The following is a 144,179-nucleotide window of genomic DNA, read 5'->3' as shown; positions in this document are numbered from 1 at the left end:
AATAGTTCACATTGACTGTATGCTTATGTAGTATTTATGAGTGATAGAAGTATTTTAAATGTATCTTATTTAATTTTCACAATAGTGCTATGAAGTAGGTATTAATTTTATACTGTTTCTGAGACTTACATAAATTAAAAAGCCCAAGATCACCCAGCTATTAAATAGCAGAGCTGGAATTTAAAAGGATGTCAGCCTGGTTCAGTATGATGTTAGTTAACCTCCCAAAACATATCATTTCCATATAAGCAAGGAATTCCCATATAATGTAGGAAGTGATACTACCTAGCAAGCTGCATAGATGCTGTGGGTGCCAGAGGACAGGCACTGTGCCCAAGCATCCAGGTATGATGTCAGGAGACACTGCTAAGGAGACATGTGATGAACAAAATATCCCTATACTTCCTTTAAAAGATCAAAACCTGGTGAGGTAGTTCTGACTTACAGATTTACAGCAATAATTTCAAAAAATACCAAGAATTCTCACAGAGAAGATCCTAAAGAAGGAGACTTCATGCCTGTTCAACACAGACTCAGGAATCTCAACAGTGTATCTTCAAGTGCCATGGCAGCAGTATGGAAAGTACAATGTCTTCATCTTGAGCCTAGCTGGACTTGCACCTGATTTTTTCTCCCTCCTCAAAACTGAAGAACTTTATTGAAAACAATGACTGATAGAAACTCCAGATTTTTGCTTTAAAGTCAACTGACAACATCTTTCAGATTTTCCTAGTACTGCACATTCTTGTCACTATTTAAAAAACTCTGAGTTCCGGGCAGCCCGGGTGACTCAGCGGTTTAGCGCCGCCTTCAGCCCAGGGCGTGATCCTGGAGACCCGGGATCGAGTCCCACGTCGGGCTCCCTGCATGGAGCCTGCTTCTCCCTTTGCCTGTGTCTCTGCCTCTGTGTGTGTGTGTGTGCGTTTGTGTATCTCATGAATAAATAAAAATAAAATAAAAACTCTGAGTTCCAAAATCAAATTAACAAAAACTTTGCTGGCAAAGATTCTGCTCAAATATCTAGCCCTCACGCTACTTATTTTTCTAGATTGCACATATGTACCTTTGTTTGTTACTATATTTCCTATGCTGTACATTATATCATTGTGTGTTATTTATTTTGTAACTGGAAAACTGTACCTTACCGCTTAATCCCCTTCACCTATTTCATCTATCCCTCCACCTCCTCCACTCCGGCATCCATTAGATTGTTTTCTGTAGCTATCTATGTTCCCTGTACTATGAACAAAGCTCATAAATAGTTGGTAAATTTGTTAGATTGTTAGTTTGTCTTGTATTTTAGATTCTTCATATAAGTGAAGTCATACAGTATTTGTCTTTCTCTGTCTGGTTTATTTCACTCAGCATAATACCCTCTAGGTCCATCCATGTTGTCACAAATAGGAAGATTTCATTCCTTTTTATGACTAATATTCCATTGTATGTATATATGATCTTTCTCATCCACCCATTTATCAGTGGACACTTAGGTGGCTCTCATATTTTAGCTATTGTAAATAATGTTGTAACGAACATAGGGGTACATATGTCTTTTCAAATTAATGTTTTCATTTTCTTCGGGTAAATACCTAGAAGTGGAATTGCTGGATCATAATGTAGTTCTACTTTAAATCTTTTGAGGAACCATCATACTGTTTTCCATAGTGACTGCACCAATTTACATTCCCACCAACACTATATGAAGGTTCTCTTTTCTCTGCATCCTCCTAAACACTCGTTATTTCTTGTCTTTTTTATAATAGCCATGTTGACAGGTGTGAGGTAAAATATCAAACTGTTGTTTTGATTTGCATTTCCCTGATAGTGATGTTGAGTATCTCTTCATGTGCCTGTTGACCATCTGTATATTTTCTTCGGAAAAATATCTATTCAGGTCCTCTGTCCATTTTTTAACCAGTTTATTTTTGATACCGAGTTTTATGAGTTCTTTATAAATTTTGGATGTTAACCCCTTATCAGCTATATCATTTGCAAATATCCTTTCCCATTCAGTATGTTGCTTTGTTTTATTGCTGATTTTCTACACTGTGCAAAAGCTTTTTAGTTTGATATAGTTCCATTTGCTTATTTTTGCTCTTGTTGACCTTGCCCAGTGGTAAAAACGCAAGATGGTTTCTAGCCATTGAGAGATCATTGAAGCTGGGAAGTTGGCAGAGATGGTGCAGCACACACCATAGATGATATTGGTTCACAGTGAAGGTACAGTTCCACAGGGTTTGGAAGCTTCTGAAGAAGGTTTTCCAGAAAGTTCAGATATCATGGTTGAACATACCCCATCAGGTACACTACAGCACTACATCTTGTCAAAATTGGTCCATTTCTCAGTGCTAGTGGAGCCAGTGCTCCAGATGCAGGTGACACTGGATACCAAGCCCTCTGTATACATTTTTATGTATTTAACATGTTATAATATTTAAATTACTGATCATAAGAACTTATATAATTTAGTCATCTTTCTAAATTTATAAAGTCATTTTATAATGCCCTTAACATATGTTAAGTTCGCTTTAACAATTTTATTATGTATTATTCAGATATAAGGTGCTCTTACATAGCATACCATGATTTATCATGCATACTATATTTATATTCGTGTTTCCAAATTAGTATCTGAGGTAATTTAGCAATACATAGGTCTATATAAATGACAACAGTGAAATATTAAAAGAGTAGAATAGAATCCAAGAAATTTGAAACCCAAAACTATATTGGGCACAGACTGTAGAAAAATTAATAAGCAGAGGGGGAATGAGCTGTCAGTATGGAATCCAGAAAGTGGTGCATTAAGAAGAAAATTTGAACATTTAATGCCTTTTTGTAGGAGTGATGAATATGTTAAGGTCATTCACACAACCATGAAAATCATAACTCATAAGAGCTATGACTTACTGTGCACCAAGGAATCTTATCATTAGGATTTTATCCAGTGTAGATAGGAAAAGAACATGCAGACACAAAGATACAAATCATTGGTCTACTTGCAAACTAAAATTCTTATTAAAAATCACCTGTTGGAAAAAAAAAATCACCTGTTGGTTTATGGTTCTGGTACAAGATAAATTCTTCCCACCAAGTACAACTAAAAACTTTACACATGATACATAAAAATGGATTTAAAAAGACCCTGGAAGGTGGAGAGAATGTCTTACGACTCTCCCCTCCAACTCAACAAAATAAAGCAACCCAGGTCTGACAATTTCCAAAGCCCAAACTATCAGTAGCAGACAACCCAGATAGGTTCATTTCTCCCTTGAATTGAAGTATTATCACCAATATCAATGAGCCAGGTGGCAATGGCCAGGAAGATCTATCAGGAGACCTGCAGATAAGCAGCCAGGGGAAGTGCTTTTCTTCCCTGCTAGGCTACCTTCCCTTGTCAGAGACAAGGGGCAAAAGTAGCTCCACCCAGGAAGCTTCTTCATCCCCAGGGTCTGAGACATCATCCATACTAAAAGTTTTAAAGCAACCATTATAAAAATACTTCAACAAACAATTTAGAATTCTCTTAAATGAAGAAAAATAGAAATCTTCAGTAAAAAATAATACAACTGAAATAAGAAAACTTTGCTTAAGTAGGCTCAATAGTAGAATGGAGAAGACAAAGCATAGAGTCAATGAACTGAGGATATATCCATAGCATTTATTCAATGTGGACATAGAAACAGTAGAAGCAAACAAAACAGAGCCTGAAGAACCTGTGACAAAATAACAACAACAACAAAATCTAACTGCATTCGGCTGTTTACAAGAAACTTCAAATTCAATGACATAGATTATAGTGAAAACTGGAAAAAAATATACAATGCAAGTACTAACAAAAGGAAATTTTTTGAGGAAAAGATCGATAACATTGATAAACCTTTTGCTAGAAGAGCAAAAATAGAATGAGAGAATACACAAATCATGATACCAAGAATGAAATTGGGGATCTCATTATAGATCCTACATAATTAAAAACATAACAGGGAATATTACAAACAACTTTATACTCATAAATTTGACAATTTTTTCTTTTTTTTTTAATTTGACTATTTAAAAGAAAAAGAAATATTCCTCAAAAATTACAACTTACCAAAACTCAACCAAGATAATATACATAATCTGATCATCTGATTAGTCCTATAACCATGAAAGATTTTGAATTGGTAATAAAAAAGTTCCAGAAAGAGGAATCTCTATGCCAAGATGGTTTCACTGGACAAGTCTATCAAACACTTAAAGAAAAATTAACACTAATTTACACAATCTCTTCTAGAAGATAAAAGGGAGGGGAACACTTCTTATAATCATTTTATGATTTAACTATTAATCCAATTCCAAAATAAGATAAAAGCAGTACAAAAAAAGAAAACTACAGAGCATTATTTCTCATGAGCATAAATGAAATAAAACAGTAAACTATCAAACTATTAAAACTAAAATCCAAAAATGCAAAAAAGAATTATTTTGACTTATTAATGTACATATGCCTATTCCCACTCTGCACAATGACTGGAACATACCCAATAATACTACAAATAATATTTACCGAAAAGGTAAATGCACCAATTAAAGACAAGCTACCACCATCCAACCACCTAAGCCCCAAATCAAAGGCTGTACAAAATGGTAAATGGCATACATTTTGGACTCAAATAAAATTGCATTCAAATTAAGGTTTGATATTTACCAAATGTGTGAACAGAAACAATTTTTTTAACTCCTCTGAGCTTCCAAAGAACTTTTTCTCACCATTTACTCTCTGACTGCTAAGTCAATGCCATATATTTTAGGGTTTCATGGGTTTTGTTTCTGTAACATTCCACTTCCAGTACCAGTAGCTATTTCAGTCAGGCTAAGCAAGATTAAGTTGTTGTAATAAAATACACCAAACTCTCAGTGATTTGACACTTATTTTTTGCTCACTGTACATGTTTTTCATGGATCAGCTGGGGTATTTTCTCTATATTATCCTTTCTTGGGAACATAAGGTAATGGAGGCTACAACCTCTGAATCTTCACCAGTTACAGCAGCAAGAAGAAGAAAGCATGGAGAAACATTCATCAATTCTTAACTGCTCCCAAAATAAGTGACACTTTTTACTTCCTTTTTTAAAAATATTTTATTTATTTATTTATTCATGAGAGACAGAGAGAGAGGCAGAGACATAGGCAGAGGGAGAAGCAGGCTCCTCACAGGGAGCCTGATGCGGGACTCAATTCTGGAACCCCGGGATCATGCCCTGAGCCAAAGACCAGTGTTCAACCACTGAGCCACTCAGGTGTCCCTTTTACTTCCTTTTATATTTCATTTATCAGAGAAAGGAACATAGCTATGCCTAACTTCAAGAGAGCAAGGAAATGTGACACTTATCATTGCACAGCATTTCCCAGATTTAAAATTGGTAAGGAATAGTAATATTTACTGCATATTTAATTAAAATAAATATTAATAAGTATTTGCCTCACATGGCATATATGACCCATCGGCAAACCCTGTCAACTCTACCGTCAAAAATGTATCCTGAATATGTCCATTTCTCATCTCCTGCAATATAAACCTCTATCACAGATTGAGATTTTCAGAAAACAGATGCTGACGTGAAGTTGAGTGCAAAAATTATATTGCAGATTATAGTATATTTGTAAGTGTTCAAGCAACAGAACCAGAGATTGCTTAAAAGGAATTGGCTTACAGACACTGGCTGCCTAACTTGCTTATACCAAGCCCCATACTCCTGTGCTCTGTCCCAACTGCCCTTTTTGGCCACACTTACCTCAGTCCAGTGAGGCAGGCCCCTCCCCTCGAAGACGAGCACAAGGACTTGTCCACACCACATCCCTAAAGCCTAGAGTTTTAAACGTTAACAGGCTTGGCTGGGATAGAGCCTAGAGGGCACTGTGTTGCTCCTGGAGAAAAGGCAGGCAAACAACCTGAAGGCAGACAGTGTACAAGCAGTGATCTGAGAAACAATTGAGACACACAGGGGGAGAATATTCCATCTTCTAAGATTGCTTCCCTGAGAGGCAGCATTCATAGAGATGCCTCTCTGGAGACAAAAAGAGCTGTCTGGCATCATTTTCCTCTCCTGCCCTTTAGTATAAACACAGAGCCACCTGCAGTAAACAGCACAGCTCCAACACTGGCTGCCTAACTTGTTTACACCAAGTTCCACAACCTTGTGCTCTGACAGGACTGTCCTTTTCAGCCAAGCTTGCCTCAGTCTTAGAGAGGTGGGCCCCTGCCACAGAAGACCAGTATAAACTCCTGCACATACCATGTCTCTTCACCAGAGAATTCTGCAGGGCTTCAATTCTAGTGGAGGTAGTACCAGATTTCATTTAATAAGCATACCAGAGCACACCTAGTTAACAATCACCATCCTCTGGCCAAGGACCAAACATTGCCCACAGCAGGCAAGTAGAGGCTCTGCAGATGATGGCCCTGAAGGACAGAGCAGCCAAAACACAACAGCAGAGAGCATGCAGCATGCACTAGAGACACTCCCTGAGCAGCAGGTCCTGAACACACATGGCTTCTTCTTTATAAAGCCATTTCTTTCAAGAGCAGGATACACAAATGGCTTTTTTAAACATATTCAGAAAGGCGGGGACTTAGACAAAATACTAAAATGGAAGAATTCATCCCAAATGAAAGACCAAGATAAGACTAGGCCAAAGATCTAAGAGAAACAGACAAAAGTAAAATACCTGATGGAGAATTTAAAGGGAAAATCACTCAGCATAATACCCTCCAGTTCCATCCACGTCGAAGCAAATGGTGGGTATTTGTCATTTCTAATAGCTGAGTAATATAAAAAAATAAAAAATAAAGGGAAAATCATAAGGATACTCACTGGGCTTGAAAAAGAATGGAAGACATCAATGAGAACCTTACCACAGAGATAAATGAGTTAAAAAATTAGTCAGAAATGAAGAACATTATAACTGAGGTTGAAAACAGGCTTGATGTAATGAACAGCAGGCTGGAAGAAGCAGAGGAACAAGTAAGTGATATAGAAGACAAGACAATAAACCTGGACAAAAGAGAGAAAGAGGAATTATGGAACATAAGAATAGACATAATGAACTCAGTGACTCCATCAAACTTAATAACATTTGTATTAAGAAGTCCCAGAAGGAGAAGAGAGAAAAAGAGGGCAGAAAACTTATTTAAGGAAATAATAGCTGAAACTTCCTTAATCTTGAATGAAACTGATATCCAGACAAGGAGGCACAGAGAACCCCCATCAAAATCAATAAAAGCAGGCCAACATCAAGACACATTGTAATTAAATTTGCAAAAATAGTGATAAAGAAAAAAAATCTTAAAACCAGCAACATAAAAAGAAGTCCTTAACTTATAAGGGAAGACCCATAAGGTTAGCTTCAGATCTCTCCACAGAAACTTGGCAAGACAGAAAAGAGTGGCATAATATATTTGAAGTGCTGAATGGAAAAAATCTTCAGACAAGAACACTCTATCCAGCAGGGCTATCATTAAGAACAGAAGGAGAGATAGAGTTTCCAGACAAACAAAAACTAAAGGAGTTCATGACCACTAAAGCAGCCCTGCAAGAAATATTAAAGGGGACTCTCTGGGTGGGAAGAACAGACCAGAAGTGACAAAGACAAGAAAGGATCAGAGAAATCACTAGAAACTTTAACAGAACCAGTAATAAAATGTCACTAAATACATATCTATTAATAATTACTTTGAAAGAAAATGGACTAAATGCTCTAATAAAAAGATATAGGATATCAGGATGGATAAAAAAAAAAGACAAAACCTATCTATATGCTGCCTACAAGAGACTCATTTTAGATCTAAAGATTTGCAGATTGAAAGTAAGGGGATTGGGAAACACTTATCAAACAAATGGATGTCAAAAGAAAGCCAGAGTAGCAAAACTTTTTTCAGAAAAAGTAGACTTTAAAACAAAGCCTAACAGGAGATAAAGAAGGATATATATAATCATAAAGGGGACAATGCAACAAGAAGATAAAATAATTGTAAATATTTATGCATCCAACATGCAAATATATAAAACAATTAAATGCAAACATAAAGAAACTAATTGATAATAATACAATAATAGTAAGGGACTTTACACCCCACTTACATCAATAGACAGATTATCGTAACACAACATCAACAAGGAAACAATGGCTTTGAATGACACACTGGACCAGATTGACTTAGTTATATTCAGAACATTCCATCCTAAAGCAGCAGAACACACATTCTTTTTGAGTGCACATGAGATATTCTCCAGAATAGATCACATACTAGGTCATAGAATAAGTGTCAACAGATACAAAGAGATTGACATCACACCATTCACCATTTTGGACCATAACATTAAGAAACTAGAAATCAACCCAAAGAAAGATTTTGGAAAGACCACAAATACATGGAAGTTAAAAAACATGCCACCAAACAATGAATAGACCAATGAGGAACTAAAGAAGAAATAAAAAATACATGGAAACAAATGAAATTAAAACACAATGGTCCAAAACCTTTGGGAGGCAGCAAAAGTGGTCCTAACAGGGAAGTATATAGAAATAGAGGCCTACCTGAAGAAGCAAGTAAAATCTCAACTAAACAACTTAAGCTTACATCTGAAGGAGCTAAAAAAAGAACAACAAAGCCTAAATCCAGCAGAAGGAAGGAAGTATTAAAGATCAAAGCAGAAATAAATGATATAGAAACTAAAAACCAATATAGCAGATCAATGAAACTAGGAGCTGAGTCTTTGAAAAAACTTAATAATATTGATAAACCTCTAGCTAGACTTATCAAAAAGAAAAGAGAAAGGACCCAAATAAATAAAATCACAAATGAGAGAGGAGAGATCACAATCAATATCACAGACATACAAAGAATTTTAACAGAATATTATGAAAAACTATATGCCAACAAATTGGGCCACCTGGAAGAAAGGAACAAATTCCTAGACACATGTAAACTACCAAATCTGAAGCAGGAAGAAAAGAAAACTTGAACAGACTGATAACCAGCAAATAAATTGAATAAGTTATGAAAATTTTCCAACCAACAAAAGTCCAGGGCCAGATGGCTTCACAGGCAAATTCTACCAAAAACTTAAGGAAGAGTTAATATCTCTTCTTATGAAACTATTCCAAAAAATAGAAGAGGAAGGAAAACTTCCAAATACATTCTATGAGACCAGCATTACCCTGATACCAAAATCATATAAAAGCTCCACTAAAAAAAAAGAGAACCCTAGGCAAACATCTCTGATGAATATGGATGCAAAAATTCTCAATAAAATACTAGCAAATTGAATGCAACAACACATGACAAGAATCACACACCACAATCAAGTGGCATTTATTCCTGGGTTGCAAGGGTGTTTCAATATTTGCAAATCAATCAATGTGATATACCACAATAATAAAAGAAAAGATAAGAACTCTGATCCTCTGGGACACCTGGGTGGCTCAGTGGTTGAGCATCTGCCTTCAGCTCAGGGCGTGATCCCAGGATTGGGAATCAAGTCCCACATAGGACTCCCTGCGAGGAGCCTGCGTCTCCCTCTGCCTGTGTCTCTGCCTCTCTTTCTGTATATCTCATGAATAAATAAATAAAACCTTAAAAAAAAGAACTATATGATCCTCTCAATAGATGCAGAAAAATCATTTCACAAAGTGCAACATCTATTCATGATAAAAAAAAAACCCTCAACAAAGTGTAGTTAGAGGGAACACACCTCAACATAATAAAGAATGTATCTAAAAAACCCACAGCAAATATCATATATGGAGAAAAACTGAGAACTTTTCCTCTATGGTCAGGAATATGACAGGGATGCCACTCTCACTACTATTATTTAACATAGTACTGGAAGTCCTAGCCAGAAAAGTAGACAAGAAAAAGAAATAAAAGCCATCCAAATTGGCAAGGAAGAAGTAAAATTGTCATGATTTGTAGATAATATGATATTCTATATGGAAAACCCTAAAGACCACCAAAAAAAAAACTGCTAGAACTGGTACATGAATTCAGTAAAGTTGCAGGGTACAAGATCAAGGTACAAAAATGTGTTGCATTTCTATACACCAATAATGAAGCAGTAGAAAGAGAAATCAAGGAGTCAACCTCATTTATAATTATACCCAAAACCATAAGATACCTATGAATAAACCTAACCTAAGAAGTGAAAGACCTGTATTCTGAGAACTATAAAACATAGATGAGAGACATTGAAGAGGACACAAAGAAATGGGAAGACATTCCATGCTCATGGATTGGAAAAACAAATATTGTTAAAATGTCTGTATTGCCTAAGGCAATCTACACATTCAATGAATTCCCTATCAAAATACCAGCAGTATTTTTCACAGAGCTAGAACAAAAATCCTAAAATTTGTACGGAACCACAGAAGACTCCAAATAGCCAAAGCAACTTTGAAGAAGAGAAGCAAAGCTGAAGTCATCAAAACAGTATGTGTTGGCACAAAAATAGACACATTGATCAATAGGACAGAATAGAAAACCTAGAAATAAACCCACAACTATATGGTCAATTAATCTTCAACAAAGCAGGAAACATTGTTCAAAGGGAAAAGGGACGATCATGAAATGTCCCTTTCCACATGAAAGGGAAAAGGACGATCTCTTGAACAAATGATGTTTGGAAAACTGGACAGCACCATGCAAAAGAGTGAAAATGGACCACCTTCTTACACCATGCACAGAAATAAATTCAAAATGGACTGAGACCTAAATATGAGACCTGAAACCATGAAAATTTTAGAAAAGAACATAGGCAGTGACCTTTTGGCATTGGCTATAGCTACTTCTTTCTAGATATATCTCCTGAGGCACGGGAAACAAAAGCAAAAATAAACTATTGGGACTTTGTAAAAATAAAAAGCTTCTGCACAGTGAGAGAAATAACCAAGAAAACTCAAAGGTAACTTACAGAATTGGTGAAGATACTTGCAATCCAATAAAGGATTTGTATCCAAAATATATAAGGAAATTATAAAACACAACACCCAAAAACCAAATAATCCAATTAAAAAATGGGCAGAAAACATGAAGAGACATTTTTCCAAAGAAGACATATAGATGACCAACAGACACATGAAGAAATACTCATCACTGACCATCAGGGAAATACAAATAAAAACTATAATAAGATATCATCTCTGGGGATCCCTGGGTGGCTCAGCAGTTTGGCTCCTGCCTTTGGCCCAGGGCATGATCCTGGAGTCCCGGGATCAAGTCCCACGTCGGGCTCCCTGCACGGAGCCTGCTTCTCCCTCTGCCTGTGTCTCTCCCTCTCTCTGTGTGTGTGTTTCTCTCATGAATAAATAAATAAAATTAAAAAAGAGGTATCATTTCACACCTGTCAGAATGGCTAAAATCAACAACACAATAAACAACAGGTGTTGGTGAGGATGTGGAGAAAGGGGAACTCTCTTGCACTATTGGTGAGAATGCAAACTGGTGCCCCCACTGTGGAAAACAGTATGGAGATTTCTCAGAAAGTTAAAAATAGAAGTATCCCAAGATTCAGCAATTGCACTGCTGGGTAGTTAACCAATGAAAACAAAAATACTAATTCAAATGAATATATGCACTTCTATGTTCATAGCAGTATTACTTTTAATAGTCCAATTATGGAAACAGCCCAAGTGTCCACTGGAAGGTGAATGGATACAGAACATGTGGTACATACCCACTATATTAGCCATAATAATGAATGAAATCTTACTATATGCAATGACATGAGTGGAGATAGAGTATTATGTTAAGTGAAATAAGTCAGAGAAAGACAAATACCATATGATCTCACTCATGTGCAGGATTTAAGAAACAAAAGAAATGAGCAAAAGCAAAAGAGAGAGAGAAAGAGAGAGAGAGAGAGAAGCAAACCAAGAGACAGACTCTTAACTATAGTGAACAAACTGATGGTTACCAGAGGGGAGGTGGGTCAGGGGTGGGTTAAAAAGATGATGGGGATTAAGGAGTGCACTTGTGATGAGCACAGGGTGTTGTATGGAACTGTTGAATTACTATATTGGACACCCAAAACAATTACACTGTGTGTTAATTAACCAGAATTTTAATAAAAACTTAAAAAATAACTATCTTCTCTGGTATCCAGTGTGAAGTACCTTCAAAGAAGTTTCCCACTGTTTTCATTTTCCTCAAAGTCATAAAATCACAAATCCAACTGTGGCATTTCCCACAGGTATTCCTGAGCTTGAACATTACACTGAGTGCCCTTGGGTAAGTCACTTTCAACCTTGGCACCAGTTAACTACACCCTCAAAGTGTGAACATAAAGCATGATTCTATGGCACAGAGCAGAATCCACTTCTGACTCCGGGAATCCAGTGCTCACCAGCCCCTCGGCAGACTGGCATGTCAGGTGATGCCTTTCAATGAGAGATGAAATGATTACTCAGAGTCCAATATCTTGGAACAAAGAGAGGCCTGAAGGGGCTACACCATCAGGCACCATCAAGAAGTGCAGGTGCCGAGATGAAGCCCGGAGTTTAGGTTGGCTCTCAGTGTTATTATTGTAGAATGTAAAGTATGTGGAAACAAGGAAGGGAAAAAAACTCATGAAACCAATCATGTGAGGGGCAGCAGGAAACTGCGGAGGTGACTGAACTGTACAGGTCTCAGAGGAGCATTAACTAGGGGGCTGTGGGGGATGGGAGAACTGACCTCAGCAGAACTGGTTATCTATCCACCATCATTGCTGTTTTCAGCATGTACTGTTTTCAGTACAGACTGATGGCAGGAATAATTGGCTTTTGCTATATGCATAAAGCTGTTGCCATTTATGCATATATTTTTTTCTTATTGTTTCTTTTACCCACTGCGGTCTTGCTCTCCCACACCAGCAGATGCCTCACACCTTGCCAAGCTGCTCTTCAAACCATACTGCACTGCAATACTCCACCCATCTATGGCCTTCCACCCATGCAGCCCCCATGCCATTGTGGTTTGGTTTTCACAGGCATGAACTGTTGGCACTATACACGTGTTCCTGCACTGTCTCAGCCTCCACATGGTTGGTTGGTGGTGGAGATTCCAGAGCCCACACTCCCAGTCCATGGAGACTCATGGTCCTGGAAATTTTGAGTACAGCATAACAATCATGGGTATTGATGTCAGGCCTAGGTTCTAGTCCAAGTTTTAACTGAACCAGACAAGTCATATAACCTCTTTGAGACTCTGTTTCCTCATCTGTAATACTGTGATAAGGATACCACCCATTGCACAAGGTAGTTGTGATACTTAAGTGAGATCATTTTGTTGATTAAGATACTTTATCACAATGCCTGGCACCCAGTAAATGTAGTTTCCATTGTCATTTTTGTGTCATCCCAAGCAGTCTAAGGGAAACAGAAATGAGTAAGCCATGGTTCTTGTTTCCAAGGAGCTTGTCAAAAAATAAGGATAAAGTATACATAGCTACTGTAAGAACTATAATAAAATAAATGTCATAAGGGTAGGGTTACCAAAATGCTGTGAGGTCCAACGAAAGATGAATGGATAAAGAAGATGTGGTTTATGTATACAATGTAATATTACTCAGCTATTAGAAATGACAAATACCCACCATTTGCTTCAACGTGGATGGAACTGGAGGGTATTATGCTGAGGGAAGTAAGTCAGTCGGAGAAGGACAAACATTATATGTTCTCATTCATTTGGGGAATATAAATAATAGTGAAAGGGAATATAAGGGAAGGGAGAAGAAATGTGTGGGAAATATCAGAAAGGGAGACAGAACGTAAAGACTGCTAACTCTGGGAAACGAACTAGGGGTGGTAGAAGAGGAGGAGGGCGGGGGGTGGGAGTGAATGGGTGACGGGCACTGGGGGTTATTCTGTATGTTAGTAAATTGAACACCAATAAAAAATAAATAAAAAAAAAAGATTTGAAATGTGGTGTCTGATGTCATAATTTTCTATCTAGAGGAGGGGCAAGATGTCTGAAGAGTAGGGTCCCCAAATCACCTGTCCCCACCAAATTACCTAGATAACCTTCAAATCATCCTGAAAATCTACGAATTCGGCCTGAGATTTAAAGAGAGACCAGCTGGAATGCTACAGTGAGAAGAGTTCGCGCTTCTATCAAGGTAGGAAGACGGGGGGAAAAGAAATAAAGAAACAAAAGGCATCCAAGGGGGAGGGGCCACGCAAGGAGCTGGGCTAACCCAGGGCAAGTATACCCAGGACAGGAAAGCCCCGTCCCAGAGAAGCAGGAGCTTCACCAATCTTCCCAGGCGGAAAGGCGCTTGCAGGGAGTTAGAGCAGGACCCCAGGAGGGCAGGGATGCCCTCGGCCTCCCTGGGACACTAACAGACACCTCCGCGCCCAGGTGAGTGCGCCATACCCCTCGGGCGAGCTCCCTAAAAGACTGCAATGTGCCCGGCTGGACCCGGAGCAGCTGAGAGGGGCTCGGGCAGTGGCTCCACGGAGAGGGGGCTGCGCCAACGGGAGCACGAATCCAACAGCGCAGGCCCCGGAGCACAGGGCGCCGGGACACAGCCCAGGATCCGGCCTCCCCCCGGGACAGGCAGAAGCCAGGAGGGCCCAGGACAGCAAGGACGCTCCTGTCCCCAGCTGAGCAGATCAGCGGCCCCAACCCGGAGCCTCCAGGCCCTGCAGACAGAGAGCTCTGTAGTTCCTGCGGGAGCTGAATCCAGGGCTCCAGAGATGGCCGCAGCCACTGGGGTTGTTCCTCCAGGGGCCTCACGGGGTAAACAAGCCCCACTGAGCCCTGCACCATGCAGGGGGCAGAGCAGTTCCCCCAAGTGCTAACAACTGAAAATCAGCACAACAGGCCCCTCCCCCAGAAGACCAGCTAGACAGACAAGTTCCAGGGGAAGTCAAGGGACTTAGAGTATACAGAATCAGAAGATACTCCCCCGTGGTTTTATTTTTCTTTTTGATATCTGTTTGCTTTCCCCCACCCTTTTTTTTTGCCTTTCTTTCTTTTTCTTCTTTCTTTCTTCTTTTCTTCCTTTTTTTCTTTTTTGTTTTTCTCTTCTCTTTCCTTTATTCTCTCCTCTATTTTTCTCCTTTTCCCAATACAACTTGTTTTTGGCCACTCTGCACTGAGCAAAATGACGAGAAGGAAAACCTCACCTCAAAAGGAAGAATCAGAAACAGTCCTCTCTCCCACAGAGTTACAATATCTCGATTACAATTCAATGTCAGAAAGCCAATTCAGAAGCACTATCATACAGCTACTGGTGGCTCTAGAAAAAATCATAAAGGACTCAAGAGACTTCATGACTGCAGAATTTAGATCCAATCAGGCAGAAATTAAAAATCAATTGAATGAGATGCAATCCAAACTAGAAGTCCTAACAACGAGGGTTAACGAGGTGGAAGAACGAGTGAGTGACATAGAAGACAAGTTGATACCAAAGAGGGAAACTGAGGAAAAAAGAGACAAACAATTAAAAGACCATGAAAATAGATTAAGGGAAATAAACAACAGCCTGAGGAAGAAAAACCTACGTTTAATTGGGGTTCCCGAGGGCGCCGAAAGGGACAGAGGTCCAGAATATGTATTTGAACAAATCATAGCTGAAAACTTTCCTAAACTGGGAAGGGAAACAGGCATTCAGATCCACCTGCACCCCGATGTTTCTAGCAGCAATGTCCACAATAGCCAAACTGTGGAAGAAACAACAAATACCCGCCATTTGCTTCAACGTGGATGGAACTGGAGGGTATTATGCTGAGTGAAGTAAGTCAGTCGGAGAAGGACAAACATTATATGTTCTCATTCATGTGGGGAATATAAATAATAGTGAAAGGGAATATAAGGGAAGGGTGAAGAAATGTGTGGGAAATATCAGAAAGGGAGACATAACGTAAAGACTGCTAACTCTGGGAAACGAACTAGGGGTGGTGGAAGGGGAGGAGGGCGGGGGGTGGGAGTGATTGGGTGACGGGCATTGGGGGTTATTCTGTATGTTGGTAAATTGAACACCAATAAAAAAAAAAAAAGGAAAAAGGAATTTACAAGGGTTTTAGGAGCTCTGCTCCAGACACTGGAGGCTGAGACTAATATATGTTTGTTCTATTATGTTACAACTGTGGGATGCCTGGGTGGCTCAGTGGTTAAGCATCTGCCTTCTGCTCAGGTGTGATCCTGGAGTCCTGGGATCAAGTCCCATCTAGGGCTCCCTGCATGGAGCCTGCTTCTCCCTCTGCCTATGTCTCTGCCTCTCTCTGTGAATAAATAAATAAAATCTAAAAAAAACACAAATAAATTAATTTTTATTAATTTAAATACCATTGTAAGTAAAAGTTGAGAACTGAGATACTTCATTTCTTACAGAAAATTACTATAAATTAATTCTAGCTATAATGTTGAATTTTTGTGTAATTAGATAATTTAATACACTTGCATCTTGTTTTGTCTAGTCTCAATCCCATAGCTCTCAATCTTGGCAGCATAAATTACCTGGGGAGCTTTTATTATTTATTCGTTTGTTTATAAATTTAAATTCAACTAATTAACATATAGTGTATTATAAGTTTAGTGATTCATCAGTTGCAAGTAACACCAGTGCTCATCACCTCAAGTGCCCTGACCCGGGGAGCTCTTATATATATGAAAGACTAGGTATACCTGACTGGCTCAGTCAGTAGACTGTGCCACTCTTGATCTCAGGGTTATATATTCAAGCCCCTCGTTGGGTATAGAGATTACTTAGAAATATAAACCTTGAAAAAAGTTTAAGAAATATTGAAGACTATATCACGCTTCCAGAGATTCTAATTTGATTTGTCTGAGAGGCCCTGAGGTAATTGGATTTTTTCAGAAGTATGCAGGTGTTTCTCACTTGTAGACAAAGCAACTTTGGCATAGACCGAGATAGGAATGATTGCTTAGTAGGGCAAATTACCTATTGAATACAGAGGAAATGGATGATATGATTTGCTCAATGGATACTCAATTTTTCTTACTTCTCTAGTCCCAATCTAATCTCTTTTAGGGTGGTTTTTCAACTTCTTCTCATATAAGTTGTCTACATTCACGTGCTCAATGATCACCAAACGTTCCTTCATTCATTCGTTTATTCATTCAATACTTTGTATGCTGCATTCAAATCTTGGGATTCAAAGAAAATAAGGCATAATTCCTTGGCTTTTACATGCCACAATCTAGTTAAGGGAGTGAACATGTTAACAAATCTTCCTTGTTATAATCCACTGTGTTCTAAGTGATTGTTCTTCATCATGCAGTCAGTTCTTGTTTTCCACACAATTTCTACCATCATCATGGGGCAACTTCAAGATTTCTTTAGATTGTCCATCAAATTTAGCTTCAAATCTCCTGCCCACAATTCAACAACCATTAATTCTATCCACTTCAAGCTCAAACTATGACTTTTACTATGAATCATACATTACAACTTAATATAATTTATCTCTCAACATTTACCAGTAATAATTTTCTTCAAAATTGATACCTTTCTATCTCTTTTACCCCTACTATTAGGTACTGTTAGCTTATGCCCCTTTCTTCTTGATGTCCTCCCAGGAATATCATACTTTAGGTGCCATACTCTATTTCAAGGACAAATTCAATTAATCAGTATTGATGCCTGAAGCAGTATATCAAAAATTTTAAGGCCATATCTCAGATCGAGTAGTAGTGTCTGCCAATAGATATAGGAAACGGGGTGTCAGCATACTTGCCCTCCTACCTTTAACATTGTATTCCCAGACATCAGCATTAACAAAATCACACATGTAACTATTAGATACAAAATTCTTTTTTTAAATAATAAATTTATTTTTTATTGGTGTTCAATTTGCCAACATACAGAATAACACCCAGTGCTCATCCCATCAAGTGCCCCCCTCAGTGCCTGTCGCCCATTCACGCCCACCCCCCGTCCTCCTCCCCTTCCACCACCCCTAGTTCGTTTCCCAGAGTTAGCAGTCTTTATGGTCTGTCTCCCTTTCTGATATTTCCCACACATTTCTTCTCCCTTCCCTTATATTCCCTTTCACTATTATTTATATTCCCCAAATGAATGAGAACATATAATGTTTCTCCTTCTCCGATTGACTCACTTCACTCAGCATAATACCCTCCAGTTCCATCCACGTTGAAGCAAATGGCGGGTATTTGTTGTTTCTAATGGCTGAGTAATATTCCATTGTATACATAAACCACATCTTCTTTATCCATTCACCTTTCGATGGACACCGAGGCTCCTTCCACAGTTCGGCTATTGTGGACATTGCTGCTAGAAATATCGGGGTGCAGGTGTCCCGGCGTTTCATTGCATCTGAATCTTTGGGGTAAATCCCCAACAGTGCAATTGCTGGGTCGTAGGGCATATCTATTTTTAACTCTTTGAGGAACCTCCACACAGTTTTCCAGAGTGGCTGCACCAGTTCACATTCCCACCAACAGGGTAAGAGGGTTCCCTTTTCTCCGCATCCTCTCCAACATTTGTGGTTTCCTGCCTTGTTAATTTTCCCCATTCTCACTGGCTTGAGGTGGTATCACATCGTGGTTTTGATTTGTATTTCCCTGATGGCAAGTGATGCAGAGCATTTTCCCATGTGCATGTTGGCCATGTCTATGTCTTCCTCTGTGAGATTTCTCTTCATGTCTTTTGCCCATTTCATGATTGGATTGTTTGTTTCTTTGCTGTTGAGTTCAAGAAGTACTTTATAGATCTTGGAAACTAGTCCTTTATCTGATACGTCATTTGCAAATATCTTCTCCCATTCTGTAGGTTGTCTTTTAGTTCTGTTGACTGTATCCTTTGCTGTGCAAAAGCTTCTCATCTTGATGAAGTCCCAATAGTTCATTTTTGCTTTTGTTTCTTTTGCCTTCCTGGATGTATCTTGCAAGAAGTTACTCTGGCCGAGTTCAAAAAGGGTGTTGCCTGTGTTCTTCTCTAGGATTTTGATGGACTCTTGTCTCACACTAAGATCTTTCTTCCATTTTGAGTTTATCTTTGTGTATGGTGAAAGAGAGTGGTCTGGTTTCATTCTTCTGCATGTGGATGTCCAATTTTCCCAGCACCATTTATTGAAGAGACTGTCTTTCTTCCAGTGGATAGTCTTTCCTCCTTTATCGAATATTAGTTGGCCATAAAGTTGAGGGTCCACTTCTGGGTTCTCTATTCTGTTCCATTGATCTAGGTGTCTGCTTTTGTGCCAGTACCACACCGTCTTGATGACCACAGCTTTGTAGTACAACCTGAAATCTGGCATTGTGATGCCCCCAGATATGGTTTTCTTTTTTAAAATTCCCCTGGCTATTCGGGGTCTTTTCTGATTCCACACAAATCTTAAAATAATTTGTTCTAACTCTCTGAAGAAAGTCCATGGTATTTTGATAGGGATTGCACTAAACGTGTATATTGCCCTGGGTAACGTTGACATTTTCACAATATTAATTCTGCCAATCCATGGGCATGGAATATTTTTCCATCTCTTTGTGTCTTCCTCAATTTCTTTCAGAAGTGTTCTATAGTTTTGAGGGTATAGATCCTTTACCTCTTTGGTTAGGTTTATTCCTAGGTATCTTATGCTTTTGGGTGCAATTGTAAATGGGATTGACTTCTTAATTTCTCTTTCTTCAGTCTCATTGTTAGTGTATAGAAATGCCACTGACTTCTGGGCATTGATTTTGTATCCTGCCCCGCTGCCAAATTGCTGTATGAGTTCTAGCAATCTTGGGGTGGAGACTTTTGGGTTTTCTATGTAGAGTATCATGTCATCGGCGAAGAGGGAGAGTTTGACTTCTTTGACAATTTGAATGCCTTTAATGTCTTTTTGTTGTCTGATTGCTGAGGCTAGGACTTCCAATACTATGTTGAATAGCAGTGGTGAGAGTGGACATCCCTGTCTTGTTCCTGATCTTAGGGGAAAGGCTCCCAGTGATTCCCCATTGAGAATGATATTTGCTGTGGGCTTTAAGTAGATGGCTTTTAAGATGTCGAAGAATGTTCCCTCTATCCCTACGCTCTGAAGAGTTTTGATCAGAAATGGATGCTGTATTTTGTCAAATGCTTTCTCTGCATCTAATGAGAGGATCATATGGTTCTTGGTTTTTCTCTTGCTGATATGATGAATCACATTGATTGTTTTACGGGTGTTGAACCAGCCTTGTGTCCCGGGGATAAATCCTACTTGGTCATGGTGAATAATTTTCTTAATGTACTGTTGGATCCTATTGGTCAGTGTCTTGTTGAGAATTTTTGCATCCATGTTCATCAGGGATATTGGTCTGTAATTCTCCATTTGGGTGGGGTCTTTGTCTGGTTTTGGAATTAAGGTGATGCTGGCCTCATAGAACGAATTTGGAAGTACTCCATCTCTTTCTATCTTTCCTAACAACTTTACGAGAATAGGTATGGTTTTTTCTTTAAACGTTTGATAGAATTCCCCTGGGAAGCCATCTGGCCCTGGACTCTTGTGTTTTGGGAGGTTTTTGATGACTGCTTCAATTTCCTCCCTGGTTATTGGCCTGTTCAGGTTTTCTATTTCTTCCTGTTCCAGTTTTGGTAGTTTGTGGCTTTCCAGGAATGCGTCCATTTCTTCTAGATTGCCTAATTTATTGGCGTATAGCTGTTCATAATATGTTTTTAAAATCGTTTGTATTTCCTTGGTGTTGGTAGTGATCTCTCCTTTCTCATTCATGATTTTATTGATTTGAGTCTTCTCTCTCTTCTTTTTAATAAGGCTGGCTAATGGTTTATCTATCTTATTAATTCTTTCAAAGAACCAACTCCTGGTTCTGTTGATCTGTTCCACAGTTCTTCTGGTCTCGATTTCGTTGAGTTCTGCTCGAATCTTTATTAACTCTCTTCTTCTCCTGGGTGTAGGATCTATTTGCTGTTTTTTCTCTAGCTCCTTTATGTGTAAGGTTAGCTTTTGTATTTGAGTTCTTTCCAGTTTTTGAATGGATGCTTGTATTGCGATGTATTTCCCCCTTAGCACTGCTTTTGCTGCATCCCAAAGATTTTGAACGGTTGTATCTTCATTCTCATTAGTTTCCATGAATCTTTTAAATTCTTCCTTAATTTCCTGGTTGACCCTTTCATCTTTTAGCAGGATGGTCCTTAACCTCCACGTGTTTGAGGTCCTTCCAAACTTCTTGTTGTGATTTAGTTCTAATTTCAAGGCATTATGGTCTGAGAATATGCAGGGGACGATCCCAATCTTTTGGTATCGGTTCAGACCCGATTTGTTGACCCAGTATGTGGTCTATTCTGGAGAAAGTTCCATGTGCCCTTGAGAAGAATGTGTATTCAGTTGAGTTTGGATGTAAAGTTCTGTAGATATCTGTGAAATCCATCTGGTCCAGTGTATCATTTAAAGCTCTCATTTCTTTGGAGATGTTGTGCTTAGAAGACCTATCAAGGGTAGAAAGAGCTAGATTGAAGTCACCAAGTATAAGTGTATTATTATCTAAGTATTTCTTCACTTTGGTTAATAATTGATTGATATATTTGGCAGCTCCCACCTTCGGGGCATATATATTGAGGATTGTTAAGTCCTCTTGTTGGATAGACCCTTTAAGTATGAGATAGTGTCCCTCTTCATCTCTTACTACAGTCTTCGGGGTAAATTTTAGTTTATCTGATATAAGGATGGCTACCCCTGCTTTCTTTTGAGGACCATTCGAATGGTAAATGGTTCTCCAACCTTTTATTTTCAGGCTGTAGGTGTCCTTCTATCTAAAATGAGTCTCTTGTAGACAGCAAATAGATGGGTCCTGCTTTTTTATCCAGTCTGAAACCCTGCGCCTTTTGATGGGGTCATTAAGCCCGTTCACGTTCAGAGTTACTATTGAGAGATATGAGTTTAGTGTCATTATGATATGTATTCAGTCCTTGTTTTTGTGGATTGTTCCACTGAACTTCTTCTTAAAGGGGAATTTTATGAGTCACCCTTAAAATTTTTTGCAGAGCTGGTTTGGAGGTCACATATTCTTTCAGTTGCTGCCTGTCTTGGAAGCTCTTTATCTCTCCTTCCATTTTGAATGAGAGCCTTGCTGGATAAAGTATTCTTGGTTGCATGTTCTTCTCATTTAGGACCCTGAATATATCCTGCCAGCCCTTTCTGGCCTGCCTGGTCTCTGTGGAGAGGTCTGCTGTTACCCTAATACTCCTCCCCATAAAAGTCAGGGATTTCTTGTCTCTTGCTGCTTTAAGGATCTTCTCTTTATCTTTGGAATTTGCAAGCTTCACTATTAAATGTCGAGGTGTTGAAAGGTTTTTATTGATTTTAGGGGGGGAGCTCTCTATTTCCTGGATCTGAATGCCTGTTTCCCTTCCCAGATCAGGAAAGTTTTCAGCTAGAATTTGTTCAAATACATATTCTGTCCCTCTGTCCCTTTCGGCGCCCTCGGGAACCCCAATTAAACGTAAGTTTTTCTTCCTCAGGCTGTTGTTTATTTCCCTTAATCTATCTTCATGATCTTTTAATTGTTTGTCTCTTTTTTCCTCAGTTTCCCTCTTTGCTATCAACTTGTCTTCTATGTCACTCACTCGTTCTTCCACCTCGTTAACCCTCGTTGTTAGGACTTCTAGTTTGGATTGCATCTCATTCAATTGATTTTTAATTTCTGCCTGATTGGATCTAAATTCTGCAGTCATGAAGTCTCTTGAGTCCTTTATGCTTTTTTCTAGAGCCACCAGTAGCTGTATAATAGTGCTTCTGAATTGGCTTTCTGACATTGAATTGTAATCCAGATTTTGTAACTGTGTGGGAGAGAGGACTGTTTCTGATTCTTTCTTTTGAGGTGAGGTTTTCCTTCTAGTCATTTTGCTCAGTGCAGAGTGGCCAAAAGCAAGTTGTATTGGGAAAAGGAAAAAAGAGAGGAGAGAAAGAAGGAAAGAAAAGAGAAAGGGAAAAAAAAGGAAGAAAAAAACGAAAAAAAAGAAGAAAAAGAGAAAGAAAAAGAAAGAAAGGAAAAAAGGGGGGTGCGGGAAGGAAACAAATCAAAAAGCAAAACAAAACAAAACAAAACAACAACAAAAAAAATAAGAAAAAAAGAACCACGGGGGAGTATCTTCTGATTCTGTGTAGTCCCTTGGCTTCCCCTGGAAATTGTCCGTCTAGCTGGTCTTCTGGGGTAGGGGCCTGTTGTGCTTGGGTAACACCTGTTGTTTCAGGTGTTAGCAGTTGGGGGAGCTGCTGTGCCCCTGCCTGGTGCAGGGCTCAGTGGGGGTTTTTTTACCCCGTGAGGCCCCAGGAGCAACAGCCCCAGTTGCAGGGCCAGGTCTGGAGCCCTGGAGTCAGCTCCGGCAGTAGCTCCGGAGCTCTCCGTCTGCAAGGCCTGGAGGCTCCGGGGCGGGGCCGCTGATCTGCTCAGCTCGGGGCAGGAGCGTCCTTGCTGTTCTGGGCCCTCCAGGCCTCTGTCTGTCCCGGGGGAGGCCGGATCCTGGGCTGTGTCCGGGCGCCCTGTGCTCCAGGGCCTGCGCTGTTGGATTCGGGCTCCCGCCCGCAGCCCCCTCCGCGGAGCCCCCGCCTGAGCCCCTCCGAGCTGCTCCGGATCCCGCCGTGCGCGCTGCAGCCCTTAGGGAGCTCGGCGCACTCTCCTGGGCGCGCAGGTGTCTGTTACTGTCCTAGGGAGCCCGAGGGCATCCCCGCCCTCCTGGGGTCCTGCTCCAACTCCCTGCGAGCCCCTTTCCACCCGGGAAGGTTGGTGCAGCTCCTGCTTCTCCGGGACGGGGCTCCTGTCCTGGGGACACTCGCCCCGGCCTCAGCCCGGCTCCTCGCGGGGCCCCTCCCCCTTGGAGGCCTTTTGTTTCTTTATTTCTTTTTTCCCCGTCTTCCTACCTTGATAGAAGCGCGAACTCTTCTCACTGTAGCATTCCAGGTGTTCTCTCTTTAATTCTCAGGCCGAATTCGTAGATTTTCAGGATAATTTGAAGGTTTTCTAGGTGATTTGGTGGGGACAGGTGATTTGGAGACCCTACTCTTCCGGCATCTTGCCCCTCCTCCCCTTGTAAATTCCTAAGTGATAAAAAGCACCAGGAGCATCTTCTGTTACAATATTTGCTCTTTGACCTAGATTCCAGACCCAGGGCTCCTGAAACTTATGCAAATTCCCAAGTGATAAAAGGACTAGTGATGTGGGAAACAAAGGCAAAAATGTAGATTAAATTAAAATATCCTGGGATACCTGGGTGCCTCAGTGGTTGAGCATCAGCCTTCAGCTCAGGGCATGACCCCAGGATCCGGGATCAAGTCCCACATTGGGCACCTTGCAGGAGGCCTGCTTCTCCCTCTGCCTGTGTCTCTGCCTCTCTCTCTATCTCTCATGAATAAATAAATAAAATCTTTTTAAAAAAATCTCCTTACAGCTTGCAGACTTCTGAGAAACACCTGAAACATGCAGAGTGTGAGGTTCCTCAAGGAACTCTTGGCTGCCTTTGTGACTTACTGTTTAAAAGGGACTTTATCCTGGCAACAGCTGGCCTCTCAAGGTCCTGATAGCCTTGCTTCCAGATTTCTGAGAGACTTGCACTATCCCCAATCCCCACTAATTAAAATGTATACACTCCTCACAATCCCAGTGTAGCTCTTTCTGTCCACAGGTCCTGTCTTATGTATAGGGAAGGAGTTAAGGTATAGGTAGGAGAGATAGGAGGCCCCTGACTCCCCTGACTAGGCTCTGAAACTATTCCTGGCAGATGTAGATGCTGTGACAGAGCTGAACAAGAGATAAGGGAACAAACTAAGATGGCACAAGAATCTCAAGGCCATGAGCTTCCTAGTCGGATATCAATAAAAGATTGCCACTAAAATCCCTCAGTGGGAACCCTTTGAGGACCCCTCTGATTTTGGAGAGCTTTTTTCTTTCCTTTCTGCCCTCATCTTCACTTAATAAACTTTCACTTCACTTCACCCTTTTGTATCCACAAGATTCATTCCTCAACTCTGTGAGACAAGAACCCTGCAATCCTGCAACACTAGAAGCATTTTTTGTTCCAGTGAGGTGACTCTAGGTGGGATCTTGGATGGTGATTGGTCACTAGAAAGTCCAAGCCAAGATTAGATGCTTGAAGTTTTCAGCCTTATCAACCCTATCCCCATCCTCCAGAAATGGGACAAGGGCTGGAAATGGAGTTAATAATTGACCATACCTATGTGAGGAAGTCTCCATAAAATCCCAATAGTGTGGAATTCAAAGAGCTTCTAGGTTGGTGAAAACATCCACATACCAAGAGAGTGATGTACCCCAAAAGCATGGAGCTAGAAGTTCTGGTGCTCAAAACTATCCTAGACCTCATCCTATGTATCTCTTCAACTGACTATTCCTTTGTATCTTTAATCATATCCTTTAATAAACTGGTAAAAATAAGTGTTTCCCTGAGCCCTGTGAGTCACTGTAACAAATTAATCAAATATAAAGAGGGAGTTATGGGAGGCTCGGATTGTAATCCATCAGTCAAAAGCACAGGTCTTGTGGGCCTGAGTTCTTAACCTGTGGACCTGATGCTATCATCAGGCAGATAGTGCCAGAACTGAATTGAACTGAGTTAAATCATAGGACACCCAGCTGGTGCAGCAGATTATTACTTGGTGGGGGAAAAACCCACACACATCTGGTGTCAGAAGTGTTGTGAGTGTGGCAATACTGTGAAAATAAAGGAGAAACACATGAGGAGGACTGGGTTTTACCCTAACACAGCAGTTCTATAAGGTTTTCCTCCGTGTATTTTGATGCTCTTTTATTAGGTACATAAACATAATTGTTATGTTCTCTTACCTAATTGACTAATTTATCTTTATTAAATATCCTTATTTTAATGTGGTAATAGTCTTTGCCCTAAAATCTACTTTGTCTTTTCCTTACACTAGAGTTAACATGATATTTTTTTTATCAAACATTTTATTTTTATTCTTTTTGTCTTTAAAAGAAAAATGATCTTCTTATAGGCAGCAGATAGTTATTTCATTTTTATCCAACCTGCCAATCTAAGACATTAAACTGGAATGTTCAGACCAGTTACGTTTCATCATTATTGATACAGTTTGGTTTTGAGTAAATACTTTTCTATCTTTTATTTGTCCTATTTGTTCCTTTTTCTCTCATTTTCTGCCTTCTTTTCCATTAGTCAAGTATTTTTCTGAATCCATTTTATCCCTGTTGTAAGCTTATTACCTATAATTTTTAATTTTTTTTAATTTTCATGGTCTGTCTTGGATTTATGGCATATATTTTTAACTTACTGTAGTCTACCTTCATGTCATATTATACCAGTTTGGGGATCCCTGGATGGCTCAGTGGTTTAGTGCCTCCCTTCGGCCCAGGGTATGATCCTGGAGTCCCGGAATCGAGTTCCATGTAGGGCTCCCTGCATGGAGCCTGCTTCCCTCTGCCTGTGTCTCTGCCTCTCTCTCTCTCTCTCTCTCTCTCTCTCTCTGTGTCTCTCATGAATAAATAAAATCTTTAAAAATATATTATACCAGCTTGTGTACAATCTATGATCCTTAAAATAGCTTACTCATTTTTGCCTCTTGACCTTTATTCCATTGTTATATACATTTTACTTTTACATATGTTATAAAACTTACAATATATATTATTATTTAGTTTTCTTTTAAAAAGTTTTAAATAATAAAAACATTTTATTATCCACTTTATTACCATTTCTAGATGAAAAATACACTTTTGTGTGTCTTCTCCACTCTCAGTACTTTACTATAAATACTATTTCACTTCTAACACCAGATGTGTGTGGATATGTGTGTGTGTTGGGGGATATAACCCCATACCAAACAATTATGCACTAGTTGAGTTTCCTACAATTTAATTCCACAGGTTAAAGTGTCAGTCCCACAAAATTGCTCCCCACAACTTCAGACACCAATAGCAAGTCGAAGTTGTTTCCTGTGATTCTGACCTACTTGATAGGGGAACAGGATTAGGTGAGGACAAAGCACAAGCCTGAGGCAGCACATTGACAAATCCTTGAAACAGGCAGAGGGACATTCCTCTACAGATTCAACTGCCTTGATGTTAATAATCTTGCTAAGAGCAAATGGCAATCTTAGCCCGACCCCCAGGATCCTGTAAGTCTACTTTAACATATAAAAATTTCTTTAGGGGCAGCCCGGGTGGCTCAGTGGTTTAGTACTGCCTTCAGCCCAGGGCGTGATCCTAGAGACCTGGGATCCAGTCCCACCTCAGCCTCCCTGCATGTAGCCTGCTTCTCCCTCTGCCTATGTCTCTGCCTCTCTCTCTCTCTCTCTCTCTGTCTCTCTCATAAATAAGTAAGTAAGTAAGTAAATAAATAAATAAATAAATAAATAAATAAATAAATAATTTTAAAAAAAAATTCCTTTAGAAATTTCCCTTTATCTCTAAACCACCAAGATACGTGTTGGCAATCATCCTCCAAGCACATGGCCCACTGATATACATCTGAAGGGCCTCATGACTCAGGTTATATTAGATGGTAATAAATGACCTTTTCCCAACAATGGCTAGCCCCGTCAAGGTTCTGGAAACCTTGCTTCCAAAATTCCTTAGAGAGTACGCCATCCTCAAACCCCTCCCAACTCCCAGGTATATAATCAGCCACCCCTCATAGGCCCAGGGCAGCAGCTCTTCCTGCCCATGGGTCCTGTCCCTGTACTTAATAAAACCACCATTAGCACCAAAGACGTCTCAAGAATTCTTTCTTGGTCATCAGCTCTGGACCTGACCCCACCAAACTTCATCTATATTCCAAAACTTCATCATACTATGAATCAGAGTTTCATATTATCCCTCTTCAAGTTTGATTAATTTGCTAAAGCAGCTCTTATAAGGTAGAAAAATATTTACTTACTAGATTACTGATTTATTATAAAAGAATATAACTCAGGAACAGGCAGATGGAGGAGATACATTGGGCAGAGTTTCCATGCTCTCTTCGGGCACACAATTCTCCTTACATCTCCAAATATTCACTAACCTGGAAGTTCTCTGAACCCATTCATTTGAGTTTTTCATCGAGGCTTTATTACATAGGCATGATGGATTAAATCTTTGGCTATTAGTGATTGAACTCAATCTCCAGCCCCTCTCCCTTTCCTTCAGTTTGGGGCAGGGCAGGAGCAGGGGTGTGGGTGTAGATAGAACTAAAAATTCCAACCCCGTTATCAAGGTTGGTTCCCCTGGCAACCAGCCCGCATCCATAGAGGCTTTCCAAAAGTCGCTCATTAGCATAACCTCAGGTACGGTTGAAAGGGGTTTGTTATGAATAAAAAGAGACATCCACTTCACCTTTATGCTCTGAAGCTATTTCAGGAACTGAGGACAAAAGACCAAATACTATAACAAAAGATGTCCCTACAGCTCTTGAGAAATTACAAGGATTTTATGGGACGCCTGGGTGGCTCAGCAGTTAAGAGTCTGCCTTCAGCTCAGTGCGTGATCCTGGAGTCCCTGAATTGAGTCCCTGGATAGAGTCCCTGGATAAAGTCCCTGGATCAAGTCCCTGGATGGAGTCCCCGGATCGAGTCCCACATCAGGCTCCCTGAATGGAGCCTGCTTCTCCCTCTGCCTGTGTCTCTGCCTCTCTTTGTGTGTGTCTCTCATGAATAAATAAATAAAATATTTTTAAAAAAGGAAATTACAAGAATTTTATAAAACATGTGCCAGGAATAGTGAACAAAGACCAAATATGTATTTATTATAAGCAGCAATATCACACCATTTCTGGCCATCTTCATTCCTTTCTATAGGTGCATATTTTTATCTATCATTTTCCTTCTGCATAAAACACTTTCTTTAACATTTCTTATAGTAAAGGTCTGCTAGTGGTAAATTATTTCAGCTTTTTGTGGAGGCCGAGAAAAATTAAGGCCATCCCACCTAAAGTTTAGCATTAGCACAAGTACAGCCATCTTAGGCCCCTGTGAATAAGAGCTGAACCTTATGGGAAAAACTGCAGAATGTCCTCAATGTCCTCGGCAGGGAATCCCATATCAGAAAGACAACAGAGCTCAGAATTGCCCTCGGCAGAGAATCCCATATCAGAAAGACAACAGAGCCCACGCCCATGGTAGAAAGTCCCATATTAGAATGAGAACAGAGCTCAATGCCCTTGAAAGCCCCACATCAGAATGTAAACAGAACTTGGAGAAATTCTTCCACCCCTTCTGAAAATCCCCTAGACCAGCCTATAAAAAACCCAGCTGTAACCCACTTCGGGGTCCAAGTCCCTGCTTCGCTGTGTCCAGCACACTTGGATCCAAGCTCTAGCTTGCAAATAAACCCTCATGCGCTTGCATAGGTGTGGGCTCCTTGGTGGTTTCTCGTATTCACAATCTTGGGGACAACATTTTGTAAGTCTGAAAAAAGTCTTTATTTTACCTTCACTTTCGAAAGATATTCTTGTCAGATATGGAATTTTACCTTGACTTTTTTTTCTCTCAGTATGTTAAAAATGTTTCCTCACTGTATTGCATGCATTGTTTCCAAGAAGAAATAAGATGTCATCGTTATTTTTGTTACTCCAGACATAACATGCCTTTTATCTCTGGATGTTTTAAAGATTTTCTTTTTCACTGGTTTTAATAAATTTGGTCATGATATACACAGGATGTAGATTTCTTCATTTTTCTTGTGCTTGGAATTTATCTTCCTGGTTCTGTATGGTTCTGTATGTTTATAGTTTTCATCAATTTAGAAATTTTCAGCTATTATTTCTTCAAATTTTCTCTATCTCCTTCCCCTCTCCTCTTTCAGACCCTCCAATTACCCGTCCATTTGTCACTTGGTAAATTGTCCCACAACTTACTGATCTCACTGATACTCTGTTCAGTTTGTAAGGATTCATTTTTTTCCTCTGTGTTTTATTTTGGACAGCTTATACTATCAACTACATTAATCTTTTTTTTTCTGCAGCCTAATCTGCCATTAATTCTATCCATCATATTTACATTGAACAAAGTTTAGTTTTCATCTCCATTATGTCTATTTGGGTCTTTTTATAAATATTCCATCTCTACTTAATTTTCTGAATAGATGGAATATAGCTATAATGTCTATTTAAATGTCTATGACTCCTAATTCTTTTTTAAAAAAGATTTTATTTATTTGAGAGGGAGACAGAGAAAGTGAGAGAGAGCACAAGAGCAAGGGGAGGGAGAAGCAGACTCTCCACTGAGCAGGAAAGCAAGGTAGGGCTCAGTCCCCGGATGCTAGGTTTAAGATCTGGGCAAAAGGCAGACACTTGACTGAGCCGCCCACTGCCCTTATGCTCCTAATTCTAACATCTTTATCAGCCTTGGATCAGTTTCAATTGTTTTAATTTTCTCTTCGATGTAATTTATATTTTTATGCATTCTTTTCATTCTTTGTGATGTTTAGTTGTATATTAGCCAGACATTGTAGATTTTACCTTGTTCAATGCTGAATACGTCTATATTCCTTTAAATATTCTTGACATAGTTCTGTGACATGTTAAGGTACCAGGACATACTTGGATCCTTTTGAGTCATGCTTTTTAAGTTTTGTTACAGGATTGGAACAGTGTTCAACCTAGGCCTAATTATTTCCCTACCAAAGCCACCCTTCCGCATACTTGATCCAGTGCCCAATGATTTTTGAGGTTTTTTAGTATGGCTGGTGGGAACAGGCATTGTTTCTGGTCCTGAATTCACCCCACAGTTAGCTCTAATTCTTTTGGATGATTCTCTACCTGGCCTGGAGGGTACTTTCCTCAAATGCGTGTTCTGATCAGTCCTTAGCTACATGCTGAAGGGGAATCTTTGTAGATATCTGGAGTTTTACCTCTATGCAGTTTCTTTTCTTTAGTACTCTTTCTTGAAAATTCTAGCCATCTAGATCTCTCTGGACACTTAGCTCTATCTTCTCAATGTAGGGAGTCCATCAATCTTTTTTCAATTCTCCCTCCTTGAACCATAGCCCAGAAAAATCTCTCACAGCAATAGACAGGGAAAATCTTTGAGCTCACCTCATTTGTCTCCAAACTTGAATCTCTGGATCTCCAGTATCTTGAAAACTGATGTATCGTATGATTTGAAACATTTACTTGTTGTCTCAGCTATGAGAGTATTTCTGATCTTTTTTACTCTATATTGCTCATAAGCAAAAGCGTCTATTCTTTTTTCTTAATATCTTCTAGATGTAGGTATTTTACAGACAGTAATATGCACTACTCATATATGTACAGCTCAATTATTTATATATCTGTGCAATCACCACGAAGATCAAGATATTAAACTTTTCAAGCACTTCTAGAAGGCTCCCTCATCCCCCACCATTGCTCTGTTTTATTGAAAACTACCTTGTTCAGGGACGCCTGGTGGCTCAGTGGTTGAGCGTCTGCCTTCAGCTCAGGGCGTGATCCTGGAGTCCTAGGATCAAGTCCCACATCAGGCTCCCTGCATGGAGCCTGCTTCTCCCTCTGCCTATGTTTCTGCTTCTCTCTCTGTCTCTCATGAACAAATGAATAAAATCTTAAAAAAAAAAAAAGAAAGAAAACTACCCTGCTCTTCATTTTGACCTTGAAGAAACTTACGCTACTGTCAGAATAAAGCCATATAATTTTATTGCTGCCACACTTCAACTATAAATCCCTGTCTTCTATAAGTAGTCTCATTTTATATATTCTGTATTTTTTTTGCAGTTGGCAATTTCAAAATACAGTAAACTTTTTGCTTTTTTTGTTGAGGTATAATTGACATATAACATTATATTAATTTCAGCTGTATAACATAGTGATTCAGTACACATATATATTGTGAAATGATCACCACAAGTCTAGTTAATATCTATCATTATACATAGTTATACAAAAGAATTTTTTTCTTGTGATGAGAACTTTTAAGGTTTACTCTCTTAGCAACTTTCAATGCAATGCAGTATAGTTAATATAACTATAGTCAACACGCTTATATTACACCCCAAAATATATTTATTTTATAATTGGAGGTTTATGTCTTTTGACCCCCTTCACCCATTTTGCTGACCCCCTACCCTCTGCCTTTGGCAACCAGGTGTTGTCTGTGTCTGAGCTTGGTTTTTGTTTTGTTTTAAATTCCACTGTAAGCAGGATCATATGGTACTTGTCTTACTCTGACTTATTTCACTTAGCATAATGCCCTCAAGGCCCATCCATGATGTTGCAAATAGCAAGATTTCCTTCTTTTTTGGATGAATAGTATTCCACTGTGGAGTGTGTGTGTGTATAACACATCTTTTTTATCCATTTTTCCACTGATAGACACTAAATTGCTTACATATATTGGCTATTGTAAATAGTGCTGCAATGAACATGGGGGTCCATAGATTCTTTTCAAATTAGTGATCTTATTTTCTTTGGATAAATATCCAGAAGTGGAATTCCTGGATCATATGGTAGTTCTATTTTTAATATTCAAATAAGCTTCATACTATTTTCCATAGTTGTGACACCAATTTACACTACCATTAGCAGTGCAAGAGTGTTTTCTTTTCTCCACATTCTTGCCAACAATTTTCCCCAAAATACTGGGCCTAAATGTACAGTAATGGTCATAATATACACAGGACAGTTTGACACTAAAACCAGTTTGACACTAAAACCCACCCCAATCTCACTGTTATCTGTTGTTTATCATTCACATAGTAGAATATTGGTAGATGGTAGCAAAAATGAGTGATGCTAATGGAATTATGATCATGATTTTAATCGGGAAAAATAATGACTTACTCTTTTTCATTTTTTGTCTATGCAATAAGTCAAAGTTTTTGTTTTTAAATGATATTCTTTTCTGAGTTTACGATTTTTTTTTTTACCGTATCATTATTTTTAATGTCCAATGTTTATAATATGAAGGCCGGGGCTTTCTCCTCAACTCAAGTTTATAAATTTTCAATTGGCTTGTGAGGCCAATAGGGATACTTCTTCTTGTCTAATTTGGTTTCTGGGAAGACTTCATTCAGGTCCTCAATGGTCATCTGATCAAATGGAATTATGTTCTTCATCTTCTCCAGCTCTTTTTCATATTCTTCAATCCTGGCCTTTGAGAGGGACAAAAATTCAGCACAGCTTTTCACATCTTCTTTTTCCTCAGCATCCACCTGAACAGTGTATTTATCCTCTGGCACAGGAACCTTCAGGGCATTAAACTTCTTCTCAAAGTCATCTACCAAGCCAGCCTTTGCCACATTGGCCTTGTAGTAAGCCCAGTCAATAGCAGGTGGTTTCTCAGGAAGAGTAGCCAACCTGGAGGTAAGCATCTCATTCCAGGATTTCAGGGAGTTGGCAATGGCCTTCTGGTTTCGGGGTATGATCTCCCCAAAAGCTACCCAGTCAATGGTTTTTAGAGCAAGTTTTCGCCCAGCCATCTTGAGATCCTTCACCAACCCCGGCAGCCCACGGTCCACAGCCGAGTTTACCGATTTTTTTGTCTGCCAATTACCAATATTTCATGTTTCCCATACCTCAGCAACCAATAAATAAAATAATACTTTAAAAGGAACATTTCTTTTTAAAAAAAAACAGTACAATGATATAGAGAAGTTTATTAATTCATACAAGTAATTTCTCAGATCGATACAGTGAAAGGCTAGACTGATCTGGGGGGGGAAATCCTTACATGATAGCAAAATATCTTCTAGTCTCCATAAACCATCTGTAATCACTTGCTAAGAAAAAAATTCCATAACCACATAGGTCATGCAGACTTGTTTTTATGCCATGTGTATTTGTTTTCTTTCAAAGTGAGCAAAACAATGTAACCTTTTACTTTTTATACATTTCAAAATCTTACTTTTATTAATGGAGCTCCCCACCCCAATTCATCTTATTAATTTTTTTTTAAGATTTTATTTATTTGTTCATGGGAGACAAAGAGACAGAGAGAGGCAGAGACACAGGCAGAGGGAGAAGCAGGCCCCATGCAGGGGGCCTCACGTGGGACTCCATCTTGGGTCTCCAGGATCATACCCTGGGCTGAAGGCAGTGCTAAACCGCTGAGCCACCAGGGCTGCCCAATCCATCTTATTACTAAATAAGAATGAGATAAGGGGTGAGAAAAAGATCCTTGATTGTTTTTTCATTTTCTTCCTTTTCCCTCAGAGTAAACCAAGAATTCATCAAATATTTTCTAAAGTCAGAAGGATAACAAAAGACTCGATTTTTTCTTCACAGAAAAAAAAATAGACTAAATAAGTAAATAGCATTCAAATTTCAGTAACGAAATAGGCCCCCAATACAGCTTTAAGATAGTTCCATTTAACAGGGAAGTGTTAGAATGGAAAAGAAGGTTCCTGAGAGGCACTCATTTAACAAATAAATTATAGCTTAAATTATTACTGTATAGAATATACCTGGCAAAGGCAGAAAGAATGAACTTTTTTCCTCCTTTCGTGAACTTTGTGAGCTATAATGGGCTGTAAATCATCCACCATATTTAAGTCATGTTTATTTAAAGTTCTCCTAATATTAGACATTTTTGTGGGAATAAAAAACTTAGTAAACAACTATTTCTTTCCCCCTCCTTTTCTAGCCACATAAGCCAGCTGTAGTGGATGACACAGATTTGTAAAATATTCCAAAGGCTGCCACCGTGGAGGCTGAGAAAAATTAAGGCCATCCCACCTAAAGTTTAGCATTAGCACAAGTACAGCCATCTTAGGCCCCTGTGAATAAGAGCTGAACCTTATGGGAAAAACTGCAGAATGTCCCCAATGTCCTCGGCAGGGAATCCCATATCAGAAAGACAACAGAGCCCACGTCCATGGTGGAAAGTCCCATATTAGAATGGGAACAGAGCTCAATGGCCTTGAAGGTCCCATATCAGAATGTAAACAGAATTTGAGAAATTTTTCCACCCCTTCTGAAAATCCCCTAGACCAGCCTATAAAAAACCCAGCTGTAACCCACTTCGGGGTCCAAGTCCTTGCTCTGCTGTGTCGGGTATACTTGGACCCAAGCTCTAGCTTGCAAATAAACCCTCGTGCGCTTGCATCGGTGTGGGCTCCTTGGTGGTTTCTCGGATTCGCAATCTTGGGCACAACAGCCACAGTCCCAAGAACTAGAAAAAACGCCACCCACTAAAAAGCATCAAGGTAAATGTAAATACAGTGTGGTTCTAATTTTTTTCATACAATCTCAGACAACCCCAAGTAACTTTATAAATATCTTATGAAAAAAAGCAATTTTAAAACCCATCAAAACTATTTAAAATATTTAAGGGCAGAGATCTCAAATTTCCTTCAATCAGGCCAGAAATCATCACCAAAAATTATGATCACAGTTACAAATAGAATGGGTAGAATGTTTAAGTTTAGGATAACCAAAAAAGCCCATGTAACTTTTTAAATATAATTATTTACTCAAATATACTGTAAAAAGGAATGGTGACAACTCAGGAAGCAAAAATAAGCTTGCAAGTGAAATTTCTAGAAGCTCATGGAAACAATACCATCCCATATTGCAGATGCCAAAGGAAAAACAGTCAAATGGGATTAAGAGTACTCTGGTCATCTTCGTTTATTTGGTCGTGCAAGGTGTTAACTATTTTCACTGCCTGTATCACAGTTAGTCCACAGGAGGGGCTGTTGGATCTTGTCCATTATGAGGACTGGTTGGCTTGCCAGTTAGGTTGGATCCTCTTAAATTAGGAGGTCTCAGTAGAAACAAGATCACTGCAATAACCATCCAGGTCATCAAGATCATGGTAATACTGATGCCATTATCACCAGAGGGCCCTGGTAATTCCTGAAGACATGCTGTCTGTGCAGTAGGACTGAGACTGCCTCAAGAAATTGATCAGCCTTCTCATTGCATGCTCATGAGAGCAAACACATTCACGAGGATCGAATCCACCTTCTGCCATGATTGCCCAGCTTGATTTAACTTGACTGTTTAAATCTGCCCAGACAACAACCGATGGGTCGGGGAAGATGGGGGCTGGGACCAAGGCTCCGCAGAAAGACCGCCTGAAGCTTCCGGAACTGGCTGCTCGGGCGCCCGAAGCCGCTGCTGCTCCTGGCCGCTGGCTTCCTCCCCTCCTCTGTTTTCGGAATATTTCTTTAATTCTGTTCTCACTTAGTCTTCAGAAACTTCAGTTCTTGCCAAATTCTACCTAAATGGCTTTGAATAAACCTAGGGAGGTTTAATATGCCTCCAGGTTTCCTCACCTTGATCATTATCAAAATTATCTCAGATTCCATCCTCAGGGAATTGTTATGGTTCCTTTTATTTTTGCATCCTGCTTTTATTACCATAATCTTTCTCAAAAACTCAATCTTGGGCAGCCCGGGTGGCTCAGCATTTTAGCGCCGCCTTCAGCACCTGGGATCAAGTCCCACGTTGGGCTCCCTGCACGGAGCCTGCTTCTCTCTCTGCCTGTGTCTCTGCCTCTGTGTGTGCGTGTGTGTCTCTCATGAATAAATATAATATTTTTTTAAAAACCCTCAATCTTTGGGTCCCTGAGACAGGGCTGGTTGACAGTCTGAATAACTGACAAGGTTATATTTATAATTCCTCTCTTCGTGGCTTTGATATACATTTTCCTGATGGCTAATGATGTTGAGCATCTTTTCATGTACTCACTCGCCATTTGAGGAATGTCCATTTCTATCTATCACCCGTATTTTAAGTTGAGTTATTTGTCTTTGTTTTTGAGTTGTACAAATTCTTTATATATAATATATACAAGTCCTTTATCAGATATATGATTGACAAACATTTTCTCCCATTTTGAGGGTTTTCGCTTTCTTGATGGTATCCACTGAAGCATGAAAGATTTTAATTTTGTAAGTCCAAGTTCACCTATTAGTTTTTTATTTTGTTATTTGGACATTTGTATCCTATCTAAAAGGACTTTGTCTAACTAGTAGTCAGAAAGATTTACTTCTATATTTTCTTCTTAGATTTGCATAGCTTCAGCACTTATATTTAGTCCTATGATCCACGTTTTGCTAATTTGTGTATATAGTATGAGGTAGGGTTGAGGAAGCTTCATTCTATTCCTAGTTTGATGTTTTGTTTATTTATTTATTTATTTATTTAATTTATTTATTTTCATGAAAAGGTGTTGGATTTTGTAAAATGCTTTTTCTGTTTGTCCAAATGATTATTTGGGTTTTGTCCTTTATTTTATTGATATGATATCATCTTACTTTAATAGATTTTCAGATGTTATACCAACTTTGCATTTCTAGAATATATTCCACTTGATCATGAAGTATAATTCTTTAATTCTATAATTCTTGTCAGTGAGTTTGGTTTGACAGTATTTAAAAAAATTTTTTTTTATTCATGAAAGACACACAGAGAGGCAGAGACATAGGCAGAGGGAGAAGCAGACTTCCTGCAGGGAGCCCAATGTAGGACTCAAGGCAGACACTCAACCACTGAGCCACCCAGGCGTCCTGATTTGTTAGCATTTTATTGAGGATTTTGGCATAAATGCCTGTGGTTTTCTTTTCTGCTCATGCTTTTGTCTACTTTTATTTGTAGGAAAATACCAGCCTTACAGAATTTGGAAAATGTTTCTCTTCTATTTTCTGTAACAATTTGTAAAGAATTTGTATTGATTATAATTAGTTATTTAAAAGAATTTGGATATGGGCTTTTTCTTGTGAGAAGTTTTTTAAATTACAAATTCAATCTCTATAGTTGTTATAGGTCTACTCTGATTTTCTACTTCTTGAATTTGTTTCAGTAGTTTGTTTCTTTCTAGGAATATGTCCATTTCACCTAGGTTATCTAATTTATTGGCAAACAGTTATTCATAGTATTCTCTTACATTCTTTCTCTTTCTTTAATGTCAGTAGTAACAACTGCTGTCTCATTACTTCTTTTAGTAATTTGAGTCTTCTCTTTTTTTTCTTGTTCTGTTTAGCTAAAGATTTATGAATTTGTTAGTCTTTTCAGAGAAACATTTTTTGTTTATTTTGTTGATTTTCAATTTATTGAAGCTTATTTTATGGCCTAACATATTGTTTATCCTGGGTAAGGTTCCATGTGTACTTGAGAAGAATATGTATTCTACCTTGTTAAAGGGGAGTTTATTATTAAGTCTCGTTTCTTTATATTGTTGTTCAAGTCTTCTGTTTCCTTGTTGATCTTCTGCTTTGTTGTCCTATACATTCCTGAAAGTGGAGCGTTAAAGTTTCCAACTATTGTTGAATTCTCCTTAACATTCTTCAATTCTATGACTTTGTTTCTCTTCTTTGGGGCTCCAGTTTTAGGTGCATATGCATCTGTGTTTGTATTTTTAATATCTTACAGATGGATATACTCTGTTATCATTATAAAATGTTTTTATTTACTTGTAATAAATTTTTCTGTTTTCAAGTCTATTTTTTTCTAATATTATAGCCATTCCTGCTTTACTTAATGCTGAAAAATAGAATGTTTTCCCTTTAATTTCTGGAACAAAGCAAAAAGATTCTTCTCATCACTCCTAGTCAACATCGTAGTGGAAGTCCAAAATGGTACAACTACTCATGAAGAAACAACATAATACTAATTGGAAAGGGGAAAACATTTTGCAGTTTCTTAAAAAGTTAAGTTAAAACAACTTAAAAAGTTAAGAAACAACATAATACTAATTGGAAAGGGAAAAACATTTTGCAGTTTCTTAAAAAGTTAAACTTCCACGTACCATAACCATTCATGACCAATCCTACTCCTAGGTATTTCTTTCGAGATATTAAAACTATATTCATACAAAAAACTGCATATGAATATTATAGTCTTTTAATTCATCATCTCCAGAAGTGAAAACTACCCAAATGTTTCAATTGGTGAATGGATAAAAAATTTGTGATAATCTATACAATGAAGTACTATTCAAAAATAAAAAAACTAATGAACAAATGATACATATAACAACTTGGATGAATCTCAAAGGTGTTATCCTAAGCAAAAAAAGCCTGTCTCAATAGGTTACTTGTTCTATGCTTCCATGTATGACATTTTAGAAAAGCAGAAACTAGATTGAAAGAAAACAGGAGGGCAGCCCTGGTGGCCCAGCGGTTTAGCACCGCCTTCAGCCCGGGGTGTGATCCTGGAGACCCGGGATTGAGTCCCACATCGGGCTCCCTGCATGGCGTCTGCTTCTCCCTCTGCCTGTGTCTCTGCCTCTCTCTCTCTCTCTCTCTCTCTCTCTCTCTCTGTGTCTGTCATGAATAAATAAATAAATAAAGTCTTTAAAAAAATTTTTTTTAAAAAGAAAGAGAACAGGAGTCTTTGTTAGGATTTGTGGGTAAGGAAGACTGTGTGACTAAAACAGGATATCATAGAGACTTTGGGGGGTTATGGGATTGTTATGTATCCTGATTGTGGTGTGGTAACATGAATCTATGCATGTGTTAATGTTCATGGTACTGTTCATACCAAAAAAGTAATCTATTATGTGTAATTTTAAGAAAAGACAGATCTCTTTATATGTAACAAGGTGAAACACATGCCTGCATATATAGTTAAGTAAAAAAAAATATTGATGCAAAATAGTTTGTATTATATGCTATTGTTTGGCAAAAATGTTAAAAAATATGTGTGTGTTTACTTTATGTATAAAATATCTTTGAAAGAATAACTAAGAAACTCACCAGATGACTAGGGGCCAGGTATAAGGTAGAAAGTTTTTACTGCATATGATTTTGTGTCAGTTTTGGGTACCTGTTTAAAATTATTCTTTTTAAAAAAGATTATTTATTTATTTACATGAGAGAGAGAGAGCAGAGTAAGCGGAAGAGAACATGAGTAGGGGGAGAGTAGAGGAAGAGGGAGAAGTAGGCTCCCTGCTGAGCAGGGGCTTGATCCCTGGACCCTGGATCATGAACTGAGCTGAAAGCCAGATGCTTATCTGACTGAGCCACCCAGGCACCTCTAAAATTATTCTTTATATCTTTATTATAATATATGATATATAGAAAATAATGCATGTGGTTATAATGGGCACCCAGAGGCAAGAACTACAGCTTTATAAATTCGTATTTATTATGTTATTTGCTTATTGCTTGTCTTCCTCACTAAAATGTAAGTTTCAAATGTGTGAGGATTTTTTTCCACTCCTTTAATTAAACATGTATCTGTATTGCCTTGAACAGTGACAAGCACACAGTAGTTGACTAACAAATGTTTGTCGAGTGAATAAAATAAAGTGATAAGAACAAGGTACATGGTGGAAGCAGAAAAGAGGAACAGTTGTCTGGTTTTGATTAAGGAGTGGAAGGAAGAGTCAGCAAGGCTTAATGATAGAGATAAAATATGATCTGATCTATGAAAGGTGATACTAGATAGCAGGGTGTGAAAGCATGTAGATTTGAGGTCTCAGTGCGCTTTCCAAATTGTAAGCACTTGTATGAGACTTTGACTTAGGGTGGGAAAAGGAAAAGCTGAGTAGTTAGAGAGGAGCCTGGAGAGAGAGAGAGACAAAGTTAGACTACCAAGGTTTTTGTATACCATGCTAAGGAGTTGGGATTTGGGGAGAAACATGGAGGGTTTGAACTAAGTGATCCTGATGACTGAGAGAAATGGATGAAATCTGTAACTATTCATATATCACCCTTTCAGTGAGTTTTTCCATAATAGCATTCGTCTCCTCTTCCCCTGTGTACATTGCTATCCTACTTACTTGCTTTGTTTCTTCATAATACTTGTCACCTGCTGGTATGTTTTTTCTTAAATATTTTATTATCCGACACAAAAATGTAGTTCCTGTGAGGGCAGAAATTTTTATCCATTTTGGTCATGGCTCTATCCTCAGAGCCCGGTGCATATTAACTGTTCGATAAATATTTGTTGCATGGATTTGTCAAAATTTTGAATGTGGAGGAAGTCGAGGAAAAATTATCAGATTTCGATGCCTCTGGATTTCTGATAATCCACTGGCTAACTTTTCCACCTCAATTCCCAAATACAATTAATTATTAATAGCATAAGCCCCTAATTTTCTGTATTTATTCTTTGATTACACCAATATCCTCTGAATCAACCTCTCTGCCTCCAGATTGCACCAGTACAACCCATTTTCTGTATTCTGGTTTTAAATATTACTAAATACTTTCTTGCTTAAAATTTTTCTTTGGCTTTCTGTTTTCCTCATAATTAAGCTCAAACTCCATGATCCTTCCTTCTCTGGCCTCTTCTAACATTCAGATTCATGACCCATTACTACTCCTTTCACAGTATACTTCAAGTCCACTGCCATTCTTCCCTTTCATTCGTCCATTCAATAATCTATTCAACATTAAACAAATCTTTATTGAGCACTCTCTAGTAGATAAGGTGTATTTTAGGTTTTTAGTATTCACCAATCAATGGGATAGTCATAGTTCCTACAAGGTCTCCTTTACCTATTATTTTGTCGCATTATAGCGTTGCTACTTGTTTATGTATTCATTTCCCCCACTGTTTGGAGGGTCTTGAAATCCAGGACTGAGTCTTATTCTTCTTTATATGGGCAATATCAGGAACGGAACCTTACGCTGAGTGGTTGTTCAGAATCTGCTGTTTGAATGACAAAATATGAGTTAAAATGTTGAAATGAACTATAAAAATACCATCAAAAGTAAGAACCTGGTGCTGGCCCCTGTCATTTCCCTGATCACATTTTGGTTATTTATTCATCTGACAAACATCAATAATCACCTATTTTATGCCAGGCTCTTATGTGTTTAAAATGTCACGTTTAGCTCCTAAGCTGTGGGTTCCTATTGCAATGCCCATGAGTGTAGCGCAGTATTTGGGACATGGTAGATGCTCACTGTATAGTAGTAGATTGACTGAAAATAACCACAAAAAAGGAAAACAGGTACAGATTTTGGACCCAGTGTTTTCTGGAGGTAGTGGCAATAGGTGATTCAATATTGAACTTTTAACCAGAGTAAGGATTATTCTTATTATTGAAAATTTTGGGAATCCCTGGGTGGCTCAGCGGTTTAGCACCTGCCTTCAGCCCAGGGCATGACCCTGGGGACCCCGGATCGAGTCCCACATCGAGCTTCCTGCATGGAGCTTGCTTCTCCCTCTGCCTGTGTCTCTCATAATAAATAAATAAATAAATAAAATCTTAAAAAAAGAAAATTTTGTCAGTTGTCATTTTCTTGGGGGGGGTATATACATATACAAGAATGCTTTCTAGATGAATTTACCTTTATTTGTTAATTTGAGTATAGCATGTAACTCTTTGGATACTATTCCGAGACAAAAATGATTCAGATCTAAGATTTTTTTAAAATCTCGAAATCGAAGTATGCCACTTATAAAAATGAACTTTTTACTCAACATGGTATGTTAGAAAATGGTAAACCAGTATGGCAAATACATAACTGTTGACATCCGAGAGTCAAGGCACTAAGGGTTAGGAAGGTATTTTAAGGGCTAAATCAATAAGGCGAGGTGACAAATTTGGATATGTGGGGTTTGGCTGAAATAATGCAGTTCTTCGGATGACTAGAGTTAAAATTTCTTTTTTTTAAAGATTTTAGGGCAGCCCCGGTGGCTCGGCGGTTTAGCGCCGCCTTCAGCCCGGGGTGTGATCCTGGAGTCCCGGGATTGAGTCCCACATGGGGCTCCCTGCGTGGAGCCTGCTTCTCCCTCTGCCTGTGTCTCTGCCTGCCTCTCTCTGTGTGTCTCTCATGAATAAATAAATAAAATCTTTAAAAAAATAAAGATTTTATTTATCCATAAGAGACACAGAAAGAGAGAGGCAGAGGGAGAGGGAGCCCGATATGGGACTCAATCCCGGGACTCCAGGATCACGCCCCGGGCCAAAGGCAGGCTCTAAACCGCTGAACTACCCAGGCGACCCTAGAGCTTTAATTAATAAAAAGTTACTGTCTCTGAGCCGGTTCACATCACTAACCAGCTTCTGATACGCTGAAAGCCAGAGCAATAAAGTATTGTAAAAGCTTGCTAGAGAGGCACAGGAAGTTGCCTGTAAAGGGGGCGTGGCGTCGGAAAATAAGTTTCCGCCAAACGAAGGAAAATAGCGCTTCCGGTTACGCCATCGTTGTGTCGGGGCTTTCTTCACTGAGGTGAGTGGAAAGAAAGAGGCTCATAATTTTCACAAGTGAGTCTCCAAACCCTCCCGGGAAGCTTTCCTCCTTGCTTCAACATGGGGTGGAAAGATTTCATCCCCAGAGCACATTGTGTGAAGGATGTTTCTGACGCTTATGGTTCCGGTCGCCTGTCTACCTATTCTGAAGATGGCAGGCTGTCCTCCCTCTCTATTTTTGTCCTTTTATCCCTGGTCATTCTTCACCTCTCCTCGTTACCCCAGATCCTCTACCTGATATTTCTGAGCCTGGGCCATTTCCTCTACCACAGATTTTTTTCCTACCTCTTAACTTCCACCTTCTTCCCCGGCCCCTTTTAGCCTCAAAACTTTTGCAACCCCCTTCTCCCGTTAGGAATCTACGCCCTTCCTTTTTCTTCAGCTCCAGTACTTTACTTTCCACCCCCCCGCCCCTCCTGCCCGCCTCTTTCAGAGTCCTTTGAATTAAAAACTTGCCAAAACCAGGTGTGACTTCAGTTTCAAGGTCAACTCTGTTTTATTTCCTTAAAATAAGCAGTGGCAGAAATTTTAGTCCTAAGACACAGGAGCTTGTTCAGATTATTATATTATTGCTGAGTTTATTTTTACTCTTAACCAAAATGATACATCAGAAACTGCACTGATTTTAACCCTCCTGACATAAAAAAAAAAAAAAATTGGCACAGAACTCAATCCCCACTTTTTAGAGGAGCAGTCATAGGGGTTTTGCCTGTAAAACTTGTGTCAATTCTTGATGGTCGAAGCTTTCCCATCTCCTTTAGAACTTGTCATAGGACAGAAATGGTTGACAGATATGACATCCAATCACAAATTTATTTTTTCATATGAGTTATGCCTATTCAAATCTTTTTCTGGTCTTTGGTGGCAACATTGAACAGCAAGCTGACAGATTTTCAAAGTTTTCCTGGGAACTTCGCAAGTATTCTCTATTTCGTGCAAGGTGAAATATATTTTTCTGTTCCATTCATCATGTTTACTTTGTCTCGTGAGAACGTTAGTTAATCACAATTTATTATTCAATTTTTTACCCAAGAGAGGGGATATGATCATTAAACTTAAAATGAGCGTCAGGATTATTCAGGCTCTAAAGAGGAATTTATTCACCAAGAATTCCCTTTAACAAGCAATTTATTCCTTTCCTCCTGTAACTAGTGTGTTATACTTGCCAAAATAAGACGTAAATCTTTTTCTGGGCTAGGTGTAATTTTCAGTTCGTTTAGAAAAAAGTCAGGCTCGACTTCATGATACTAAAACACTTAAAAACTTTTTCGAAGGGTATTGCTGATGTCTCTGTATTCTCTAGTCAAGTTATAGTAACACAGCATTTAAATATCCCACGGCTTCAACCCAGTGTGCAACCATCATTTATTCATCTAAGAATTTTTTTATTGAATAACTTTATGTGTCAGTGTTAAGCACTGAGGATACAACAGTGGAAAATAAAAAGCTTATTAAACTTTAATTGAGAGACAGTAAATGAATATATAGTAAATATGAGTAAGTTGTAATGGAGAGGAGATGTAGTATTTTAAATAGGGATGGTGAGGAAGGCTTCCCTGGTAAGGCAACATTTGAGCAGAAACCTAAAGGAAGTGAGGGCACGAACTATGTACAGCTATTAATGGGAAAAACAGGATATATCTTATGTTGGTGTCTCTGTATTTGTTCACTCTGCTTCCACACCCCCCTTGCCCATTGTCACTTTTTTGCATGGCTTTAATGTAGCACTCTACATACTGAAATAACCTAATCCAGGCACATACATTTCCCATATTCTTTTGTTTTTTAATCTTGGCGAGCTTCTTGCTATCAATTAGGTATGTTGTTAGTTACCAGCCCTCTAGGAAGACATGTCTTTACATACATTTAGGTATGTTGTTAGTTACATACCTAATACGTCTAGAAGACGTATCTTTACATCCATCCTCACGTCTTCTTCCATCTTTTATCCGCAGTGCATTGTGTGCTATCCTACAGCATATTTGCTTACCTCTCTCACTGCTCTTATCACTGTGTGCTCATGATATGTTGCCCATAAATGTTTGGTATGTTAAATTGGAGGAATTGAGTACTTGTCTGTCTGTACAGGCAACCTTTTAAATATAGTTGGCCCTGGGATGCCTGGGTGACTAGGTAGTTGAGCATCTGCCTTTGGCTCAGGTCGTGATCCTTGGGTTTTGGGATTGAGTCCCGCATCAGGCTTCCTACAGGGAGCCTGCTTAACCTATGTGGTGGTATTGTTTGATCTTTCATTTGTATTCACAATTTATTTGTAATTGATTTCTTTGTATGTTTTCAGTATGAGTTATTGGTATGCGTAAAGGCCCCCCTTTTTTACATTTTTTGAAATGGACATTCAAGGGTGCCTGAGTGGCTCAGTCGGTTAAATGTCTGCCTTTGGCTCATTTCATGATCCCAGGGTCCTGGGATCAAGCCCTGTATTCGACTCTTTATTCAGCGGAGAGTCTACTTCTGCCTCTCCCTCTGTGCCCCCACTTCACCTCATGCTCCCACTCTTTAAAAAAGCAGATATTTAATCAACCTAATATCACTATTGAAAAGATAGCTATTTCCCTCCTATAGAGTCATGTTTTTCATAAATCAAATGACTAAGTTATTTATGTGGGTTTATTTCTTCTGAATTTTGTTCTGTTTGGTTAATTTTTCTATCCTTATATAAGTACCACTGTTATAATGGATGTCCTTTTATAATATATATCATATGTATATAGTCATTTAGTCTTACAGTTTTGTTCTTTTTTTTTCAATAATGCCTAGTGATTCTTGGTCTTTTGAATTTTCATATGCATTTTTAAAAAATATTTTATTTATTTACTCATGAGAGACAGAGAGAAGGAGAGGCAGAGACAGAGGCAGAGGGAGAAGCAGGCCCCGTGCAGGAAGCCGGATGTGGGACTTGATCCTGGGTCTCCTGGATCATGCCCTGAGCCAAATCAGACGCTCAACTGCTGAGCCACCCAGGCGTCCCTCATATGCATTTTAGACTCAGCTCATCAATTTCCACAAAAATTCTTCTTGACATTTTGATTGAAATACCACTTAATACATCCATTTGAGAAACATACATCATGGCACTTTACCCTTAAATATCTCAGTGTTTATCTCCTAATATTAGGGACATTTTATAGATAATTTAATTACCATTATGTCACCAATAAAAATTAAGAATAATTTCCTAATATCATCTAATACCTAATACATTTTCTTTTTTTAATTAAGTTTTTTTTAAAGATTTTATTTATGACAGAGAGACAGAGCATGAGTGGGGATAGAGGGAGAGGGAGAAGCAGACTCCTTGCTGAGCAGGGAGCCCAATGTGGGGTTCCATCCTAGGACCTGGGATCATGACCTGAGCCGAAGGCAGACGCTGAACCGACTGAACCACCCAGGTGCCCCACTTAATCCGTTTTCAAATTTCTTTCTTTTTCCCAATGTGCCTTTCATGGCTGATATTTCTGTTTTAAAAAAGACAAGTGGTGCTTACTAAGGTTCTATTTATCATCAGGCAATGTATAACATTTTATTTAATTAAAACAAAAAAAGAATTATGATGTACAAATTCTTCCATTTAATAGGAAAGGAAAGGAATCAAATTGGTTAAGAAACTTGTTCAATTACAAAGCTTCAAAAGCTGGGACGCCTGGGTGGCTTAGTGGTTGAGTGTCTATTTTCGGCTCAGGGCATGTCCCGCATCGGGCTCCCTGCGAGGAACCTGCTTCTCCCTCTGCCTATGTCTCTGCCTCTCTCTGTGTGTCTCTCATGAATAAATAAATAAAATATTTTTTAAAAAGCCTCAAAAGCTCTTCACATTCAAATGCATAGTTCTATAATATCCCATGCTCTTATCACTGTATATCATATACAAAAGAATAAAGGTAAAAATCAAATAATAAAGAGGTAGGGAGAGGAAGAAATCCTGCTGAGGGACCTGTTATTTATAAAATGCAAAATATAAGTCTTAAAGCTGGTATTTAAAACCATCACCCATAAGGTATATTTATATTTTTTGAGATGTTTTTGTTGTCCTTTTCTCTATTTGTTCAACTTGTGCATATTTATATATTTAGTACTTTTCAATCCATTGCAGTCATCATTTCTTCTGTTGATCAAACTATCCAGTTTGGAAGAAGCTAGTTGGAACCCTTGACGTTGGCTCCTTTTTTCATTTATTACTAAAATTTTCAAATACATTTAAAGTTAGTAAAATAGACAAACATGTATCCATTTCACAGCTTCAACAATTAATACCATTTGTACAAATTCCTTTGATCTTTTCTCCTCACCCACTTTTTTCCCTGGGGTATTTTAAAGCAATCCCAAACATTATGTCATTACACAGGTAAATAACTCACTATACATCTCTAACTCTTAAATGCATTATACTAAGTAACCACAGGGCCATTATACTTAATAGGATTAACAGTAATTCCTTATATTATCTAATACCCAGGCTATATTCAAATTTCCATGATTGTCTCAAAGATGTCTTTTTAGGGGCACCTGGGTGGCTCAGTTGGTTAAGCATCCGACTTTTGATTTTGGCTCAGGTCATAATCTCAGGGTCATGATATCAAGCCCTGCATTGGGCTCAGGATTCTTTTTCCCTTGCCCTCTGCCCTTCCCCCCGCTTGTGCATGCACACACTCTCAAATAAATAAATCTTTTAAAAATCTATTATTTTTTTTAAAGATTTTATTCGTGAGAGACACAGAGAGAGGGGCAGGCTCCATGCAGGGAGCCTGATGTGGGACTCGATCCCGAGACCCCAGGATCTTGCCCTGGGCTGAAGGCAGGTGTTCAACTGCTGAGCCACCCAGGTGTCCCATTAAAAAGATATTAATAAAAATGTCATTTTATATTTGCTTTGTTTTGTTTTTTAAAGATTATTTATTTATTCAGGAGAGACAGAGAGGTGGAGACATAGGCAGAGGGAGAAGCAGGCTCCATGTAGGGAGCTTGATGTGGGACTTGATCCCAGGATCATGGGATCATGACTTGAGCCAAAGGCAGATTATGCTTTGTTAAATCTGTATCTAAACAAGGGCCACTGTTTATTACCACTGGATATTTTTCTTTTAAGTCTTTTCCTAACCATCTGTAGTCACCCCCCCATTTTAAAGACCACTGGTTTATTAGAGAAACTAAGTCACTTATCCTATCAACAAATGGATTTAGATGATTGCTTCCTTGAGGTGGTATTCAGTTTTTCCACTGCATGTTTCTGTTCACTGGCATTTAGAACTAGAGGATTTATTAGATTCAGTTTCAATGATTTTTTAAGGGAAGAAATCATTTCAGGTAGTGATATGCACTTTCTATGGCATTTCATCATATCTGGTTTAACTTTTTAACTGGTTCTGGGGTTGATTTTTGTTTTCAGGTTTTGTCAGCCTGATCTCTCCATTGTAGCACCTCCTCTCAACCTTTCTCCTATTGATTTTAGCCATTGAAGATAATTGTCTAAATACACTATTTCAGTAGTAGTTGAAAAAGAGTGGTCTAATTTTATCAATCCTTCTGCATTTATTAGCTGAAATTATTTTGTAAAAAATACCTTTTCTTTATTAGCTTTTTTTTGTCCCAAAATATTTTAGTAAAAGTCAGGATAAATGTTTTTTTTCATCTATCAGAGTAATGGGTTGGTTTCCTAGAGACTTTCGTTGTTTTCTTCAGTATCCTTGGGAATTCATGGATTTTTATGTATTTTATTGTATATATCTACTGTGATTTATTTTTGATGCCCAGACTGTGTCATCTTAGAATTTAGGAGACTTTTCTGTTTGGCTCCTGTATCCTTTACATGATTTCATTAGATCTTGGCCTCCTTGGTTTCTTTTTTTTTTAATTTAAATTTTAGTTAGTTAATCTGCAGTGCAGTATTGGTTTCTAGAGTAGAATTCAGTGGTTCATCACTTATATGCAGTGCTCATCACAAGTGCTCTCTTTAATACCCATCGCCCAGGGGCACCTGGGTGGCTCAGTCGGTTAAGTATCTGCCTTTCGGCTCCGGTTGTGATCTTGGGGTGCTGGGATCGAGCCCTACATCGGGCTCCCCACTCAGCAAGGAGTCTGTTTCTCCTTCTCTCTCTCCCTGTCCTCACCATTTGTGCTCTTTCTCATGCTCTCTCTCTGTTAAATAAATAAGTAAAATCTTTAAAAAAAACCCCACCCATCTAGCCGTTTCTTGCTTTCTGACACAAGATATTTTAGGCTCATTAATAATGAGTACATTTTCTGCACCAGTCCTGGAATCAGCCATTTTGCAAGGAGGCATATATTCCTTCAGTAGTGATTGGTACTAAGAAAGCAAGATGTGAGTGCTCAGGGGATTATTCCTATTTTCAGTCACACTATGTGACCTTCTGTTTTGCCCTTTTCCTCACCTTTTTGAATACAAGTGAATGACTCCAGCAGCATTCCATTGAAAATTAGCTAAGTGTGGCTTTCATTTGTTTATGTAGTCATTCATTCAGTGAAAATTTATAGACCACACTACCTTGTATCTGGTCTCATGCTGGATACAGGGGATGTAAAGGTAAACCTGACTGGTTTCCTGTTCTTGATGAAGATTCATTATAGTGGGGGTATGAGTAAATGAACAGACAGTGTCTAAAGAGTATGATGAGTACTATGGTGGGTATCGGCAAGTGAGGGCAAATGATAGGCCGTGAGGAGGCCCAGAAGGAGCATTTGCAAATGATTTGGAAGGGAAGATAATGTTTGATATTGGATAAATAGAGGAAATATGAAGGTAGAAGAGCTATGAGGTGTGTTCTAGTCAGATGAACCTAGAAGAAGTGGGGGTGGGAATCTAGATATATTTAAAGAAAGGCACTTGTGTTGTTGGTTTTAACTGGAACATAAGTTTTATGTAGAGGAAGAGAAATGAAACTGAGATATAGATAAGGGCCAGGATATTGAGAGCCCCTAAAGTCAGGTCAGAAAAGTAGGATTTCACTCTGAAACCTATGAGGAAGAAATAATGGAATTGTCCTAAGTGGATGAGATATACAGTTCTCTTTGGGATGTACTGATGATGTGCGGGGTGGGCAGATGGGAGTGGGACAGTAGGAGACTCATGAGGAGGATAGAGGTGTAGCGGTCCAGGAGAGAGACAATGTCATGTTACACTGCACCTTATATTTGTGTGTGGTATATGGGAGAGTTGTGTGTGTGTAGTAGTACATCTGTTATAATCTAGTGTAATACATAATATATACATACACAAACATAGAGTACAGTGTAGCATGACATTTTATATATAATATATGTGATAAATATTACAGGTATATAAGATCTGTGCATACACATGGACATAGTGTTGCATGTCTATAATTCTATATGTGCATATATATCCTGGGGCCATCTCATTGCAACAGGTCTAAAATAGAGAATATTTCAGTGAAGAAACATTGCCCAAGGACAGGACAGCTGAAGAGTGGAAAAGGGCTAACAAATACTCCCTCCTTGACCAAATGGGAGTCGTGCTCCTTGGAGCCCTCATTTCAACTAGATCTCATCTTTGGGCATGGTCTTTGACCTGCCTAGTCCAGTTTTAGAAAGAATCCTGCTGAATCAATTTAATGCGACTTTCCCCTACCCCTGATATATGTGATCATCCTGGTCTGCCTCCAACAAGAATTCTAAGTCTGTTTAGCAAGATTTCCCTGTTCTTAATGTTTCCTCTTAATTTTCTACCCATTGAGCCCCCCTCCCTGCATTCCCATCCAGATCTACTGCTTAGCTATAGATTCCCAGGTGTCTTTACCCTATTCAGATTGCAGTCCATTTTCTCTTCCCTATTGCAATAGTCTTGACACTATCACAATAGTCCTTTTAATCTTATCATTTTAACAAGTGTCAGGATAATTTTTTCTTTAACAGGCCCCACCAGAACTTTTGCTGATTGTGTTTCCTCCTTCAAAGCTCCACCAATTGGCACTGAGGCCCAGTTGTGTATCCTTAAGTAATCTGAGAATTCCTCTTCCTCTTCTTCATGGGATTCAAGAGTATGAGGAGGAATGAGATGATTGCTCAGCATTCCCCAGAGGTTGGACTGTAGCCTTAACAGTTATCTCTGGGAGAGTGGAATGATAATCAAAGATACTGAATCTCCTTTTATGAGTTTCTGTGTGTCAGGCACGGTTGTATACTAATGAACATGTATTGTGTTTGTCTTTTAAGACTACTATCTTAAACTTTTTAAAATATAAAATGTGAAATTTCTGTACATAATTATATAGGATGTAGACTGAGAGGGTTCTATTTAATCTAATAGATTTAGGGGAAACCAGGGCAGCGAGTATGTATGGATCAGTGTTAGTGAAGGCTCATGTGCTGAGGACTAATATAATTGGTGAAAGTGTTGATGAAATGAGTGTAGACTTTGATGTCAAAGATCTTATCTGAAAAGTAGAATAGATAATAGGTGGTACATGTATATTTTTAAGATGAGAGATTTGAAAATGTTTAGGTGTTCTGCAGGGGAGGAACTGATAAAAACAGTTTAAATAATAGGAGCGAAAGGGGATAACTAGTGAAACAAAATGTAGAAAAGATTTGTAGAGACATATGAAGTACAGGCCATGAACAAGAGAAGGGGCATTACTTTTGACATTGGAGTTAAGGAGAGTCAGAAAGGGATGTTTTTAAGGTTTTGGAGAAGCAAGAAATAGGGGGAGTTTCTTGGTGCCCCTTTATTCTCTGTGAATAAGGTAGTAAGGGCATTTTGGAGTGTGAGAGGGGATGGCCAGGGGCCAGAGCAAAGAGGAGGAAGCTTGCAACTTTCTTTAGAGAATGAAAGAAGATTTATAGGCAGTATTGAACACCTATCTAGGTTGGAAATAAAATGTTTTTAGTTTTGTCTTTTTATCCAGGTATGTTAAGCTGCCTAGAAGTAGGAGCAAAGAAGGCAAACATTGGGTTTGATTTTAGACTGAATGGGGTGGTGATGATTGTGGGTGGTAGAAGGTTTGAGGGGCGAATAAGTTGTTGAGGTTACTGATGAGATTTGTTCAGGTTATAGGCCATGGGATCTAGTCTCGTCAGGGAAGAGTATATTCTCAGAAAGATTATTCTGTGGATCCAGAGAAAGAGAAGCTGTGTGAATATGTGCATGGGCGTGGGAGAAGTTACATAGAAATTTCAAAGCTCAAAGAGTAGAAGTAATAAGGTCATATGGCAGACAAGAAATTGTGGTCAGAGTAGGTTATTGGAACTTAGGATTTCAGAGGAAAAGTAGTTCTGGATGATGAGTAAGTTGAAGTAGAGGAGGTCAAGGAGCTGTGAAGCTGGGGTGATGGACAAGTTAGCTATGGGATCATCAAAGATATTGCAGAAGATAAAAGGTGATAAAAAGAGTAGAGAGGAAGACAAGGAAGATGCTATATTTTGTGGAGGGAGTGAGTATAGCTCTGAGATAGATGGCATGAAAATCAAAGGAGCAGAGATTTTCTTTTTTTTTTTTTTTTTGAGGCAGCCAGTTTATTCACATCTTCATTTAAGTTCTTCAAGTCTCTCAAATGTAAAAGGCAAAGTCCCTGCACTCTCACCTAAGATACAAATTAAGGTGATATTCAAAATATTTATCGGCTAGTACAAAGTGGACACCAGGTCCTCGTGCTCTTACCCCGGCCTCCCCTTCAGCCTGTGCTTGGTTGCTTTCACGTAACCACTTTGTGCTTCAACAACGTAGATTCCATCTTACTTTGGCCCCTGAAAGATTCAGAGCTTCAGAGCTCATCTTATGTCCCAACTTTAGTAACAATATGGCCTACCAAAGCATGCATTTCAAAGCACAAACGTTCTTTGTAATCATGCTACTTCTGCCCATTTGTCCTTAGCCAAAATAGTAGTCCTAAATTATACGTATGCATACATTTGTATTTTGTATATCTACATATTTTATGATATATGCATGATATAAATATGCTTAGGATATAAACGTAGAGAGTGGTGCATGTGTATGATGTTAAGTGTCCCAGAGAGGAGCAGAGATTTTCATAGCAGAAAGAAGAAGTAGGGAATGGAAGCAGCAGTGGCTAGCATGAGTTGTTGCCCTTAACCAGCTTAGCAGTATATTCCTTGGCCTTGGCTTTGTTTGTTTCAGTTCTGTCTTTGTCTCTGTCTTTGCCTTTTGGCGGTGCATAACCAGGATTAGGGCCAAGAAAGAACTGGTGGTAAAATCTTGAATGTAAGAGCTAAGATAGCATTCTATATTGATCTCTATTCTTGGAGAGACTTGAACAACTGCCTTTAGCAACTTTAAGGTAAATGGTATGGCTGGTAGGACCCTGGCTTGCCCAGGTGTGTGTTTCCAAAAATCCTATTGCAAATGGATATGATAGCCAGTCCCTGCAGCTTTTATAGAAGTAGATGCTTTTTTTTATAATAATATTAATCACCTCAGAAAGGTTGAGAACACATGCTTTAAGGAACTTCCATAGGAAGGCCCTGGATTATTCCTTTTTTTTTAAAAAAAATTTTAAATGTGCAATGTAACAAAAATACAGAAAGTTGCATAAAATGTAAATGTACACTAAAGTGAATAATTATAAAGTAAGGACCCATAAAAGAACCTTCCAGAACCAAAAAACAGAACATTGGAAGTTATTCAGAAGCCTCCATTTGTAATCCTCTCTCTCTCTCCCAGAGGTAACCATATTTCCTGACTTGACTTTGTCTATGTGTATAGACACATGTGTACATATACACCTATTTATACATTTTACTGTTTGTAGACACTTGGTTTGCCTCCCATTTTTGCTGGTAAGAACATTCTTGTACACATCTGTTGCATCTGTGCATGAGTTTCTCTAGGATACATTTATGGCAAAGGGATTATGTGGTAATAGTATGTGCATCCTTTCAACTTTATTAGACAATGGAAAAATTGATCTTCACAAGAATTGTACCAGTTTTGACTATGAAATGTATGTGGATTTATACCTTGTTTTTTTTCCTCCCCCACAGTTTTGAGGCCAGAAAACTATGGCTTGGAGATGATCAGGGTCAGCCAGGACCTGTAATTGGCTGTGGATATGGGGGACTTGGTTACTATTTCACATTTCTCCTGGAACAGTTACATTTAGCTGCTTCAGGGGTATTCTACAGGAGAACCTTGGTTTGGTTTTATCTTTTCCAGAATCTTAAGGCCCAAGAATTGGGCACCACAATTGAATGTGGTTGCCCAGCCTCTGAGGCCATTTGAGAATGAGGGAGGCTGCTTTATTATTCTGTGATACACATAGTTGATTTTAGCAATTATTTTTTTATTTTATTTTATTTTATTTTTTAAATTTTTTTAAATTTATTTTTTATTGGTGTTCGATTTACCAACATACAGAATAACCCCCAGTGCCCGTCACCCATTCACTCCCACCCCCCACCCTTCTCCCCTTCTACCACCCCTAGTTCGTTTCCCAGAGTTAGGAGTCTTTATGTTCTGTCTCCCTTTCTGATATTTCCCACACATTTCTTCTCCCTTCCCTTATATTCCCTTTCACTATTATTTATATTCCCCAAATGAATGAGAACATACAATGTTTGTCCTTCTCCAATTGATTAGCCAAGGGTTCTGTAGGGGGGCTTTGAGCCCGTTGTCTCTTCTTCAGACTCAAGGGTCAAGAATCAGAACCAGGAAGTTAATAACCAGCATCTGTGGATGGCAGAGTATAAAGACTAGTGTAGTGGCTTAGATGACCCTGTGTCTTTGGAGGGTCCTTGAACAACTGTCTTTAGCCCACTCTCTCCTTATTCTTTTCTTTCCCAGAATCTGTCCTTTAGGGAGCCCTTGCATAGGGCCAGGAGGGCCCTGGCTTTTTTCTTTCCTTGCCAGAGTTCAAGGTTTTATAGAAGTAAATTGTAGTGATTAAAAATTAGGAGTTTATTAACTTTCAGAAAGTTGACAAAATGTTCTATATGAAGATGTGAAATATCATACATATATATTATTGATTTTTAATTTAATTTAATTTTTTGAAAGATTTTATTAATTCATGAGAGACACGCACAGAGAGAGAGGCAGAGACACAGGCAGGCGGAGAAGCAGGCACCACACAGGGAGCCCGACGCCGGACTCCAGGATCACTCCCAGGGCCAAAGGCAGCGCCAAATCACTGAGCCACCGGGGCTGCCCTTGATTTTTAATTTTAAAACAGATAATGGAATAATAATTCCAAATTTTAATTACAATTAGTATTTAATGTACCTTTTGGACCTGACTATATTTTTTAGATATTTCACAAATATGAATGCATTAGCATATTTACACTTAGGAGATGCTTATTTCATGTTTTAGTTCATTATTTCTTTACTTTTTACTACTGTTACTACTTTTGCTTTCTCTATACATGTTGAGAATTTGAATTTTCAAGATAAATCATTGAAAACAGTGGCATGTTGTAGCTCTTCACTTGATTTCCTTTCATCCTTTGGCTGCTACTTGTGTAAAGTTGTTTTAATGCCTTGACTACAACCTCTCACATATTTGCAAGGCAAAGATATTCTAGAAAACATGTCATCTTTCTTTATTATCAGTTGGACACTAAACTAACCCTGTTATCTTTTACATGTTGTGCTTTGCTTTATATTACATGCAAACCCAGCTGAGGATGCCCATCTCACAGACACTGCTTGAATAGTGTGTTATTCATAGGTTTGGCATACCAGGGTACTGGGGTTTACTAGTTGGGAATGTTGGAACCGAGTGGGGGTGGGGAGAATCAGCATGCTTATGAGAAAACTATCTCATCTATGGCAAGGTGAAGGGTCGTTCTAAAAATACTGAAGGGTTTAGGTAAGCTTATTTTTTAAGGAGGGGGGATTCTAGAGGCCACTAAGGAAGGATTTCAAATGGGAAGGAGCACAGTGAACTGATAGTTTGAAGGGGAAATGGGCATAGCTTACTACTTTTCACTCCCTCTATTTATCTTCTTGGTTTTCAGGAAAATGTTTTCCCCAGGGCCCTGAAAGACAAGAAGTATGAGTGAACAAAAGGGGAAGTCATAGAAGGTGAGAAGGGAAATATACATAGTCTAAGAATATCGGAAGTGCTGGGATACTACTGGGAAAGATAGAGTGGAAGCCTTAGAAAAGTTAGATATACCATTAACTATCAATCAATTAAGTAAGCAAATATATAGTGATCTAGACTCTGCTGGATAATGAGGACATAGCTAAATTAGATGTATTTTCTACTGAGTCTGGTGGATGAGATAGACACAGACAATTGCAACAGGGAGTGCTATGATGGAAGGGAGACTGTACTGTCAGTAGAAACATGGAAGAGGGTCCTCCAACCCATTCTAGAACTCAGTGAAGGCCTCCTGGAAGGCATCAGGTTGAGAACTTAATTTTGCATAGAAGTAGCCATTAATCTGGCAGATAAGAATCCCTGAGTGTGGGGCCTAGCGAGCTACTGGTCATTAGACCATGTAGCTACCTGAGTATGCCATATAGCTTTTGAGTTTGGAAAGTACCTGAAGAAATGGGAAGTTCAGAAGCCATTCTGGTTTAGTAGAGCTAGGGAACAGGAGTCAAGTAGAAGTGAATAGTTTCAAAATGGTTACAATGATTGATTGATTGATTGTATATATTTTTATTGGAGTTCAATTTGCCAACATATAGCATAACACCCAGTGCTCATCTCGTCAATTGTCCCCCTTAGTGCCCATCACCCGTCACCCCAACCCCACGCCCACCTCCCTTTCGATTACCCCTTGTTCGTTTCCCAGAGGTAGGTATCTCCTGTGTTCTGTCACCCTCATTGATATTTCCCACTCATTTTTTCTCCTTTCCCCTTTACTCCCTTTCACTATTTTTTATATTCCCCAAATGAATGAGACCATAAATGTTTGTCCTTCTCCAATTGACTTACTTCATTCAGCATAATACCCTCCAGTTCCATCCACTTTGAAGCAAATGGGGGGTATTTGTTGTTTCTAATGGCTGAGTAATACTCCATTCTATATATAGACCACATCTTTATCCATTCATCATTCAGTGGACATCAAGGCTCCTTCCACAGTTAGGCTATTGTGGACATGGCTGCTATGAACATCGGGGTGCAGGTGTCCCAGCGTTTCACTGGATCTGTATCTTTGGGGTAAATCCCCAGCAGTGCAATTGCTGGGTCATAGAGCAGATCTATTTTTAACACTTTGAGGAACCTCCACGCAGTTTTCCAGAGTGGCTGCAGCGGTTCACATTCCCACCAACAGTGCAGGAGGGTTTCCCTTTCTCCACATCCTCTCCAACATTTGTTGTTTCCTGCCTTGTTAATTTCCCCCATCCTCACTAGTGTGAGGTGGTATCTCATTGTGGTTTTGATTTGTATCTCCCTGATGGCCAGTGATGTGTAGCATTTTCTCATGTGTTTGTTGGCCATGTCTATGTCTTCCTCTGTGAAATATCTGTTCATGTCTTCTGCCCATTTCATGATTGGATTGTTTGTTTCTTTGCTGTTGAGTTTAATAAGTTCTTTATAGATCTTGGAAACTAGCCCTTTATGTGATAGGTCATTTGCAAATATCTTATCCCATTCTGTAGGTTGTCTTTTAGTTCTGTTGACAGTTTCTTTTGCTGTGCGGAAGCTTTTTATCTCGAAGAAGTTCCAATATTTCATTTTTGCTTTTGTTTCCCTTGCCTTCATGGATGTATTTTGCAAGAAGTTGCTGTGGCCAAGTTCAAAAAGGGTGTTGCCTTTGTTTTCCTCTATAATTTTGATGGATTCTTGTCTCACATTTAGATCTTTCATCCATTTTGAGTTACCTTTGTGTATGGTGTAAGACAGTGGTCTAGTTTCATTCTTCTGCACGTGGCTGTCGAATTTTCCCAGCACCATTTATTGAAAAGACTGTCCTTAATCCAGTGGATATTTTTTCCTGCTTTGTTGAATATTAGTTGACCATAGATTTCAGGGCCCATTTGTGGGTTCTCTATTCCATTCAGATGATCTGTGTGTCTGTTTTTGTGCCAGTGCTACACTGTCTTGATGATCGGAGCTTTGTAGTCCAACTTAAAATCTGGCATTGTGGTGGCCCCGGCTCTGGTTTTCTTTTTTAATATATCCCTGGCTATTCGGGGTCTTTTCTGATTGCACACAAATCTTAAGATGATTTGTTCCAACTCTCTAGAAGAAAGTCCATGGTATTTTGATAGGGATTGCTTTGAATGTGTAAATTGCCCTGGGAGCATTGACATTTTCACAGTATTAATTCTTCCAATCCATGAGTATGGAATATTTTTCCATCTCTTTGTATCTTCCTCAATTTTTTCAGAAGTGTTCTGTAGTTTTTAGGGTATAGATCCTTTCCCTCTTTGGTTAGGTTTATTCCTAGGTATCTTATGCTTTTGGGTGCAATTGTAAATGGGATTGATTCCTTAATTTCTCTTTCTTCAGTCTCATTGCTAGTGTACAGAAATGCCACTGATTTCTGGGCATTGATTTTGTATCCTGCTGCACTGCCGAATTGCTGTATGAGTTCTAGCAATCTTGGGGTGGAGTCTTTTGGGTTTTCTATGTAGAGTATCATGTCATCTGCGAAGAGGGAGAGTTTGACTTCTTCTTTGCCAATTTGAATGCCTTTTATTTCTTTTTGTTGCCTGATTAGTGAGGCAGGACTTGCAGTACTATGTTGAATAGCAGTAGTGAGAGGGAACATCCCTGTCTTGTTCCTGATCTTAGGGGAAAGGCTCCCAGTGTTTCCACATTGAGAATGATATTTGCTCTGGGTTTTCATAGATAGCTTTTAAGATGCTAAGGAATGTTGCCTCTATCCCTACACTCTGAAGAGTTTTGATCAGGAATGGATGCTGTATTTTGCCAAATGCTTTCTCTGCATCCATTGAGAGGATCTTATGGTTCTTGTTTTTTCTCTTGCTGATATGATCTATCACATTGATTGGCTTTAGGAATGTTGAACCAGCCTTGCATCCGGGGATAATTCCCACTTGGTCAGGGTGAATAATTTTCTTAATGTTGGCTATTGGCTAGGATCTTTTTGAGAATGTTAGCATCTGTTCATCAGGGATATTGGTCTATAATTCTTTTTTGGTGGGGTCTTTGTCTGGTTTTGGAATTAAGGTGATGCTGGCCTCATCGATCGAGTTTGAAGGTATTCCATCACTTTCTATCTTTCCAAACAGCTTTAGTAGAATAGGTATTGTTTCTTCTTTAAATGTTTGATAGAATTCCCCTGGGAAGCCATCTGGCCCTGGAGTTTTGTGTCTTGGGAGTTTTTTGATGACTGCTTTAATTTCCTCCCTGGTTATTAGCCTGTTTAGGTTTTCTATTTCTTTCTGTTCCAGTTTTGGTAGTTTGTAGTTTTCCAGAAATGTGTCCATTTCTTCTAGGTTGCCTAATTTATTGGCGTATAGCTGCTCATAATAAGTTTTTAAAATCATTTGTATTTCCTTGGTATTGGTGGTGATCTCTCCTTTTTCATTTGTGATTTTATTAATTTGAGTCTTTTCTCTTGTGTTTTTAATAAGGCTGGCTAATGGTTTATCTATCTTATGAATTCTTTCAAAGAACCAACTCTGATTTTGTTGATCTGTTCTACAGTTCTTCTGGTCTCTGTTTAATTGATTTCTGCTTGAATCTTTATTATCTCTCTTCTGCTTGGTATAGGTTTTATTTGCTGTTCTTTTTCCAGTTCCTTTAGGTGTAAGGTTAGCTTGTGTATTTGAGTTTTTTTCCAGTTTTTTGAGGGAGGCTTGTATTGCAATGTTCCCTCTGTTATTTCTGATGTTCCCTAGTTCCGTCTCAGGACTGCTTTTGCTGTATCCCAAAGATTTTGATTGGTTGTATCTTCATTCTCATTAGTTTCCAATCTAATCTCATTAGTTTCCAAAGAATCTTTTTAATTCTTCCTTAATTTCCTGGTTGACCCTTTCATCTTTTAGCAGGATGCTCTTTAACCTCCACGTGTTTGGGTTTCTTCCAAATTTCTTCTTGTGATTTAGTTCAAGTTTCAAAGCATTATGGTCTGAAAATATGCAGGGGACAATTCCAGTCTTTTGGTATGAGTTGAGAACCTGATTTGTGACCCAGTATGTGGTCTATTCTGGAGAAAGTTCCATGTGCACCTGAGAAGAATATGTATTCAGTTGCGTTTGGATGTAAAGTTCTGTAAATATCTGTGAAATCCATCTGGTCCAGTGTATCATTTAAAGCTCTTGTTTTTTTGGAGATGTTGTCCTTAGAAGATCTGTCGATTGTAAAAAGCGGTGTGTTCAAGTCTCCCAGTATCAGTGTATTATTATCTAAGTATGTCTTTACTTTGTTTATTAATTGATTGATATACTGCAGCTCCCACATTCGGGGCATAAATGTTCATGATTGTTAGGTCCTCTTGTTGCAAAGATTCTTTAAGTATGATATAGTGTCCCTCTTCATCTCTTGACTACAGTCTTTGGATAAACTTTAATTTATCTGATATATGAATGGCTACCCCTGCTTTCTTTTGAGGACCATTTGAATGGTAAATGGTTCTCCCACCTTTCATTTTCAGGCTGTAGGTGTCCTTAGGTCTAAAATGAGTCTCTTGTAGACAGCAAATAGATTAGTTTTTCTTTTTTATCCAGTCTGAAACCCTCCGCCTTTTGATGGGATCATTAAGCCCATTGATGTTCAGAGTCACTATGGAAAGATATGAATTTAGTGTGATCATAATACCTATTCAGTCCCTGTTTTTTGTGGATTGTTTCCTTGGACTTCCTCTTTCTTTTTTTTTTTTTTCCTCTTTCTTTTACAGAGTCCCCCTTAATATTTCTTGCAGAGCTCCTTGGTGGTCACAGATTCTTTCAGTTTCTGCCTATCTTGGAAGCTCTTTATCTCTCCTTCTAATCTGAATGAGAGCCTTGCTGGATAAAGTATTCTTGGCTGCAGGTTCTTCTCCTTTAGGACTCTGAATATATCCTGCCAGCCTTATCTGGCCTGCCAGATCTCTGTGGAGAGGTCTGCTATTAACTAATACTTCTCCCCATAAAGGTTAGGGATCTCTTGTCTCTTGCTGCTTTAAGGATCTTCTCTTTATCTTTGGGATTTGCAAGTTTCACTATTAAATGTTGAGGTGTGAGTGGTTTTCATTGATTTTTTTTGGGGGGCGTGGGAATCTCTCTACCTCCTGGATCTGAATGCCGGTTTCACTTCCCAAGTTAGGGAAGTTCTCAGCTATGATTTGTTCAAATACAGTTTCTGGTCCTCTGTCCCTTTCGGCGCCCTCAAGAACCCCAATTAAAGGAAGATTTTTCCTTCTGAGGCTGTCGTATCCTCCAGTTCCATCCACTTCGAAGCTAATGGTGGGTATTTGTTGTTTCTAATGGCTGAGTAATATTCCATTGTATACATAAACCACATCTTCTTTTTCCATTCATCTTTCGATGGATGCTGAGGCTCCTCCCACACTTTGGCTATTGTGGACATTGCCGCTATAAACATCGGGGTGCAGGTGTCCTGGCGTTTCACTGCATCTGTATCTTTGGGGTAAATCCCCAACAGTGCAATTGCTGGGTGGTAGGGCAGTTCTATTTTTAACTCTGAAGAACCTCCACACAGTTTTCCAGAGTGGCTGCACCAGTTCACATTCCCACCAACAGTGCAGGAGGGTTTCCCTTTCTCCACATCCTCTCCAACATTTGTGGTTTCCTGCCTTGTTAATTTCCCCCATCCTCACTAGTGTGAGGTGGTATCTCATTGTGGTTTGGATTTGTATTTCCCTGATGGCAAGTGATGCGGAGCATTTTCTCATGTGCGTGTTGGCCATGTCTATGTCTTCCTCTGTGAGATTTCTGTTCATGTCTTTTGCCCATTTCAGGTTGGATTGTTTGTATCTTTGCTGTTGAGTTTAATAAGTTCTTTATAGATAATGGGTACTAGGCCTTTATCTGATACGTCATTTGCAAATATCTTCTCCCATTCTGTAGGTTGTCTTTGAGTTTTGTTCACTGTTTTTTTTTGCTGTGCAAAAGCTTCTTATCTTGATGAAATCCCAATAGTTTATTTTTACTTTTGTTTCTCTGGCCTTTATGGATGTATCTTGCAAGAAGTTACTGTGGCCAAGTTCTAAAAGGGTGTTGCTTGTGTTCTTCTCTAGGATTTTGATGGAATCTTGTCTCACATTTAGAACTTTCATCCATTTTGAGTTGATCTTTGTTTATGGTGTAAGAGAATGGTCTAGTTTCATTGTTGTGCATGTGGGTGTGCAATTTTCCCAACACCATTTATTGAAGAGACTGGTTTTTTTCCAGTGGATAGTCTTTCCTGCTTTGTCGAATATGAGTTGACCATAAAGTTGAGGGTCCACTTCTGGATTCTCTCTTCTGTTCCATTAATCTATGTGTCTATTTTTGTGCCAGTACCACACTGTCTTGATGACCACATCTTTGTAGTACAACCTGAAAATGAAATAAAAGGCATTCAAATTGGAAAAGAAGAAGTCAAACTCTCCCTCTTTGCAGATGACATGATAATGTACATAGAAAACCCAAAAGACTCCACCCCAAGATTGCTAGAACTCATACAGCAATTCAGCAGTGTGGCAAGATACAAAATCAATGCCCAGAAATCAGTACACTAGCAATGAGACTGAAGAAAGCGAAATTAAGGAGTCAGTCCCATTGACAATAGCACCCACATGCCTAAGATACCTAGGAATAATCCTAACCAAAGAGTGAAAGGATCTATACCCTAAAAACTACGGAACACTTCTGCAAGAAATTGAGGAAGACACAAAGAGATGGAAAAATATTCCACGATCCTGGATTGGAAGAATTAATATTGTGCAAATGTCAATGCTACCCAGGGCAATTTACACATTTAATACTATCCCTATCAAAATACCATGGACTTTCTTCAGAAAGTTGGAACAAATTATCTTAAGATTTGTTTGGAATCTGAAAAGCCCCTGAATAGCCAGGGTAATATTAAAAAAGAAAACCACAGCTGGGGGCATTACAATGCCAGATTTCAGGTTGTACTACAAAGCTGTGGTCATCAAGACAGTGTGGTACTGGCACAAAAACAGACACATAGATCAATGGAACAGAATAGAGAATCCAGAATTGGACCCTCAACTTTATGGTCAGCTCATATTCGACAAAGCAGGACAGACTATCCACTGGAAAAAAGACCATCTCTTCAATAAATGGTGCTGGGAAAATTGGACATCCACATGCAGAAGAATGAAACTAGACCATTCTCTTACACCATACACAAAGATCAACTCAAAATGGATGAAAGATCTAAATGTGAGACAATATTCCTTTTATCTCGTTAAGCCTCGTCGTTATGACCTCCAGTTTGGATTGCATCTCATTTAATTGATTTTTATTTTCGGCCTGATTAGTTCTAAATTCTGCAGTCATGAAGTCTCTTGAATCCTTTATGCTTTTTTCTAGAGCCACTAGTAGCTTTATAATTGTGCTTCTGAATTGGCTTTCAGACATTGAATTGTAATCCAAATTTTGTAACTCTGTGGTAGAGAGTACTGTTTCTGATTCTTTCTTTTGTGGTGAGTTTTTCCTTTGCTCAGTGCAGAATGGCTAAAAATAAGTTGTACTGGAAAAAGGAGAAAAAGAGAGAAAAATAGGAGTGTAGGGGAACAAAGAGAAAACAAAAAACGAGGGTATCCTCTGATTCTATATACTGTAAATCCCTCGACTTCCCCTGGAACTTTCTAGTGCTGCTTGGTCAATAACTTGCTTTTCCCCTTCTTCCAGGTGGTCTTCTGGGGGAGGGGCCTGCTTTGCTGATTTGAGGTTGTGCACCTGGGGGAGCTGCCCAGCCCCCTGCCAGGTGTATGGCTCAGTGGGAGCTGTTTATCCTGTGAGGCCCCTGCTCCCTGGTGGCCCTGCTCAGTCCCAGGCACTAGGTGACACCAGGAGGAACAACAGTGGCGGTGGCCAGCTTTCCAGTTCTGGAGTCAGCTTCCACAGGAACTACCGCAGCTCCCAGTCTATGGGTTCCCGGATGCTCCAGGGTGAGGGTGCTGATCTGCACAGCTCGGGGCCACCCAGAGGCAGGAGCTTCCTTGCTGCCCTACATCCTCCCGGCCTCCGCTGAGTGCCGGATATTGGGCTGTGTCCCCCAGCGCCCTCGGCTCTGGGGCCTGCACTGCTGGAATCCCGTTCCCGGGGCCACATGGAGCCGCTGCCTGAGTTGCTCCCAGGCTCGCCAGGCGTGAATTCCAGCCCTTTCGGGAGCTTGCCCCGTGGTGTGTGGTGCACTCTCCTCCGGGGAACAGTTCCTCTGTTAGTGCTCCTGGTAGCATGATGGTATCCCTGCCCCTCCTGGGATCCTGCCCGAGTTCCCTGGGAGCGCCTTTCCATCTGGGAAGATTTGTACAGTTTCAGCTTCTCCCGGACTGGCCTTTCCTGTCCTGGGGGCATTCGCCATCCCGCCCTAGCTCGGCTCCTGACGAGGGATCCTCCCCCCTAGGATGCTTTTTTATTTCATTTTTTCCTCATCTTCCTACCTTGATAGAAGCACGAACTCTTCTCACTGTAGAATTCCAGCTGTTCTCTCTGTAAATCTCAGGCCGAATTCATAGGTTTTCAGGATGATTTGAAAGTTATCTAGGTAAGTTGGTGGGGACAGGTGACTTGGGGACCCTATTCTTCTGCCATCTTGCCCTGCCTCCCTCTCTGTATAAGTTTTATAGTTTTCTTTTCACAATTAGTTTCTAGTTGGAATTTATTTTTGTGTATCGTATGATGTAGAGAATTTATTATTTTTTTCTGAATGATATATCATTGGTTCCGGGACTATTTACTGCATAGTCTCTTCTTTCTCCACAGATTTATAATGCTGTGCCTATCATATACCAAGTTGTAATAGATGTATATGTCTGCCCTTAGACTTTCTTTCTGTTCTATTGGTCTATTTTACTGTATCTATACTAATACTATATTGTTAATTACAATAGCTTTGTAATGCATGTTAATATTTCGTAGGGAAAGGCCTCTTATTCCTCTTCCTCAAAAGTACATTTTTTACCCTTCACTTTTCCATACAGATTTTAAGGTAAGCTTAATATGATCTATATGAAACATTGAGATTTTGACTTGAACTTCTTCGTATTTATTGGTTTATAGATTCTGTTACATCTTTTCAACAATGCAAGTGGTTCATCCCTCCTTTTGTCTAGATATCTTTAACACCTTTGAAAAAATGTTTTATAGTTTTCTCCATAAGGGTGTCATGCATATTCTTTTAGAGGTATTTCTATGACCTGTAAGTTTTTGTTGCTCTCATGAGTATTTTTAAATTACATTTTTTAACTGATTGTGACTGGTGTATGGGAGTGTTTGATTCTGGTGCACTGTTTTTAGATCCATTCACTTTGCTTACCTGCTTCTCTAGGTCCAATTGTTGTTTATAGGTTTTGTTGAATTTTTATATAAACTTTATATAAAACATACTTAGAAGTATGTAAATCTTAACTATACAGCTCACTGAATTATCACAAAGTGTTTTGGGCTTGTTAGTGTAATTTGTGAATAATTGTAATTTTTCCGCTTTCAGCCCTATGCCTCCAAATATTGATATCATTTTGTATAAAATAAAATAGAATTTCTTTTCTAAAGCAATTTCACTGAAGTGTTTCCGAGGCTTTGTGCTCTAAATAGTGGTGTTTGATATGTAAATACTTTTGAAGTTATCAAAGAAAGGAAATTATCTTTATTTGGAAATTCCAACAGTATTTAATAAAAGAGCCTTGATCACTTATGCAAAGTCCCATTTGCTGTGTAAAGTGACATATTCACAGGATCAGGACATCTTGGGAAGGTTATTATTCTGTCTAGTATACCAGGTTAATGAGTTAATAAACAAGATATCTAGTTAGAATTACACATTTCTTTTGTAGGTTATTTTCATAGTTTGTCAATTTCTAAAGTTGTGGGAGTCCTTACAAAATGTCTTTCTTTAAATAGTACTTCTAAGGAAAGATTTGTATTAACAAAGAATAGAACTAGTTGGTAAGTTATTATTGATAAGTCTCCGTATTGTAAAAGAGAACTAGATTGACATTCTTGTTAAAATGTTTCAATTTAACATCTTTTAAATTTAGATTATTTGAAATAAGTGTGAAGTACTATGGTTTCTATCCCTCCACAGCTGGAGGGAAGAGAGTACAGAACCTTTATGTCTCTGTAAGTTTCCTTTTTGTTGATTGTGAAGATTTGTATTTGTAAAGTTAGGCTCTGGATTCCATAAGTTAATTTTAAATAAAAGGGAATCTGGAGCCTAATTTTGCTTGTAGAAATGGAGAAAGGGCTGAAAAGAATTTTATTATCAATGAAACACTATATTTTGTGCCTTGTATAAGATTCAGTGTGATCACTTCACAAGGCCCTGACGCCTGTTAAGTGAAAGAGAGAAGTTTGAGCAGTTCAGAGTTTTAAAGAATCCTCTCTCTGTACTTTCCACCTTTTTGTCTCTTTGTACTGTACTCTAATAATTTTTTTTACAAATTATTAATCTCTTGATTAATGCAATCTCTTGGGTTTTTCATGTGAGATGCTATATTTTTCTTCCAAAAGTTTGATTAGATTTGTGATATATTATGTATTATGGTTTCCTGATGCTTGGAAATATCTTCAAGTTTGTTTACTTCTTTATCTGTAGTAAAGTTGTTGTCTTACAGTTTGTTATTTGCTAACCCCAGTGTTACGTCTTTTCTTTTATCAGCTGATCCTGCTGTTTTGCCTCTTTATCTAATTCGTCTCAAGGATCCCCAGGGCTAGTCATGTAATTTAGCCTGAACTGCAAAATGACCTGCTTGCATTCATTCAACCCCCTGAGAGGGTAGCCTTTTGGCATCCCTACTTATTGTAGGGAGAGTCTCCTATTAGTTTTCCTACTCTGTGTAGATCTGACTTTAATCTGTCTCTTTTGCCTACAAAACAACCAAAATGAAAGTTAAAATTTTATTGGGAATGGATAGATATCCTCAGGGCAGAAATTGCCTCCCTGCATACCTGTTTCTCTACTCTAGATTCCCCTTTTCTCCTGCTGTGCCCTGTTGTTTCCATATTTTAATTGCCCTCTATTTTTACTGTTTTTAAGTAGATGTTGTTTCTCTTTTGTCAAAAATTTGTTTTGTTTTCAGCATGAGGGTTTGTCCAAAAAGCCTTGTGGGCAATTACCAGAAATATGAAAATTTCCTGTAACTCTTTCCTACATTTTCTTTGAGATTAAGTTTAGGCTCAGAACTTTTCGTTACCTTGTAGGTTTTCTTTACTTTATGGATGAAACATCCAGGGCTCAGAAAAATAAAGATACTTGCCCAAGATCATATAGCAAGTAAGTAGTAATACCGGTTTTGAGCCCAGCTCTGTCCAGCCCTGAAGCCTGTGTGCATAACCAGTTCAGTGCACTGCATCCTTTAGATTCCATTGTTTTTTGTGCCTGGAATATGGGACATGTAGGAGAGTAAATGTCATATTGTTTTCTCCTATCAGGTTTTTCTCCCTCAAAGTCAGCACTCTCTCTTGTTCCTGGGGCACCATGCATTTCTATGCCTCTTTCAGAAGATCCATGCCTGTTTCCGAGACATCCTATTAAATAACAGACCCTCTTCTACCACCTACACTGTACCTTTCAGAACTGAATTTAGGGGCAGTTTCCCAGCTTTAACTACAAAGTTTTATGTTCTTTTTAACTGCAGGATTTTCCACCTCGAAAGACCAAAATGCATTCCCAGCTCAATTTGGAAAGATCTAAGGACAAAGGGATCGAGGAAGAAATTCTCTTAGGTGAGCAAAGAAGGGAGAATGAAACAGGTAGGAGCTTGAGAACTTGTTTTGTTAGTGTTAGGATGGTTTTGGATTTTGGTTGGTGAATGCCCATGGCACCTTGACTTGGTGGAAAACACAGGAGCTTTGGAGCTGGACATACTTGAATTGACACTCGGTTCCCTTACTTACTCACTCTAAAATATTCGGTAAGCCAGTTCTCTTTTCTGACATCAGTTTCTTCAGCTAGACGATTTGAATAATATCTATTTCTCAAGGTTTCCATCTGAAATATAATTAATATATTTTGGTGAAGTGTTTGGTACATGCTTACTAAGTATTTGTAGTATTATTATCATTATTGTTACAACTATAGGGGCAGAAAAATGTTCCTTTTTTTTCTAGGTGTATTTAATTTTCTGTTTGCATTTCTTTTTTGTGAATGGTTTACTCATGTTCTTTGCCCATTTCTGTATGTGGGTCTATCATTTAGTTGATAAAATTTTGACTAAGAATAGTGTCTACTTCAAAGAGGGAAATTTCAGAAAAAAATCAAAATTCTAAAGAATGTTATGGATCTAGAATCCAAGGCTGCTTCATCATAATCTCTACTGTAGAGAAGACTTGGCATGTGATGACAAAGGCTGAAGGAAAGCTTGGCAGAGAAGTATCTAATATACTCCTTTTTCTGTGGAAATCTGCTGTGGGCACAATACCGCCACTTAGAAAAAATAATCCTACCGAAGAAGACTGTAAGTACCTTGACTGAGGAAAGACTGAGCTAGATGTTTTTATATGAGGAAAACCTGTAGGAGAAAAAGCAGAGAGGTATGGTTTATTTATTTATTTTAAAATTTTTATTTAAATTCAATTAATCAACTAATCAACATAGAGTATATTATTAGTTTCAGAGGTAGAGTTCAATGATTCATCGGTCTTGTATACCCAGTGCTCAATACATCACATGCCCTCCTTAATGTCCATCACCCAGAGATGGGGTAACTGGGTAGGTAACAGAGGTATAGTTTATAGGACTAAAACTCTGCAAAGGTTTTAGAATTTGTGAGATGCTGGAAAATTTCCAATGGGTAGAAGCGCTACATGTATGATTAATGTCTAAAAGCCTTTCGTCGATGTTGAAGGCTGATGCCTCAGAGTACTCATAGTAGAGAGAAACCCTATGAAGGTAATAAATATAGAAATTTCTTGTCATGATGCCCAGCTTATATGACATCTGAGAATCCCCACCTGAGAATTTATTAATTCATATGGCTATGAAAACAAGGGAAGGCCTTCAGGCAGAATTTAATTCTCTTTTCAACACCAGAGATTTTATAGGGTAGGAAAACTTTCCCAGTGTGAGAGAAATTACAGTGAGTAATCAAGCTTTTCCAACATACGAAAATGCACAGTGGAGAAACTCTATGAATGTGTTGACTATGGGAAAGACTTCAGGACAAACTCATACTTTTTTTTTAATGTAAGAGAGTTCATAGAGAAGAACTCTATGTTTGCAATGCTTGTGGAAAGACTTGCAGATCCCGCTCAGACCTTACTCAGTATGAAAGAATTGGTAGTGCAAAGAAACCTTATGGTGTGTAATGAGTGTGGGAAAGGGATTTTGGTGATATCAGTCCTTATAGAACATCAAAAAATGTATAATGGAGATGGAAGGAGGAGATCCTTGTTTAGCATCTGTAAATTCATAGTGGAGGGAAACTGTACCCATAATAATAAGCCTTCATTTAGAGGCTAAGTCTTAACTATCATCAAATGATTCATAGAGGCAGGATCTTCTATGTATGTAAAAAATGTGAATCTGCTTTCAGTAGGATTTAGTCTTATTTGACGTCAGTGGGTCCATAGTGGAAAAGAATCTTTCAGATGCAGTGAATGTGGAAAAGCCTTCCATTTGAAGTATAATCTTACTCAGCATTAGACAGTACAGGCATCTTACTAACGTAATGCTATGGAAAGGTCTTTGTGAGAAAATCAGATTGTAGTAAAAATGAAAATAAAGATTCATAATAAAAGTTGATTAAAATACATTTTTCCCATATAATTATACACCTACCATGTGCCAAGCAGTATAAGAACTTTATGTAGTCTGTTTAATCATTTAACTGTTGCAACAATCATGTAATATAGGAACTCTCATCCTTGTTTTACATGTGAAGAAACTAATGAAATGAGATGGAAGAATTTTCCCAAGGTCACATAGCTATCACTGGAAGAGCCAGGATTTGAATGCTACATCATTTAATTGTTATGGTTTTATAATGACAATGTGTAAATATTCAGAGATGTGTTAGCCTTTATTTGTCACTAAGAAATGCATTCCAGAAATTGGAATTCACTCGTCAGTGCAATGAGTTTTGGAAGCCTTAAGTCAATTTTGGGATCTGGTAGATACTCCCAGAAACTCCACATCGGGCTTCATAAAATGAAGTAAGGGTTATAAAGAGTTAATCCTGTAACTCTCTTTGAATGGGGATTACCTCTGGAAAGATTTCATTAATAGCAAAATTCTGTTCTCAAATGTCCATCCTAACCACTTCTCATGGCTTAGACAATTTGGTGTACTATAGAGAACACAGACTTGGGGATTAGCTTGGACAGCTTCATCATCAGGAAATAAGGGAGAGCAGCAGTCCAATTCTGAGTAGAAATGGAAGACAGATGTGCTGGGAGCTTTAGGAACAGAGCCAGGTCATTTTAGGAATTATAACTAGACAAGCCAAAATAAACAGAATCTAGCCCATAAGATGTAGAGAAACTAGATTATATACTATGATTTTCCTCCTTGGATGGGTATAGATACAGGTTGCTTGTCTGTCACCCAGTATTCAGAGGAACTGCTACTTGAAATTGCATAGGAATATTAATTGTTCTAGCAGTGAAAGATCAGTGTGACTTCCAGAAACCCAAAGTATAAGAAATAATAATAAATTGATTTTTATACCCTCTCATTCTAAGGAGGCAACATGGTATAGCAGAAAGTATCTGGGTTCTAGAACTGGATATACCTAGATTTATTTCCCAGCTTAACCACCTTCTAGCTATGTGACTTAATTACATTAACAAATCTCTCTGAGCTTCACATTGTTCATTTTTAGGTCAGAATATTAATACCATGCCCAGTTGTGAATATTCGAAGAATTATAAGGGATATAAAGTGTCTAGTATAATGCCCGCCACGTAGTACGCACTTAATGAATGTTTGTTATTATTTTTGTTGCCAGGGCCTCAAGCCTCTATAATACAGAATTCTTCCACCCTTGTGGTTTTACAGCTGTGTTGAGATATTGATCCCTTTAGACCATGGGGCTTCTGCTAACTCATATGGTACCTTTGTGTAAATTGGAAAATGGTACCTCTTTATCAAAATACTTTATTACTACTTGTTAGAAAAATGTCATAATCAATATAAGTATCTATGATGTAATGTGAATGATATTCTACAGAATCACATGATGCACAGTTTGTGCCACCTGCATTTGGTAGGCTAAATAATGGACCTCCAAAAATGCCCTTTTTTTTGAGAGAGAGTGAGAGAGCATGCACAAGTGATGGGGAAGTAGAGGGGCCGAGAGAAAGGGGGAGAGTGAATCCCAAGCAGGCTTCACACCCAGCACATAGCCTGATGCGGGGGCTCGATCTCACGACCCTGAGATCATGACCTGAGCCAAAATCAGGAGTTGGATGCTTAACTGACTGAGTCACCTGGGAGCCCCACAAAATGTTTGCCTCTTAATCCCCAGAACCTGAATGTAAACTTGATATGTTACCTGAAATGGTCGAAGGGACTTTGCAGGTATGATTAAGATTTTGAGATGGCAGAGATTATTCTGGACTGTTAGGGTGGGCCCAATGTAGTCACAAGGGTCCTTATAGGAAAGAAGATCAGAGTTCTAGATAGATGATGCAATGAGGACAGAAGCAGAGGTCAGAGAGGAAAGAAGATGTTAAGCTGCTGGCTTTCATGATTAAGAACCAAGAAGTGTAGGCACTTGCTAAAAACTAGAAAAAGCAAGGAAATGGATTCTTCCTTAGAGCTACCAGAAGGAATGTAGCCTTGCGAACCCATTGTAGATTTGTGACTGCCAGAATTGTAAGAAAATAAACTTATACTGCTTTAAGACACTAAGTTTGTGATAGTTTGTTGTGGCAGTAAGAAATGAATTCCCTGCACAGGCGGCCCAGTTTGCCTGGAGTCTCCAGGCCAGTTACTTGTGGTCATGAACAGTCTTATACCTCCATGAGCTGTACATAAATCATCATTTTATTTATGCGTTAATGGATTTTGGTATTTGGGAAAAATGCTCCAAAAGATTGTTTTTCCTTTGAGAAAGAGGTTTTTAGTCTCCACTGTACTTTTCCAGGGGGTCTAGATATAGAAGGAATGAATAAGATAAATTGATCCATTGTTTCTCTAAGTATGATAGGCCTGTTTCCTGGTTTCTCAGGTGTAGTACTTTGCTTGTTATCAGATTTTTGATCCTCAGAGATGAATATTTTTCTGAATGAATTGATAAAGCTGGAGTATAAATCAGAACAACAGTATATGGGGTTTTGTCTTTGATGACAAGATGTCTCTTCAGTGGGTGATGTTGGATGCACATGGACAGAACTTACCTCTCAACACCCAATTTTTGCTACAACATTCCTTTGTTATATGGGCCATTGCTGTATTCATACTGTTGCAAAGATGGTTTAGGAGATACTCTGCCTAATCCCATATTAATTTGCTTAGACGAACTCTGATAATTATTGAGGCACATCATTGTGGTGCCCTGCACTCCAAGAAGAGAATTGTATATCTCATGCCAATTCCAACTGATTGAAGTAGATTTTCATGGTATGCTGTCTTGAGAATGACTCTGAGGTCCAGGGCACTATATTGGGGTTGATTACTGATGTCTGCCATGGATGTGAGATTGGTGTCAGACTGGCCTCATATATTACATCTTCATGATGACTCTTACTTATTCAGAAACATTTGTTAAGCATCTTCTCTGTGCCAAGCACTGTGATAGATGCTTTGAGTAGAGATGTTAATAATATGCTTCTGCTCCCAGAGGAGCTGATATTAGTAGAAGAGACAGGTAAACAAATATACACAGTAGAATATCACACATGTTTGATAAAAAATACATATAGAATACATTAGAGACATAAAGGAGGAAATAGTTAATTCCAGTGGGTGGGAGAGGGTTCCAGAAAGAAATTAATGCTTAAATATTGAAAGGTATGTAGATGCTATCAGTGTTAACTGCTGGGGCTGAGGAATAGAAGAGAGTTAGTCCAAGCAGTGGTGGTATGAGCAGAGATTTATATGAAATATCTCTGTTTATAGTATGTTTATGGTCCCTTTAAGAAGCTAAGTGTAGTTGGAACATAGAGAATGAGAGAGGATGTAATGAAAAGGAGACAGTGGGTTAGATCAGGGAGAACCTTGAATGCTATACTAAGAACAGTGGAGAGATATTTGGAAATTTTGATCAATAGATTAACAGAATCAGATTTGTATTTTAGAACTATCCAGTGGATGAGAATAAAATGGGTAAACTGGAAAAGATAGAACTGGGTATAGGAAGACTAATTCAGAGGCTATTACAGAAGAGAAGAGATGTTGAAGCCTGAGTTAAAGCAATGGGAATGAAATGAGAATACAAATGTGAGAAACTATGATCACTGGGATGCCTGGGTGGCTCAGTGGATGAGTCTGCCTTCAGCTCAGGGCATGGTCCTGGGGTCCTGGGATCGAGTCCCGCATCGGGTTCCCCATGGGCTGCATACTTCTCCCTCTGCCTATGTCTCTGCCTCTCTTTCTGTATCGCTCATGAATAAATAAAATCTTAAAAAAAAAAGAACTCAGTCACTGACTGGATATGGGAGCGGGGCAATGGAGAAGAAGGAATCTAGGATGATCTTCCATTTTCTTTCTGCCTTAGGTGGTTGAGAAGACATAAAAGCCATACTATGAGGGCTGCCTGGGTGGCTGAATTGATTAAGCATCTGCCTTTGGCTCAGGTCCATGATCCTAGGGTCCTGGGATTGAGCCCCACATCTGGCTCCCTGCTCTCAGCTTCTCCCTCCCTCTCTGCCCCCCTCCCCTTGCTTGTGTGCACATGCTCTCTCTTGCTCAAATAAGTAAAATCTTAAAAAAAAAAAAAAGTGCCATTCCATGAGCTGGAGAATTTAGAACGAGGAACAGATTTGAGTTGGGGGGCTAGAAATGATGAGTTTCAATTTTGAGCATGCAAAATCTCAGGTACCTTCAGAGTGTCCAAGAGGAATTATCCAGTAGGCAGGCAGGAATTTATTCTGCTGCCATGAAGTAAGATTATGGATAGATTTGGAAGTCATCAGGGATAGAGGTGGTGGTTTTAAGGTATGAATGAGATTTCTCCAGGGGAGTGTGTGGAGTGAGGGAGAAAAAGGCAGGGCCAGAGAGCATAGCAGAATCCCAGAAACACAGGCATTGTAATGGAGGGAGGGCAAAGCAAGCTGAAAAAGAGCTGCAGGGAAGGTAGGAGGGGAACCAGAGGAACTTGTGCATTCAAGTTGTGCCCTCTTGTGGTGGTCTGAGTTTCTTTCCCAGAATAAATCTCTTTCCTGTGTTCAGTCTCCCGTCTCTCCTGTCCCTAACTGATTTGGACCTATAATTCTCAGCCCCACTCTTCATGTAAGACTGGGACTACTGGGTCCTTTGGCAGTTACTTCTCAAGTGTAAAACTCCTCTTTGCACAATTTAAGAGCGATTTGGAACATCCCCACCCCTCAAAGAGTTGTAAAAGAATTAAGAAGCAAACATTGGAGGCCCTTCAGTTTCTCTCTTTATATCTTCCCCACCTCTTTTGATCTGTACTGTTGGCCACATTAATTTCAGTAAATCCCAGTTCTCATCACATCCCTTTCCTTTATAATTAAATGGCTCCCTTTACAACGAAAATATATTTTTGTTTTTATTATATGTATAATAGTATAATATATATTCTGTATTAATGTAAGACCTATATATGGCTTAAAAACCAAATAGTAACAAAAATAGTAGTATTTACCTTCATCTTTTCCCACTCACCAGGCTTAAATACCCGAAGTAGCCAGCTTTGAAATATATTGGCTATTTGTTTTGGTTTTTATCTCAGTTCATGCTAAACAATATGGCTATACCAGCATAGCCATATTGGAGGTGCTGCAGGTTCAGTTCCAGACATAGAATAAAATGAGTAAAATATTTATGGTTTCTCAATGCATGTAAAAGTTATGTTTATACTATACTGTAGTCCATTAGGTATTCAATAACATTAGGTCTACAAAAACAATTTACAGACCTTAATTGGAAAATACTTTATGGCTAAAAAATGCTGACCATCCTATCATCTCAGCTTTTGGCGAGTTGTAATCAGTGATCACAGATCACCATAGTAAATATAATAATACTAAAAAAAACTTGAAATCTTGCAAGAATTACCAAAACGTTGCACAGAGACACAAAGTGAGCAAATCCTGTTGGAAAATTGGTACCAATTGACTTGCTTGATGCAGAGTTGCCACAAATCTTCAGTTTGTAAAAAAAAAAAAAAAAAATGCAACTATCCATGAAGCTCAATAAAATGAAGTGCAATTAAAATATGCCTATATAACGGGATGAGTACTGGGTGTTGTATGTTAGCAAATTGAACACCAATAAAAAATAAATTTATAAAAAATGCCTATAATATTTCTTGCATTATTTCAGATATTAACTGTTGATTGCCTGTTATAGTAGATGAAGATTAAACTCTTTTTCTCTTCCACTTTTCTTCTCCACCTCTTTAACATCGTTGTAGCATATATTTTGGTTAATGATAATGTTTATGTCATAATTGTGCAAACACTGTACACTAAAGATACAAGTGATTAATTGTGATTACATTTCTCTTGTATACATTTTTGTCATTTCTAGAGTTAATAATTGCTTTTCATCTTCATATTTTTAATATATTCCTATCTTTTCCATCAGATCTATCATGTCTTTTTTATTTCAACACAAGTCAGATTATCCAAACAAATTTTTTTCTGGAAATCCCCTTTCTAGGGCCTTCTGTTCTGCTTCAGTCTGGACTATTTCCATTCCTGATTCCTGGAAGCTTTTAGAATTTCCATTTTATAACTGATATTTAGAAATTTCATGATCATATGTAGATATTGCATCTATTGTGCTGGACACTTGGTAGACCCCTTCAGTTTGTATGTTCTTGTACTTAGGCTCTAGAAATTTTTATTATTTATTTTTATAATTTGTGAGCTCCATAAAGACAGTGATTTTTATTTGTCTTATTTCTGTGTCCCCAGTGCCTGAATAATAATAATAATTCCTGATATATGATAGGCACTTATTTGTTGAACGAATTGCTATTTACATTTAAAATAATATAAATAAAGTGACGCCAGTAAACCCACTAGCCAGGACAAGTAATAGAACATTAGTAGTACCTTAGTGTCCACCCTCCCCACGTGTCCTTTTCTGGTCTCAGTCCTGTCTACTTCCACCTAGGGATAGCAGTAGTCTATGTATTAATAATCACCTTGGTCTTCTCCTTCTTTTTTTTTAAAGATTTTATTTATTTATTCATGAGAATACACAGAGAGGAGAGAGAGAGAGAGGCAGAGACACAGGCAGAGGCAGAAGCAGGCTCCATGCAGGGAGCCCGATGGGGTACTTGATCTCGGGTCTTCAGGATCGCGCCCCGGGCCGAAGGTGGCGCTAAACCGCTGAGCCACCCGGGGTGCCCTCACCTTGGTCTTCTTACAGTTTTATCACCTATATGTATTACTAGGTGATACTATATACAGCATGTTATTTAGTTTAAAAAAAATTGAAAAGCAAGTGGAAATCTAGTTGAATGAGGAATGGGTACTATTGCCCTTGTTAAGGTCTTCCAGGAAAACAGGTTCTGGGTCAGACTGACTTCACCTTCCCTGAGAATTTAATAAAGCCATTTCTGGGAAAATTAGTGAATGATATCATGAAGTTTGGTGTTACTGATGAGAATCCTGTGTGTGTGTAGTGTACTTTTTCCAATTTAGGCAATTTTTCCTTTCTATCTGTAAGCTTATAGGATGTTTTCTTTATTTTTTGAGTTCAGGAATTTGATCAGGGTATGCCTAAAGTGTGTCTTAGAATGTAAGCTCCATGAAAGCAGGGATTTTTTTTTTGTCTCTTTTGCTCACTGATATATCTCAAGTGTCTAGAAGAGTGCCAGACACATAATAGATCCTTATTAAATGTATTGATAAGATGACTGTATGAAGTATAAATTAATAAATGGATGGGTGAATGGATAAATAAATCAATCTTGTCTGGAACTCTGAGGGCCCTTTCTATAGCTGAGAGAAATTTTCTTCTGTCATTTATTTAATATGGCCTTTCTTCTCCATGTCTCTTTTCTCCTTTATATCTACCCACCCATAGTCACCTGGTAGGTCCCTAAGTATCTTGTCCCTCACTGACTCTATTACTTTATAATAATAGTAATTCTTATTATTATTTCAGTGCTTTGATATAAATCTTGCATTTCATTTTCTAGTCCAGTAACTCAGAGCTCATTAGTGACCCATCATTTTCATTTTATTATTTAATTGGAATGTTTTAAAGCTTTGAGTTTCCAGAAAATTTTTGATATGTGTGTGCTGTACTTGACTTTTCTTAGGTGTTGTTATTACTTTTTAGTCAGGTTTTCACATATCTTATCCAACAGTTTTTATTTCATTTTGTTGAGACATACTTTTGTTTATATGTTTGTTTTTATGAATGATCACTTTTTAAGCCCTGATGTAAATAGGAAAAGGTGTATTTGGGTCAGTACCTCTAGAACACCAACTATGTGTGAGTATGAAAAGTGTTCCTTTGCAAAAGAGGTCACATATGAATTCTAATCCTTACACTGCTGTATTTCTAGAGAACAGTTGGCATTTCTTCACAACACTGATTGTCCCAGGGTAGAACTGAAAATTCCAATATTTGGGCCTAGTAACCTTGGACACAAATTGTACTCTGAAATGGTGTTCTTTCATGGACAGCAGACAAACACAGTATTTAAATTTGTATGCAAAGGTTCAAAAACTAGCATGAAGCTAACTAGCAAAAAGAATGAAAACTAAAATGACTGTTAGATCTAAATTTTCAGAGAATTTGTTGTTAACAAGCACATCCTATGAGACTAAATTCTAGTTTTGTATTAAAAGGTTTCTTACTTTTTAAGAAATGATTCTTATTGATCTTTCTTTAAAAAAAAAGATTTTATTTATTTGAGAGACGGTGAGCAAAAACACAGAGGGAGAGGGAGAAGCAGACTCCCTCTGAGCAGAGAGCCTGATGCCAAGGCTCAATTCCAAGACCCCAAGATCGTGACCTGAGCCAAAGGCAGACGCTCAACCCATTGAGCCACCCAGGTGCCCCTTGTTTTTTTTTTTTTTTTTTTTTTTTTTTTTTTTTAGGATTTATTTATTTTGAGAAGAGAACAAGGCTTCCATACATCTGGATGAATGGCTAAGCCCCTTTCTGATACTCCATATAAGGTTTGCCACCCCATCCCATGACAGAGCTCTTTTGGTTTTGCCCTCCTAGGACTTAACAGTATGGCCAGGGAAGATAGATCTGGTTGGTGCCTGCTCCCCACCATTCTGATTAAGTAGTACCTACTGTACAATGGTAACTCTACTCCTTCAGATTTTGGACTCCCCAAGCCAGAGGAACTGAGAGTCTAGGGATGGTGGACATTCACTTTTCTTGTTTAGACCTAATCTTAGTTGTTGCCAAATGTTTGTCTTAAGTGCTAATCAAAAACAGACTTCACTTAGAGACTTCTCTGTGTTAAAACATGGATAAAGCCAATAAAGAATTTCCATGATTTCAGTGGTGTGGGAATTGTAAGCAACCAACCAATAAATAACACTTGTCTTCCCTGCCTAGGTTCAGAACCAAGGAATCAGAAAGATGGAGATCAAAATATCTTCATTAATAATAAGGATGGTTGGAGAAGGTGGTTTTGGTGTGAACTTCCTCATGCTGGGCCCCAGAATTAGGTAGACGTATCTAGGCAGTTACACACAATGCTGAAAGCCAAGAGACTCCAGGCCAAAAGTAGGCCCCTATTGCATGGCAAAGAGATAGTCAGAATGCATGTTTTCTATAAGCATACAGACCCCTGGGAGAAAAGCAGAGAGCAAGGGCGTGAGCCAAGCACACTCAGGTATGTCTCTCAAACATACTAGTCTTATAACTCATTCATCCTCCAGTGGGCAGAAAAGCAGGAGTGCTAGTCTACTTGAAGTTCTTCTGCATGGAAACATGAGAAGTAAAGATTAAGTGTTCCCTCTAACATCTCAGTGATATATTCAGTATTGCCATTTGCTTGAAGCTCTCTGTCTCTTCAGGACCAAAAATATCACAATTTTGCTGTAGTGAAACAAGCTATTAGGATATTTTAGGAAGACTTAAGTATAGTGCAAATAGCTTAACTGCATAGATCATAATTAAAGACACATTAGTGAAATGTTTAAAAACCTCATCTAAATACTGTAACAAAACATGAAGAAATGCTTCTTGAAGGCAAATATATCAAAAGGAATCCATTCACAACTATTTACCAAGTGGGAACATTAAATATTGTACCTTTTGAGTGTGATATGTACCTCTACTTACTAGAGCTTTGAAATGAGGCTTTGGGTGAGAAGTTTCTCTGTATTATCTGGGTTCATGTAGTATCCGCATGTAGGGAAAGTGTGTACATATAGGTAGGGAGAAGAAAAGGAAGGGAGAAAAGGAAATGGGACTTCAGGGGATGGGCACCATGTGTAAAATTGTGGATGATTTGGGCCATGTGTTTGCAGAGATGGGGAGAGTATTGAGTGACAGTGGGATAGTGGGAGTGATATGGGCAAGCAAGATATATGTGATAATCATGACATTGGGATCAATGTGAATGATGGGGGAGAATGGTCTGAAATCACTGAAAATGAAGGGGGGCAATGTGAATGATAGTGACAGGACAACATCAGAATGTATGTGATAATGGTAGTTAAGGACGGGAAGTATGTCATACTGTGGAAGATGAGAACTGTGCGTGTGCATGTGTATGGTTGTGTGAGAGAGTGAGAAAGGAGAGAGTAGTGTTAAAGGACACAATGAGAAAGTGGGATTGTTGTGTGTAAAAATGTGGAGGGATATTTCAAGTGGTCATAGGAGGACGTAGATGGTGTAATGGGGAAAGTTTAAGTAATGATAGAAGATAGATTCATAGTGGAAGTGATAGGGTTAGTGTTTGTATATGTGTCATGCTGGGGGAAATGAGAAGTATATTTACTTTCGGGAGCAGACAGATGCAGTGAGTATGTGTGATAAGGGGGAATGGAAAAGTTTTATGATAATTTGGAGTGTGGATATCATGAATGCCTGAGGGGGGTTGTTGAATGAAGCATATGGGAAAATGCAGAGTATCAGGTGTCAGTGAGGAACAGGAAAATTATGTATGTGATAATAGAGGCGATGTAGGTATTGGTTGTGAGTGTATATAATAGGGAGATGGCATTAGCATGTGAGAAAGTTTTGGAAGATGATGAAGGTTTTATAGTGGGGTTGTGAACTGTGTGATTGTGAATGTGTTAGACACTGATAGTCTAGGGATTGAGTGATTATAGGTGTGACGGGGTGGCAGTGGTATGTGTTGATTAGAACTAGTTGTATTTGACAGTGAGTCATGGTACTGTATGGACATTGTGTGTACAATAGTACAGGATAGAACAATGTATGTGCAGAAATGGGAGTAATAGAGATAGTGTGCATGCTAGTGGGATAGTTTGGAGAATTGGGACAGTGTGTAGAGATCATAAGTCATAAATCATAGACATTGTAAGTCATAGAGGGAATCATCTGTGAATGAGATAGTCTGTTAAAGACTGTGTACATGCAGGAGAAATTTTTCATGTTAACAAATCTGAAAATGAGTTGTTTAACATGATTAGGGAGTGTCTTTATCTTATCTAAAATCCAACGGATTGAGGTCCAGGACCTCCATGATTTTATCAATGTCTCAGGCCCCTCACATACACATACTTTTTTGATTCATGATCTTTAGCATGTGGTTCCCATCTTTCAGGTGCCTCGTGGTTGCAGGATGCCTTATACAACTTTATCCATCATGTCTGTCTCAGGTAGGAAGGTAGGGAAGAGGAGAGAACAAAATACCTTGTCAGTAGAAGTAGTCTCCTTTATACAGAGCTTTCCCCAAGATCTTACCCAACAATTTCCACTTACATCCATTGAACAGAACTGACACATATGGCTACCACTGTCTGCAAGGGGGTCAGGGAAATGTAAGTTTACAGCTGAGAACGTTGTCACCTATAATAAAAGTTGAGGTTTATTTAATAAGAAAGAAGGGATGCTAGGTAGGATATAGCCAGGAAAGAGTGGTTGCAGATATGAGAGAGAGGGTATAATTAAAAGATCAAAATCCCAGAGGTAACAGATATAGGTAGGATTCAGCGTACAGGAGTACTATAAGACTGGCATAGTTCAAGATGCTGGAGATACCAGGGCAAACAAAAATAAACATGTTTTCTCTGCCCTCATGGAGCTACTGTCTTCTAATTTAAGACAGACGATCACAGACCCAAATATTTGTGAGATTGACATTGTAATAAGTGTTATAGTTTAAAGAGAGTTTGACCTACTCTGGAAGGCCAATGAAGGAGGAAGTGACAATTGAACTGAGACCAGAAGGTAGGTAGGTTCAGAATTTATATATATATTTTATTGGAGTTCGATTTGCCAACATGTAACACCCAGTGCTCATCCCGTCAAGTGCCCCCCTCAGTGCCTGTCACCCAGTCACCCCATCCCCCCTTCCACTTCCCCTTCCACTACCCCTTGTTCATTTCCCAGAGTTAGAAGTCTCTCATGTAGATTCAGAATTGATTGGTTGAAGGATGGATGGATGGTTGGGATGGGGGAAGAGTATTCCCAGAAGAGGAAATGGCATGAACAAAAAGCACTTAATGTGCTGTTTATTTTTGTATTTTAATTTTATTTCATTTAGAATATTTGCTGTTATGTCTTAAGTTCACTAATTTATTTACTAGTTAATTCCATCCAGTAAATTCATTTCAAATATTATGATTTTTATTACTAGACATGATTTGTACCTTACTAATAATGTCTCATTTCTCTACTTAATATGACAATTCTTCTAGGTTTTTGCACATAAGGAACACAGTTATAGTAACTTTTTTTAGGGAGAGCGACAGAGAGCACTTGTAGGGAGTAGAGGGAGGGGCAGGGGGAGAGAAAGATTAATTTAAGCAGGCCAGTGTGGTAGAGCCTGAGGCAAGGCTCAGTCTCACCACCCTGAGATTATGACCTGAACTGCTGAAATCAAGAGTGGATTCTTAACTGACTGAGCCATCCAGGCACCCCAGTTATAGTAACTTTTTAAATGAGCTTGTCTACGAAATATAACACATATGAAAGTTGTGGGTCAGTTTGGATTGATCGATGTTTACCCCCTCACATTTTTCTGCTGCCTTGCATGCCTGGTTATTACTATTATTATCATTTTTGAATGCCAGGCATTACGAACTTTACCTTTTGAACTTTACATTTTGGTGAAATTTTGGTAAATTTTTTGCCTTTTGGTGCTAGATATCTTTGTATTATTATACATCTTCTTGACACTTACTATGAGATGCAGTTATTTGGAAGCAATTAAATCTTTTTTGAGTTTTGCTTTTAAGATTTTAGGCAGGACCACAGCAATGTTTTCCATAAAACTAATTATCCCAGACTACTGAGGCAAGTCCCATCTGAATAGCCCATGCCTCATGAATTAAAGAGTTTTTCTGCTGTGAATGGTAGGAACAGGCGGGAAGAGGCATGATCCCCCAGACCTGTTTGAGCTTTTGACACTTGTTCCCTCTAATCTTTTCAAGTGGTTCTTTCTCCAGCTTTGGGTAATTTACTTTTATGCATTAACTGATCAGTATTCTGCCAAATACTTTATGGCATCTTTCAAAATTTTTCAAAATTCTGCTTAAGTGCAGTTCTCTGCTTCTTGGTATTCTGTTCTCCGACCTCTAGCTGCTTTGGTCTTTCTGATGTCATCTGTCACCTCAACGAAGGAAAACCTCTGGGCTCTGACTGCATTCTCCTTCATTGCACTATGAGCTGGAAACATCCAAATTGTTAAAGCTCACCTCATTCCCCTGCCCCCTCCCAATCTCTCAGGGATCACGGTTTTTTACTGCCTAGTGTCTAATGTCTTAGAAACAATGATTTCATGTGTTTGTCCTTTTTTGTAGTGTTTTTCTTTTTTTCAGATTGGAGGGTAAATCCAGTCCCTGGCTTGCCTCTTAAGAAGCTATATAGTGGAGACTTGTTAGATAATCCTTTCCTTTTTAGTTTTCCTTTTTTCTCTTCCTTTTTTCTCCTTCTCCTCTCTTCTCCTTTGAGCTTGTTGGTTTCCTTAGTACTGCCAAGTATCAGATAATAAGTGACAGTTGTACTTCTAAAATTTTTGTTATCAAGATGAGAAGGAAGAGTCTGAACAAAATGAGAAACATATTCAACATCAGGGGTTTGAAGATTTTTGGATCACAGGGGACATGACCACATATATCAAGGGTAAATCTTTATACTTGAGTATAAAGTTAAAGAGACAGATTAACGTCCCTTCAAAGGATAGATGTTTAAGGCTTGGGATAGATACAGGATTGGCTCCCAACCAGGGAGCTTCCAAGACTATAGTAAATGTTGGAATAATCGTGCTCTAATCTCAGACACTGTCCTACATGAGGATGAACCCATACATAGGATAGGCAGCCTATGGTGTGGGTCACAGGATCTTAACTTTACCCAATTTCAGAGATTACAGGTCACCAAGAAGGTTATGATGGTGAGAAAACACATCTAAAGAGCATTAAAGAGCCTTTAGCCAGGCTTCTGATTTTGTTAACATCAGAAAATTCATCAGTAGAGATAAACCCTATAAATGTAATGATCATGGATCTTTCAGCCAGAGTTCAAATGTTAATTTGGTATAGTTGAATACAGAGTGAAGAGAAGCCATAGGAATGCAGTCTATGTTGAAAAGCCTTTAGGAGTGAGTCAAACTTGAGTAACCATCAGAAATTTCAATCTGGAGAGAAACTATTAAATATCCAAAATGTGTTAAAATACTTCCCTCTATTCTTATCCTATGCAGGCTTCCCCAAACTCTATAAGTGATTCTTTGGATCTCTCCTCTCATGGCCTTGACAAAGGAGGGAGACCACTCCTTATAAGACAAGGACTTATAACACTGTGAATTCTCTCATTTTTCCTGGTCTCTTAAGTACATTTGGTCAGAGAAGGGATAAAATATGTATCAGTAGGGTGACTAGTCTGCTATTCTGACTAAGTCTTGTAAGAATGTGTTGTTCAGAACTCCTTGGTGGCTCCCTTTAGGATAGGGAGATACTTGGTGTCTTTTTTTTTTTAAAGCTATGTGGCTTTAACTAAAATTTTGAGGCAATATTAAAAGTCGCATTCAATATTCTGCTAAATTTGTATTGTGTTTTCTTCATGCTATAAAAGAAGTTTCTGTCATTGTTTAAACATCAGAATAATTTAGATATTTTGATTTCCAGCTAAGAACAAAGTCTTCATAGGTAAATTACTGAGAAAGCATAGATTATTTTAGGCATAAGTATGCATTTCTGAATTACTTTCCATAAAAATGAATATTTACTTGGGTTTTGAATGGGTAAGGACACCCCTAGTGTTTTTCTAAAAAATGGAGGAAATGACAGTGGAAAAGAAAGTAATAGTTTGCAGGTTATCCTAGATCAAGAATTCACGAGCAAGATTGATTGCTATTATTTCTTTTCTTTTCTTTTCTTTTTAAGGTTTTATTTATTTATTTATTTATATTTATTTATTTATTTATTCAAGCCACAAACCAAAAAAAATGTATTTGCAATGAATATGATAGACATAAAGTTAATATCCTTAATGTTTAAAAAACTCTCACAGAAGTAGAAATGACTAAAAAACACTGAAAGTGTGTTCCCCTTCATTAATCACAAAATGAATACAATTTAAATCAATTAAATATTTTGTTTAACCAGACTAATATTTTTAAAGCAAATACTTAATATGATCAAGGGTACATGAGAACTCTTCTATATTACTAGTGTTGTAAAAACTTTCTGGAAAGCATTTTGGTATTGAATAACAGCCTTAAAATGGTTCATACCCCCTTGACCTAGTAATTCTATTTCTAATAATATATCATAAGGAAGTAATTGGAGATATGCACAGAGCTTTGTGGGGAAAAATCACCACAATGATAATCTGATGAACAAAAATAAATGGAAACTACACCTTTGTTAATTAGTTGAGTAGATAAATTTATATAATGGGATATTATATAATTATAAAGAAGTTTGCAAAGGCTTTTTAATATCTTGGAAAATGTTTTATCAGAATAATTATTATATAACATTATGTTCTAAAAATTTCAGATGCAGTGTATGTATCATTGTGCATGTGGGGGTGTATGTGCAATGTTGGAGTTGGTATGGACCATCTTTTCAGTGTTTTTCAGATGATTCTTGTGTCATTAAATGAAATCAGAAAATGCCTTAAGCTCAAGTATGTGATGACTTAAGTCCAGCTCTATATCCGTTATAGTTGTTAATGCTTCATGATTCTCAAATTAGGTGGTTTATAAGTTTTATATTGATGCTAAACATTGAGGACACCTGTGGAGCTAAATCATATCCCAGGTATCTAAGAACATTTACATTCACATATACCTGTGAATTTTCCAGTGCAAATGACAGGTCTCCAAGTCATAAGATACCAAAAGCCCATGTGGTACAATTATCTGATGAGATATCAAACAAACACCCTCAAACTGCATAGAGGTTCTACTTGCAGGCTTCCTCCTCTTGTTTCTTCTGATAACCTTCTCCCTAAATGAAATGTTAATTGCTGTGGTGATGGGAGTGAGGAATCAATTGGAAGGGAATAAGAAATTGTTCAATGTGAAGGAAGATGTAACCTATTTAAGTTTATGCCAAGATCATTTGATATAATCTTGGGAGGTCACTTTGCCTTCTCTTATGGTGCAAATTGGCATCACAAACTCAATAAAAATATCTCAAAATTGTGCAGGTCTAACTGGACTAAGTTTTGTTCATATTTGACTGAAATCCAGTAGTCCTTGAAAACAGGTAATAAATGTGTTTTTTCTCATCATTGTTTCCCCAGGACTTACACAATGCATAGCATTTAGTAGGCATACTTTAAAATTTCTTTTAAAATACTTGCACATATATAAATCAAGTTAACTTCTACCCAAAAACACAGAAGAAGGATTTAAGAATTCTGTAGTGCTCATTTTGAGGCAACATAATGTTTTTATTAAATTTTTTAAGTTTTTAAATTCCAGTATAGTTAACATACAGTATAATATTAGTTTCAGGTGTACAATACAGTGATTCAGCAATTTCTAAAGTTTTTTTATGATTTATGTATTCATGAGAGACACACAGAGAGGCAGAGACATAGGCAGAGGGAGAAGCAGGCTCCCTATGGACATCCTAATGTGGTACTTGATCCTAGGACCCTGGGATCACTACCTGAGCCAAAGGCAGATGCTCAACCACTGAGCCACCCAGATGCCCCTGATTCAGCAATTCTATACACAACTCAGTGCTCATCATGATTAAGTGTCACCTTTAATCCTTGTCACCTATTTCACACACACACCCACTTCCCCTCTGGTAGCCATCAATTGCTTTCTGTAGTCTGTTTCTTGGTTTCTCTCTCTCTTTCTCTTTTTCCTTTACTTGTTGGTTTTGTTTCTTAAATTGCACATATGAATGGATTCATATTGTATTGTCTTCCTCTGACTTATTTTGCTTAGCATTATACCCTCTAGCTCCATTCGTTCTTTGTTATGGCTTAATATTCCACTGTATATATACATCACATCTTTATCCATTCATCTGTCAGTGGATTGCTTGGGCTGCTTCCATAATTTGGCTATTGTAAATAGTGCTGCAATAAGCGTATATCCCTTTAAATTAGTGTTTTTATATTTTTTGGGTAGATACCCAGTAGGAAGCACCATAATGTTTTATGTTTGGGTCTCAATGTATAGAACCTATGTAGAAATTTCAAGAAGGACCCATTATTTTGCATGATTATTCTATCATTAACTCCTCTATGATTTTGGTTTTAGTATTTCTTCATGCATATCTGTTAAATTATGATTTGTGTATTATTTATATTATGCCGCGAACTTTTTCATCTAAAATGTTTTGCCTTAAAGTACTATGTCTGATATTAATACATCATTTGTTTATTGTATGCCATAATTTATTGCATTCTTTTATTTTTGATATATGTTTATGTTTGAAATGTTTCTCTTATGTGGTGCATGCAATAATGGAGAAATGTATCGCATAAATTTCCTTTGATTAAAGCACGCCAAATTATCTATAATTGCAGTTTTCTAAAAAAGATTTTATTTATTCATGAGAGACACAGAGAGAGGGACAGAGACATAGGCAGAGGGAGAGGCAGGCTCCCTGCGAGGAGCCCAATGCAGGACTCGATCCCGGGACTCTGGGATCACGCCCTGAGTTGAAGGCAGATGCTCAACTGCCACCCAGGCTCCCCTATCATTGCAGTTTTGATTTCCTCTTTGAAGGAAAGCTTCATTTGTCCCCTCTCCAATGCTCCTGTTTTTATGTAATTACAAGTTTCTGCTATATATTGTTTTCCTTCTGCTCCAAGAAAATCTTTTAACATTTCTTGTAGGATAGATCTAAAGGTGATGAATTCCTTGTTTTTGTTTGTCTGAGAAAGTATTTCTCTTCCACTTTTAAAGGATACTTTGCTAGATATAGAAATGTAGGTCAGTGGGTTTTTTTCTTTAATGTTTTAAATATTTCACTCCACTCTCTTCTTGCTTGCATGGTTTCTGATGAGAAGCTTTTAGTTCTTAACCATGTTCCATTATAAATGAGAAACTTTTTTCATCTAGCTTCTTTCAAGATTTTCTCTTTTTTTAAAAAAATATTTTATTTATTCATGAGAGACACAGAGGCAGAGACGAAGGCAGAGGGAGAAGCAGGTTCCCTGTGGGGAGCCTGATGTGGGACTCGATCCCAGGACCCCGGGATCATGACCTGAGCCAAAGGCAGACGCTCAAGCACTGAGCCGCCCAGGTGCCCCTCAAGATTTTTTCTTTGTCTTTGGTCTTATGCATTAATTCTCTTTGAGTATTAATGTGCCTCAGTGTAAATCTTTTAATATTTACCTGTTTGATGTTCTTTGAGCTTCCTGGATCTGTACTTTGTTGTCTTTGTTAATTCTGGAAAATTCTTAGCCACTATTATTTGCAATATTTCTTCCACTTCATTCTTCTCCCTCTGTGTTCCAGTTATGCATATGCTGCATATTTTGAAATTTTCCCACAGTTCTTAAATGTTCCTTTTTAAAAAATTATTTTTCCTGTTTACCTTTCAGTTTAGAAAGTCTCTCTTAATCTACCTTCCAGCTTTCTTCAGCTATGTCTAGTCTACTAATGAGTCACCAAAGGCATTCTTCATTTGTTAGGATTTTTTTCTAGCATTTCCTTTTGATTCTTAGAATTTCCATCACTCTGCTTATTTTACCCATATCTATTCTTGCATGTTGTTTGCTTTTCTCATTAGGTCCTTTAACATATTAATTACAGTGTGTTGAATTCCCCATCTGATAAGTCCAACACTCTGTCATATTTGAGTTTTATGTTTCCTTTGTCTCTTCAGACTTTTTCTTCTTGCTTTTTGGTGTGCCTTCTAATTTTTTGTTGAAAGCTGGACATGATATACTAGGTAATAGATAGATTGGTCTCTAGTGTGAAGATTTATGTTAATATTGTTAGGACTGGGCTTTGTTTAAAGTTTCCATTAGCATTAGGTGCCAAAGGCTCCATATTCTTTCAGCATCCTTGATTTTGTTTCCTCTCTTGACTTTAGGCTTCCTTAAGTCTTCTTCCTTAGAGAGTCTTTGTTTTGAAGTTCATTCAGCTGTAACCCACTGTTAATATACTGGAGCCCCTGTTGGTGTGGTGGTATGGTATGGGAGAAAAGAGAGTGTTTTGTAAGATTGCAATTAAATCTCAGAGTTTTAGTGGGCCTGTGACCTTTACAGATATTTCTTCTTGTGTAGTCCCCCTCTCTGTGACCCTGTCTTAGATGAGATAGGAAAACTAGAGGGGTTTGGAATGAGAAGGATGTCCTTCCTCCATGGCTCTGGAACAAGGCCCTGGTAATCTTTTCTCCTAGAAATTAGGCCTTTGTTATGGAGAAGGCTCTGGGCATATTTCATAAAGATATTCACAAAGATTCTTCCCCTCTTCCTGCCAGGACTACAAGGGTGTCTTTTTTGGACCTGCACTGTGAGAACCTGGTGAGATTCCTGGAAGTAAAGCCCATGAAAGTGTGCCTCCCCCCAAGACTACCACTCCCAGGAGTTTCTCACTTTCACTCTAGTCCACACTCAGCCTCCAGCATCTTGTCAAAATTATCAGTTAAGTGTTCCTACAAGTTTATAGCTCTAGTGGCTTCTGTTTCAGGTAAGTATATCTCATTTGTGATTCTGGATTTGCCTGTTCCTCAAGACTTCAGGATGGTGGTTTATTTTAAAACTTCATTTCTCTGTCGAGTCCAAGAAAAGTCATTGATTTTTATTTGTTTAGCCTTTTGTTGTTTTTAGCACTTCTTTTCAAGGCTGTGCCTCCAGCTTCACATTGATTGTGTTAAGAAGAAAAGCAGACAGGAAGCAAAGAGTCAGTAGCTATTGTGGGTTCCTGAAAACTGAAAAAACCTAGGCCCTGTATTTCAGGGATAGGAAGAAACCCCAAGGTAGGTTTGTGAGCTCCTCTAGCAATGTGGCTTCTAGCTTCACTTCCTGGGTAAGACCAGCTCCTTGTTGATGAAGACTACAAAATAGATAGAAATGGTTGTATGGTGTCCGTAGGGATTTTGAGCTTTGGGTTTCCTCACATAGTTTCTCTCAGCTCAGGATGTCATGGGAATATAAGGATATGTTAGGCAAAGTCAGCCGCACAGAGTTGAACAGGCCCCATCGCAATAGATATGATAGGAGAAGCAGAATGTTTCTCATGTATAAGAGTGGTATATGACACCCTCAGAGAGACCCCAAGAGGGTTTTGTAGTAAAGAATGAGGCTCAACTCAACAGCTACCTGCTTAAATAGACACTGGTAAACCAGCTATCTATCACATGAATGTCAGAATGGATATAGGAGACTCCACGGAACCCATTCTGATGGTTTAACACTAAGGTCTCATAAATTAGATACAACCCCAAAGAAAGGGATGAGGAGAACTCCATACTGCTGGAGATTGAGTTTCAACCACTCAAAAGATTGGGAAACTGACACAGAATTTATAAATTGAGTTGCAGAGAAAAAGAAAACTTATTATTTCCTGCATACCTGAAATGTCAGATAACATCCATACCTGATGAACAACCAGCAGCAGAAAGTATGTGGTAAATGATGAGTATTGCAAACAAATTTATCTATTCAAAATGTGGGGCACATGGCTCTTACTAGTTGAAAACCACAGTGGTCTTACCTTAAGAGTGACATAATGTGAGAAATGACCTTGGGCACTTTGGTGGGTACCAAATATAAAGGGAACTGGGTATTTAAGGAGAAAAAAGAGGAACTTCTTATAGTCGACATTCTCTCTGCAGAATGAAATCTGCCATTTGTGAGGTGTGACTCCACATCATTTCTTCTTGTCCCCGTCCCTCTTACTTCAAACACACTCTTTTCTCCCGTATTACTTCCTTTGCTCCCTTCTTCCCCATTTTCTTCCTTCTCCTTTTTTTATTTTCCTTTCTTTTCCATCTACTTATTAATCTCTCTCCTTCTGTCTCCCTTCATACTCTTCTACATCTTTTCTTCCTTCTGCATTCTGGTTCCTTATTCTCTTTCTTACTGCTTTTTCTGTTTCAACTTAATATCTATTCTTTCTCCACTCTTATTTTTCCTTATCTTAATTATTCCATTTATTTACAAGTATTTTCATTCATCCTTTCTTTGATCCTTGTTTTCTTCTTTTTTCTTTCCTTCTTCCATCTATTCCTCTTCTGCCTCATTCTTCAAATTTTCTTTCTCCATTTCCCTCTTTATTCATGCTCCCTTCTAACAATAGGATGATAGAATAGACCGTAGTTAAGGTGTACTTAAAATAGTAGAATCAACAGGAATAGGTGGTGGATTAGATTTGTGACTAAGACAGAGGAAGCATTATGAATAAGTAAAATAAGAAGAGAAACTACTATATATAAAAAAATATATAAAAAATAAAAAGAAGAGAAACTACTAAATATGATTTTTAAAACTACTTGTAAAAAAGCAACAAACATTCTAAATTGGGGAAATGGTAAAGTCATTTCAGGAAAAAGAAAAGTATGTTACTTACTGAAATTATTACCCAAAATTGTTCTTGATGTTTTAGCAAATCATCTAAGACAACAAGATAAGTGCTGTATATATTGTAAAATAAGAGATCAAATTATTTTTCTTATAGTATGATTGTACATTAGAAATGCCAGTTAGTTGTACTTTTTCTTTTTAAAGCATCAGAATTGAGGACTTCTGCTTCCAGCAGGAAGGGCAAATGGTGTAGATGTACTTTTTCCTATTGATCCTTGGGGATTATATATAAACCAAACATGAGAAGACCTTGAAAGTTAGAGATAAGATGGCATACCCTCTAGGGAATTTGGATCCCAAAGAATGACATGGTGGTGAGTTCACTGGGATTTCTTTTGGCCTCATATATCCCAAACCAGATGCTGGGGAAGCTTGCAAACTAGAAACACGTAAGGACATAGATCAAAAAATAAAAAGCCCCAACATCTTTATATACCTAAAAGACAAAGATAGAATAGCAAGACAGAAAAAAATTTTTAGACAGTAACTTCCCTACTTTAGCTAAATGCCAGAGGGGAGACTCTGGCCCTACACTTACCAACAAAAGCCAACGAGAGACTGTATACTTCCATTCTTGCCCTACACTTACAACAAAAGCCAACGAGAGACTGTATACTTCCACTCTTGCCCATGAGGTCTTTAGTCTCCTGACAGAGTGTCAGGGTAGGGCAAATGGGGAGTGGGAATAGCCCAATCTCCACAATGTCAGAAACCATGTGGGGACCCTGGATCTCCATCCCTAAAGATGATAATGAGATGCATCTTTCCCTAATCAATGAAGTCATGTTAAAAGAAGCTAGTGGAGAATTGAGATTTTTATCACCACCCAGCACTAAAAATGATACACATTTACCATGTAATGAGGTACCCAGGTCCCTCCCAGTGAGGCTGATATCAGTAAAACCTTAATATGAAGCTGGAACTCTCACTTAGCCATCAATAAAAAGGAGATCTTCTCTCTCAGGTGTCAGTGGAGGCTGAGTGGGAATGTGGACTTACCCACATGTGATAAAACAGAAGATTTAAATAAGATTCAGATCCTCCTACTATGCAGAATATCTAGGATTCATTTGAAAATGACTTGTTATATCAAGAACTATGATAATTGCGACTAGAATGAGAAAAGACAGTCAACACACATCAACACCAAGATGACACAGATATTAGAATCATCTAATAAGGATTTTTAAATAGCCATCATAAACATGTTTCCTTTTTCAAAAAGATTTTATTTATTCATGAGAGACAGAGAGAGAGAGAGGCAGAGACAGAGACATAGGCAGAGGGAGAAGCAGGCTCCATGCAGGGAGCCCAATGAGGGACTCAGTCCGGTACTCCAGGATCACACCCTGAGCTGATGGCAGATGCCCAACTGCTGAGCCACCCAGACGTCCCTCATAAACATGTTTCAGTGAGCAGTTGTGAGCATTCTTAGAACAAATGGAAAAAGAGAAAGTCTAAACAAAGAAACAGAACATCTTCCAAAGAAATAGAAAGTATAAAGACAAGTCAAAAAGAAACTTAAGAACTGAAAAATCTAATAAATGAACTTTAAGAAAAACCTCAATAGATGACTTCAACAGTAGAATAATATGACAGAATGAATCTGTGAACTCTAAGATGGAATAGAAATTATTCCGTCAGACCAAGAGAAAAGAATAAAGTGAAAAACAAAAACAGCCTCAAGCCCATGTTGGACTATTACAAAAAATTTAACATACTTGTCATAGTCACAGAAGAAGAAAGAAGGGCTAGAAAGTAGCTGAAAATTCCCCAAATTTGGAAAAAAGCATAATCCTATAGACTTAAGAAGCTGAGTGAACTCCAGAAAGGATACAGCCAAATAAATTTACACCCAAGGCGCATCATTTTCAAACTTCTGAAAGCTAAAGACAAATTAAAAATATTGAAAGCCACCAGAGAGAGAAATGATACCTTACTTGTAAGAACACCAAGTCAATGACAACAGACATCTCATTAGAAACCATGAAGGCCCGGGGGCACCTGGGTGGCTCAGTGGTTTTTTATATATATAGATATCTCAAAACATAAATAAAATAGACTTTGTCGTAATCCATTTGGGTTGCTATAATAGAATACCACAGACTAGGTATAAACAACAAATTTATTCATCACAGTTCTGGAGACCGAGAAACCTAAGATCAAGGCACCAGCATGGTTGCATTTGGTGAGGGTCTTTTCATAGCTGGCCTTTTCTCACTATGTCCTCACATGGTGGAAGGGATTAAAAGTATCTCTGGAGCCTCTAAAGCACTAATCCCTTTCATGAGAACTCTATTTTCACAACCTAAGCACTTCCCAAAGGCCCACCTCCTAATACTATCATCTATGGTGAGATTTGGATTTCAACATGAATTTTGGAGGGGTACAAATAGAATAGCCCAATTCTACAAAAAAGTTTAGCTCATCGGAAGGCAAGAAATAGAGAAATGAAAAAGAGAAAGAAGAAGAAAAATGAATTAGAAAATGGGCAAAAGACAAACAGTTTACCAAAGAGGATATATGGATGACTATAAATAAGTACATGTTAAAAATCTTCAACATCATTAGACATTAGGGAAATGGAAATTAGAACCACAATTAGTTATTAGTTCACATTTATGAGAGTGGCTAAAAAAATGCAACAGATGCTGGCAAGGATTTGGAGAAAATGGATCACTCACACGTTGCTGATGAGAATGAAAAATGATACAACCACTCTGGGAAAGTTTGGCAGTTTCTTATAAAACTAACATGTACTTACTGTAATACCCAGCAGTTGCACTGTTGAGCATTTGTCCCAGAGAAATGAGAACTTCTGTTCACAGAAAAAAAAATTGTAGACAAATGTTTATAGCAGCTTTATTCATAATAGCCCAAAATTAGAAACTACTCAGATATGATTCAGTGGGTGAATTGTTAAACCGACTGTGCCACATCTATATCATGGAATAGTACTCAGCAATAAAAAGGAACAAACCATTGATACATACATATAACAGTTTGGGTGTATCTCACAAGCATTATACTGAGTGAAAAAAAAGTCAGTGTGACAAATGGTGTGATTCCAGTTTTATAACCTTTTTAAGTGTCAAAATTATAAAAATGGAGAACACATTAATGGCTGCTAAGGGTTAGGGATAGTGGAGGGAAGGTTGATGAATGTGAGTGTAAAGGGGAGTACAGGGAAATCTGTGGAGGTGGAATAATTCTGGATATTGATTGCTGTGGTGATTACTACAGAAAACTCCACATGTGATAGAACTATGTATGTATACCAATGTCGTTTCTTGGTTTTTATATTGTATTATAATTTTATAACTGTGCCCATTGGAAGAAGTGGTTGAAGGGGTACATAGGACTTCTCTGTACTATCTTTGCAATTTCCTATGTATCTATAATTATTTCAAAATAAAAAGTTAAAACATTTCTAAAGTAGAATTAATAAAATAATTTGTTATTTCAAAAATCATGCCATAATTATTAGCTGGGTGGCTACCATTACTGCCACCAGTGAACACTGGATACTAGCTGCCCGTGGTCCTGCTACCAATACTGCTCCTAGAAACTGGATTTTCTTCTGGCTGCTGCTCCCACCACTACAGATATGGCATGAATTCCTTCATCGCATCTCTGAATCACTCCACTCAGACTAAGTGTTAGGTTGGAGTTGTGATTATTTATGCAGTAAAAGCATTGACTCCACAGGTGTGTGGGCTCTATAAACCCTGTGATTTCCAGAAAATATCTACACATTCTAAAGATAGGTCTGGCTCTTGACAAACTCCCAGGGGAAAATCTCCAAGCCCTTGGAATATCCTGCTTGATTAGAGTGCCTTTTGGTTCGCTTGGAACTTTGGGCCATACTAGATTGTTAACAGTGTGATTTATAGTGGGCCTGTGGCCTTGTGGTACCTCTGTAAAGCCTGGAGGTTGAGTAGCTAAGGTCAGCCACGCTGGTGTCCCGTGCCTACCTGACTGATCCCCAGTAAAATTCCAGCTTAGGCAAATTTCCCTGGTTGCCACATCTTGCTGGGAGATTGAAGCACGACCATACAACTCCACTGAGAGAAGACAACCAGAAGCATATGCCTGGTTTCTCCTGGAGTCTTACCTATGTACCTTTTAGTTTTGTTGATTTAAAATCAGTATGCTTTCACTGTAATAAACAATAGCTGTGAATATAACTATTTTTTGGAGTTCTGTGAGTCCTTCTAGTGAATCAAATGAATCATTGAATCCCAGAGTAGATTTCAGGACCTTGCCACATTGGTAAATCCTAGATCACATTCTCTTGGCTGCTAAGGGAATGTAAAAAAGTGAATATCTGGCCCTCAAGGCTTTTGCAGTTGAACTATTATGTAATATAGAGTATATTCCCTTACTAAAATGTGAAAAAAATAATTGAAATGTAGGGTGGATCTAGTTTTCAATAAGCATCTGTAAGACTATATAAAGTAAAGCAGTCCTAAAAATAAGACAAAAACAGACAACACAAGATAAATAGATAAAAGACTTGCACAATTACTTTACAAAAGAAATCTAGAAGTTCCGTTATTAACATATGAATGTGTTTCACTACTTACATCAGAAATGTAAATTAGGGCAGCCTGGGTGGCTGGCTAAGCGGTTTAGTGCCGCCTTCAGCCCAGGGCCTGATCCTGGAGACCCAGGATCAAGTCCCATGTCAGGCTACCTGCATAGAGCCTGCTTCTCCCTCTGCCTGTCTCTGCCTCTCTCTCTCTGTGTGTGTCTCTCATGAATAAATAAATAGAATCTTTAAAAAAATGTAAATTAAAACCACAGGAGATAGCCAATAAAACCGACATCACATTGGCAAAATGTTGGAAAAAGTTTTTATATTGCCAAGCACTGTAGAGGATGTCAGTCTTAGTCCTGGGAATCTAGTGTCACAGGAATGAAAAACATGAAGCATAAAATACAAGGATATATGTATGAATATTTTATTTCAGTGTTGTTTGTATGTACGTGCTCCCCAAAACCTTGAAACTAAAATGGCCATGAGTGGTGAAATAATTGACTACATCATGGGACATCCCTATTATCGAATATTATGCAGCAATGTAAAAGAATTAATAGATTAGTGTTAAATAAATATGCATTAAAGTGTATATGATCTTAATTTTTGTAAAATGGTTAAAAATAGCATGACTTTTTGAACATGGAAAGATACAAAAATGGTTGTTAAAATGCATGTTTGGCAGAGTAGGGTATAAGTGGAAGAAAGGAGTGGGAGGCAAGTAAGCAAAAGAATGCAATTTAAAATATGTATGGCATACATAGTCCCATTTATGTAAGCATATATATGCACCAAGTATTACATGAAAAGGTAGCATCAAATCTTAACAAATATCTCAGGTCGGTGCCATTTAGAGTGATGTTTACTTAATTTCTAAAATAATGCTTAAATTTTTATTTTTATTTTTATTTTTTTAAAGATTTATTTATTTAGAGAGTGTATGTGAGCGAGGGAGGGACAGAGGGAGAGGAAGAGAATCTCAAGCAGACTCCATACTGAGTGCGGAGCCCGACTGGGGTCTCGATCTCAAAACCCTGAGATCATGATCTGAGCTGAAATCAAGAGTCAGACACTCAACCGACTGAGCCACCCAGGTGCCCCAATGTTTAATTTTAATGACAAATATGCATTGTTTGTATAAGGAAAAGTAAGTGAATTCATCACAGGAAGGAAAAAAGAAAAAATACCTGTCAGTTTTCTTGCTTGAGCAATAGGGTGGATAGTGTGATTTATCCATTTATTAACAAACATTTATAAGCATATAAAATACACCAGGTATCATTGTAGGTACAGGGTATTTATACAGCAATGAATAAAACCAAAATCCATCTCCCTAAAAGGTTTTATTCTAAGTGGGAGAGAGTGACATAATTAAAGGAGAAACACAGCGTTGGTAAGGAAGAGGATATATACAAAGGAATCAGTTTGAGACCTGTTAGATTTGAACATATTAGGAATATCCAGTTGCAGAAGTGAGGCAGGCAGTTGAATTATGGATCTAGAATTCATAGGCCAAGTCAAGACTGGAGATACAGATACAGAAGCAGGTAGCATATAAAATGGTGTTTTCAGACCTCCTTTCCTGAGTCTGATCACGTCCCACTGCAGACATTTTACAGAGGAAGTGCTTAGGAAAAACAGGCAGCTGACAGGGGAGGTTGCTATGCAACAGATGAGGAAAGTCATCCAGCCAGGCAGAATTGATGTTGGCCCTTGGGGACCAAATGCTGCCATCCTTCCTAGTATTAGCTTTCTTTCATATGCAGACTCCCGGCAGGAGCTGTTGCCAGAACAAATGTGAAATGTACCAAGGTCTGCCTTGTATTTTTGGAAAGTATCCGTTCAATTTGAGTCATTTCACATCTGTATATGATTTTCTGTCTGAGTCTCCAGTCATCTGGAAGCACAGCAGCATGTGTGTCCTTCGGTTGGACTCCAGGCAGTGCTATTTGTGCTTCCCATTTTGTATGGAGAAGCTGGCTCAGAGAAGTGGAATGACCTGAGTCAGTTCACACAGCGAGGGATAGAACGGCCCAGCAATTCGTCCCAGGAATTGAGGCGCAAGGCCTGGAAGGAACCAGGGTAAACATTTACACTGAATCAGGGTTTGCCATGGTTCAGGCACACAACTGCCTGATTGTCCTGGCTGCTCAAGCAGGCACCAAGAAGGCCTCAGGGGTAGCGGTGTTCATGCCACTCAGGGGGGGAGACCCGACAATTTGAGCAGGGAATGGGCCCCAAGGAACAATTCCCACACTTGGATGTATCCATATAGAGGGGGTGGGGACTAGGAATCTCTATCTGGGTACACCTAAATGCAGAGCATGAGCTTAGGTCTTGGAGAACACAAACCTTGCTTGTTTGGGACAGGTGTTGACAGTGCAGGGGAGGTGTATGTGTGGGAACTGTCGCTCAAACTGGAGAGGAGAGGGTGCCTCAGTTCCCAGGCCAGCACTAGTGGAACATAGGTTTTGGAGTCAAGAAGACTCCAAGGCCCACATTTTGCATTTGCTCTTTACTGGCTCTGTGGCCTTGTCTGGTTCATGCAGTGTGTCTGTGCTTTGGCTTCCTGACCTGTAAAATGGGGATGCTGACATCCACCTCCCAGGGCTGCTGTGAGAGACAAGTCCCAGCACAGATTGCGCTGTGGTGGTCAAGCTGTTCCCTTCCCTCCCTTCCTCACCTGCGCAAAAAATATGCGCATGGCTGGAGCTGCACAAAGGGCACGAAAGAAGCTAATGTTTATGACCCTGGGATCTGTTGAGAGAGATCATACAGATTCATGTGGCAGGTGCACACTTTTTCTACCTCTTACAACGTATTCTTTCTGGCCATTCCTTTTCCTGGGTCCCAAAGTCGGAGAGCTTAGCGGGAGCCTAGCACTTGTTGCAGTTAGAGACCCCACACGGACACCTCCTTATTAATGACCTAAGTGTTGCTAAGCGGGGGGTGGAGATTCTTGCCGAACGAAAGGACAGGACTGGAGGGGCCGCTAGAGGGGAGGGATAGAACTGAGACGCATTGCGGAAAAGGTAGGGGGCCAGTGTGTGGGCAAGGGGTGGGACCTAAAGGCACAGCGCATCTGTTTGGGGGAGGGGATGTTGTGGAGGGGGGTGGGGCCGTGGTGTACTGTCGACCTGGTTGGTAGTGGGGTGGTGTGTTGGCAAAGGGGCGGGATTGCCTCCCACTGCACATGCGCACCATGGCGTTAAGGACGAAGCTTTTGTTGGGAAAGCGGGCGGGACTTTTATTTGGTCGGTCAGTTCTTGCGCATGCGCACAACTATCTGAGGCGGTGGGTGGTATATTAGGCGGAGAGGCGGGGTCGTCCTAGCTGCCGCGCTGGCATTTTCTCCTGGACAAGGAGAGGGTGCGGCTGCGGAGAGCCGAACACTGCAATCCCGATCCTCTGAGTCGTGAAGAAGGGAGGCAACGAGGGGGTTGGGGTTGGGGCCTGAGGCAAGGTGAGAATTAGCCCCCAGACAGGGCATCTGCCCCCTGGTGCGGGCCACCCATTTTTCATTTCAATCCCTTTACCCCGGATTCTGATTCCCCTTCCACTCCCCTAATCCCCATTCACACCCTTCACCCGATCCTCCCTTACTCAGAACCCCTGTTCATCCTCCGAACCCCTCCCATCGTTAAAAATCTCCACAGATTTCTCGAGCTTAATCTGTACTGTCATACGATTCCTCCTGATTGGAAACCTCCATTCAATTTACCATATGCGCGTCCCAACCCATTCCCCCTAGATTCAGAACTGTTGTTGGCTTTCCGAATCCCGATTTGAAGCTTCTCCCGGGTCAGTAGCTTCTCAGGATTCAGAGCCTCCATCCTGACATCCATTCACTTTTCCCACTCTGATCCAACCGGTTCCCCTCACATTCAGCGCCTCGTTCGCCCCCACAGTCAAATCCCAGACACCCCCCCCCCCCATTCAGTCCTTCGCATTTGCCCTTTGGAGTATAACGCCCAGCTCCTCCTACCCCCACCCAGGCTCTGCTCTTGCCAGAGGGACTGGAGCCATGGCTCAGAAAATGGACTGTGGTGCGGGCCTCCTCGGCTTCCAGGTGAGATATTCACTCCCCACCCCACTATTTACCTAGCCGATAGTTCCCTGGGGCCCCTTTGGCCGCCCAAAACCCTCGATCTGATTTTGCCCTCTTCATGCCTAGACTCCATCGCTTTTCAAATTCCCATGGTTTATCGGGGGGGAGGGGCGTCCCCTTTCAGCCATCAATCCCTGCTTAGAGAAAGGGGAGACCCTGTTAATAGTGAGGGCAGTCTATCCAGAGAATGCGGGTTGGGTAAGGAACCATTTTTTTCCTCAGTCCTGACGCTTGTAGAGAGAGCAGTCTGCCACCCCCTCCCCCAACCTCCGGCCGCCACCCTCTCTTCTGCATTCCCCACCGCTGAGACCCCCCCCCCCTTATTCTCCTCAACTCCTCGAGGCGGCACCCTTGCTCTGGCTCCCCTCGCGTCCGCCCTTAGCTTCTGCCGCACACCGCATTGCTCTGCTCTAACCTCCTCCATCAACCCCCACCGCTCCCTTCATTCTACTTCTTACCCACTATTCATTCCGCCCCACCCCTCACTTAGTCCCTGCCCCACTCCAGCCCTACCACACGTTTTGTTACCACTCTGCCTCCCATCGCCCCTTGCTGGTGGTCTAGATCTGTGCCTCAGCCTTTTTGCACCATCCGCCTGCCTGTACCTTCCCAGCACTGCTCCCCCTACCCTCCTGCTTCTACTTCGGAGGCCCAGAAATTTCATTCCCACCCCCCACCCCCACCCCCGCTGTATTTGCAGGCTGAGGCCTCCGTAGAAGACAGCACCTTGCTTATGCAGACCCTGATGGAGGCCATCCAGATCTCAGAGGCTCCACCTACCAACCAGGCCACAGCAGCTGGGCTGAATGCTAGTGCCCAGAGTTCACAGCCCCCAACATCCAGTGAGATGGCTGATATTCAGGTTTTGGCAGCTGCCACTAGGCCCAAAACAGCCTTTAAGGCTCAGAATGCCACCACAAAAGGCCCAAATGGTGCCTATGATTTCTCTCAGGCTCTTAATGCCAAGGAGATGCCCAATGTACCACCTAAGGCAGCCTTTAAGTCCCAGAATGCCACCCTAAAGGGCCCAAATGCTGCCTATGATTTTTCCCAGGCAGCAACCACCAGTGAATTAACTGCTAACAAATCCGAGATGGCCTTTAAGGCCCAGAATGCCACTACTAAGGTGGGCCCAAATGCCACCTACAATTTCTCTCAGTCTCTCAGTGCCACTGAGATGGTTAATGCTCAACCTAAGACAGCCTTTAAGGCTTGGAATGACACCACTAAGGCCCCAACAGTTGATACCCAGACCCAGAATATTAACCAAGCCAAGATGGCCACTTCCCAGACTGAGGTAGAGACCAACCCAGGTATCCCTGAATCTGATGGTGCAGCTGCACAGACATCAGCAGATGGTTCCCCTGCTCAGAATCTGGAGTCCAGGACTATAATTCGGGGCAAGAGGACCCGCAAGGTGAGATCCCTGCTAGCTTCATTTTGCTTTGGGCTCTCTCCTTTCTTCTCTGAGTTTCATTTGTTCTCCACAAAACAAAGCATACATATGTAATGGCCTGTGTTGAGTTAGGTTGTAGGGGATAATAAGGTGAATGTCATAATTTCTGCCCTCTGAATATCCACAGACTAATGGGGAGATGAGACATGGACAGGTAATATGTACACTATGTAATTCAGTTTACATTTTCATAATAGCCACCATGTGTTAGGTCTTGAGCTAGGCATATTCACACAGGTTACCTCATTAAATCTTCAAGGTATTACTAGCTAAGGATAATAGTCCCAGTTTTACAGAGAAGGAAACTCAGTCCCAGAGAGGTGAGTGACTTGAGTGATTTGTCCAGGGTGGTACAAGCAGAGCCAGTGTTGGACATAGGAAGAGGAGAAGCCTCAGGCCCCACCCTTGGGTTGCTCCTGGCCTGATTCAGAGATGAAACTCCTGCCTGGAAGACAGTGAAAGACAAGCCCAGGACTCAGGGTGACCATTGACTAGTGGGTCAGGCTGTCACTACAGGTGAGGGTTTTAGAGGGCCTTCCTGGAACAGATAGGGTGAGGACACAGAAACAACTGGTGACCCTGGACTTTCCTTCTCTCTGATGATGCAGATTAATAACTTGAATGTGGACGAGAACAGCAATGGGGATCAGAGGCGGGCCCCACTGGCTACAGGGACGTGGAGGTCTGCACCTGTTCCAGTTACCACTCAGAACCCACCTGGCGCACCCCCCAATGTGCTCTGGCAGACCCCATTGGCCTGGCAGAACCCATCAGGCTGGCAAAACCAGCCAGCCAGGCAGACCCCACCAGCACGTCAGAGTCCCCCAGCTAGGCAGACCCCACCAGCCTGGCAAAACCCGGTTGCTTGGCAGAACCCAGTGATCTGGCCGAACCCAGTGATCTGGCAAAATCCAGTGATCTGGCCAAACCCCATTGTCTGGCCCGGTCCAGTTGTCTGGCCAAACCCACTGGCCTGGCAGAATCCACCTGGATGGCAGACCCCACCTGGATGGCAGAACCCACCAGGCTGGCAGGGTCCTCCAGATTGGCAGGGCCCTCCTGACTGGCCACTACCACCTGACTGGCCTCTACCACCTGATTGGCCACTTCCCACTGACTGGCCACTCCCACCTGACTGGATCCCCACTGATTGGCCAGTTCCACCTGACTGGCAGAACCTGCGGCCCTCACCAAACCTGCGCCCCTCTCCCAATTCACGTGCCTCACAGAACCTGGGTGCCTCACAGCCCCGAGATGTGGCCCTTCTTCAGGAAAGAGTAAGAACTTATTCCCAGTCACTTTTCCTCTCTTCCTTTTGTCTTTATTGGCCTTATATCTATAATCCAATCAAGTTTTCTTGAAGTATCAATAAATTTAATGATTTCCTTTTCCCCTTCCAGGCAAATAAGTTGGTCAAGTACCTGATGCTTAAAGATTATACCAAGGTGCCCATTAAGCGCTCAGGTAGGCATCCAGTGCCCTCCCCCAAGCACACTCTCCTTCCCCTCACCCCATGCTCTGTGGACATCCCTTTGCTTATATGTCCCCTCGCCTTCCATGGTTTTAATCCCCTTTCCATGGCTGATTCTTCATTTTTCATCCTTGAGGGTCCTGACTGTGTTCCCTTTAGCAGGCCTGGCAAAGAGGATGTAGCTCTGTGGCCTCTGCTCAGCTCAGGTGCTCTCTTCTCTCTCCTACAGAAATGCTGAGGGATATCATCCGTGAATACACTGATGTTTATCCAGAAATCATTGAACGTGCATGCTTTGTCCTGGAGAAGGTGAGAAGGCAGCCCTGAGGAACACAGGAATGAGGGAAGATTTTGATATCAAAGATGTGTGGGATTCCTACTGGTAATTTAGAGCTGAAGACTCACAGGGTGGTAAGCAACTGAGCATGGGTAGTTGATGCTGGATTTTGTAATTTCACAGTCCATTTTCTTGTCCATGTAGAAATTTGGGATTCAACTGAAGGAGATCGACAAAGAAGAACACCTGTATATTCTCATCAGCACCCCCGAGTCCCTGGCTGGCATATTGGGAACGTAAGATGGGAAAAGAGGTGGAACATTGCCTTTCTCAGTGGTGCTTTTTTTCCCTGGGAGCATCAAGTAGTTCGGGGTCCAAGATTCAGGGTCGTATACCAGGTCATGGTCGGGACTGTGGCAGAAATAGCCCTTTGCTGAGGAATACTGGGGAAGCTAGATGAATAAGCTGCCTGAGCTGTTTCATACAAATGGCTGCTGAAAATATCTTTTTTTGTACACTTTTAGGACCAAAGACACACCCAAGCTGGGTCTCCTCTTAGTGATATTGGGCATTATCTTCATGAATGGCAACCGTGCCAGTGAAGGTGAGTGGCTGGACCTGCAGCTGGGGATTGGCTACCACCTGATTTCCATGCTCATCTTCCATCCCTTGTCTCTCCCCTTGCCTCCCACTGCAGCTGTCCTCTGGGAGGCACTACGCAAGATGGGACTGCGTCCTGGGTATGATTGGGCTCTCTCATCTCTTGCCTGTTCATATCATCCTTTGGCAACAGAGGATGGTCCCAGGATTGCATCAGCCTGGTGGTATAGGGAATTGGTCTGGGGAGGTACCAGAGCCCAAGGATGTGACCTGGGTGGATGGGCAAATAGTTCTGAACTCTATGCCTCTCCTCTCATCTCTGATCTCCACTAGAAAGCTCTTTTCTTTTCTTTGGGCAATGTCATAGTCTTTGATTATGGGTTTCTTTTTTTTATACTATCAGTGTGAGACATCCTCTTCTTGGAGATCTGAGGAAACTTCTCACTTATGAGTTTGTAAAACAAAAGTAAGTGATGTCTAAAGGTTTTTTTCTGGTCTTCATGAGTTCTGTGTGCTAGTCAGCCTCAGACAGTCCTTACTATGCTCATTTCTTACACTATACCTATATATCCCCATAGAAAAACACATACATACTTGGAAGTGTTTATTGAGTATCCCTGCTTGTGGTTGGATTTTTCTGCAGTATTATAGTTATCTTGCAGGTGAAGTCTGTCCACTATACCCACAGTAGACATTTCCAAGGCTGAGGTTTACATTGCATAGTAATCATTGCAATGGGCCAACTGTGGCTCAATAACAAGATTACAAGAACATGGAGCTAGAGCTGTGACACAAGGGGAGAGATTAAGTGTTGCCCTTTCTATGACCCTATATAAGCCACCCTGCAGTTTTAGGTGACTGCTTAATGTAGAAGCACTGGTACAGGAATTTGAAGGCCTGACTATTAGAATATAATTAAGCTAGGTTTATGGGGCAGCTGGGTGACTCAGTTGGTTAAGTGTCTGATTCGATCTCAGCTCAGGTCTTGATCTCAGGGTCGTGAGTTCAAGCCTCAAGTATGGAGCCTACTTTAAAAAAATAAATTTAAAAAAGAATATAATTAAGCTAGGTTTAAGAATGAGTCTGGGTGGGATTGCTACCTGAAATTGGGGGTATCAAAATAGAGTATTATGCGTTGTTGGACTACTATCTGGGTGGGATTGCTACCTGAAATTGGGGGTATCAAAATAGAGTATTATGTATTGTTGGACTACTGTTCTTTCTTGGGTAGAAACAAACACCTTTCTGCTCTAAGGTACCTGGATTACAGACGAGTGCCCAACAGCAACCCTCCTGAGTATGAGTTCCTCTGGGGCCTCCGTTCCTACCATGAAACTAGCAAGATGAAAGTGCTGAGATTCATTGCAGAGGTAATAGAGGAACTGCTCCAGACTTGATAGGTCAAAAGATGAGGTGTGGCTGGCTGGAAAGGGTCCAGAACAGGGATAAGACCTTAGATACTGCACGTGGTACTGCATTACTGGTGGTATTGATTGTTGCTGTTACATAAATAGTAGCACAAAGTAGGGCACTAAATATATAGCAAGTGCTTCATAAATATTAACTCCCATTATTACGGGTTTTGTTTTATTTTCTATTTTCTGTTCTTCATCTCAGGTTCAGAAAAGAGATCCTCGTGACTGGACTGCACAGTTCATGGAGGCTGCAGATGAGGCCTTGGATGCTCTGGATGCTGCTGCAGCTGAGGCTGAGGCCCGGGCTGAGGCGAGAACCCGCATGGGGATTGGAGATGAGGCCGTATCTGGGCCCTGGAGCTGGGATGACATTGAATTTGAGCTGCTGACCTGGGATGAGGAAGGAGATTTTGGCGATCCCTGGTCTAGAATCCCATTTACCTTCTGGGCCAGATACCACCAGAATGCCCGCTCCCGATTTCCTCAGACCTTCGCTGGCCCCATTATTGGCCCTGGTGGTACAGCCAGCACCAACTTTGCTGCCAACTTTGGTGCCATTGGTTTCTTCTGGGTTGAGTGAGATGTTGGGTAGGTATATCACTTTGGTTTGGGCAGTTAGGGTTATCGGGAGATACAGGGTCCATGGGAATGTGTTTATGTCACAACCTGGGAGTCCTAGAAAACCCATGGTGGGGAGGTGAGGGAAGTATAGGGAAGCATATACTTGGTATATTTCTTACTATTTGATATATATCACTGATTATTTGGTTTTTTTTCTTTCTTATGTTCACAGATATTGCTAATCAGTTGCAATAGTCTTTCCCCTGAGTGAGGCTGAAGCCTCAGATTCCTTCTAAACACAGCTATCTAGAGAGCCACATCCTGTTGACTGAAAGTGGCATGCAAGATAAATTTATTTGCTGTTCCTTGTCTGTTGCTTTTTTTCCCCTTGTGTGCTGTCAAGTTTTGGTATCAGAAATAAACGTTGAAACTGCAAAGTGAATTACGTGTGCTCTCTGTTTTTAACACATTGGGGAGAGATTGACTTGTTTATATGGGAAAGAGAGCGCCTCACTTCTAGCCTGAGGGGCAGATTAGCTTTCAATTGGTAAAAATATGGGTAGATTCCGTTAATGGATTGGAAAACAAAGGAGGAAGTAATGAACACAAGTGTTAATGAGGTCCAAGAACCAGTATAGTTTACTTTAGAAATATTACCTCAGGAACTCATGTGATAGGCTGCTAGGAGTCCTGGAGTGATGATGCTTAAAGAGATGAGAGACAGGGTGTAGGTGGTCAGACAGTTGAATTTAAGAAGGCAGAGGAGGTGGAACCCCAGTTAATGACAAAGTCCAGAGAGTGGGTGGTTGAAGGGGAGTGAAGATAACTGTTTCTGGTGATGCATCTCCTGAGATTCTAGGGTGTTGGTTGTATGTGGAAAGTGAAACAACTCCAGGATGGGGGCAAGAGGAGGAACAGAGAACACTGTGATCCAGGTGCTGGAGTCTTCCTGTGTGAAAAGGAAGATCTCATACTCCTAGTCACATTGCCCATAAAGAGATGGGCTCATAGGGCCCCCTTCATCTCTGGAAATGCTACCCAGGAACTTGTCCCTCTAGAAAGCCCTCACAATCCCCCTGCCCTGCCCCCCACAACAGGACCAGGGCCTCATCACAGAGACAAGTTCTTATGGATAGTGAAGGAAACCTCACATTGGCCTCTTCTCTCCTCCTGCAGGGAGAAAGGAATCTTTATCGCTTAGAGAATAAGAATTGAGAAAGTAAGACGGGCAAGGTTTTATGGTTTTATGTAAAGCTAGACTGCCTTTCAGTGTTACTGTGAACAAGGACCTGGCTTGAGCTACTGAAGTCTTCACTAGAACTCTGAGGATGAAATTAGGCCTAGGCCATAAATTCCTCAGAGGCTTGGTGATACTTAAGCATGTGGGCAAGGGCAGAAACAGGAGCTCCCAGGGTAGAAAAAAGCAAGAGCAAAGGTAATTTAGCCTCCTGGGAAGGTCTCGAGAGTGGGAAGGGACAGTGTCCAGGGTTTCCTCAGATTCTGGAGTGATGTCCACATTCTAGGGGGATAGAGCCCAGGATTAAAAGGAAGGAGTCAGCACTGTGAAGCCCCAGCCCCTCACCTGCCTTTTGTCCTCACTGCCAGGCTCCTTTCCTTCAGCCAGGCCTGGATCCTGACCTTTTCTCAGGCAAGCTTCTGGGGAATCTCAACCTGAGGACTTTGGGGTAGGGGTTGCTATAGCCCTGCGTCTCTATGGCACCTCAGGCCTGAGCCACAGTTCCTGCATTTCTGGGTGCTGATTATTCTACCTGTTGGTATGAAACACCCAAGTGCTGAGGGATTGGGCCAGCCTTTCTCTGCAGGTGGGTGCTTTCACCATGTGCCAGCTCAGGCCACAGAATCCCTCACCTACTTCAAGTTTCTCCTGGTTTGTGTTTACGGCTTCCACATTCAGATAGATGGACTCCACTTTGCAGCCTCAAAAGAACAGCCTGCCTATCCATAAGATCCCTAAGTTCGGGTCTTTCTTTGAAGTGCCATTCGCTCCCACACCCCTACCCCCAGCTCTACCCTGTGTGGAGATTGTGACTGCTCTCTAAGGAAGGAAATGTAGACCAGCTGGGTGATGTATGGGGAAGACACCAGGTCTAAGAGAAGACAATGGGATGTTCTCCCAACTGCCCCTAATAGTCTCAGAGTTCTCTGAGCCTCAGTTGCTCAAATGGGAATGGAAAGATAAGAATAGATCACCTCTGGGGCCTCCCCCAACTCTTGTACTCTGTGAGACAGCAATCTAATCTATATAATAGTGATGGAACTCTCTGGGTATTCTAAGCTGTGCTAGGAGTTGAAGTGTTGGAAGAGTCTTGGGACAATCAGTCCCAGGTAAAGTTTATTTAGAGAAAAACGTGTTTAGGGCAACATCAGAGGTGTGGAAGGTCACAAAGGAATTCTGGAAGCCTGAAGAGAGGAGGGGTTGTATCATTGGAGCCTGGGGATAGCAGAAAGGCCCAATACCCATGGAAACATTCTTAACTCTGTGGGGATTGTACCCTACTCTGGGCTTTAGTACACTGTCTGCCCTGATCACACCCCAGAAGAGATTTGATTCTGTCCCTTCCTTGCTCAGAAAATTCAAGTGCAATGTGGACAGTTGCCAAAATCTATTGAATCTATTGAATAAGTTCTTTAAATTAGATAAGAGTATTATATTGTTAGTGATGTGATTTTGATTATTGTACTGTCTTCCGTAAGAAAATGCCTTTGTAACTTACATTCAAACTATTTTAAAAAGTGTGTGTGTGTGTGTGTGTATGTGTGTGTGTGTGTGTGTGTGTGTGTGTGTGGAAAGAGAGAGATGATAAATACAATAAATGTTAACATTGGAGAATCTAGGTTAAGTGTATACAGGAACTTTTTACTATTCTTGGAACTTTTTTATCGGTCTTATCTTAGATCAGAATAACAAGTAAAAACTAAAAATTATTTTTATTTTAACAAATTTCACTAAAGTTTGCTTATCCACTTCTTGCCATTGCACCCTTTGGAAAAAGGACACTGTAACACAATGCAGTTATTCTTCATGCAAACAAAAGTGCCTTCGCTCCTCTCTAAAGAGAAAAAAAACCCTAAGTTTCATGAATTGTTGCATCTAGATCAAAATCCAGGGATAATGGATTATCCTAATTAGCAGAGATTTTGAATGAAGACATTTGGGGAAATGGACAAAAAAAAACCTTTAGGGAAGTGGTATATTAACTTCTTGGGGGCAGATCAGGAGCATGAGACTAGTATGTTAGATGTGAATGCTCACCAAAAGGCTTTCTCAGTAATCAGGTGGGCAATATGACCTACTCAGTGGTGGTCAATAAGCCTCTTTACTTAGCTACTCCTGTGCTTGCTCAGTGGGCACCTGTACAAAATGGTCACAGAGCATGAACAGGGGCTGTATATGGCCTCAGCAACATGGTTTCCCCTCACAAGGGCTGATGTGACCACCCTCCTACCAATTGTTGAGTGCCCAACTTCTGAGTTAGGACTATACTGAGTTCCTGGTATGTACCAATCTCAAGGGGACCAGTCAGATACCTGAGAGTATGGTAATTACTTTGGATCCATTATATCATGGAGAAATTACTTGGCCTTATGATTTCTCTGGAATAAATATTTTAGATATGGATTTGCCCTTTCTGCCTGCAGTACTTCTCTCAGCTCCACCATCTGTGATCTTACAGAGATCCACAGTTGTGAAATTTCATGCAATGTTACTTCTGATCAAGGGACTCACTTTAAGACCAAAAGTGTGGTGATTGTCTTTTACCCATGGAATTCACTGGTTTTATCATGCACTGCACCACTCAGAAAAAAAGTTGTCCTTATACAATGACCCTATTGAAGACAGTTATATCACCAGTTGAGAGATAATGTGTTAGAGGTACTGTCTTACAATGTATAGTATACAGTATGTATTCTAATCTAGTCACCTCTAGATATAACACCATCTAGTCAAGAACCAGGATTCCTAGGTCTAAGAACTAAATGATGGAAATTAGAGTTGTTTCTAAAGACCTATTCATAAAATGTTTTGTTTATGGTCCCTGTGACTCTGGACTCTACCAGATTAGAATTTTTAGTACCTAGGCAAGACATATTTCTATCAGGTTCCTCAACAATGATTCCATTGATTTGGAAGTTGAGATGTCCACCTGGCAGTTTTGGAATCATCGTGCCAATGGAGAAATAGGTAAAAATGGGCTTTTGTACTGGCTGAGGTAATTGATTTCAGTTTTCATGAGAAAGTAGGGTTGCTGCTACATAATGGGGACGGAAAGGAGTGTGCGGTCAGGAGATCTTCTGGGGTGCCTTTATCACATCCCAAAGTGGTTAAAATTATTAGGCTACTACAGCAACCCCATAATGTGCAAGGCTACCAATCCCTCAGACTACACATAAATAAATGTTTAAATCATTTCTCTAGGTAAGAAGCCTATCTGACTGAGATGGTGACTCGATGACAGAAAACATGATATATAGTAAAGAAAAAGTTTATACCAATTTTGACCAGGTAACCAGTTTTAGAAATGAAGACTACAATAGTTACTCATATTTTATTTTTTATAATAAGTATATATTTATATATTTTAATGTACCCCATTTTATTTATCTTTTACCTACTATTTTATATATGGTGAGCTGGTGGCAGTTGAGTTTTTTATTCATCCACATTATTCCAAAATATTGATATAGCATTCATTTGAACTAGAGGAAGAATGGATGTCATCTGAAGATCCTAAACATGAATGTAGATACTATGATTGGTAAGACTTTATGTTTATCTCCATTTGAGGATGAGTGAGTGCATTTTGCTCATATGAAGAATAGTTGCATGTTGTCATTTTTCCAAACTATGGGATGGCAAAAGTATGTGCAGATGTTGAACAAACATACTGTAGTGAATATCTCTCTTGTAGGTATCCATTTATCTTTCCTAGTGGCACTCAATTTCCTTTTAGGTAATACAGTTCCCTCATTTTTGTGGTAGATGAAACTGTGGTAGACAGGATTTAAGGATGGCACACAAGATCTCCATCCCTTGGCTACATAGACTTTTTAGTCATTATTCAAGAAAATACTAATCTAGTTGATGCTGTGAAGAGATTTTCCACATGTAATTAAGAGACCAAATCAGTTGAACTTAAAATATAGAAATCAGCTTGGGTGGGCCTGACCCAATCAGGTGATACCTTGGAGGGGACTGCTCTCTTACTGGCAAGAAATATTGGAAGAGTGAGAGAGATTTGATGCATGAAAATTCTCTATTCCTGAATTTGAAGGTGAGGGCTATGTGGCAAAGAATATGGGTGGCCTCTGTGAACTAAGTGAGGCCTTTAGCAGATAGCCAACAAAGAAACAAGGACATCAGACCTACAGCTGCAAAGACAGGAGTTCTGACAACAATCTGAATAGCTTGGAAGTGGATACTTCCCCAGAGGCTCCAGAAAGGAATGTAGTCCTGCCAACCCCTTGATTTCAGGCTTGCCTAAACAGAGTCAAACCCTGCCCAGACTTCTGACTTACAATTACTATGAGATAATAAATGGATTTTGTTTTAGTCACTCGAGTTGTGGTCATTTGTTGGGCATTAATAGAAAACTAATATATAGTCTTTGTGAGATGACATGTCCAGATGTTTGCCTACCCCTATTGAAATAGGGTAAGCCAAGTTCTTCCTTTCCTTGTTCTAGTATTGCCAAGAGGCAGGCATACAATCTACTCTTACTCAATAACATGCCCCTTTGTTGCACTTTGAAACTTAAGTGATTGACACAGGGGTGAAAAAGAATGGTTTATGTGATTTTATCCCCAGAACAGAATCCTGATCAGACAACTCCCATCTTTGTGTTTCCGATCCAATTCTCAAGTTACTTTCTTCAGTCGCCCTTCAGTTCTGTGAGTCTGTGACATCTTTCTAGTAACATCCATTTATTTACATTGGCAAGAAAAACTTTTTGTTGCTTATGACCAATAATGTGTTGGGGACAGCTTGTAACTGTGTGCACTTTATCCTGCATTTACATTCAGTGAAATTGGTAACCTGAAATTGGTTGTGGTGGGATTATTTACTCCATGAAAAGTGGCAATGGCTACCAATCAAGGCTTTTTTCTTTTTTTTGGCAAGTTGTTAAATGTTTGATAATTTTTTTATAAATTTATTTTTTATTGGTATTCAATTTGCCAACATCTAGCATAACACCCAGTGCTCATCCCATCAAGTGCCCCCCTCAGCACCCATCACCTAGTCACTCCCACCCCCCACATCCCCTTCCCCCACCCCTAGTTCGTTTCCCAGAGTTAGGAGTCTCTCATGTTCTGTCAATCAAGGGTTTTTATATTTGTTTTGAGAACCAGTTGTTTACCATTTACCAACACACCATTTCTCACAATCAAAATCATAAATGATGGAACATGTGAGTGCATGGAAAAGGCTAGGATAGTATGAGCTCTAGGAGGCCAGAGGCAGCAGGGTGTTGTAGAAAGAACTTGGACTTTGCCATCAGAGAGCAATTCAGATTCTAATTCTGAATCCTCTAATGAGTGATTTGGGGCAGGTATTCTCTCCTCTCTGTGTCTTAGCTTACCCATTTATGAAAGTATATGAGGAAAATAAAATACTTGGGGGAAAAACAGCACTTTGTGTTTATGACATTTCTGTGCACTCTCCTACATTTCTCAGCTGCATTGCAGTTTTGTTGGGGTCTTATGACTATTTCTAGCTGATGAATGGTAGTGATATATGCACTTCCAGGACAACAGAACATATATCTTCAAAATATTGTGTGCCCAGTGGAGTCCAAGTTGGGTGGTTCTCTGGGTGAGTAGTCAGATATCCTGGTGGAGGCAAAGCTGGTGGTAGTAGAAAGAGAACAGGGAAAGACCAGAATGGTCTTTAAATCTGGGTCCAGCTCTAATTTCTCTGCCAGTGTACCCAGCTATAAAAGGGCTCAAATGCAGGAGTTGATTTTAATATTTCTTTTGGAGTGGAGGGGGTAAGTGAAAGACATAGACTAGATTGGGAGACCTACTCCAAAGCTGACAAGTGGGACAAGTGTAGATTGGGGCCAGGTTGAAGAAAAGCTTCAAAGATCAGACTGAGGAATTTAGACTCTCTTCTGGGACATTAGCCATGCACATGATGTTCTTTTTTTACCCACTAGTGTTAGTGTCCATTGATGATTCTTACCTCATTCAATTATTACTATGCTTATTGTCCAGAGATGATTTTCTAGTTTCATCACTCTACTTTGTAAAGGCTGGATTTCTATGTTGATTATTTTTTTGCTGTAGAGAAATTTATCCTCCCATGTAAGAATGCATATAAGTATGTATGTACCAGTGTTGCCTCGTTGATATTATTCTATTCAATGTGTTATAATCCTTTACTAAGATTAATTGTTTAGATATGATAATAGTTACAGATTTAGTCAGTAGGAAACACTTCAAGTTGACTCCTGAGTCCATTTAAAATATCCCCATCATTTTAAGCATTTCTTACATCTGGCCCAACAAGATATTACAGATTCATCTTGAATGTTTCCTGCCCCAACCATCATACATTTCATCATGGAGCCCTGGCTTTCATCAGTGGGTAGTAATGCTTATAAACCAAGACCTGGGTGTTAAGTGCACTCACTGCTATTGAAGTATCATTGCTGATAGACTCTCTCAGAAGACACATCTTGGAGATATATATATATATGTATATGTATGGGTGTGTGTCCATATTTTAATCTATTTTATATCCATATTAAAAACCATGTTCATATCATTATCCAAATTACAGTCCAATATAGGACTCATTTCAACTTTCTTCTTTCAATAATTGTAACCCACTTCTCGGACAGTAAGAAACATAGCTCCCATTATCCAACTATGTATATAATTTATTTACTCAATGCCAGTTGTCACAGACATTAGTTTCAGAATTTCTAACCCATGATTCTTTTTTTTAAGGTTTTATTTATTTATTTATTTATTTATTTATTTATTTATTTATTTATTTATGAGAGATCCAGAGAGAAAGAGGCAGAGACACAGGCAGAGGGAGAAGCAGGCTCCATGCAGGGAGCCTGACGTGGGACTCGATCCTGGGTCTCCAGGGTCATGCCCTGGGCCAAAGGCAAGCGCTAAACCACTGAGCCACCTGGGCTGCCCTAACCCATGATTCTTGAGGAAAAATAAAATCAACAGCAAAAGCAACAATAAAATTATTACTTAGAGTTCCACTTTTTGTGTATTTTTTATTTTAATTCTAGTATAGTTAACATACAGTGTTCAGATTACAATATAGTGAATCAACAATTCATTACATCACCTCTTGCTCATCATAAGTACATTCCTTAATCCCAGTCACATATTTCATAACCCCCCACCTACCTGCACTCTGGTAAACCACCAATTTGTTCTCTACAGATAAAAGCTGTTTCTTGATTTCTCTCTCTCTCTCCTTTTCCTTTCCTCATTTGTTTTGTTGCTTGAATTCCATGAGTGAAATCATATGGTATTTGTCTTTTCCTGATTTATTTCGCTTAGCATAATACTCTTAGATCTATCCAAGTCATCGAAAATGGAAAGATTTCATTCTTTTTTAATGGCTATTTTGAATATTCTGTTATATATATATAATATATATATATATAGCACTTTCTTTATCCATTCATCTGCTGATGGACATTTCAGCTGCTTCCATGATTTGGCTATTGTAAATAATGCTGCTATAAACATAAGGGTGCATATATCTTTTTGAATTAGTGTTTTCATTTTGCTTGGGTAAATACTTGAAAGTGGAGTTATTGAATCATATGGTAGCTCTATTTTTCACTTTTTGCAGGACTTTCATACTATTTTCTACAGTGGTCGCACCATTTTGCCATTTTGCATTCCCACCAACAACATAAGAAGGTTCCTTTTTCTCCATCATTACATCATTGTAAACACTTTTTAAAAGATTTTATTTATTTATTAATGAGAGACACACAGAGAGAGGCAGAGACACAGGCAGAGGGAGAAGCAGGCTCCCCCCCGGGAGCCTGATGTGGGACTCGATCCCAGGATCCCAGGATCCCAGGGTCACGATCTGAGCTGAAGACAGATGTTCAACCACTGAGCCACCCACGCACCCCAACACTTGTTTTTTATTGCGTTTTTTTATTTCAGTGATTCTGACAGGTGTGACGTGATATATCATAGTTTTGATTGGCATTTCCCTGATGATCAGTGATATTGAGCATCTTTTGCATCTTTTCATGTGTCTGTTGCCCATCTGAATGTCTTCTTTGGAGAAATGTCTATTCATGTCTTCCCATTTTTAATTAGAATACTTGGGTTTTGGGTGTTGAGTTGTAGAAGTTCTTTATATATTTTGGGTACTAAACATTTATTGGATATGTCATTGGAAATATCTTCTTCCATTCCATAGGTTACCTTTTAGTTATGTTGACTGTTTCCTTCCCTGTGCATAGCATTTTATTTTGATGTAGTGCTAATAGTTTATTTTTGCTTTTATTTCCCTTGCTTCAGGAGACAGATCTAGAAACACATTGTTATGGATGATGTCAAATTACTGCCTGTGCTCTCCCCTAGGATTTTTACGGTTTCAGGTTTTACATTTAGGTCTTTAATCCCTTTTGAATTTACTATGGTGTATGGTGTAAGAAAGTGATCCAGTTTCATTCTTTTGCATGTAGCTGTCCAGTTTTTCCAACACCGTTTGTTGAAGAAAGTGTCTTTTTCCTATGGGCTATTTTTTCCTACATTGGGAAGATTAATTGACCATATAATTGTGGGTTTATTTCTGGGCTTTCTATTCTGTTCTATTGATTTATGTGTCTTTTTTGTGCCAGTAACATACTGCTGTGATTATAACAGCTTTGTAGTATGACATGAAGTCTGGAATTGTGATACTTCCAGTTTTGCTTTTTCTTTTTCAAGATTGATTTGGCTATTTGGGGTCTTTTGTGGTTTTGTACCAATTTTAGGATTGTTTCTTCCAGTTCCATGAAAAATGTTAATGGCATTTCAATAGAGAGTTCATTAAATGTGTAGATTGCTTTGGGTAGTATACACATTTTAACTACATGCGTTCTTCCCATCTATGAGCATGAAATGTCTTTTCATTTCCCTTTATCCTTTTCAATTTCTTTCATCAGTACAGTACTTTTTTGAGTACAGATCTTTCACCTGTTTGGTTAGGTTTTATCCTAGGTACTTTATTATTTGGGGTGTAATTGTAAATAGGGTTGTTTTCTTAATTTCTCTTTCTACTACTTCATTATTAGTGTATAGAAATGCAACAGGTTTCTGCACATTGATTTTGTATCCTGCAGCTTTACTGAATTCAGTTATAACTTGTAGTATTTTTTTTGGTGGAGTCTTTAGGGTTTTCCATATAGAGTATCATGTCATCTTCAAATTGTGAAAGTTTTACTTCTTCCTTCCTAATTTGGAGTTCTTTTCTTTCTTTTTGATGCCTAATTACTGTGGCTAGGACTTCCATAGACGTGAATAGAAGTGGTGAGAGTGGTATGTTCCCTCTAAACCTACTTTGTTGAGGTTTTTTTCTTTTTATCATGAATGGATGTTATATTTTGTCAAATTCTTTTTCGGCATCTACTAAGTTGATCATATAGTTCTTATTATTTCTCTTGTTAATGTGATGTATCATGTTGATTGATTTGTGAATATTGAACCACACTTGCAACCAAGGAATAAATCCCACTTGATTGTGGTGAATGATTTTTTTAATGTATTGATGAATTCGCTTTGCTAATATTTTGTTGAGCATTTTTTGCATCTATGTTCACCAGATATAATGGCCTCTAGTTCTCTTTTTTAGTAGTGTCTTTATCTGGTTTTGGTATCAGGGTAGTGTTGGCGTTATAGAATGAACTTGGAAGCTTCCCTCCTCTCTTATTTTTTGGAATAATTTGAGAAGAATAGGAATTAGCTTTTCTTTAAATGTTTTGTAGAATTCGCCTGTGAAGCTATCTGGTGCACTTGAAAAGAATGTGTATTCTGCTGTTTTAGGATGGAATGTTCTGAATGTAACTGTTAAATCCATCTGGTCCATTGTGTCATTCAAAGCCACTATTTCCTTGTTGATTTTGTTTTCATGATCTGTCCATTAATGTAAGTGGGGGTATTAAAATCCCCTACATTATTATTGTATTACTATCAATTAGTCCCTTGATGTTTATTATGAATTGTTTTATGAATTTGGGTGCTCCCATGTTGGGTACATAAATACTTATAATTGTTTTTAGCATCTTGTTGGATTGTCCCCTTTATTATTATATAGTGTCTTCTTTGTCTCTTGTTACAGTCTTTGTTTTAAAGTCTATTTTGTCAGATATAAGTATTGCTACTCTGGCTTTCTTTTGACACCCATTTGTATGATAAATGTTTCTCCATCCCCTCACTTTCAGTCTGTAGGCATCTTTAGGTCTAAAATGAATCTCTTGTAAGCAGTATATAAATGTGTCTTATTTTTTTATCCACCATGTCACCTTGTTTTTTATTGAAACATTTAGTTCATTTCTATTCAAAGCAATTTGTTGATAGATATGTATTTATTGCCATTTTGTTACTTGTTTTGTGGTTGTTTCTATAGTTTTTCTCTGATCTTTCCTTCTCTTGCTCTTTTTCCTGGTTTGTTCGCTTTCCTCAGTGATATATTTGGATTCCTGTCTCTTTATTCTTTGCATGTCTGTTAATCGTTTTTGATTTGCGATTACCATTAGGTTTATATATAACAACTTATGCTTATAGCAGGATATATCGATGGTCACTTACGTTTGAACCCATTCTTTTTTTTTTAAATACTTCATCTATTTATTTATGAGAGACACACACACAGAGAGAGAGGCAGAGACAGAGGCAGAGAGAGAAGCCGGCTCCATGCAGGGAGCCCAACGTGGGACTCCATCCCAGGACTCCAGGATCACACCCCGGCCAAAGGCAGGCACCAAACTTCTTAGTCACCCAGGGATCCCCTGAACCCATTTTTTACTCCTCTCTCCCCCACCCATATTTTAGGTATATGGCATCATATTTTACATAATTTTATTTTGTGAATTCCTTGATTGATTTTTGCAGATATACTTATTTTTTACGGTCTCATTTATTGTCTTTCCTTTCCATTCAAAGAGTCCCTTTTAATATTTCTTGTAAGACTAGTTTAGTGGTCATGAACTCCTTTTTATTTGTCTGATAAACTCTTTATCTCTCTTTTTACTCTGAATAAGATATAGTATTACTGACTATAGATTTTCCCCTTTCATCAACTTGAATATATCATGCCACTCCCTTCTGGCATACATAAGTTCTGCTGAGAACTCTGCTGATAGCCTTAGGGGTTTCCCTTGTATGTTACTGTCTTCTTTGGAGTTGCTGCTTTAAAATTCTTTTATCACTACGTTTTGCCATTTTCATCACTATGTGGCTTGGTGTGGACCTCCTTGGGTTGATTTTGTTGAGGGATCTCTTTGCACACAGGGGTGTCTCCTTTTTTTATTTTTTTTTATTGGAGTTCAATTTGCCAACATATAGCATAACACCCAGTGCTCATCCCGCCAAGTGCCCCCATCAGTGCCCATCACCCTGTCACCCCAACCCCCCGCCCGCCTCCCCTTCCACTACTCCTTGTTCATTTCCTAGTGTTAGGTGTCTCTCATGTTTTGTCACCCTCACTGATATATTCACTCATTTTCTCTCCTTTCCCTTTATTCACAGGGGTGTCTCCTATATGTGATGCATGTGCCCTGTTGTTATGGTTGAGCCACTTTTTCTTTATGTCTAGTCATTGGCATTGACTTTCTGCCTTTGTGGGCAGGGATTGTTCTCTGTATCGTTAGTGGGCCAAGCTGCAGATGCTTTGAGCTTGAGTTGAGTCAGACCAGGCATTTGCCAGAGATGCAGTATCACCAATCTGTAGGATGTTTTCCCTGGATTGTACCCTAAGAAGCTGTCATTGGTGGATGAGGCTGGCAAACAGACCAGTTGTCTGCACCAGCCCACTGCTGGGGCCTCCATCATACTGTTGTATGAGGTTATCTTCCCCTTTCTCTGGGGCAGTATTCACTTTGGAGTGGTGGTGGCCACTGTAGGGGCTATTTGCACACTGCCACACCTGCAGCACTGCCCCGTGTGGGCTCTGGCCAAGAACACATTGGAGAGGGTGGATGGGCAGAAACACAGCATGTGGGAGTGGAGTGGCACTGCTAGCAATTTAGGTAGCCATTCCCTCAGGTGCCATGTGTTCATGATGGGGAGCAGAGGAAGGAAATGGCACCTGCCCATTTCCTTGTTCCCCAGCAATTTCTGTCTCTCCAGGGCAGGCATTGATATAAGTAAATAACTTTCCCTATATGTGCAGGCACATTTTAACCTGCTGCTTATATGCTGTATCTCCAGAGGCTGTTTGTTGTGTTGTCTTTTAAGGTCAGGGACTCAGTTTCCTCTCACCCTTCTGGCTCTCCCAAAGATGAGTCTGCTGATTTTTTTTATAATAAATTTATTTTTTATTTGTGATCAACTTGCCAACAAACAGAATAACACCCAGTACTCATCCCGTCAAGTGCCCCCCTCAGTGCCCGTCACCCATTCACCCCCACCCCCGGCCCTCCTCCCCTTCCACCACCCCTAGTTCGTTTCCCAGAGTTAGGAGTCTTTATGTTCTGTCTCCCTTTCTGATATTTCCCACACATTTCTTCTCCCTTCCCTTCTATTCCCTTTCACTATTATTTATATTCCCCAAATAAATGAGAACATATAATGTTTGTCCTTCTCCGATTGACTTACTTCACTCAGCATAATACCCTCCAGTTCCATCCACGTTGAAGCAAATGGTGGGTATTTGTCATTTCTAATGACTGAGTAATATTTCATTGTATACACAGACCACATCTTCTTTATCCATTCATCTTTCGATGGACACCGAGGCTCCTTCCACAGTTTGGCTATTGTGGCCATTGCTGCTATAAACATCGGGGTGCAGGTGTCCCGGCATTTCATTGCATCTGTATCTTTGGGGTAAATCCCCAACAGTGCAATTGCTGGGTCGTAGGGCACATCTATTTTTAACTCTTTGAGGAACCTCCACACAGTTTTCCAGAGTGGCTGCGCCAGTTCACATTCCCACCAACAGTGTAAGAGGGTTCCCTTTTCTCCTCATCCTCTCCAACATTTCTGGTTTCCTGCATGGTTAATTTTCCCCATTCTCACTGGTGTGAGGTGGTATCTCATTGTGGTTTTGATTTGTATTCCCCTGATGGCAAGTGATGCAAGCATTTTCTCATGTGCATGTTGGCCATATCTATGTCTTCCTCTGTGAGATCTCTCTTCATGTCTTTTGCCCATTTCATAATTATTGGATTGTTTGTTTCTTTGCTGTTGAGTTTAATAAGTTCTTTTTTTTTAATTTTTATTTATTTATGATAGTCACAGAGAGAGAGAGAGAGGCAGAGACATAGGCAGAGGGAGAAGCAGGCTCCATGCACCGAGAGCCCGATGTGGGATTCGATCCCGGGTCTCCAGGATCGCGCCCTGGGCCAAAGGCAGGCGCTAAACCGCTGCGCCACCCAGGGATCCCCAATAAGTTCTTTATAGATCTTGGAAACTAGCCCTTTATCTGATACGTCATTTGCAAATATCTTCTCCCATTCTGTAGGTTGTCTTTTAGATTTGTTGACTGTATCCTTTGCTGTGCAAAAGCTTCTTATCTTGATGAAGTCCCAATAGTTCATTTTTGCTTTTGTTTCTTTTGCCTTCCTGGATGTATCTTGCAAGAAGTTACTGTGGCCAAGTTCAAAAAGGGTGTTGCCTGTGTTCTCTAGGATTTTGATGGAATCTTGTCTCACATTTAGATCTTTCATCCATTTTGAGTTTATCTTTGTGTATGGTGCAAGAGAGGGGTCTAGTTTCATTCTTCTGCATGTGGATGTCCAATTTTCCCAGCACCATTTATTGAAGAGACTGTCTTTCTTCCAGTGGATAGTCTTTCCTCCTTTATCGAATATTAGTTGACCATAAAGTTGAGGGTCCACTTCTGGGTTCTCTATTCTGTTCCATTGATCTATGTGTCTGTTTTTGTGCCAGTACCACACTGTCTTGATGACCACAGCTTTGTAGTACAACCTGAAATCTGGCATTGTGATGCCCCCACATATGGTTTTCTTTTTTAAAATTCCCCTGGCTATTCGGGGTCTTTTCTGATTCCACACAAATCTTAAAATAATTTGTTCTAACTCTCTGAAGAAAGTCCATGTTATTTTGATAGGGATTGCATTAAACGTGTAAATTGCCCTGGGTAACATTGACATTTTCACAATATTAATTCTGCCAATCCATGAGCATGGAATATTTTTCCATCTCTTTGTGTCTTCCTCAATTTCTTTCAGAAGTGTTCTATAGTTTTGAGGGTATAGATCCTTTACCTCTTTGGTTAGGTTTATTCCTAGGTGTCTTATGCTTTTGGGTGCAATTGAAAATGGGATTGACTCCTTAATTTCTCTTTCTTCAGTCTCATTGTTAGTGTGTAGAAATGCCACTGATTTCTGGGCATTGATTTTGTATCCTGCCACGCTACCAAATTGTTGTATGAGTTCTATCAATCTTGGGGTGGAGGCTTTTGGGTTTTCTATCTAGAGTATCATGTCATCGGCGAAGAGGGAGAGTTTGACTTCTTCTTTGCCAATTTGAATGCCTTTAATGTCTTTTTGTTGTCTGATTGCTGAGGCTAGGACTTCCAGTACTATGTTGAATAGCAGTGGTGAGAGTGGACATCCCTGTCTTGTTCCTGATCTTAGGGGAAAGGCTCCCAGTGCTTCCCCATTGAAAATGATATTTGCTGTGGACTTTTCGTAGATGGCTTTTCAGATGTTGAGGAATCTTCCCTCTATCCCTACACTCTGAAGAGTTATGATCAGGAATGGATGCTGTATTTTGTCAAATGCTTTCTCTGCATCTAATGAGAGGATCATATGGTTCTTGGTTTTTCTCTTGCTTATATGATGAATCACATTGATTGTTTACGAGTGTTGAACCACCCTTGTGTTCCGGGGATAAATCCTACTTGGTCATGGTGAATAATTTTCTTAATGTGCTGTTGGATCCTATTGGCTAGTATCTTGTTGAGAATTTTTGCACCCATGTTCATCAGGGATATTGGTCTGTAATTCTCCTTTTTGGTGGGGTCTTTGTCTGGTTTTGGTGATTTTTTTTTTAATTCCAGGTTTTTAGTCCCACTCCTTATAAGAACTCATGAAATTCAGTCCCTCTTGGGCAGCCTGGGTGGCTCAGCGGTTTAGCGTCCCCTTCAGCCTAGGGCCTGATCCCGGAGACCCGGGATCAAGTCCCATGTCTGGTTCCCTGCATGGAGCCTGCTTCTCCCTCTGTCTGTGTCTCTGTCTCTGTCTCTCTCTCCTCTCCTCTCCTCTCTCTCTCTCTCTCTCTCTCTCTGTCTCTCATGTTAAATGAATAAATCTTAAAAAAAAAAAGAAATTCAGCCCCTCTGGTTTTCAAAGCTAAATGTTATGGAGATTCATCTTCCCCTTACAGGTGCCATAGTGTGGAGCTCTTGGTCTCTCCCCTTTCCATGCCGAAGGCATCGCCCCCCACCCCATGGACATTCCTGCAAATGTATTTAGCTCTCAAGTGCATCTCTGCCCTTCCTACCCTTTTTGAGGTGGCCTCTTCTACACATTTAGTTGTGTAATTTATTCTGCCAGTCTTTGGGTCATTTTCTGAGTTACTTACACTGCTATGAGTGTTCTCTAGTGTTATCAGTAGGATAAGATGTGCCTAGGGTCTTCCTACTCTGCCATCTTTCCCAGAAGTCTTCCTAGAGTAAATATTTAAGTTGGTTTTTATTGTTAGTCCTAAAGAATGCAATGGAAATAATTTTCAAAAGTCACTTGATCTTGCTTCCAGAATTATGGACTAGGTATTTTTTTTTAATTCCTGAAAGGAATACAAATTTCTGACTGTTACTGCCAAACACCATGGAAAAAGCTACCATGCACCCCACTCCTTATCCCCACTGAAGTTTGGGTGGAAAGCTTAGATTTCTACCCTTACCTGGGTGTAAAGAAACACTCCAGATTCTGACCCTGCCAGGATGGTGTCAGACAAGATGGGTGGGGAGCCAGGACTTTTATCCTTTCTAGGTAGTAACTACTTCAGTCCCTCACCTCAGGTGTCATGAAGACATGTTGGAGAGATTGGACCTCCATTCCAATCCAGCAGTAATGAGTAGTCCTTCCCATTCCTGACTGTGGTGGTGTAAGAGAATACCTAGCAGACAGTCAGAAATTTCATCACCTCTAGGGTAAAGAGTCCACCCTTGTTCCTAGTAGCCTTGGTGGAGACCATGTGAGGAGCCTAGACTTCTACATTCACTCAGGAGTAATGGGTTGGTGTCAGAGGAGACCTGTAGTGAGCCCAAATTATCACAACCCCTTATCAGTAAAAAGGCCACCATCCCACTGTGTCAGTAGAAGCCACATGGGGTATAGTAACAAGGCACTTCTGTCTTTCCAGCCAGTGGTATCACAAGAAGCCTAATGGGAACCTGAACTCCTGACTATGCACAGCAGTAATAAGGAGTCTCTCTTGCACTCTGGGTATCAACAGAATCCACATAGAGAAACTGCACTTCCACTCTTCTGTAATAGGAATGAGGCAATGCCATTAAACCACTGGAGTACTGTCAGAGGATGCAATAAGATTTGAATGAGATATCAAGTCTTATCACAAAATACTCCCAAGTTTCCAGATTACAGTATGAAATCACTCATCATAATAAAAACTGAATTTGTTTTAAAAATATTTTATTTTTTAATGTTTATTTTTATTATTTTTATTGTGGCAAAATACATACAACATAAAATTTACTACATTAATCATTAAGTATACAGTTCAGTGGTATTAAGTACATTCATATTGTGCAACCACGACCACTATCCATCTCCAGAATTCTTTTCAAACTTGCAAAACTGAAACCCTTACTCATTAAACAATAACACCTCATGACCCAAACTCTGGTAACCACTATTATAATCTCTGTTACTATAAGTTTGGATTTTTTGTAGTTTTTATTTATTCCACATATAAGCGAGTTCATGCATTATTTGTCATTTTAGGTCTGGCTCATTTCACTCAGCATAATGTCCTCCAGGTTAGTCCATGTTGTCACAAATAGCTGAATAACATCCCATTATATATATTATTAATATATTAATGTTATTATTACCATGATTATGTATTATATGTTACATATATTATGATATAATTAATAATCAATATAATTAATATATAATTTATATCACATTTTGTTTACCCATTCATCTATTTATATATATATATATATATATATTTATTTATTTATTTATTTATTTATTTATTTATTTTTATTTTTATTGGAGTTCAATTTGCCAACATATAGCATAGTACCCGGTGCTCTATCAACCAAGTGCCTCCCTCGGTGCCCATCACCCATGGACCCCAAACCCCCGCCCAACTCCATTTCCACTACCCCTGGTTCATTTCCCAAAGTTAGGTATCTCTCATGTTTTGTCACCCTCACTGATATTATAACTCATTTTCTCTCCTTTCCCTTTATTCCCTTACACTATTTTTTATATTCCACAAATGAATGAGACCGTATAATGTTTGTACTTTTCCGATTGACTTATTTCACTCAGCATAATACCCTTCAGTTCCATCCATGTCGACGCAAATGGTGGATATCTATCATTTCGAATGGCTGAGTAATATTCCATTGTGTACATAGACCACATCTTCTTTATCCAAACATCTTTTTTTTTTTCATTCATCTTTTGATGGATACTGCGGCTCCTTCCACAGTTTGACTATCGTGGACATTGCTGCTATAAACATCGGAGTGCAGGTGTCCCGGCGTTTCACCTGCATCTGTATCTTTGGGGTAAATCCCCAACAGTGCAATTGCTGGGTGGTAGGGCAGATCTATTTTTAACTCTTTGAGGAAACTCCACACAGTTTTCCAGAGTGGCTGTACCAGTTCACATTCCCGCCAACATTGCAAAATGGTTCCCCTTTCTCCGCATCCTCTCCAACATTTGCTCTTTCCTGTCTTGTTAATTTTCCCCATTCTCACTGGTGTGAGGTGGTATCTCATTGTGGTTTTGATTTGTATTTCCCTGATGGCAAGTGATGCAGCGCATTTTCCCATGTGCTTGTTAGCCATGTCTATGTCTTCCTCTGTGATATTTCTCTAATAGTCTTTTGCCCATTTCACGGCAATCCATTTCATGATTGGATTGTTTGTTTCTTTGCTGTTGAGTTTAATAAGTTCTTTATAGATCTTGGATACTAGGCCTTTATCTGATACATCATTCGCAAATACCTTCTCCCATTCTGTAGGTTATCTTTTAGTTTTGTTGACTGTTTCTTTCGCTGTGCAGAAGCTTTTTATCTTGATGAAGTCCCAATAATTCATTTTTGCTTTTGTTTCTCTTGCCTTCATGGATGTATCTTGCAAGAAGTTACTGTGGCCAAGTTCAAAACGGGTGTTGCCTGTATTCTCCTCTAGGATTTTGATGGAATCTTGTCTCACATTGATATCTTTCATCCATTTTGAGTTTATCTTTGTGTATGGTATAAGAGAATGGTCTAGTTTCATTCTTGTGCATGTGGATGTCCAATTTTCCCAGCATCATTTATTGAAGAGACTGTCTTTTTTCCAGTGGAAGGTCTTTCCTGCTTTGTCAAATATTAGTTGAGGGTCCACTACTGAATTCTCTATTCTCTTCCATTGATCTATGTGTCTGTTTTTGTGCCAGTACCATACTGTCTTGATGAACAAAGCTTTGCAGTACAACCTGAAATCTGGCATTGTGATGCCCCCAGCTATGGTTTTCTTTTTTAAAATTACCCTGGCTATTCGGGGTCTTTTCTGATTCCACACAAATCTTAAGATGATTTGTTCCAACTCTCTGAAGAAGGTCCATGGTATTTTGATGGGTATTGCATTAAACGTGTAAATTGCCCTGGGTAACATTGACATTTTCACAATATTATTTCTTTCAATCCAGAGCATGGAACATTTTTCCATCTCTTTGTGTCTTCCTCAATTTCTTTCAGAAGTGTTCTATAGTTTTGAGGGTATAGATCCTTTCCCTCTTTGGTTAGGTTTATTCCTACGTATCTTATGCATGTGGGTGTAATTGTAAATGGGATTGACTCCTTAATTTCTCTTTCTTCAGTTTCATTGTTAGTATATAGAAATGCCACTGATTTCTGGGCATTGATTTTGTATCCTGCCACACTGCCAAATTGATGTATGAGTTCTAGCCATCTTGGGGTGGAGTCTTTTGGGTTTTCTATGTACAGTATCATGTCATCTGCAAAGAGGAAGAGTTTGACTTCTTCTCTGCCAATTTGAATGCGTTTTATTTCTTTTTGTTGCCTGATTGCTGAAGCTAGGACTTCTAGAACTATGTTGAATAGCAGTGGTGAGAGTGGACATCCCTGTCTTGTTCCTGATCTTAGGGGAAAGTCTCCCAGTGCTTCCCCATTTAGAATGATATTTGCTGTGGACTTTTCATAGATAGCTTTAAGATGCTAAGGAATCATCCCTCTATCCCTACACTCTCAAGAGTTTTGATCAGGAATGGATGCTGTATTTTGTCAAATGCTTTCTCTGCATCTATTGAAAGGATCATATGGTTCTTGTTCTTTCTCTTGTTGATGTGATCTATCACATTAATTGCTTTATGAGTGTTGAACCAGCCTTGCATCCCAGGGATAAATCCCCCTTGGTTATGGTGAATATTCTTCCTAATGTATTGTTGGATCCTCTTGGCTAGTATCTTGTTGAGAATTTTTGCATCCATGTTCATCCGGATATTGGTCTATAATTCTCCTTTTTGGTGGGGTCTTTGTCTGGTTTTGGAATTAAGGTGATGCTGGCCTCATAGAATGAGTTTGGAAGTACTCCATCTCTCTCTATCTTTCCAAACAGCTTTAGTAGAATAGGTATTGTTTCTTCTTTAAACGTTTGATAGAATTTCCTGGGAAGCCATCTGGCCCTGGACTTTTCTGTCTTGGGAGGTTTTTGATGACTGCTTCAATTTCCTCCCTGGTTATTGGCCTGTTCAGGTTTTCTATTTTTCCTGTTCCAGTTTTGGTAGTTTGTGGTTTTCAGGAAATGTGTCCATTTCTTCTAGATTGCCTAATTTATTGGCATATAGCTGCTCATAATATGTTTTTAAAATTGTTTGTATTTCCATGGTATTGGTAGTCATCTCTCCTTTCTCATTCATGATTTTATTAATGTGAGTCTTTTCTCTTTTGTTTTTAATAAGGCTTGCTAATGGTTTATCTATCTTATTTATCTATCTTTCAAAGAACCAACTCCTGGTTTTGTTAACCTGTTCCACAGGTCTTCTGGTCTCTATTTCATTGAGTTCTGTTAGAATCTTTATTAAATCTCTTCTGCTGGGTGTAGGATCTGTTTGCTGTTCTTTCTCTAGTTCCTTTAGGTGCAAGGTTAGCTTTTGAATTTGAGTTCTTTCCAGTTTTTGGATGGATGCTTGTATTGCGATGTATTTCCCCCTCAGGACTGCTTTTGTTGTATCCCAAAATTTTGAATGGTTGTATCTTCATTTTCATTAGTTTCAATGAATCTTTTAAATTCTTCTCTAATTTACTGGTTGACCCTTTCATTTTTTAGCAAGATGCTCTTTAACCTCCACGTGTTTGAATTCCTTCCAAACTTCTTCTTGTGGTTTAGTTCTAGTTTCAAAGCATTATGGTCTGAAACTATGCAGAGGACAATCCCAATCTCTTGGTATCATTTGAGACCTGATTTGTGACCCAGTATGTGGTCTATTCTGGAGAAAGTTCCATGTGCACTTGAGAAGAATGTGTTTCCAGTTGCGTTTGGATGTAAAGTTCTGTGAAATCCATCTGGTCCAGTGTATCATTTAAAGCTCTTGTTTCTTTGGAGATGTTGTGCTTAGAATATCTATTGATTATAGAAAGTGCTGTGTTCAAGTCGCCAAGTATAAGTGTATTATTATCTAAGTATGTGTTAACTTTGGTTATTAATTGATTGATATGCTTGGCAGCTCCCACATTCGGGGCATAAATATTCATCATTGTTGTTAGGTCCTCTTGTTGCATAGATCCTTTAAGTATGATATAGTGTCCCTCTTCATCTCTTACTACAGTCTTTGGAATGAACTTTATCTGATATAAGGATTGCTACCCCTGCTTTCTTTTGAGGACCATTTGAATGGTAAATGATTCTCCAATCTTTCATTTTCAGGCTGTAGGCATCCTTAGTTCTAAAATGAGTCTCTTGTTCACAGAAAATAGATGGGTCTTGCTTTTTTATCCAATCTGAAACCCTGCACCTTTTTATGGGATGATTATGCCAATTCACGTTCAGAGTTACTATTGAACAATATGAATTTAGTGTCATCCTGATACCTATTCAGTCCCTGTTTTCCTGGATTTTTCCGTTGGACTTCCTCTTTCTTTTACAGAGTCCCCCTTAATATTTCTTGCAGAGCTGGTTTGTTGGTCACATATTCTTTCAGTTTCTGCCTATCTTGGAGGCTTTTTATCCTTCCTTCTAATCTGAATGAGAGTCTTTCTGGATAAAGTAATCTTGGCTGCAGGTTCTTCTCATTTATTACCCTATATATATCATGCCAGCCCTTTCTGGCCTGCCAGGCCTCTGTGGAGAGGTCTGCTGTTAACCTAATACTTCTCCCCATAAAGTTTATGGATCTCGTGTCTTTTGCTGCTTAAAGGATCTTCTCTTTATCTTTGGAATTTGCAAGTTTCACTATTAAATGTCAGGGTGTTGAACAGTTTTTATTGATTTTAGGGGGGGATCTCTCTATCTCCTGGATATGAATGCCTGTTTCCCTTCCCTCATTAGGGAAGTTCTCAGCTATGATTTGTTCAAATACAGTTTCTGGACCTCTGTTCCTTTCAGTGCCCTCAGGTACCCCAATTAAACATCGATTTTTCCTTCTGAGGCTGTTATTTATTTCCCTAAACCTTTCCTCATAATCTTTTAATTGTTTTTCTCTTTTTTCCCCAGCTTCCTTCCTTTCCATCAACTTGTCTTCTATGTCACTCACTCTTTCTTCTACCTCATTAACCCTCATCCTTAGGACCTCCAGTTTGGATTGCATATTATTTAATTGATTTTTAATTTCGGCCTGATTAGATCTAAATTCTGCAGTCATGAAGTCTCTTGAATCCTTTATGCTTTTTTCTAGAGCCATCAGTAGCTTTATAATTGTGCTTCTGAATTGGCTTTCTGACATTGAATTGTAATCCAAATTCTGTAACTCTGTGGGAGAGAGGACTGTTTCTGATTCTTTCTTTTGTGCTGAGTTTTTCGCTCCAGTCATTTTGCGCAGTGCAGAGTGGCTAAAAATAAGTTGCACAGGAAAAAGGAAGGAAAAAGAGAATAAAAAGGGGGGAACAAACAATAAACAAAAGGGGTATCCTCTGATTCTACATACTGTAAGTCCCTAGACTTCCCTTGGAACTTTTCTGTGCTGCTCCGTCAAGAAATTGCTCTTCCCCTGTCCTTCCAGCTGGTCTTCTGGGGGAGGGGCCTGCTGTGCTGATTCTCAGGTGTGTACACCTGGGGGAGCTGCCCCACCCCCTGCCAGGTGCACGGCTCCATGGGAGCTGTTTATCCTGTGAGGCGGCTGCTCCATGACGCCGCGCTCAGTCCCAGGCACAAGGTGACACCCAGAGGAACAACAACAGTGGTGGCGGCCATCGCTCCAGCTCTAGAGTTAGCTCCTGCAGTAACTACTGCAGTCTCCCAGTCTGCAGGGGCCTGGATGCTCCAGGGGCGGAGAGTGCTGATCTGCAAAGTTCGGAGGTGCCCGGCAGCAGGAGCGTCCTTGCTGTCCTGTGTCCTCCCATCCTCCGCCTGTCCCGGGGGGAGCTCCGTAACTTGGGCTGTGTTCCCCGGTGCCTTGGGTTCTGGGGTCTCACCACTGGAATCTCACTCCCAGGGTCCCGCAGCCCCTTCCCCACAGAGCCGCCGCCTGAGCTACTCTCAGGGCCCCGCTGAGTGCACGCTGCAGCCCTTTATGGAGCTCAGGCCGTAGTGTGTGGCACACTCTTCCCCAGGGTACACTTCCTCTGTTAGTGACCCCAGGAATCTGGGGGCTCCACTGCCCCTTCTGGGATCCTGCCCAATTTCCCTGTGAGCTCCTTTCCGTCCAGGAAGTTTGGTAAAGTTCCTGCTTCTCCAGGCCTGGGCTTTCCTTTCCTGTAGGCTCTTGCCACCTGGCCTTAGCTTGGCTCCTCACAGTGGCCCCTCTCCCTTAGATGCTTTTTTATTTATTTATTTTTTCCATCTTCCTACATTGATATAAGGGCAAACTTTTCTCACTGTAGCGTTCCAGCTGTTCTCTCTTTAAATCTCAGGCCGAATTTGTAGGTTTCAGGATGATTTGAAAGTTATCTAGGTAAGTTGGTGGGGACAGGTGACTTGGGGACCCTACTCTTCTGTCATGTTGCCCCACCTCCTCTACCCATTCATCTATTGATGGACACATAGGTTATTTTTTTGAGACATGAATTTTTAAAAATTTAAATTCAATTAATTAACATATAACATTAGTTTGAGAGGCAGAGGTTAGTGATTCATCTGGTTTTTTTTTAAAGATTTTATTGATTTATTCATGAGAGACAGAGAGAGAGAGGCAGAGATATAGGCAGAGGGAGAAGCAAGCTCCCCGTGGGGAGCCCGATGTGGGTCTCAATTCCGGGATCATGCCCCGAGCCAAAGGCAGATGCTCAACCACTGAGCCACCCAGGCATCCCTCATCAGTCTTATATAATACCCAGTACTGAATACCCAGGACATTACATGCCCTCCTTAATGCCCATCACCCACTTACCCCTCCCGCCATCCCCCTCCCCTTAGCATCCCTCAGTTTGTTTCCCATGATTAAGAGTCTCTCATGGTTTGCCTCCCTCTCTGATTTTATCCTGTTTTATTTTTTCTCTCTTACTCTATGGTCTTGTGTTTTGTTTCTTAAATTCCACATAGGAGTGAGTTCACATGATAATTGTCTTTCCTTGACTGACTTGTTTCACTTAGCATAATACCCTCTAGTTCCATCCACATAATTTCAAAAGGCAAGGTTTCACTTTTTGATGGCTCTGTAGTATTCTCTTGTATATATATATATATACCACTTCTTTATTCATTCATCTATTGATGGACATCTGGGCTCTTTCCATGGTTTGGCTATTGTGACATGGCTGCAATAAGTATTGGGGTGCAGGTAACCCTTTGGATCACTACATTTGTATCTTTGGGGTAAATACGTAGTAGTGCAATTGCTGGGTCAGAGGGTAGCTCTATTTTCAACTTTTTGAGGAAACTCCATACGTTTTTCCAGAATGGCTGCACCAGCTTGCATTCCCACCAACAGTTTAAGAAGGTTCCCCTTTCTCTGCATCCTTGCCAACAGCTGTCATTTTCTGACTTGTTAATTTTAGCCATTCTGACTGGTGGGAGGTGGCATCTCATTATGGTTTTGATTTGTAGTTCCCTGATGCCAAGTGATGTTCAGCACTTTTTTTCATGTGTCTATTGGCTGTTTGTATGTCTTCTTTGGAGAAATGTCTGTTCATTTCTTCTGACCATTTCTTGATTGGATTATTTGTTCTTTGGGTGTTGAGTTTGATAAGTTCTTTATATATTTTGGATACTAGTTTTTTATAGAATAAGACATTTGCAGGGATCCCTGGGTGGCTCAGTGGTTGAGCATCTATCTGCCTTTGGCTTAGGGCGTGATCCCAAGATCCAGTCCCACATCAAGCTCCCTGCATGGAGCCTGTTTCTCCTCTATCTCCCTCCCTCCCCCCCTCTCTCTCTCTGTCTCTCATGAATAAATAAATAAAATCTTTAAAAAAGAGATTTGCAAATATTTTCTCCCATTCTGTCAGTTGTCTTTTGGTTGTATCAACTGTTTCCTTTGCTGTGCAAAAGCTTTTTATCTTAATGAAGTCCCAGTAGCTCATTTTTGCCTTTGTTTCCCTTGCCTTTGGAGATGTGTCTATCAAGAAGTTGATGTGGCTCAGGTCACAGAATTGCTATATTTGTTCTTCTCTAGGATTTTGATGGATTCCTGTCTCACATTTAGTTCTTTCATCCATTTTGAGTATATTTCTGTGCATGGTGGTAAGGAAATGGTCCAGCTTCATTCTTCTGCATGCAGCCGTCCAATTTCCCCAAACCATTTGTTAAATAGACTGTCTTTTTTCCATTGGATATTCTGCTTTGTCAAAGATTAGTTGACCATAGAGTTGAGGGTCCATTTCTGGGTTCTTTATTCTGTTCCATTGATCTGAATCTGTTTTTGTGCCAGTACCAAACTGCTTGATGATTACAGATTTTTTGTTTTGTTTTTATTGAAGTTCGATTTGCCAACGAATAGTATAGCACCCAGCACTCATCCAATCAAGTGCTCTCCTCAGTGCCCGTCACCCAATCACCCCAACTCCCCTTCCACAACCCTTTGTTCGTTTCCCAGAGTTAGGAGTCTTTGTAATAGAGCTTGAAGTATGGTATTATGATGCCTCCAGCTTTAGTTTTCTTTTTTTTTTTTAATTTTATTTATGAGAGAGAGAGAGAGAGAGAGAGACAGGCAGAGGGAGAAGCAGGCTCCATGCAGGGAGCCCGATGCGGGACTGGATCCCGGGACTGCGGGATCATGGCCCTGAGCCTAAGGCAGACACTCAGACGCTGAGCCAGCCAGGCTTCCCGGGACTATAATGTTTAATACCCATTTCTGTCTCAGCGCTTTCTCTGAGACACACCGTCCACTAAGGGTATGTCGGGGATGCATAGGAGTGATTGGGTGCTTGGAAAAACAGACGCTTCAAGCGTCATTTCTTCACGTCAGCAGATACCGTGTGGCGAGGCTCTGCATCACAGGCGGGAATGCCTCACCCCTGCCTGCACGCACACAATGCTGCGCGCACGCTCACCGCTGGGAGCCGCCAGTGCGCGTGCGCCTTGCTCTGAGCAACCGTTGCCGGGCATGCGCATTGCTGCCCGCCATTCCAGGAGTGGTACTGAGATCGACTGGTCAGGGTCGCTTTCTCTCTGTCCTGAGCGTCCTCGCTACCTTACTTGGAGCGGTAGGCCTCTCTCTCTCTCTCTCTCTCTCTCTTTCTCTCTCTCTTTCTCTCTCTCTTTCTCTCTCTCTCTCTCCCACATCATATAATTTATATACAAAAAGCCCATAACGAATATTATTCTCAGTGGGGAAAAACTGAGAGCTTTTCTCCTAAGGTCAGGAACATGGCAAAGGTGTCCAGTATCACCACTGTTGTTCAAGATACTTGAAGTCCTAGCCTCAGCAATCAGATAATAAAAGGAATTAAAGACATCTGAATTGGCAAGGAAGTAAAACTCTCACTCTTCACAGAGGATATGATGCTACATGCGGAAAGTCCAAAAGAATACACTCCAAAATTGCAAGAACTCATACAGGAATTCAGCAAAGTGGCAGGATACAAAATCACTGCACAGAAGTCAGTTGCATTTCTATGCACTAGCAACGAGACAGAAGAAAGAGAAATTAAGGAGTTGATCCCATTTACAATTGCACCAAAAACTATAAGATATTTAGGAATAAAGAAAACTGAAGAGGTAAAGGATCTTTACTTGAAAAACTACAGAATACTCATGAAAGAAATCAAGAAAGATACAAAGAGATGGAAAAACATTCCATGCTCATGGATTGGAAAAACAAATATTGTTAAAATGTCTATGCTACCTAGAGCAATCTATACATTCAGTGCAATCCCTATCAAAATACCATCAATTTTTTCACAGACTTGGAACAAATAATCCTAAAATTTGTATGGAGTCAGAAAAGACCCTTAATGGCCAAAGGAATGTTGAAAAAGAAAACTAGGGCAGCCTGGGTGGCTCAGTGGTTTAGCCCTGCCTTCAGCCCAGGGCGTGATCCTGGAGACCCAGGATGGAGTCCCAGGTCGGGCTCCCTGCATGGAGCCCGCTTCTCTCTCTGCGTCTCTCTCTGTCTTTATGATGTTGAGGTATGTTCTCCCTATCCCTACACTGTGAAGAGTTTTAATCAAGAAAGGATGCTGTACCTTGTCAAATGCGTTTTCTGCATCTATTGAGAGGATCATATGGTTCTCCTTTCTTTTATTAATAGAGTGTATCACATTGATTCCTTTGCAGATGTTGAACCACCCTTGGAGCTTAGGAATAAATCCCACTTGATTGTGGTGAATAATCCTCTAAATACACTGTTGGTTCCTATTTGCTAGTATGTTGGTGAGAATTCTTGCATCCATGTTCATGTTGGATATTGGTCTGTAATTCTCCTTTTTGGTGGAGTCTTTGTCTGCTTTTGGGATCAATGTAATGCTGGCCTCATAGAACAAGTTTGGAAGTTTTCCTTCCATTTATATCTTTTGAAACAGCTTCAGAAGAATAGGTATTAGTGTTTCTTTAAATATTTGGAAAAATTCCCCTGGAAAGCCATCCAGCTCTGGACATTTGTTTGTTGGGAGATTTTTGATTATTTTTTAATTTCTTTGCTGGTTATGGGTCTATTCAAGTAAAAGGTTAAAGTAAAAAAGTAAAAGTAAAAAGGTTACAAATACATGAAGGATAACAACTAAAAAATGAATATGTCAACCAAGAAAATCAAAGAAGAAATTTTAAAAATACATGGAAACAAGAGATGGAAATGGAAACACAATGGTCCAAAACTTTTAGAACGTAGCAAAAGCAGTCCTAAGAGAGATGTATATAGCTAACAATACAGGCCTCCCTTAAAATGCAATAAAAACTTAAAGTAAACAACCTAACCTTACATCTAAAGGAGGTAGAAAAAGAACACTGAATGAAGCCTAAAGCCAGCTGAATGAAGCAAATAACAAAGATCAGAGCAGAAATAAATGACAAAGAAACTTAAAAAAAAACCCAATAGATAAATGAAACCACAAGCTGGTTCTTTGAAAATTAATTTTATTTTTTAAAATTAACTTCATAACCCTGAGATCATGACCTGAGCCAATATCAAGAGTCAGATGCTTAATGGACTGAGCCACCCAGGCTCTATCACCAAATGATAGAACTTCTTCAACTTAGTAGAGGGTAACTGCAAAGAATCTGCAGCTAATATCATACTTAATGATGAAAGACTTAATGCTTTTCCCCTAAGGTCTGGTACAAGGCAAAGATATCCATTCTCACCACTCCTTTTCAAAATTATACCTTAAATCCTAAGCCAATGCAGTAAGGCAATAAAAGAAATAAAAAACATACAGGTTGTTATGGAGAAAACAAAATTGTCCTTGTTTGGTGTAGAAAATGTCAATTAATTCTTCAAAAATATAAAATAATTAAACTCCTATAACAAATACATGAGGGGATCAAGGTTATAGATTACAAGATCGACACATAAAATCCAAACCTATTTTTATATGCTAGCAATGTATAATAGGAAACTTTAAAAAACCACTGTAGATATTTAGCTCAAGCAAAAACAAAAGAGGTACATAGTATGATGGTCAGTTTTATGTTTCAGATTGCTATGTTATAGTACTCAGTTATTCAATCAAATACTAATCTATGTTTCACTGTAAAGAGATTTTGTTGTCGTGATTAAAGTCTATGATCTTTAAGTAAGAAAGATTATTTTAGATAATCTGGGTGGATCTGAGATAACCTGGTGGGTTTCAGATACCTGTAGTCAACTGTGGTCTGAAAGGAAATGATCTTTCTGAAGAATTATCAGAAGATCAATAGTAGTCTAGTGGTAGGTCACAATGCCTATGTCAGTCACCTCACTTCATCTCATCACATAGGCATTTTAACCCTTTCACATCACCACAAGAAAAAGAGCGAGTACAGTATAATAAGATATTTTGAGAGAGACCATATTCACAATATTTTTAAAAGTATATCTTTATATTCATTCTATTTTATTGTTAGTTATTACTGTTAATCTCTTGCTGTGTCTAATTCTTGAATTAAACTCTATCATAGTTGTGTAAAGGAAAAACATTAGTATGTATAGGGCTCAGTACTATTCATGGTTTCATGCATCTGCTGGAGGTCTTGGAACATATCCTCTGCAGATAAGGGAAAAACTACTGTACATGCATTGTATCAGTACCAATTTCCTGGTCTTGATATTGTGCTATAGGTGTGTAAAATGTCACCTTGGGAGAAACTGGGTAAGAGGTATACAATAACTATCATTTTTTGTAACTTCCTGTGAATCTATAACTATTTCAAACTAAAAAGTTTCAGAAAAGTTAATGAAAAAATCAAATGCTAGAGAAAATTGGAGCAACTGGAAATCTCATACATACATTGTAGATGGGAATGCAAAATAATAAAAACAATTTGGAAAATGGCCTGGAAGCTTCATATAAAGTTAAACATGCATTTGCTATATAACTCAGCAATCACTCTTCTGGGTATTTATCCTTGAAAAATTAATTTATGATTAAATGGAAACCTGTACATGAATGTTTGTACCTATTCCATTCAAAATCTTAAAAATCTATAAACCAGTCAAATGTCCTTCAACAGGTAAATGGAATTTTAAAAATCTAGGGTATAGTAAAAAAAAAGTAGAACGTACATCAGCTGTGGGGGGGGGGGCAGGTGGCTCAGTCAGTTAAGCCTCTGACTCTTGATCTAGGCTCAGATCATGATTTCAGGGTCATGAGACTGAGCCCCACTCAGGCTCCATGCTCAGCACAGAGACTGCTTGGGATTCTTTCCCTCTTCCCCTGCCTCCCCCTTTACCCCTCCCCTCCCTCTAAAATAAATAAGTAAGTAAATAAATAAATAAAATAAATCTTTTAAAAAAGAACATACTTCAGCAATAACAAGAAGTGAACTATTGATATATGTAATAACCTGGATGAAACTCAGAAGCATACTTAGCCAAAGAATTCAGTCTGAAAGACTTACATAATGTATTGTCCTATTTATATGACATTCTGAAAGAGATAAAAGTAGAGTAATGTAGAACACATAGTGATCATTGCCAGAACAAGGGCTGGGGAGAGGGTGTGACTATAAGCAGGGATTTGTAACTAAGGGAGATTTTCTCTTCTCCCAAAAGAACATTTGTTTTTGTTTGTTTGTTTGTTCATCTTTTTTTCTTTTTGTTTTTAAGATTTTATTTATTTATTTATTTATTTATTTATTTATTTGTTTTTTTTTTAAGATTTTATATATTTTTTACATATTTTTAATTGGAGTTCAATTTGCCAACATATAGCATAACACCCAGTGGTCATCCCATCAAGTGCCCCCCTCAGTGCCCATCACCCAGTCACCCCCACCCCCCGCCCACCTCCCTTTCCACCACCCCGTGTTCATTTCCCAGAGTTAGGAGTCTCTCATGTTCTGTCTCCCTTTCTGATATTTCCCACTCATTTTTTCTCCTTTCCCCTTTATTCCCTTTCACTATTTTTTATATTCCCCAAATGAATGAGAACATATAATGTTTGTCCTTCTCCGATTGACTTATTTCACTCAGCATAATACCCTTCAGTTCCATCCACTTCGAAGCAAATGGTGAGCATTTGTCGTTTCTAACGGCTGAGTAATATTCCATTGTATACATAGACCACATCTTCTTTATCCATTCATCTTTCGATGGACACCGAGGCTCCTTCCACAGTTTGGCTATTGTGGACATGGCTGCTATAAACATCGGGGTGCAGGTGTCCCGGCGTTTCACTGCATCTGTATCTTTGGGGTAAATCCCCAGCAGTGCAATTGCTGGGTGGTAGGGCAGATCTATTTTGAACTCTTTGAGGAACCTCCACACAGTTTTCCAGAGTGGCTGCATCAGTTCACATTCCCACCAACAGTGCAAGAGGGTTCCCTTTTCTCCACATCTCTCCAACATTTGTTGTTTCCTGCTTTGTTAATTTTCCCCATTCTCACTGGTGTGAGGTGGTATCTCATTGTGGTTTTGATTTATATTTCCCTGATGGCAAGGGATGCGGGGCATTTTCTCATGTGCTTGTTGGCCATGTCTATGTCTTCCTCTGTGAGATTTCTGTTCATATCTTTTGTCTATTTCATGATTGGATTGTTCATTTCTTTGCTGTTGAGTTTAATAAGTTCTTTATAGGTCTTGGATACTAGTTGGATACTAGCCCTTTATCTGATACGTCATTTGCAAATATCGTCTCCCATTCTGTAGGTTGTCTTTTAGTTTTGTTGACTGTTTCTTTCGCTGTGCAAAAGCTTCTTATTATTCTATTGATGAAGTCTCAATAGTTCATTTTTGCTTTTGTTTCTCTTGCCTTCATGGATGTATCTTGCAAGAAGTTACTGTGGCCAAGTTAAAAAAGGGTGTTGCCTATGTTCTCCTCTAGGATTTTGATGGAATCTTGTCTCACATTGATATCTTTCATCCATTTTGAGTTTATCTTTGTGTATGGTGTAAGAGAATGGTCAACTTTCATTCTTGTGCATGTTGATGTCCAATTTTCCCAGCACCATTTATTGAAGAGACTGTCTTTTTTCCAGTGGATAGTCTTTCCTGCTTTGTCAAATATTAGTTGACCATAAAGTCCACTTCTGGATTCTCTATTGTGTTCCATTGATCTGTGTGTCTGTTTTTGTGCCAGTACCACACTGTATTGATGACCACAGCTTTGTAGTACAACCTGAAAAAGAAATAAAAGGCATTCAAATTGGCAAAGAAGTCAAACTCTCCCTCTTTGCAGATGACATGGTACTGTACATAGAAAACCCAAAAGACTCCACCCCAAGATTGCTAGAACTCATACAGCAATTTGGCAGTGTGGCAGGATACAAAATCAATGCCCAGAAGTCAGTGGCATTTCTATACACTAACAATGAGATTGAAGAAAGAGAAATTAAGGAGTCAATCCCATTGACAATAGCACCCAAAAGCATAAGATACCTAGGAATAAACCTAACCAAAGAGGTAAAGGATCTATACCCTAAAAACTACAGAACACTTCTGAAAGAAATTGAGGAAGACTCAAAGAGATGGAAAAATATTCCATGCTCTGGATTGGAAGAAATAATACTGTGAAAATGTCAATGTTACCCAGGGCAATTTACACATTTAATGCAATCTCTATCAAAATAGCATGGACCTTCTTCAGAGAGTTGGAAGAAATCATCTTAAGATTTGTGTGGAATCAGAAAAGACCCCGGGAATAGCCAGGGGAATATTAAAAAAGAAAACCATAGCTGGGAGCATCATAATGCCGGATTTCAGGTTGTACCAAGGGAGGATTTGACGATCACTCCAGACAACTTTGGTTGCCACACTTAACTTAAGAGATGCTGCTAACTGACACCTCTTGGGCAAAGGCAAGGATGCTTCTAAACATCTTACAATGCATACAACAGCCTCTCACAACAAAAAATTATCCAGACCAATAAGTCAATAGTGCCAAGGTTGAAAAATCCTGCTGAAAGAGATAGCAAAAGGGAGTTTGAGAATGATGGAACTGTTCTCTATCCTGACTGTGACAGTGATTGCATAAATGGGTGCATGTGTTAAAATTCATAGGAATAAGGGAAAGTCAGTTTTAATGTATGATGATTTAAAAAGTAAAATAAATTAAAATTTTTATGTCAACTAAGTTGTAGAACCAAATAAAGCAGATGGGAGCTATTCAATACTGGTCTAAATATATAATAGTAATAAGCAGAGGGGCAAGCTAGAGGGTGTAGAATGCTCAGAAAGTATGCACAATGCTTTACATCTCAGGTCCAAAGTTTTTATGCAAAATAAATTGAGAAACATTGAGCACTAGCATACAAATTCATATCCAGTGTCTCCAAAGCCGTACTGTTTCTGGAAATCATTTGTTCTACAAACTTAAAATACTCTTTGAGGAGCTAATATTTTCCAAATTAAATAAACATTTAAACAATTTTTTTCCTCTTTCTTATTTCATCTTCATTTATCTAATTATACTTAATTATTGCTTTTGGTTCTGAACAGAATGTAGGGTATAATCCTATTGTCAAATTCATTTATGTCAAGTTACCTTTATTTCTAGCTATCTACATCTTAATCTATCCTTTTATTTCACAAGTGAATGGAAATATGTATAAATAAATTTTTAGAATTAAACTTTAAATTTTGAGTTAACTATAGATTCTTAAAAAGTATATGATATTTTGAGATTGGTTTTTTAAAAATTCACATAATGCTTTTAAGATTCCTACATATTGGGATCCCTGGGTGGCGCAGCGGTTTGGCGCCTGCCTTTGGCCCAGGGCGCGATCCTGGAGACCTGGGATCGAATCCCACGTCGGGCTCCTGGTGCATGGAGCCTGCTTCTCCCTCTGCCTATGTCTCTGCCTCTCTCTCTCTCTCTCTCTCTCTCTCTCTCTGTGTGTGACTATCATAAATAAATAAGAAAAAAATATTTTAAAAAATAAATAAAAGATGAAGAGCGAGTCAAAGCGTTTTTAAAAAAAGATTCCTACGTATTGTTGCTTTTCAATTTTTAGTTCCTTTTTATTGCTCAGTAGTATTTCATGGTAGGCTGTATCACCATTTGTTTGCTCATTTACCCACTGAAAGACATCAGAGTCATGTTCAGTTTTAGCTATTATAAATAAAGATGTTATGGACATACATATACAGATATTTGCATGAGTCTAAATTTCCAATTCCTTTGGAAAATACCCACTAGTGGAATTCCTGTATATATGATAATTGCAGATTTAATTATATTTCACTGAATTATAACTTATATATAATAAATTTCATTCTTTTTTTTTAAATTTCATTCTTTTATAATGTTCAATCGAGTAGTTTTTAGTATATTCACAGAGTTTTGCATTCATTACCACTATCTATTCCAAAACACTTTAATCACCCCAAAAAGAAACCTATTAGCAGTGATTTCCCATTTCTCCTTTTTTATTTTATTTTTTTAAGATTTTATTATTTATTCATGAAAGACACAGAGAGGGAAAGAGAGGCAGAGATACAGGCAGAGGGAGAAGCAGGCTTCACGCAGGGAGCTGGACATGGGACTCGATCCCGGGGCTCCAGGATCATGCCCTGGGCCAAAGGCAGGCGCCAAACTGCTGAGCCACTCAGGGATCCCCTCCTTTTTTATTTAAGAATTTGGCAATCACTCAACTAGTTTCTGCCCTATGGCTTTCCCTATTTTGGACATGTCATAAATAAAGATCATAAAATATATGCTGTTTTCTGACTGGCTTCATTCAGTATTGCTCCATGTTGTAACATATGTCAGTACTCCACCCCTTTTAATGGCTAAATAATATTTCGTTGTGTGAATTTGTCATATTGTGTTTATGTGTTCACTGGTTGATGGACATTTGGGTTATTTTCACTTTTTTGGCTACTATAAACAATGCTTTTATAAAAACATTTGGATACTAGTTTTTGCTTAGGTAAATGTTTTGAATTCCCCTGAATATATACGTAGGAGTAGAATTGCTGTTTAATATGGTAATTCTATGTTTAATTTTTGGAGGAACCATTATCCAAAGTGGATGAATTATTTTATATTTCCACTCATGCTTTACAAGAATTCAAATTTCTCTATATCTTCCCCAAAACTTGTTATTCTCCACATTTTTTATTGTATCCATCCTAATGGCTGTGATGTTATTTCATTTTGGTTCTGACTTACTGCCTCTAATGACTAATGATGTTAAGCATATTTTCATGTACTTGTTGGCAATTTGTACAGTATTTTGGGAAAATGTTGGGCCAAATCCTTTGATCATTTTAAAAATTGAGTTATTTCTTTGTTTTTGAGTTGTAAATATTTCTATATTCCAGACACCTATATATACCTATGTATACTTGTATTCCAGATATCTGTATTATTAGATATATGATTTGAAAATATTTTTCCCATTCTATGGATTGAATTCTCACTTTCTTGATAATGTCTTTTTGAAGCATGAAAGTCTTCAAATTTCATAAAGGCCAATTTGTACGTTTTTCTTTTGTCACTGTAATTTTGGTGTCACATCTAAGAAACCACTGCCTAAACCTAGTTCACTAAGATATACTCACATTTTCTTCACAGAATTTTATAGTTTTAGCCATTATATTTAGGTTCGTTATATATTTTGTGTTTTTTTTCTTTATGGTATAAGGAAACAGTCCAATTTAATTGCTTTTGTATATGGATATCCAGTTTATCAAGCATCACTTGTTGAAAAGACTATATACTTCTCCACTGAATTGTACTGATACAGTTTCAAAAATCCATTGAACATGAATATAAATTCAATTCTATTCCATCAAGCTATATGTCTATCCTTGTGCCAGTACCATACCACCTTGATTATTGTGGCTTCTTAGTAAGTTTAAAAATTATGAAGTGTGAGTCCTCCAACTTCATTCTTTTTGAAAATTGCTTCAGCTACTTTTGGCCAATAGTATTTTTCCTCCAGCTTTATTGAGGTATGATTGACTAATTAAAATGGTACATATTTAGGTTGTACATGATATTTTGATATATGTATACATTGTGAAATAATAACCATAGACAACCTAATTAACATATTTATATCTCACATTGTTATCCTATTTTTGTGGTGGAAACACTTAAGATCTTATCTTTTAGCTAATTTCAAGTATTCAATACAGTCTTATTAACTTTAGTCATCCTGTTATACATTAGGTCTCCAGAACTTATTCATTCTTTAAATAAAAGTTTATACCCTCTGGGACGCTTGGGTGGCTCAGCAGTTGAGCGTCTGCCTTTGGCTCAGGTCATGATCCCGAAATCCTGGGATTGAGTGTCGCATCGGACTCTGCATGGAGCCCGCTTCTCCTCCCTCTTCCTATGTCTCTGCGTCTCTCTGTGTGTCTCTCATGAATAAATAAATAAAAAATCTTTAAAAAAAAAGTTTATACCCTCCCTCTAATGAACAGTTTCCCTTTTTTCTCACTCCCCAGGCCCTGGTAACCACCCTTCTACTCTCTGTTACTATGATCTTATGTTTTTTTTTTTAAACATGCTCTTTTTTTATTTTTATTTATTTATGATAGTCACACACACAGAGAGAGAGAGAGGCAGAGACATAGGCAGAGGGAGAAGCAGGCTCCATGCACCTGGAGCCCGACGTGGGATTCGATCCCGAGTCTCCAGGATCGCGCCCTGGGCCAAAGGCAGGCGCCAAACCGCTGCGCCACCCAGGGATCCCCCATGATCTTATGTTTTAACTTAAATTCCACACATAAGTAAGATCATAGAGTATTTGTCTTTCTGTGTCTGATTTATTTCACTTAGCATAATGTCCTTCAAGTTCATCCATGTTGTCACAAGTGACAATTTCCTTTTTTAAAAGGCTGAATAATATTCTATTGTTTTTTTCTCTACTCATTCATCTAGCAATGGACATTTAGGTTGATTCCATGTCTTGGATACTATAAATAAAGCTGCAGTGAGCATGGGAGGGTAGATACCTCTTTAAGATAGGGATTATTTCCTTTTAATATATACTCAGAAGTGGGATTGCTGGATTGTATGATAGTTATATTGTTAATTTTTTGAGGAATCTCCATACTGTTTCCCATACTGGTTGTGCCAATTTATATTCCAAACAACAGTGCACAAGGGTTCCCTTTTCTTCATATCCTCATCAGTGTTTTTTATCTTTTGTCTTTCTAAGAGTCATTTTAACAGATGTGAGGTGATATCTCATTGTGAGTTTCCTGATGATTTTAATTTTAATGTTGAATGTCTTTTCATATACTTATAAGCCATTTGTTAATTGTGTTTTGTATGCCTTATAGCTTTTTTATCCCATCTTTCCTCTCTTACTGCCTTCCTTTGTGTTTTATTGATATGTTTTAGTGACAAGCTTGCATTACCTTATTTACCTTTATGTCTATTCTACAGATTTTTTGTGCATATCATGGAGAGTATATAAACATCTTAAAGTCATAACTATCTCTTTAAACTGACAATAACAACTTCAACATTATAAAAAATCTCTACTCCTTTACAGTTCCATTACCAATTTATGTTATTTACGTCAAAAATTACATCTTTATTGGTATATATATGTATATATATATATATATATATATATATACATATATATATACACAATGGAATATTACTCAGCCATTAGAAACGACAAATACCCACCATTTGCTTCAATGTGGATGGAACTGGAGGGTATTATGCTGAGTGAAGTAAGTCAATCAGAGAAGGACAATCATCATATGGTTTTACTCAAATGGGGAATATAAGAAATAGTGAAGGGGATTATAAGGAAAGGAGGGAAAATGAGTGGGAAAAATCAGAGAGGGTGACAAAACATGAGAGACTATTAACTCT

At 39.2% G+C, this 144,179-nt stretch overlaps 1 protein-coding gene and 1 pseudogene across 9 annotated transcripts; one reads left to right on the top strand and one right to left on the bottom strand.

Annotated features, from left to right (window-relative positions):
• Positions 1-35,316: 35,316 nt before the first annotated feature.
• Positions 35,317-35,963, bottom strand: LOC144307914 (small integral membrane protein 14 pseudogene; annotated as a pseudogene).
• A 6,919-nt stretch (positions 35,964-42,882) lies between these two features.
• Positions 42,883-106,212, top strand: MAGED1 (MAGE family member D1). 9 transcript variants are annotated; one of them, XM_077888735.1, is made up of 15 exons: positions 42,958-43,009; positions 67,722-67,809; positions 89,239-89,281; positions 99,878-99,951; positions 100,691-101,407; positions 102,055-102,723; positions 102,847-102,910; positions 103,147-103,226; positions 103,399-103,490; positions 103,719-103,798; positions 103,892-103,934; positions 104,198-104,260; positions 105,050-105,164; positions 105,412-105,797; positions 106,003-106,212. In XM_077888735.1, the coding sequence occupies exons 4-14, from the start codon at positions 99,907-99,909 to the stop codon at positions 105,787-105,789; spliced, it is 2,346 nt and encodes a 781-aa protein (XP_077744861.1). In that variant the 5' UTR covers positions 42,958-43,009; positions 67,722-67,809; positions 89,239-89,281; positions 99,878-99,906; the 3' UTR covers positions 105,790-105,797; positions 106,003-106,212. The 9 variants fall into 9 exon arrangements, with proteins under 9 accessions (XP_077744857.1, XP_077744855.1, XP_077744861.1 ...); XM_077888734.1 differs by having other exon boundaries at positions 89,239-89,401; XM_077888727.1 differs by having other exon boundaries at positions 89,239-89,447.
• Positions 106,213-144,179: the final 37,967 nt, after the last annotated feature.

This window comes from Canis aureus, chromosome X, assembly GCF_053574225.1.
Source record: "Canis aureus isolate CA01 chromosome X, VMU_Caureus_v.1.0, whole genome shotgun sequence".
In the NCBI taxonomy this organism is placed as follows: domain Eukaryota; kingdom Metazoa; phylum Chordata; class Mammalia; order Carnivora; family Canidae; genus Canis; species Canis aureus.
This window is presented reverse-complemented; position numbering and strand designations above follow the sequence as displayed.

What these genes read in the sequence shown, in the direction of transcription:
- MAGED1 (XM_077888727.1), top strand. Translation starts at nt 89,306, where the DNA reads ATGAAAGTGTGCCTCCCCCCAAGACTACCACTCCCAGGAGTTTCTCAC. An exon ending in TGGCAACCGTGCCAGTGAAG is followed by an intron (nt 103,799 to 103,891) that starts GTGAGTGGCTGG and finishes CTCCCACTGCAG; the next exon opens with CTGTCCTCTGGGAGGCACTA. An exon ending in AAGATGGGACTGCGTCCTGG is followed by an intron (nt 103,935 to 104,197) that starts GTATGATTGGGC and finishes TTATACTATCAG; the next exon opens with TGTGAGACATCCTCTTCTTG.